Genomic DNA, 144179 nt, shown 5'->3' on the forward strand with positions numbered 1-144179 from the left:
CCATTAGCCTAGCTTAGCATAAAGATAAAATATACATTGCAACAACTGAACTAACATTACAAACTGACATCTGACATCATTTGTTCAGTGCACAAGCCCAACTGTAAAATCAACATATAGTTTCATACTGTTCTTTGTCAAATAATGCTAGGCTAGACTAGGCTAGGCTATGCTAGGCTAGGCTAGGCTAATCACCTCCCGTCTGTAGCTCTGTTAATGACTAAAAAGTGACATCAATTTTTAGTCTTACTCTCAGAAAGAATTGCCCAAAAATGTATATTTTAGACACGTTTGTGTTAAAATAAAGGGGAAATTCAGAATACAACAATAAAAATACAATAAATCTTTAAATGTGTTGTTCAATTTAAGATTTTGTCATTTTGTTCCTTACATATTTTGACCTCTCTCCTTCCCTTTCTAACATAAAACAAAGAGTACTTAGTCTGCGGTGACAAAACAGAAAATGTGAGATGGAGCAGCTGAGAGGAAGTCAAACTCATATTTGCATATACTGATCATTGCATAGAGAAGCCTGGCGCAAAGTTAAAACAAATTAATCTGTTAAAATCATCAAACTTCTGCAGAAAGATCAACTCCCGTCCAACAAAGTCAATCCTACGCCGTGCGGGTGGTTATGAAGCTCTGTGACGTTTGCGGCTGCACTCGATGGTGAATGAGATGAAAACACAGTTAATTAAGGTTGAACAGGTGTCATATAACAGCTGGAGATGGGTGGGAGGGTTGTGGGTGTCACATTAAGGTGGGAGGGGGGGGTCGAAAAAGTGAAAGGAAGCACTGTTAAGATGTAAACATGTTTCAGTCCCAGTGAACTCAACGAGGATCCGCGTATTTACTCCGTCTGGGATCGAGCGACTCTCAGGGATCAAAAATAATAAAACAAAAAATAACCCAGAAGACGCAGGTCAATCCTCCAGAAGAAAAGGTCGGAGCTGCAGAACGCTTCGCACGCGCTCAGTTTGGCACAATTAAAAAAGCAATATGAAACAAATGAGAGACAGTCAGAGGAACACGTTGACCACAGATAAATGACATATTTTGTCTCGTAATCTTCAACACTGCATGTCCAGTGTTTTCTTTTTTTTTATTATTATTATTATTTTTTAAATCTTTTCTTGTCCAGTCGCGTGATTGACTCAACCTCAAGTGTCTCTGCAGTTCGAGGTTTTTGTCTGCAGCAGCAGCAGCGTGGGGGGGGGGAAGCGTTGACGAGTGCTTGCAATACACGTTTTGAAGCAAATCTAGATATACAGAACGCAAGATCCTTGCATCGCTTTATTCAATGGAAGCACCGATCCACCTTCTCTTCTTCCTTCTTTTTTTTTTTTCACCCACCGTTGGAAATAAAGTTCACATTTTTTTCCGATTATGACACATATATGAGTATATTACACTGCTGTATGCATCTTGCACATCCCCCACCCCGTCCCCACATCACTTTTTCATATAGAATTATATCTTCATCTGTCTTCACACACAAAAAAATAAAAAAATAAATAACTAAAACCAAATATAAGATCCTTTACAAGATTCTGTCATCGTCTCCTTTTCATCGTCTCCAGTCCGTCCACTCCCCCCGCACATACAGTCTGTCGGGGTGCGTCCTGCAAAAAGTTTCACTCTCTCGACTTCTTCGTCATCTTTTTCTTTTAATATATTGCCACATTCATATATCATGCATTTTACTGCATTGCTATTGCACTGGTCCGGATTATTCAGGAGGTGTGAAGAGAAGGGAACAGGAAGTGGGACTCGGGGCGGGAGAAGAAGAAGAAGAAGAAATTAAGGGGAAAATAAAGCCGTAAATATATCTCAAATTATATCTAGTAGAGTCCGACTGCTGCAAAAAGCAACTTATCATCGACCAAGAGAGGAAGAGGGTGAAGAAGGAGGACGAGGACTGGAGGTGCGGTTGGAAAAAAAGGGGGCAATGATGTCTTCTATCGCTTCCTTTTCTCTTTGTGTTTCTCTGCATTCTCCTCCTCGCGCTGTTCTCGCCCTCCTCCTCTTCGTCTTCCTCCTCGTCCTCCTCCTCCTCCTCGTCTCGACTACTGCTTGTGGACGTCCTCGCTGCGGATGATCTTGTAAATGATCCAGTAGAAAATGTTAAAAATGAGGAAGACGAGTGGGAAGGCCACGCGGGACACCGTGTCGATGCGCTTGGCCCGGCTGATGAACAGCTTCTTCATCTCCTCGATGGTCTTCTCGGGCGGCACCGAGGCCGGGGCGTTGTTGTTGTTGCCCTTGATGGCCATGCCGTCCTTGGCCTGCAGGCAGGCGGGGCCCATGCCGTAGCCGGGGAAGCTGAAGCGCCCCTCGCCCGTCTCATCCTCCTGCAACACAGGCCAAGACTCAGGCTGTTAGGAACCAGAGAAAGACGTTACTGTTGGAGGTGTGTGGCTTTATTGGATCTGTGTGTGAGTTCAGTTAACTGCAGAGTACTTTAACATGAAAACCAAAATAAAAAATTAGGAGAAAAGTCATTTTATTATGTGAAGGAAACCTGAAAAGTTTAGTTCTTTAGTCTGCATCCAGCTTCTTTATTCTCACTGACTGTAGAGTTTGGATCAAAAATATTTGTCACTTAATACTTCCATAAACATTTGGCATCAAACTGGAAATGAGACAAGAAAAAAATTAGTAAATTAAACAGTTTCTGTCTTTTTAGCTTAGCTTAGCACCAACATTAAGAGAAGGGAAGCTTATGCTGCCGTTAAATAATGCTGGATGATTAACGAAACAATGAACTCTGTAAGTCCAGTTGCCCTTTTCCGTTAGTTTTTTGGGCAGCAACATGATAGTAAATAATTTCATTTCTGCGCATTCATTTTTGGTATCTCAAGTTTGCTTTTAAAACTAGAAACAAAAAACTGAGGAACAACTGTTATTTGTTCTTTTATTTTTAAATCCAAAAAAAAAAAGAAAAGAAACCATTCTTATTATTCTGTTGTCAAAAAACAAAAAAGAGAGAGTTAATATTAGACTTAATTAGAAGAATAAAAAAACAGCCGTATGTTCCTTCAATGAACCAGGAAGTAGTCTTCAACATTTGGAGTTTCCAGGTCTCACTGGTCCAGGAAGTAGTCTCCACGGTGACCACTGGTCCAGGTCTCTCTGGTCAATGGATCATTGTGTTCAGCTCTAAATAAACCTGGTTCTTCTCCAGATTCAGAGAGAAATTCAGATGACCAGATTCGTTCTGTCAAAAAGTCTAATATTGTTCCAGAGTCATGTCCGTGCTCCGTTTAGACCAACAGAAAAGATTTGAAATCTCTGATTGATGGAAACTGCTTCTTCTTCTTCTTCTTCTTCACCTACAAACACTTCTGGTTTTATCAAATAACGTCTGTTTTCTCCTTTACTTCTCTTTCTGGTTTCTTTTTTCATAGGATGAAAGGTAAATTTATTTTTTGTTATTTTAATAACCAAACTTGAAATACCAAAAAGTACAAGGACCGAAGGCAGTACGTACAGAATCTGTGTTGTTGAAATTGTTAAAAATCCCTAAAGGGAGAAGCTGAACAAAAACAGAAATGGATAAAGAAACTAGAACAGCAGCTTCAGCTTCAGTGTCCTAGCAGAAGCCTTTCTTGACAAGAACGAAGTTAGAGAACAGAGAAGATGTTGGTAGGATTAATAAAAATATCCCTTCCAGCTAAATGTAAACAGATCTTAAAAAAGTGCGATTAATCGCGATTAAATATTTTAATCTACTGACAAGCATTAAAACATTTACAGAGGACATAAACACTGACATTTACTGTGTCGCTGTTCGGACACAAAGCAGTTTTCCAGTGGTCAGTTGAGGCCGGTCGATTGCTGTTTGGATGAGTGGCAATTTATAGATCGGTGCTGGAGCAACAAAACAGAACTCGAGTAGCTTCGAGTAGACCAGGGGTGTCAAACTCATTTTAGTTCAGGGGCCACATACAACCCAATCTGATGTAAAGGGGGCCGGACCAGTAGCATAATATAATAGAATAATAACCAATAAAGTGCTTTATAAATAAAGTTAGCGCATAAATAAAGTTGAGTTGAGTTGAGAATAAATAACAACAATAACAACAAATTATTCGCTTTGTTTTAGTGCAAAGAAGAACAGGTATGTTTAGTTCTGGGTCTCAGTGTTGTCTTGTGTCTTACTTAATCAGTGTCGCCCCTAGTGGACAAATTAGGAATAGCAGTTGCAGTCTTCTATGCGATTTTTGATTGGACCCTCTGGCGGGCCGGTTATGGCCCCTGGGCCATATTTTTGACACCCCCAAAATACATGGACAGGTGACAGATTCACACCTGCAGAAATAATTTCAATGCACCAACTATCCTTGCAGAGGAGAAAATGCAAACTTGATTGCCCTTCATAAAAGTCATGAGTGAGAGCTGAAGCCGGACACCGAGTGTGTGTTTGTCTCACCCGTCGAGGGGAGAGAGCGATAGAGGGCGGGTGAGTCGGGACGGATATAAGATGGGATTGATTGACGTGTGCTGTACTCAAGGTTACGGGGAGCGTGCTCGCCTTTTCACCCTGAGCACGGTGAGATACTGAAAATGCTATCTGCACAGTCACCCTGCCTTTTCATTACAGGAGACACAATGACTTCCTTATCTGGTTCAGAGACACAAACACTGACATGGACGGAGGGTGTGTGTTTGTTTCTTAGCACTCCAAAGTGCCTTTCAAAACTTAAAACAACAGCCATGAAATTAAAAAAAAAATTAGCCTTCAGACGATTAGGAGTTTGGTCTTTGTTTGCGTTCACAATCTTTTGATAAAGGTGGAAATTCATGCACGACTGTTGCCGTCTTGTTCCCTCTGGGACGCCGTGGGAGGCGGCGTATCAGCTCAGAATCTTTCCAGCACATTTTCGGTTGAGAAAGAAACGAACTGTTGGCAGCAGGAGAACTTAGGTGGTGACGCAAAACCTCTGCAGCAGCAACAAATCAAGCCGCCGCCTGTTAGCGCACCCTCTGGTTTCCCTGCAGCGGGCAAAATAAATCCTCACCCAGCCAACATTTGCAAATGAATTAAAATATGAGTAGAACGAGGAGAAAATGATGATAAAAGTCACAAAAATTACGCTAAAGAGGCCACGCGAGGGACATTTGTGACCTTAGAGCGTGAGCTAGCATATGTAGCATTCACATGTGCATATATGTGTGTGTGTGTTCGACCACCAGGTAGTGATCCATTTTCAGCGTCCCCATGTCCCCGTTCTGTCCTTGCATCCACACCAAGTCATCTATTACCGTTAATACATGTACACACACACACACACTCTCACACACACACAAACCCAGGGCGCCCACACATTAGCCGCGATGCTAACCGACCTCTGCCCGTCCTTCAGTGACGCCGCTAAACTATTACAGATGCTCTGCTTTATTCTCCCTGCCATGTGATTAATGTGGAGGGCGGAGGGACGTGAGGAGGAGACGCAATGAGGAGGAAAAGAAAGAAAGGAGGAGGAGGAGAAGGAGGAGGAGAACAATAAAGGAGCCTGCAGACATGGCAAAAAATAAAAACCAAAGACCCCCTGATGGAAACCACAGCTACACCCGTGGACGGACATGAGGATTCATTATATTTGAAATTACAATTACAAAAATTACAAAAAATAAAATCTACATTAACGCAGCAAGGACAGGACGATGGATGGATGGAAGGATGGATGGATGCACAGAGCGAAGGACAAATAAGATAAACCATTGGATGAATGCGGCCGCTCTGCTACTACTCGCTGCTACCACATATATATTTTATACTGTACATATTTAACAACTTATATATCTTGTACAGTTTCATACATACTCATATACTGTCTTTAAACTGATTTATAACATTTTATAAATATATATATTACCACATATCGTCATCCGTATTAATTGAATTTACAAAGATGTAAAATATATATATATTTTTATCTTTTTTATTTATTTTTACATATACTTATAATAATATAATCATATATACTCTAAATTATATGTCTGTACACGTTATATATACTTACTATATACTTATATTTTTTATACAGATATTTTTGTATTTTTTGTATATTTTATATATATATACTTTGTATACACACACACATATATATATTTTTTTTAAATATACTTGGCCATAGACGGTAAAAAAACTGGACGACATGACAGCTCCTCTAAAGTGAAGCCAAAGCAAGTAGAGCTCCCCCTGGTGGCTGGTTGCAGTATATAGTATATGTCATAAGCCCCGCCCCCTCCATGTTAGTGGATGGGATTTGGGTGGGGTGGGTCACGACCAAAACTCCAGCACCGTTTGACATTGGCTCATTAGTTAAATATAGATAATATTAGATAAATATTAGTCCAGATAAATCAGAATAATCCAAAATGTCTCTTGTGTGTCTTAAATGTGTATCAGCACCGTTGGACCATTCATTTATAATTTTTAATCTATGTATAATATGAAGGAAAGGAAGTGATAAGAGTTATGAGACAGAAAAAGAGACGAGACAAAGATGTAAAAGTGAAGGAAACAATGAGAAAATAAATAAGTATAAAGAAGACTGAAAGAATGAAAGGAACTACAACAATGGAGGAAAGAGAACTGAACGAAAGAAGAGAGCGAGAGGACCTCGTAGCTCGCCCATCCATCATTCTTTCATCCCTCGATTGAAGCATTTATATCTCTGCCTCCGCTGATGTGATTAATCGAGCAGATTAGCAGGAAACGGGAAAAGCAAAGTGCCTCCCGCTCCTTCTCCGGCATCTCTTCTGTAAATATTACCCGTGGATACTTGTTTTTAGAGACCTGCATTTACATAAAACACGATCCGGAAAAGAATGTCAGCCCCGACCAACGCCGGCATCAGTCTCTCTCCCGAACGAGACCGGAGGAGGAGGAGGAGGAGAAGAAGGAGGAGGAGGAGGAATTCCTCGGCTTGCGTTCCGCTTTATGATTTCCCCCTAGAAGCAATTCCAGGCGAGCAGTGGGGAAGGAAATGTATTATAAATCTGCCTCTGCTGATCCATTTTCTGGTGGATTCATCTGAAACCCTCCTCTCCCTGACTCGATTAAGGCCATTTGAGGCTTTTTTAGGATGTTTCAGTATCAATATGTCGACCGTGAGTGGATTCTGTGGCGCTGAGAGGAATGTCTACGTAAAGTCGTAAATGTCCTACCTTGGTCTACGGTTTAAAGACAGAATCTGTTCATTTCGGTGGCATTTTATTTTAATTTGGGATCAACAATTAGCTTAGACTAGGATCCAGCTTGGCCAATCCTGCATCTCAGCTTAGATCTGATTTTATTTGCAGAGTAAGATGCTGACGTTAAAACACACTGCAGAGGCTATTTTGTCACATAATGTTGAGCACAAGCTCTAAAGCTCTAAGCCAGTGTCATGTCCTCCTGGCAGCGGCTCTGCAAACAATTCCACGCATTGAACCAGTCGACAGCTTAGCGAACTAGCGAAAAGAGAAACGAAATGACAAAAGCAAACACAGCGACAAAGTTCAAAGGACAAGGAAGGCTCTTCTCATTTTACAACTTTGAATCCACGATTATGTCTCAACAACCTGATCATCAGAATAAAATGTAGTACAGCTGATGAGCAGGATTCAGTAGAGTCCAGATCTGTATGACGGTTTCTAGTCCTTCATAGCTTCCTAGCTAATAGTAGCTCCTCCTAGCTTCCTAGTTAACAGCAGCTCTTCCTAGCTTCGTAGCCTCTGAGCTAATAGTAGCTCCTCTTAGATTCCTAGCTTAGTAGCTTCTCATAGTTTCCTAGCTTCTCAGCTAATAGTAGCTCTCATAGCTTCCTATTCGAGTAGAAGATGTCTCCACGTCTCCAACATCTTTGGTTGGATCATCTTTTCAAACAACTGGCTGTTTTTCTACCTCCATGTTTCTGTTCCTCCTGGAAACTCCTCAACCTGATGTTTACTCCACGTGGAGCAGACATGCTCAGAGAGAACGGATTTATTCCAGTAACCAGAGAGAAACAACCACATCTAGAGTCTACATAGTCATTAGCAGATCAGATTATGAAAGCGTTATACCAGTCTCTGTGTAAACTCAGCCAGTGACTCTGCCTCTTCATCCAGAGATCCATCCCTGCTCTTCTCTCCGCCCTCGCTTTGTTTCTTGTGGTGTTTTAATGTCTCTTGCTCATCAAGCCGTTGACCTGGAATGATTATCCACATGATCTGCTGGCTCTCTTCTTTCCTCCCTCCTCTCGTCTTTCCGTTCCAACGTTTGATCTGAGTAACGTTCGCGGCGCCTTCGTCTCCGTGCGTATTAGTTAGACGTTTAAAATTTTAATGTCAATTAGCGCTCACTTAATGGTTCTGGTTAAACTTAACCTTTAATGTGGAAACAATGAAAATGTGGAGAGCAGACTACACTGTAAACCTTTAGAGGGTTTTTTAGATTTAATTAAATCTCAGAATGCATGAATTCCACACATGCAAAATGAATCACATCTGACTTATTCCAGTGTTGCAGCTTTATATTTTCATACTCGAAAGAGACTCTCACTGAATGACCTCTCTTCCAGTGTTTACTGCGGTGTGTGCAAACATGCAGGAGTAATCACAATAATCCCAGTAATCCTGCTTTAATTCCACTTACACGACGGTTATTTCGCTCAAGAGAGGAAAGAGAGGCCGCTTTTAACGCTACGCCGTCCCGGCTGACCTTGTAGTTCAAGAGATCCACCTTTAGACTTCTTGTTAAAACACGACGGAAACTCGTGTTTTCCTCTAATCCGGTGGCTTTTACGATTCTAATAAGGGGGCGAGAGGTCAAACGGTTTCCTCAGCCAGCGGGGAGCCGCATAAATATGGATATTAACGTGAAACCTGCGAGGTAGCACGGCTGCAGTGAGGTATACCAGAGAATAAACGGTACACGCTCTAACCAGGGCATGGTGAGAGAGCTGACCGCCGACCTGTCAGTCTAGAGGCTGACTTCAGCCCGAGGAGATCGCTGCTCGCTCTCACTGCGCTTCTTTAGGCTTCTTAATCCCCCCCGCTCTCTTATCTGCCTCTGTTCTCAAAGCTGCAGATCAAACCGGCGCGTCGAGATTCACCCCCCGCCAAACGAACGCTTGATCGCGGCTAACGAGCTGATTACAGCCGATCAATCAGGAGAAGCAGGTTTCTCCTAATAAGTCGGTGGGAGGCCGCGTCCCTCGGGCCTTTTCTCCAAATGTACATCATTCTTTTTTTTTATTTTTTTCCCAGAAGGCCGAGCAAGCCAAAAACAGAGCGAGCTGCAGGGGGGAGGAAGCGTCTCAAGGCTGCACTCTTTTCTTTCGTTGAGGTGGAAGTCGTCCGGCTTTAGTAGCTCTTTGCCTCAAGGCTAAACGCTTTAATGTAGTTTTTACACGGGACGGCATCTGGGATTTGCAACGTAAGACTTTTAAAGGGCTGGTAAATCCCCCACAAATAATTTATTTATTTTAACGCCAGGCCGAGTCTCGATCTGAGAAACACTCATTTGCATTCCGGCGCTGTGAAGTTCGGAGAAGACAGGCGAAGACAGCCTTGATTGAAACGGGCGCGAAAGGCAGTCGTGTTTTTTGACTTCCCCTTTGATTTCTAAAGGGGCTCCTTCTCTCTTCTTTTTTTTTTCCAGTCTGGAGAGCTCGTCTGTGTTAAACAAGTGAGCTGCTGCCAGGCGGGCCTATCCTTCAAGGATGAGTGGCGCTATTGATGTGATCCCTCTGTAGTTGCTGCTCTCGCCCAGCAGGGGGGGATGTCTCTCTGCCTGGACGACCCTGCCTCCCTTCCCTCTCCTCGCTGGGGCTGCAGCATCTGTCTGCTTGATGCCTTCTCGCTCTGTCTTTCTAATTAGACAGCCCTCCGAAGCAGGTTCGCCTCCGTCCGATTGCTTCTGCTCTCTCTCCGGACCATCAGTGTCACTAACGAATCAATAAAGTATCAAGAAACCACAGAAATCAGCACAACTGGGACTCCTCCGACTGCTGCTGCTGCTGCAGCTACCTGCACTGCAACGACAGCTTCAACGTCCAACCCTGAAATACGAGCTGAAGTGCAGCACCGGGACGTCGCTGCTGCAGCTTCAGTTCTGAATCAGTTGCAGCCAGGCAATCAGAGCTGCTCAGACACTCTTCTGCCGTCGTGACATTTCCCTGAAAAGCTCAGCTACTGCTTCCAGAAATCACGGTTTCCTTTCAGCCTCAGATACAGATATATATGTGTACCTATGCATTTATATAAATATATATATATATATATATATATATCTGAGCTCTGGCTGCGTCAAAGAGCACTTTCCAGGCAGCACACATGCGTCACAATAGTTCCATAAAAGCCATAAAAAGCCTCGAGGACATAGTTCACTCAGATCATATATGGACTTCCAACTGTACTCAGCTGCATCTCGTCGCTATTCATCACTGCTGCAGTCGTAACCAGAGTAAACAAATCCCTCCAGGGAATCAAAGCTCTAATACATCCAATGCATCGTATCATCATCATGAAAAAAAAAAGACAAAACTGAAGATGTGCTGCTGATCTCATCTACTCTAGACCAAGATCCAGATCCTGACTGAGCTACTAGGAGTTTGCAGGAAATAGAAGTAGTAGTTCCTCCTCCACCTTTCTCTCCAGTCCTGAATTTCTAGAGTAGAAGAAGATGAACCAAGATGTCTCCACGTCTCCAACGTTGCTGTCCACATGGATTCCAGCTTGGTTCATCTTCTCAAACTTCTTGTTTCAGCAACTGGTTGTTCTAGACGCCTACTGAGACACAATGATTGAGGTTTCACTACCTCGGTGGTCCTGTAAACCCGCCACCTGACGTTTACATCAAAACATGAATCACTACATAAGTGGTTCAGCTGCTGTGGAGCATCAATACAGCAGGAAAAGAAGAAAGAGAGGAAGGAGGAAGACACGAGGGGAAGAGAAGGGCAAAGAAGGTATGTGGAGGAGAAGAAGAACGAGAAAAGGGAGGCGACAGAAGATGGGGATCTTTGGTGAGACTACACTGGATGTGGACTTTTAATAAAAATCAGATCGGTATCTTTTTAAAAGCCCAACATTAATCTCTTCATGGTGACTTGGTTCAACCTGTGCGTGTTTGCCTTACAGTGCATGAATGTTTTATTCCTTCATGGACAGAGTTGTGCAGGAGACCTTCTTTAAGATCTCTAAGATAAATTAGAAAGGACAACCAAAACCAGCAGGACCTCCACGAGCTCCAAGCAGCCCGTGCTTGCATGCAATGCATCCTGGGACATGTGCAATGCATGAAAACTCTGTGTCCTCTGTCAGTGTAGCATGGACAGTGGAATTTATTGCTTTAATTGACTATAATCATCATAGCCACTGATTGGATACGTCTAGTTTAATGCTCACACTTACAGTTCTATCTTTTCTTATTTTTATACTAACAATAAAACGAGTATCATTTCAGTTTTATTTCACTCTCTCATGGCGTTTACTCCCCTCTCCTCCTTCTGCTCTTTTGTTTTTTGACCAGGCAGTGAATGGTGGGACTGTGATTGCTTCGGTAGGCCGGTTTGCACCGTGCCGGAGGCCAGCAGTGACAGTTTCCTCTGCAGCGGGGGTGAAACCTGACAGATCGCCCTCTCGGAGCCGTAATGGAGGGCTGTGGATCACATTAGACTCACATTAGAAGCACTGGCCAGAGAGGTTAATTAAGAGCTGCGTGTCAACGCCGTTTCGCCGCCACCGGATTTATTTCGGAGCATCCGGGATTAATGGCGACGATCTTATTGAGCGTGCTCATGTGGAATCTTCAGTTATTTATCGCGCGTGAAATAAAGTCAAAAGACTCGAGGAGCTGAACTTAAACCGATTTCAGTGTTTCCTCCTTTTCCTCCAAATTATGCAAACCTCTCCGCGAAATCCTGCTTCAAATGCAAATACCTCAAATTCCTGCGTGTGCTTTCTTGGTGTTCTTAGAAGTCCTGTTAGTTTTGCAAACGTTTTACCAAAAAGCAGAAAAGCTCCTTGGTGTCTGCAGCCGTTAGGGTTTTGTGATTTGACGAGATGAACTGTAATACTTTCAGGCTTTTACTTGAGTTCCACCATTTGATTTTTATTTATATACACTTTTCTGGGGGGGGGGGGGTATGGTTCTTCACTTTTTAATCAACTGTTCCTTCAAAATATCAAGAACAGAATAAACACAGCAGTTCTGGAAAATGAGAATATGCAGAAAGAACGTGAAGAACTCTTTTGTTCTCAATAGATGGAAATTCTGCCTTTAACTTTGCACATACACGCTCCAATAAATGTGAGTTTCACATTAATACGGTAATTTTATGTCATTTTGATGCTTTGGATCATGAGCCGTTCCGATCTAATCTCCGTACTGAGACCACAGTGAGATATCTAACAAGAGGACGCAGGAAATGGTGTCAATTTAAAAAATTTTATACGAGGATTTCAGGGATTGATCCCCTATCATAAATGTCTCCGTGCATATTTTTTGGTATTTCTAGGTTTGCTTTTTAAACCAGAAACAAAAACTGGAAACACGAACTGTTATTTGATTTAGATTTTTAAATTCAAAAGCAAAAATAAAAAATAAACCTTTCTTTTATTCTGCAGTCTGAAACGAAAAAGAGCTAAAAGTTAATATTGGACTTAATTTTATTTCTACCAGTGTGATTTAAAAAAATAAAAGTGCAACACGTCAAAAAGAAATGAAAGAAAGGTCAGTTCACTCATTTAGCATTTTTTTGCGTTTGCTTTTTAAATTTGAAATCAAATAAACTCTTATTTATTTATTGATTTATTATTTTAGAGCCTAAAAGCACACGGACCATACGCATCATGGATTTAGTTTACAACAAAATGGCCGCCGTCAGAGAAGTGGGTGTCTATTATAAATGATAATGACAGAGAAATGACGTGACTTATAATACTTCCTTGCTCTGTTTGGTTGAAGGACAATCCATTTATTTTTCTGTATCGGTAACACAACATAATTAAATCCATAGTGTGACCAGTTTAGATTTATGCATCTGCAGGTACAGTTTATAATCCTGATGCAGACTGAAACAGAAGATCATTCTGAAAGCAGGTTTTAAATGGTAATTTTCTATGTGGCTGCTTTCATTACCTGCCACGTGTCCTATTCCTGCTTGAATCCTCCTGCTGTGCAGCTTAATCTGTTTTCATTAAACGTTCGTCCAACATCAGGTGACGTTTCCTCTCCGTCAAAATAGATAAATAGATTTATTCTGCAGGATGCATGGGATCGTCCACAAGGTTTCCACCAAATTCTGAGGATTAAAAGTGTCCTGAAGTCACCCTGAGAAAGATTCTACAGAACCTCTTGTTCAAAAACAAATCATGTTACGTAAGAACAACCTGAAATCACCTGTTTTGTAACGTGAGCTTTAAAATAGATCGTCAAATGTTTCCTCGATCAGAGAAACGCCGTCAATGAGATGTTGAACTCAGCTGAACAGATGAGCAGCTTCATTAACAAAAGCTCAAATTACGTAACACAGCGACGGCCTAAATTCCTGCTTTCAGTCTACGAGCAGAAATAAATCGTTCATATATATATATTTATATATATGTATGTAGAAGGTTGAGTGTGCCAGATGTGGGTCAACCCTGAGCCCGTGGTCCTTTTTACTCCTCTCTCTCCTCCTGATCTTGAGGTTGAGAGGCACAGAGGGAGGGCGCTCTGTGGAGGTTTTGTGTCTGATTCTCCTGAAAGTGCAGCGGCAGCCGGACGCTAATCTACCTCTTCACCTACCACCACGGCTCAGAGGATTGGGGATTACAACAATGGGATTTAGGATTTATAGTTTTTTATATATATATTTATATATATATATATTTCCCCCACGACTCCCTCCTGCTCCTCCTCTCCCTTACTGTGCTTTTATTGACATTTTATAGAAGGAGTTTATGTTATTTGTATAAGTGACAATAACTCTATTTGCATTTTATCTTAAAATACGTGTTGCATACATACTGTGCAATATACATCTATTTTTATGCGCATATACTTGTAAATAATTTATTTTATGTTATGTTATTTTATTATTATTATTATATAAATATATTTAAAAATTGTAATTTAATTTAATTTAATTTAATTTAATTTTTCCACCCTGTGTATAGCTGCTGTTGGGAGTAACTGCTAAACTAAATAAAGCATCATTTTTTTTATTATTATTATATTCTGCATAGCCGTTTTGTTTAAACCTCACTTGGTTTTATTTTGTAGTTTGTCTACGTTGTAAAGAACTTTGCAGCTCATTTCCGAAAAGTGCATATTTGCTGCATTATTACAATTGTCTAGATAAATAAAAAGATATTGTCAGTTCTGGAGCTTTAGATCTTACATCATGCTCCTCATCAGAAGATGGATTTGACCATAAATTTGTTAAATTTATTTTGGTGGATGTGTGTGATCATCGAACAGATTTAAAGCTGAGGGTCATTCTTGATTCTAGAGGTCCAGCAACAACAGTTTTTATCGAAAAAGCAAGAAGTCGTTATATTTTTATCTTAAATTTAGTTTTCTGTTCAGTTTCAGATCATTTTGTTTCAGACTGGTGGGGAGTGTTGGATGTTGCTCATCATAAACTGACTAGAGTCTGTTAACGACCAGATACTCACCTGTAGTTGGATGAAACCGTTAGATCCTGTTTTATTTCTCCAATAGTATTCTAACAAACCATTATCAGGCTCAAGGTGTACCCCCACCAGGCTTTTAGAACTGAAGAAGCTACCTGGATAAAAGTCTTCAAGAAACCCTAAAAGGCAGATTTTAAACCTTCAAACCAAGGCAGCGCTTTTTTCAGAGTTCAGCCTAAATCCAAACAATCTAAACCGTGAACCGGTGCGTACGACACTACAGCATCCTTGCGTGGGAGGTCATCTCATACCTGGCTGGCGAGGACACACGGTCCTGATAAATTCATGAACACGCGATCGTTGCAAACACACGGGGAAAAATGTCAGAGTCAGTCAAGTCAGCTCCCGTCACGGTGGGCACGCACACATGACCTACAGCAACGAAACCTACAACAGCATTCATGAACGCACTCATGCATGTTCACCGGCTGCATAGATACGATCACACACACACACACACACATCCACCACTGTATGGACGCTTTACTGCAGGCATACTGTTGCGTTTCTTGTGGTCGTATGTGTTTTCCTGCCCTTCACCCACAGAATCCACCGGTTTTTACAATCAAGCAGCGCTTTGATATTCCCTGCGGCTCTGACAACTTTACTCCTCATTCAATACAGCAGCCTGGGACTGATGAATACAACCTGGCAGATAGAAGTGATTGATTAAATGCTTCAAAGACAAAACCCAACCAAAGACAGTACAGGAACGAAAGAGCAAAAAAAACCCCAAAAAACATCCTGACCGTCCTTTAGGGGAAAAAGAAAATGACTTTGTGCTTTGTCATTTTAAGTAAATTGATTCAAAACAGCTTTTCTCACATTTATCTTCAGGTTTGAGATAAATTTGTGATTTATCCTTTGGTTCTATAATCATAGTGCGAAAAAACCATGCCAAATGGAAACCGTGACAGGTGGGCGTCCTCACAGGTTACTAGCTCCACTCGCACTTAACCTCTTTTACCATATTTGCTAGTAGTTGGGAGGCGCTGCCAAGATGGCGGCCGCCAGAGACGCAACACTGAGCTTCAAAACCACTCTGCAGGAAAGAGACTTTACAGAGTTTTCAGCCATCTTTAAATACAGACAATGACTAAAAATGACTCAGTTTGTGTAAGTAAACACTGCACAGGTCAAGAACCAAAATATGTTCCGTTTTAGAATGTAATTTAGACGACAGGAGAAAGCTCACAGCCCACCTCGATCTCCATCGCTCTCACCAGCGTTCCTCTGCTCCAGAACCAAAGTTCCCCTCTATTTGTTTTTGTGAGTTTTTTTTTTCTCCTCTTCTACATCGTAAATCCATTATGAGCCTTGTCTGTGTTCGCTCGGCGGCTCAGTCTTTAATCACGCTCGGCTCTCAGCCCATGAAACATTGATGTCGTCTTGTTGTTTCTGCCCGGTGATGATGAGCGCCACACAAAGCTAATATCAAACACGCGATGAATTTTTCAGGAGGCCCGAGGACTTGGGAGGGGACAAACGGTGGGATGGTGTTCTCAGATCCAGACAGCAACTGTTCTACCATTTAAAGCAACACAATATGTGGATTTAAACTAATTGTTTCTCTCCTGTTTTGGATAATAGAACAACTTGACTCAGTGCAAATTCAGATTTTGTGTGCAGATTAAAACGAGTGTTTCAGTTTGACCATTGGAAAACTGACTTCTTGGCTTTAAAGCGACTTACATCCTCTCAAACTAACCTTCTACGTCCTTCAGTCCAACGAACTGATTGGTATTCATCTAAACCTAAAAAAAAAAGCCGTTTTCATCTTATCTCGAGCTTTGTTATTCAGTCGTATCGATAAAATCTAACTCAATCAATGCGGGCTGATTCCTCTGTTGACGGAGAGGTGAATTAAAACAAACAAATGTAAACGTTCGATCGCTATCGCAGAAGCGTTCACCTTCATGTGTCGTCGCCTCCGTCTGAAGCGCAGCAGCTCCTTGTGTTGGCGGGCGATGAAGTTGACGGCGGCGTACTCCAGCAGCGCCGAGAACACGAACAGCAGACACACGGCCATCCAGATGTCGATGGCCTTTACGTAGGACACCTGAGGGACGAGAAAGCGTCAGACACCTGAAAACATGAAAACCTCAAATGGATCGATTGCTTTTCTGTGCAACGTCGCCCCAAAATGGAAGCAAAAACCAGAATATAGGATGCAAAATTAAAAGAAATGTGACAGAAAGTCTCTTTTAGATTGAGAAATTTAAGGGTGGAAGGAAGAAAAGATTCAGACAGATGGAGGGATGAAAAAGAGACGTTCAAGGAGACAGACGAGGAAAAAACGTGTTTTAAAAAGCGAGGGGAATCTTTTCCTGTTGGGGATTTTCAGATTAAAGTAAAGAAAAAAACAGTAGTAAGGCCGTATAATTATGTCCAGGGAAGCTCTAACTACACACACACACACAAACACACACACACATGCACACACACAGTGTTTGTTGTACGTTAGATGCTTCATGCGCTCTAAAAATTGAACAAGTGAACCGTGATTCCTCTGCAGTTCAGCTGTCACAATAATGATCACACAGCACAGCTGAGCTTAGGTAGGCACACTGCTACACACAACACACACACATATGCGCCTATGAGTGTGTGTGTGATTGACGGCAGACACACACACACACTCATGCATACGTCTCTTTTCACATGCCACTACTGCAACATGTCAGCGGGGGGAAGATGGAGGTGGAGGTGAGGAAGAGGAGCCAAGCAGCTGAGGTTGTTCTAGACGTAAGGAGACCCTGAAATTATTCTTTGTCTCCCTCCTGCTCAAGTGTTTGTCCTTAGTTTCCCTAATTGGACGTGGGAAAGAGATGCTACTCCAGACAGTTTAAAGAACCCAGAGGAAGAATGGGAGGTCCCCCAACAGCCTAGGCCTATAGCAGCATTACGTTTTAATCCTAAACCTTAAATGTAAAGAGTGCGTCTGCCTCGTGAACCCAAACTGGGAGCTGGTTGCACAGGAGAGAGGCCCGATAGCTGAAGGCTCTACCTCTTTTGAATCTCTAGGAACCACCAAGTGAGCCTGAACTTTGAGAGCGAAGCGATCTGTTGGGGTGATATGGCTTCAAGATGGGTGTAAGGAGGAGGATTTTAAATTCTATCCTGGATTTTACACGAAGCAAAAGAAGAGAATTGGAGTAATATGATCTCCTGTCAATGCTGCAGCTTATAGGATCAGCTGGAAGCTTTCTAGACAACCTGATAATGATGAATTATAGCAGTCCAATAGCTGCAGCATTGAAAGACTGAAGTCTGAAGAAAACTACTTTAAGGAATCTGAATTACCGACATGAAGAGAGCTCTGTAACTGTGATTAGACAAGGTTAGAAGACTAAATACTGGCTGTAAAACAAGAAGAGCATCCAAACAAATCTAAAATAACACGCTAAAAGTGCATGGACAGCATCCAAAAAGTATAGTAAGTAAAGGGAGGCCTTCGTAGCTGGTTCTTCTTACGTAATCGTCGATGCTTCTTTCTCTGCCTGGACGACCAACGAACCAAGTAAACCCGTTTAGGCCTCAGCGGCTCTCGGCAGCTCGGGGGCAAAGTCGCTCGGGCATTCGAAGATAAATGTTTTCATAAGCAGGCGTACAGACGAGCTCCAACCACAACAAGGCCGAGCGGCGGCGGCGGCGGCGATAAGCGCTGCGTGTTTGTGTGTAAAGCGATCCAAAGCCATAGTTTAATTGGATTTTAAACGCCTGATTGTGGGTTTTCTCCCTGCGCCACAGAACAAGGATATCCCTCTCAGGCTGTAATTGCGTGTGGAGACGGAGAGTCGTAATGACAGGCCGGGGTGAACACACTTGAATAATGGTACTTGTCGGGCAGATAGCAATCAGACAATGATCCAACCAGACTTCATTTAACCTTTATTATCTGGACAGTCCTCACCCTGTCCGTCTTGATTCATAACACACTCGTTATATGTGAAACGCTGCCGGTTGTGTTTGCAGACTCTGGCTTCTGGAGTCATGAGTTTCCTGATGCAACAGTAGTTTAATCTTATGTGAAGTTTCCTGTCCAGATTTAAATCAACTTAAACCACCAACAAATTATTGGTAGTCGAAAGTTGGTCTGAAATTTCTCAACCTTTTATCCAGATTAGATTTAGATGAAAACCCTCAAATTAAAGCAGTGAGTCTGCACTGACTTTGATTAATACGCTAAAAGAAGTGTGTGATATTAATATCTTTAATATCTTAAATTATAACAGACTCTACCAATCTCAGACTGCTCACACTGAACCATCCCTTAGTTATGTTGCTATAGGCCTAGGCTGCTGGGGGACGTCCCATTCCCCACCTAATGGAAGGCGTTGAAAGCGTTGTTTCACACATTTTCTGGAAACGATGCATAAAGGTTCTCGCCACACAAGATTCCCAGATTTATTCTAAAAATAAAAAGTCAAATATAACCTAGTTCTTCAAAAGGTGCGTTGGATTCGTCCTCACCTTGGGCAGCGAGGCTCTGGAACCGGAGCTCTGCGTGGTCATGGTCAGCACGGTGGTGATGCCCAGGCCCACCCGGGCGGGCGCAGCGTCCATGTTGATCCAGAAGGAAACCCAGGAGAGGATGACGATGAGCAGCGAGGGGATGTACATCTGGATCAGGTAGTAGCCCATCTGACGCTCCAGGTGGAAACGAGCCTCGATACAGGTGAATTTACCTGCGGGCGAGGTTGGAAGAAAGATCTTCATTAGAGGAGATTTGTTTTTTTTAAATAAAAGGTTTGTGGGAAAGTTGGTCTGGAGTCTTTCCGTTGGGAACTGATTATGCTCCTGCAAAGATCTGCCGGACCAATCAGATCGTCTGGACGGGGCTTCATTCAAGAGTCAAAGGTTACACAGAGCAATGAAATTCTTACTTTGTGAGTTTCCTCCACACAAATAAAATAAAATAAAGCAAATAAACGTACTCTAAGCATAGAAAATAAATAAATAAATAAGAATATAAGGTGCAATTAGTTGTGCAATACAGTGGTAGGACATTCATCTTGCTCATTTCCGCCCCATAATAGAATCCAGATGGCGTGTTACCTACACCAGATTAATAAATTGATATATTCTGTATGAAGTATTTTATAGCAGTTGGTTTAGCATTGCATATATCCGGCTGCTTCTTTGCACCTGATAGTTCTTTAATTCACTTTCAAGTGAAGCGTCCAAGCTGTCTATCTAATGAAATAAGCCCTAAAATATCAGATTATCTTCTCCAGTAGTTTCTCTTATTGTCACTGACTTGTTGAAATCTTTTGTTTTTCCACATTTAAAGGGAATATATATGGTTGCACCCTCCATAAAGGTTATTATTATATTATTTTCAAACGAGATATCTCCTCATTGCTTCAAAGATATTCAGCTTTATGTTCATGGAGCCAATCATTGCGTCTCAGTAGGAATCTAGTTTTTCAGCACGGGTGTCTCATCTGGAAACGATTGAGTTTGTAGAATATCAAGCACGCAAGGTTGATTTCTAGGAAATAGAAGAAGTAATAGTAATAATAATAATAATAGTAATAACGCTGGTTGATGTTTAAACTCAAAAGCAAAATGTTCTTTCATCAGTTTCCCCGAGGCAGTGCATTTCTATTACCCAGGGTTTCTGAATTCTCTATTTTCTTCATGTGAAAGGGCCCGTTATCTAAACACTGACACAAAACTGGTGGAAATGATGAGACAGCGTGGTGGGTTACGAGAACGATGTGGTGAGAAAAGAGAGGAAGGAAAAAGAAGTGAGGCCGAAGGATAAAAAACAGCGACACAAGACGACGCCGAGAGCCTTCTTCAGCGCTTGCTCTAAGCCCGAGTGTAAATCAGGAGCGGAAAATCAGAGGGACGTTACTCGGGCTCGCCGAATACCAAATGAAGCCAGACGTGTTGAATATTTGACGACAAACACGGGAGGAGGCTTTTGTGGTTTGACTGCCAGCAACTTGTTGCAGTGACGGCCCATCGGAGAATGTCTGAAAGGAGGCTGAGAGGAAGACGCTGCACGAGCAAGGAAGAGCAAAGAAGTCAGTAGACGTGTTTCCATTTAAGTGTCGAGCAAATCTTTGAAATGGGGCAAAAAAGAAAATGTAAATTAGGTGCGTTTTCATTTATTGGTTTGGAGCAAATAAACTATGCAGTGTCAGGAGGTGGCGATATGAGCTAAGTGACGCATGGTGGTAATAAACAAGGCAAAACCTTTTCTTCTTTTTGCGTCTTTTAGAATTTTCTGCATAAAAGTGACTCAAAACATAAAAAAATTTGTCAATATTACATATCTGTGAGTTGCAGCTCGTGTTTTGCTAATTCTAGCTAATGTTTTTTGGTCTGACTGGAGGAGAAGGCAAAAAAATTCAGTAATTCTAAAGGAAGTCTAATCTGGAAACCCGTTCCATGAAGTTCTCTACTCACTGTTCTTGAGCTAATCTGAAGGCCACATGAAGTTTGGAGGTCTGTAGCGACTGAGTCTGCAGAAAGTTGGTGACCTCTGCGTACTATGAACCTCAGCATCCACTGACCTTACTCTGTCATTTTATGTTTCCTGACGCTTCGTGGCTGAGTTGCTGTCGTTCCCAATCTCTTCCACTTTGTTATAATACCACTGACAGTTGACTACGGAATATTTAGTAGTGAGGAAATTTCACGACTGGACTTGTAGCACAGGTGTCATCCTATCACAGTACGACGCTGGAATCCACTGAGCTCCTGAGAGCGATCCATTCTTTCACAAATGTTTGTAGAAGCAGTCTGCATGCCTAGGTGCTCGATTTTATACACCTGTGGCCATGGAAGTGATTGGAACACCTGAATTCAATTACTTGGATGGGTGAGTGACTACTTTTGGCAATACAGTGTAAATTAGTCACCCTCTTATCTGCTTCTAATTTTCCTGGGACAGATATGAGCATTAACTTGATCATTTCTGCCCCACATACTGCCACCTTCCTTTCCTCCTGGCACCTTGCCATTGTTGCCTTGCGATGCCAGCATGCTGCACGCAGCAGCAACTGTCTCTGCAGTTGAAAGTCTATGCCGATGTGTGTCTGCCTGTTGTTGTAGTCTGCCAGAAGCACAGTTAGTCCTTGTGAAGCTGTGAAGGGAAAGTAGCTGTGGATGTTGTCGCTCGCAGCGTGACGTCGTGTGAGGGGAGTAGAGAGATTAGGAGGCACGGAGTCAAGAATTGTACCTCCTTCTACTAATCGCTCTGCTCATGCTTTACCACGGTAAACAATATACACCGTGCTCAGTGTTTATGGCACTTCGGAGTTATAGACACTCATTCAGATTCATTCTACAGCACAATAATGACGTCAAATATAGAGGTGAAGGTCCTAAAGAGGATATGAATCCTTATTTCAATATTATAGAGTATGGCTGAGTTCAAGATCCGGATTTACTGATTCAAAACGTGCGACAAGATCAGTCCATGTGTGAGTGAGATCCAGAACATAACAAAAGCTACAGGCCTGAAAGCTGATTGGATTTTAAAAAGCATGACGACAGATAAGATTTTGTGAAAATCTCTCTCATAGTTTTGAGACAGATATGTTTCTTTTTTGATTTCTTTTGTTTTGGGATTACAAATTAAAAATCTAATAACACCTTTTTTTTTTGTGTGTTTCTTTCAAGCTTGAAATACGAAAAATAATGAAAGAAATGTACGGACCTTCCTGGGTTCCTTGAATGAGCTGGGAGGTAGGTGGAGTCAGACACTTCACAAGATGGCCTCACCCAGAGACACCACACTGAGCTTCAAAACCGCACCAGGAAGAGCTACTATTAGCTGGGAGGCTAGGAAGCTAGGAGGAGCCACTTTTAGCCGGGAGGCTCGGAAACTAGGAAGATCTACAATTAGCTGGGAGGCTAGGAAGCTAGGAAGTGCTACTATTGGTTGGGAATCTAGGGAGAGCTACTATTAGCTGGAAGGTTAAGAAGTTAGACGGAGCTACTATTAGCTAGGAGGCTAGGAAGAGCTACTATTGGCTGGGAGGATGGGGAGAGCTACTATTAGCTGGAAGGTTAAGAAGTTAGACGGAGCTACTATTAGCAAAGAAGTTAGGTTGAGCCACTATTGGCTGGGAGGCTAGGAGGCTAGGAAGGTCTACTATTGGTTGGGAGGATGGGGAGAGCTACTATTATCTTGAAGGCTAGGTAGCTATGAAGAGCTACTATTGGCTAGAATGCTAAGAAGGTAGGAAGAGCTACTATTAGCTAGGAGGCATAATTTGCCTCATTTATTTAGGTGAAACTGTTTTTATTGTACTGAACTGTTTAGGATGATAATCAAAAATTTAAAAATGTAAAAATCTAAATATTCTAAAAATCTCAACAATGCTAATTAAATTACCACACGCTGCAGAGAGGCCTATTTACATTCCAGCGCTGCAGCAACGCTAACAAATGTCCCTCTTTCTCCGTAATGTAATGAGCACACTGGGTCTCATAATAAACCGCAAGAGCGCAAGATGGCCGAAAATCCATTTAATCAAAGACGATCAATGGAAGGCAGCCTCATCAATTAGAGTTAACCCTAAAAGACTGGAGAGGAGGAACGAGGAGTGGAAGAAAGGCCTGGAGACGTGAGGACAGAGCCAGAGGAGAGAGGGATGAAGAGGAGAGGAAGATGTGAGAAGACAGGAGGATGGAGGGAAGGAAGGAAGGAGGAGGAGAGTCGATGAGGTCGGACTTGATTTATAGCCGTGATACACTTCAGAGCTTTTAAGTGCTCTCCATATTTTCCATCTGATAAGAAGATTGAAATTATTCAGCCGGGCCCATATCTCAGTGCAGTGTGTGTGTTCTGTGTCTGATTCAGCTGGAAGCAGTGGACACACACATGTTCAGATCCATACTTTGATTCATGCTCTACACTATAAACGCCTGTGCATCTTTCTGTACGTACTCTACAGAGACTAGTTTCAGTTTTTAGACCTTGAAAATGAGGACACGTCTGGAAATTAACAACATTTTTGGACGTGTTCAGAGGACATTTTTATTTTTTATTTTTTGCAGGGACCCTGAGAGCACAATGTTTAAGGTCGTATCACGGGCTTTGATTCCAGCTGAGGTCCTTTTCTGCAATGAACTCTGAGTTTCTGTTTGTTTCATGTCTGCTTCTATCACCTACTGAATGCCTTAATGTCGCGTACACCGATCAGGCATAACATTATGACCACCTTCCTAATATTGTGTAGGTCTCATCAGAGAATGGACATGGGCCTTCTGAGGGTGTCCTGTGGTGTCTGGTGTCTTTATTGGGGGGCCTTTGAGGGGAGGGGCCTCTGTGGATCATCCCACAGATACTTGATCAGTTTGGGATCTAGTGAATTTGGAGGCCAGGTCAACACCTTGTGCTGCTGCCATCAAGGAGTGTCATAGCTATGGGGTCGGGGTGCCTGGTCTGGTTTAGGTGGGTGCTACATGTCTAAGTAACATCCACACCAATGAATGCCAGGTCCAGAAGTTTCCCAGCAGAACATTGTATTTTCACAAGAAGGTCAGTGTTATTTACTTCTCCTGTCAGTGGTTTTAATGTTGTGGCTGATCAGTGTGCATTGCTGCTTTGATTGGTCCAGTCAGTTGAAACACGGCCCATAATGAAATCCAAATTGCGTGCTTTCATATCGATCAAGGTTAATCAACGCTTGTATCCTCAACACGCCACAAACATGTGAGCCGGGAAACAAAAGTGCCCTGCAATGCAGCAGAAAACGTAATTAGTATTTCAAACAGGGATTTATCTTTGTGTGTGTGTGTGTGTGTGTGTGATGGGGAGGGTAAAAAGAAATAAAAACAGTCATTGAGGGAAATATATAGAGGAGAGAGATATACAGGGAAGAGCTCTTTCTCTCTTGGAGTCACAATAGACTGCAGCTAATAAATCTGAGGAAAACGACACCTTAATTCCCTCTTAATGCTTGATTGGGACGCAGCGAGGCGAGTGGGTGCGCGCACACACACATGCACACGAATGTATGGCTAGAGACTAATGGGCTGGAGATGAGATGAGAGAGGCAGAAAAAAAAGAAGAAGTATCGGGAAAGAGAAAATAGAAAAGAGGGAGTTGTCCTTGGAGAAATAATGTCTGCTTCAGTAAACGGAGACATGGGGACACATGAGAATACGCAGAAGCTCTATGGGGCGTTTTATCCTCTTTGAGCTGTTTTGGTTGCATTTATCTAAGTGTTCAGGAAAAACTCAATAAACCGGCTTCCTGTCCGCCTAGCACAAATCAGCAGCCTCCCCCAGTATATCATGTTGAAACTAAGTTCAGATCAATCCTTAAATAATAATAATCCACAAAGAAACTTTTAAAGTTAATTTGTATGTTTCTGTACTTTTTGTGCTGCAGTAACATTCTGAAAGGTTCACGCATCTTGTTTCGTCTCGTCTAGACTAATGTAATGTCGTGTATGCCAGTGCAAAGTGCTGCAGCTCCTCTTTTACCAGAAAGCGAGAACATGTTTCATTCAAACTCACCTCCCTTCCCCTTCAACAGCTCCCAGGACGTTTTAGGACAGATTTTAGTGTCACCAAAATGGACTGACATGTCTCTCTGATCTCCTACAACCTTGCTTTCTAATGGCTGTCCTTAGATCAACGCAGATGGCCAGGGGGAGATGGTGCTTTTGCAGCTGCAGCCCTCGAACTCTACAACACTTTAAAATTTTCCTTTTTTTTTTTTGTTTTGCCTTTGGAATTGAATTCCATAATTATGAGACTTGCTTCTTTATTATTATAATAATAATGATAATAATAATAATAATAATAATACATATTTATAGGCGCCTTTCAGGACACTCAAGGTCACCATACAAAATTGTTAAAATAAAACAAGGGTGAGTTAAATGATGAATAAAAGGGGCACAAGAACAGAGCCTTGGGGAACACCGGAGGCGAGAGGGGGGATGGGTGGGATGTAAATGTTTTTAATTAACTGAGTGCAGCCAGAGCGATATGAGATTTTATTTTGTGTTATTATAACCTTTGCGTGATTTTATAGTGTTTGCAACTCTGGCTGTGCAGTACTTTGGTCAGATTTGATGTTGTTTATTGTGATTAAGAAGAAATAAAAATATAAAACTGTGATTTTATTGAGAGGAAAGAAAGTCTTACATGGAAAGAATGCATCCTAATTGAATAAAACTCAAGAATTGATAAAGTTGGGCTGAAACAAGGGCTGTCAAATTCAACACATTATTATCTCGTTAACGTAAATTCCTTTTAATGGCATTATTTCTTTTTAACATGAGATTAGTGCACACTTGTTTTGTTATTATGACCTCAGCCCAAATTATAGTTTGGGAAATCAGGAGGTGATCAGTGCAGCAGTAACGATGTGGAAAGCAAGCAGAGTCTAAAGTGTGGACGTAGTACATCATTTTAACCAGCAGAGGTCAGTAAAACTAATCAAATGACAGATCTTGTACTTTAATTTAATCTCTAAAGAACTCCTGATTTTATGAACATGTGTCCATCAACTTCTTTTTCCTACTTTCAAATCGCCGCAGTTGGTGCAGCTTTAACTTTTTAACCATCAGTTTTAGTTTTGAGAGAAAGCTTAGACTCAAGAGACACTATTCATAGAATTAAAAAAGGATGAAGGACAACTATTTTTGGAAAACAGAGGTGGGAACTTTCCTCCGTTGTATCTGGGAGTGTCCTCTAGTTGCATCTTTCCAGGGTAAAGTTGCCCTGAGCAGTTGCAGTGACTCCTCGATTCCTCAGGAGACTTTTCCTCAGGAGACTTGCAGACTTTTGATAAAACTCAAATACTGAATATTTCAAAATGTGCATTTTCTGTTATCGTGGTCGGACTAATCCCTGCATCCAGAATTATTTGGAGGAAACTGGCAAAAGCCTAAAAAGAGTCTGAAAGATTGGGTTGGTGGGTTGGTTGAGGGAGCACCTTATGCGGCTATGCTACATAGCTCCATGATCTTTATGTACACTATGATTATTGTACACTTTTTTTCCTTCTCCTATTGCTACGTGCAAGACATGTACGTGAAATGAGGTTTTGAATGTGTGAGGTTCCCCCTCAGTTCTGGTTGTGTTTCATTGTAAGGCATCGGCTTCTTTGTTAAAATTGAAAAGCTAATAAAAAAAAAAGCAAACACGTTCATTTGCTTCTTCAACAAAGCTGTGGATCATCACTTCATTGTTTGTGCGTCTGAGGATGTGTGTGTGTGTGTGATGGTGCTGAGCGGTGTCAAGGCTTTCCGTCTGGAGGTGGATCGTTCATCTCCTCAGTGGCGACAGCCGACGTCAACCTCTCCGTGAGTGATGCCTCTGAATCTGAACTAATCAGCCGGCTGCACACACACACACACACACCGACTCGGAGCAGTGGCGTGGCGCTTTGGAAATGGATTTTCTCCCGACCTGTCATTTTTGTAGAAATGTGTTTCCTTCAGATTTTGATTTGTTTTTACTTTTATGTTCTGGCGTCTCGATGGAAAACTAATCCAGGGCAGCATGGAGGGTTCTACAGATGACTCAGATGTTCTCTAAAGCCACAGAGAAAACGTAAACAGATGTCTTAACTATATCTAACTGTTTTAATAAAAGGAAGATGTTTTAAAAAATGGACAGACCAGAAAAGCGGCGGTGATCGTTTAGGAAGAGTCTTACGGCGAAGTTTTCGGCCAGGACTACAAACGAACGTCTGTTACATTCAAGTCTCTGCCAAACAAGACCCCAGGGAGATGATTAAGCAGATCGGCGCTAGATGCTTGAATATATCAGAGTTTTAAATCCGGTTTCAGTGTCACAGTGGTGCAGCGGTAATGATGCATTTTATGTCAATCAGCAAAGATTAGGAGTCAGATCTGGAAAGAGGAGCGACTGTGGAGAGAGAGAGTATGAAGACTAGGAGTATGTTGGATTCGCCGTCTCTGACGAAATCTCCAAAGATGCATCCAAGGAAAGTTACTGATTCTAAGATAAAAAAGAAACTATATCTGAATATCTGTGGTGGTTATCTGCTGCAGGCTGCACCAGAGTAACCAATCTGAGTGGCTAGAGAACTAAACAGAACAACGTTTTTATATTTTGGGTGGTTTGGTTTGGGTTCATATCATCTTTTGAGGTGGAAACTATCGGCTGAGACGGAGATGGAGACGGTAGCCGGTGCTGAGGAATGTAAAAGAATCTAGGAAGCACCCAAGGAAAGTTACTGATTCCCTGATAAAAAAGAAACTCCTCCGTGTTCAGAGGAGAGATTAGAAGTCTAGAGAGAAAGTGATCTGCAGACGTCATGAAATGGCTTCGTGGTGGCTAGACGGTAATAGTTGTGGTGGTTGGCTGCAGGATGATTTCTAATCTTAGACAGAATTGTTTTTTGTTTTTTATTACAGGCTACCCTACAGGAACCAATCTGTCTGGTTACAGTATTAGACGATTTTTTTTGTGTTTTTCTAACAACTTTCGGCCTTCAAACCATCAACTGTAGCTGGCAACACCGGCGGTCTGGAGGAATACAAAAGAAAACCTCCAAAGATGCATCCAAGGAAAGTTACTGATTCTCAGATAATAAAAGAAACCCAGTGTTCAGAGGAGAGATCAGAGTCTGAAGAAGAAAAGCGATCAATAATTAGAGCGTTATAGCTGTGTTGGTTGGCTGCAGCAGCTTGTTGGTGCATGATATGATATGACTGCACTAGAGTAGGAAATCTGGATGGATAAAGTACTAAACAAAACATCAGTCTTGTGCTTTGGGTGGTTTTGTTTAGAACAGCTTTCACCGAGCTGGAAACCATCGGCTGTATCTGGCAACGGAGACGGAGACAGTAGAAAACTAGGAGGAATGAAAAAGAATCTAGGAAGCATCCGAGACCGGTTACTGATTCACAGATAAATAAAAGAAACTCTGAGTTCAGAAAGCCATCAGCAGCGGTGACACACATGGATTAGCGTGGCTCGTTGGTGAGGAAGAGGAGGCCGTAGGTCGCAGATGTACGTCCAAGTGTTTGTGTAATTACTCTCACTACCAGCAGGGGGAGACAAGTGGTCCACACTGTAGCTGCAGCCAGAAGAAGAGTCCGACGTCGTGCATCCGGCTACACGATTCGCTCACCGTAACCTTTTTTGGATTATGTAGTTTTATCATAACTAATTCATCTTGTGTATTAAGTTGTGCATTATTATTTTAGCACTTTTGCATTTTTGCAGGATTTAGTTTAAGGTGATGGTTTTCTGGAGGTTTTTGTGCAGCCACTGCATCATCAGGAGCAGACATACAGATTCTTCCACCTCTGCAGAAAATGTAGACGTGTTACCTCTAATATGAGGCCAAAATTGCTTCTTATGAAGTGACAGAATATTGTTTTTCCTCCATTTTCCAATCTGATCAAAAAAGGCCAAAGAGACAACTTTATCTCTGAGTTTGTGGAAAAGACTTTGCAGCCCACAGCGTCTTCCTCTCTGACTTTTGGGCAAATGTGTATTTCCATTTAGTTATTTCCATATTTCACACCTTCATAAAAAAAAGAAAAGATGAAGTTTTGTATCTTCAGGTTTATCTGTCTTATATTTGGTTCTCTCTTTTTCCTCACCTCTTAATGCTCTTTCAGTCCTCTCTCTTCTCTGTTTTTATCAGAAGCAATTGAGAGAATACGTGCAGCAGATTGATGGAAAAAGGCAGCAGATGTGAAAAATATATAAATAAATAAATATGGAGACTGGGCTGAAGTGAAAATGTACAAGTTGTCAAAACTGGAGTGTAGGTTTTGTTGCACAGCGTGTACATCTGTCTGACTGAAGTGAAGCAAGTTAGTTCATGCAGCGAACAGTCCAGGAAGTCGTTGGAAAATAAAGTCTCCAAATGGACGATGCATAAACCGTCGGTGCAGTAAAAGTTTTTCATCCTGGTTCTCATATGAAACTGATTTTCTGACTTGTAAGATTCAAAATGATGGTGTGTCTCACTCACCTGTGTTGTAGTGTTTGGTGCAGTAGCGCAGGTCCTTCTCCTCTTTCAGTATGAACTGAGGTAGCGTCAGGCCGTCGGCCACCTGCACGGCTCCCTTCTCGTCCCACTCGAATATGAGGTCGTTCATGGTGTAGCCGACTGGAGGAGGGAGCAGGGAGCAGGAGGTGAGGTCGTTTAATTTAAGTCTTCTTTCTGAGGTGCATCGTCTCAGACCAGCCTCATCTAGTACTTTAGATGACTATTCTGACCTTGGAAGACTCTGACCTCACAGACTCAGTTAAGACCTGGATCTGATCACATCTGTCTATCTTTAAGTGTCTGTGTTCACACCTGGTGTTAAACTGCGTCTCCACTTCAGATCTGATCTTTGTATACGAATAAATAAACATCATTTGTACCAGCTGCTGTCTCTGATGGGTCTCTACCTACCGCTGTTTCAGAACCATGAACAGCTGGTTGATTTGTGTAGTGCATCATGACTTGGGGAGACGAGGAGGAGGATGAGGAGGAAGAGAAGGAAGAAGAGAAGGAGGAAGAAGAGGAGGAGGAGGAAGAGGAGGAGAAAGAAGAGAGAAAGAAGGGATCAAGAAGAGGAGGAGGAGGAAGAAGAGGAGCCTAATAGCAGAGATATATTTATTCTTTATTATAAAGTGTGTCTGTCTGAAGTTCAGGTGTGAATAAAGATTGAATAACTCACAGCTCTCCAGCTGCATGATGCAGGTCTGGACATCCATCGGGAAGTTCTTCAGATCCATGGGACAGGCCAGGATCAGCGTTATTCTGTGGACATACAGACAAAACCTGAGCTTTATCAGGTCCCCTCCAAAAACAGGAACTAGAACCAAGGCCAGAACCAGAACCAGAACCAGAATCAGAACCAGAACCAGAGTCAGAACCAGAGCCAGAACCAGAACCAGAGCAAGAACCAGAACCAGAACCAGAACCAGAACCAGAATCAGAACCAGAACCAGAGCCAGAACCAGAACCAGAACCAGAGTCAGAGCCAGAACCAGAACCAGAGCAAGAACCAGAACCAGAATCAGAACCAGAGCCAGAGCCAGAGCCAGAACCAGAACCAGAACCAGAGTCAGAGCCAGAACCAGAGTCAGAGTCAGAGTCAGAGTCAGAGCCAGAGCCAGAGCCAGAACTAGAACCAAAGTCACAGCCAGAGCCAGAACCAGAACCAGAGCCAGAACCAGAACCAGAACAAGAGCCAAAACCAGAACAGCACGATGAACAGAAAACCATGAGATAAACCAGATCTTTTCTGGGTGTGGTTTCTTCCTCATCAACTATTATCCAAAACAACAGATTAAATGATTTATTACTTTCAGCCTCAACACAATAAAAGCTCTTTCTTTGAAAGAGAAAATTCACTGAAGGCCACAGCAATTAAATGATAAGAGATGAGAGGGAAACTGATTTGTTTAGATGGGATTAAATCAGATTAGCTCTGGGACAATTAGTCGATTAACTGATAACCGCTTAATGATTAAAGAAGAAGAAGAAGAAGAAGAAACAGACGAGAAACATTAGTTAGTTTGTTCTAATATCTCAGATATTAATGTGTGATGTTTCTGCACGATTAGATGTTTAAATCTGATGCTGATGGAATAAATTTAATTGCCACTAATCTGAAGAAAATCTCATGGATATTAGATTTAGACCAGGTCAGTTGCACATACAAAACACTCTTGAGAACTACAGGTAGAAATAAAAAATAAAATAAAAATCTAATAAAATAAAATAAAAATATAAATAAAATATAAGTAAAAATGTAGTAAAATAAATTAAAATTGTTTAAGCAAAAATGTACAAAATTTGCATATGAAAAAATGTACAAGAAATAGATATATTACATGTTATATCCATAGGAAGGACACAGAATATCACCAGGCTTCTTAAATCATCAACAGCACCATCAGCTGCAGCCTGATGTTTAGATTCCTCTTTGCATAACCACTGAAGGTAACATTGAGACGTCCTGCAGAAAATAGGGACGTCAGAGGTCCATGACTTGATCGGGACGTCCCTAGTTTGGATTATTTTATGATATATCAAACTTCTTCTTTGTTTCAATTAATCAATTATTTGTACGGTCTGTAAATTATCCGGAATTACAAGACTCTGACATAGTTAATTCTGACATTAGTGCAAACAGGAAGCTCCACACTAACACTAAACTGTACACATTAAAATAAAGACTAACTTCCAAAGTAATGTGACCATATGGTCCATTTAACTCTTTTCTGTTAATTGAAATGTCCCAGTTATCTGAAGGTCATTCTAAATGGAAAGATTTCACTTAATTGTACTTTTTAGGTCCAAAAAATTAACTTTGAACTTGATTTGTCTCTAAACGCTCTTGATTGTGCATCCAACATACACATGGTGGTAGTTCTCATATTCTGTGCAGAGTGAATCCTTTCTAATACCTTGTGGTAGTCAGCTGTGACCTGCCTTAACTTTAAAGGTCTTTAATTATTAGAGAGGACAAGTTAATAAACAGGAAAAGACAACGTCCATCTTCCTAATATTCCTAAATGTCACGTTCAAAGGCGGTTAAGATGCCTAAAAATAAAAACACCTCTCGAGATCCGAGGTGGTTTCTCTGCTAACGCTCGGTCCTGCTCAGACCGGACACCCGCCGCTACAACACCACCACACACCGTGTACCAGATAAACTTTGCCGCGTCTGCACATTGTTTTAAATCCCTGACAGGATGCTGAATGTGTGTTATACGCTCACAGATGTCCCAGTTTCTCACAGAGAAGTTCAGCTCTTTCGCCGGGTTTTTCTGTCTGCTGCTGCACTGTGACACCTAGAAAGACAAATGCTGACATGGACTTGTTCCCCTGGACAGGGAGCTGGACCTCCGACCATGCAGGTAGGGGCTTTTATGATTTGATTTAACTGCTAGAGGGATTTGTTTTAGCACTACTAATGCTATATATTGTCCATTTCATGTTTTCATATAGTTCATTTTTATTCTTTGACCCCCTTGCTGAACATTCCTCTCCTCTGCAAGTCATACATTATTTAAAATCTTGTTTGCAGTCCCGAGAGCCAGGACGCGTCAGTCTAATAAACCTGAACATGAACATTTCCTTTCATAAAGCACCTGATGCTCTATCTCCACCACTTCACAGCGAGCCTTTTACTCGTGTCTGAAGTGCAGCAGCAGATTGGATTACACGTGAATCTGGTCATCCATCCAATCTCCTAAAGTTCACCCTCATCTGGGAGGAGAAGCGGCCGTCGGTCACGGCTGCTCCTCATCCCGCTCCAGAGCCGAGCGATAAGCATCAAAAAAACAGGGTAAACAACATTTACAACGCCCACTTTCTTCCTCCCTCTCCCCTCGGGACGGTTTAATATCCTGAGCCGCCTCGTCGCCTCCGAGATCAAGCTGATCAACAGGGGGTTCATTCTCACGTTGTCAAGTTAAAAAATGGAGGCGGCAGAGGAGGAGCGCGGGGTTCATCTCTTCTCTGACGATATTTATAAAGGGCCAATCTCACTCCTGCTCCTGCTGGACATGAAGGTGAAAACGGGGTTTGATAACGGATCAGACTCGTGGCTGGAATACCAACAGGCCTCGCTTTTTCTTTTTTTTTCATTCGCCCCTGAGCGGACGCAATAAAAGCTCAGAAGAAGAGCAGGAGGAGGAGGAGGAGGAGGAGGCAGGCTGGAGGAGGCTATAACTCTAAGAGCCTTGAACAGGATGTCTCCAAGATACTAAGTAAAAAAAAAAAAGAATGAACGAGGAACTAGAGCTCAGGAGGAAATAAAAACCTCCAACTTTGATGCAATAAGAAAAAACTCAGAGAGGATGAAGGTCTCAGCGATGCAATAAAGAGGAAGTCAGAGCGGGAAAGTCACTTTTTATCCTCTGTCATAGTTTTATAAACGATTGTTTCAGAAGAACCTCAGGAACTATAAACCCTGTCCTCCATCTGCAGCTGGAAACTTTTCTTTATCGCCCTTTTCTAAATGATCAGATCTGTTGGAGGCTAACAACATCATGACCACCGACAGGAGACGAAAATAACATTTAAACCATCTTGTGACAGTTCAGTGTTCTGCTGGGAAACTTTCAGACCTGGCATTCATTGGTGTGGATGTTGCTTAGACATGTAGCACCCACCTAGACCAGACCAGGCACCCCCACCCCATAGCAATGACACTCCTTGATGGCAGCAGCCATCCCCAGCAGGATGCAACCACAAAAACTTTAGGAACAACAACAAAAAACATGAAGAACAGCACAAGGTGTTGGCCTGGCCTCCAAATTCACTAGATCCCAAACTGATCAAGTATCTGTGGGGTGATCCACAGAGGCCCCTCCCCTCAAAGGCCCCCCCACTAACACCACAGGACACCCTCAGAAGGCCCATGTCCATTCTCTGATGAGGCACCACAAGGGAGACTTACACAATATTAGAAAGGTGGTCATAATGATATGCCAGATCGGTGAGGCCTTGAAGATTGCCCACTAGCTGCGTTTTTATTAACTGGTCTGCTGGTTATTAAAACCTAACCCAAGGATAGGAGGTTAAAATAAGTTTTCTTAACCTAAACCTAAAACCAGGACGTATAAAGAGTCAAAGAAGATCAGGAGGAAAATTAACTACGTTACGACTCCAAGAAAAACCAGCTCTGATGAAATGAATGAACATCCGTTGGCTCTGATTAGCAAACTCCGGCAACAGCAGCATCTTCTGAAGCTCAGCGGTATCAGAACACGTTGATGAATCCTTCTTATCAAACTAACAGAAGCTCAAATAATTGAAATAGTTGCCGACTTCAGAATCAGCTCTAACAAACTCATCAAAGCCTTTTCATAAAGCACACCTTGGCAAATATTTTAGAAGATACAGAATGCAATTCATATTTTAAATTAAATTAACACACAGTCTTAATGTTTAAAAGTCAAAGTGTGCATTTATCTAACGAACCAAATGAGAAGCGTCCACGCTGCAGCGATGCGTTTTAAAACCTTAAAACCACTTCCTCCCTCCCTCCCTCCACTCACCGTATGCTGTAGAGCACGTTGCCGTTTTTAGAGATGCGTAGCAGCTTGTTGTCCGTGGTGACCTCGTGGAAGTTGGCTCCCTTCTCGTTGGCAAAAAACAAGTCGGGCTTCCAGATGGAGTCCAACATAGAGGGGTCGAGATCCAGCGAGTCGTCGGGATACTCGCTGTAGGCCAGCCGGGGGTCGTTCCACTGCTGCCTCAAGAAGATGTTCACTCTGTAGTCCTGCAGGAGGGGACAAGAAGGGACAGAGGATGGAGGAGGCGTTAGAGGCAGCGAGGACACGACGTCTCTAATCCCAGTCTGAGTCTAAGTGTGATTAAAGATGTCAACAGTGAAAACGTTTAACTATATAACAAAGATGAGCAGAGGGATTGGGGTGGAAGTAAAACTCTACATCCTTGACCTGTCTTCACTTAACCCTTTATAGGGCGCTCATTGAAATACTCACATGTTACAATACACGTCATAATAAATGTTTTCACAAGGAGTGTTTCTGTCATTTTAGGTAGTTAATAAATATATATATAATGTTGATGTTTTTTCAAGTGTCAATTTTTCTGAGAAATTTCATTTTATTTATTTGATGCTATAAAAACAGGATGTGACATCAGGACGATAAACAGTTGCCGCTGACAACTGCTCCCTGACAACTCGTTGGCGTTGCCCGTATACCTGGGATACAGAGATACTGGAGTCAGTTTGACCAATGGGAGGAAGTGGAGACGTGTCGTTCATGTTGTTTTACAGTCTATGTCTGAAACCAAATGAAATTCAATCCAGATGGTGTGTTAGCCTCATATTCCTTATAAGAACTGAGTCTGGCTACTCCAGGGTATTACAGTGGTGGAATAAAAGAGTTTCTTTTGCAGCAAAATGTGAAAAATATGATGTCTCTGCACCGGAAATACACTGAATTAGTCAACCTAAAGGTTAGTGTCCAGAATAAAAGAGTAAGAAGACAAGAAATCATCTTAATTCACAACTACTGGTAGAGCTTCCATTTCTATATTTCCGTATCCAGAGCCCTCAGAATCAAAAGAGCAAGAGCTCGTTGCGTTTCTTTGAACATGAATCAATCAGACATGAACACATGAACAATCCCTACACCTCACTGCTCCCTCCACCTACCACTACCCACTACCACGGCAGCGCTCTCTGGAGGTCCAGAGACTCTCTGAAGCAGACAAGGCCGGTTGGAAGGAAAATTGATTCGACAGAGAAATTAAATTACGACAAAGCAGCAAAAGTTACAGAGCATAAATCCCAGAAACACCTTGAACAGAAGGATGTAAAATGCATCCGCGGGGAGAGAGGAAAGAAAAAATGAAAAGATGAGGGAAAGGGAGGAAATAAAAGGCCCGTCAAGGGTCACTGCGCTGCTGACTCAAGATGCTGTAACTCCACACGGAGGAACGGATCGACAGATACCGGCAGATGTAGCCGTGGAGTGATGGGCAGGATTTCGCGGCTGGATGAGCAGGTGGTTATGGGTCTTCATCCATATGTCATTTTACTTTCACTGATCGTGGTGAGTTGTAGCCTCGAGCTGAATCAGAGATCTTTTCCCTGCCCGTAAGCAAAAGCGAGCTCTCAGATCCACCCCCCAGATTTGAAAGACTACAAACAACTCAGCTTCTTGCTTCTTCTTCTTTTTTTCTGCCTGTTTTGGACGTTTTGTATTTGCTGTTTGATTGATAAAGGTAAAGGATTTGTTTTAAACGTCCTGCAGAGAAGGGAGCTGCCAGAAATAGAGGCATATACAGAACAGACAGATAGATGGATGTGGATAAGTGTCCTGGAAGCTGAAGGTCGTCTCTGTAGTCGGACACCGGGAGATGGAGAGATAGAGCGGGAAGACACACAGAGGGATAGATGAACAAAAGGTAGAGAGGTGTAGGATTCAAAGGCAACGTCTGTGGAAGGGAAGGATTCATTTCAAACTCACAAGTGACTCTGTCGGGATTTTTCTTTTTTCTTTTTTGAAACGCAGAAAACACTCATCAGGTGGAAAGAGAGAGAGATCAGAGTCTGGTTTAAAGTAGCTGTATATTTCAGGTTAGAGCAGAGGAGCAGCTTCAACTTAAAGCTCGGGATATGGCATATCATTATGACCACCTTCCTAATATTGTGTAGGTTTTTTTAGTTGCTCCTAAAGTGCTTTTGTGTGTGTGTCTGTGTCAGGCTGCATCCTGTTGGGGATGGCTGCTGCCATCAAGGAGTGTCATTGCTATGGGGTGGGGGTGCCTGGTCTGGTCTAGGTGGGTGCTACATGTCTAAGTAACATCCACACCAATGAATGCCAGGTCCAGAAGTTTCCCAGCAGAACACTGAATTGTCACAACAGGTATTCTCCTGTCAGTGGTCATAATGTTGTGGCTGATCGGTGTATACATGGCTTTGAATGTCCAGATTTGGGACACGTCTTTTTCGACGGCCCAACAACAGCAAACATTCGACCTTTAGACTTGGTGCGTCACAGCCTTCAAACTAAAGAATCAGACGTGTCACTTCTCTCTCAGCTTTTCAAAGATCTGTTTTGAAGAACTAGAACTGGGTTTGTCTGTATTTTATTGTTTCTAAAAGAATCTTTCAGGTCTGTTGTTAAAGCTGACAGACAGCTGGAGCAGCTGCTGTGTCTTCAGAGGGTGTTGTCTCTCTCTCTCTCTCTCTCTCTTTCTTTTTTTTTCCAGCGTCTATATTCAGTGTGGGGTGACATTTAGCTCGGCCCTCCATCTCCTTAATTGTCAATTATTCTCAGAATATGGAGCTCGGCCGCGTCGCTCGGTCGGCAGCCATCATTAAGGTGCGTGGCGTGGCAGAAATGTATGGCGGCGTGGCAGCGGTCCCAGCGGGTGGCATTTAAAGGAGCGATCAGCCACGGTGCTGCGTACGTGTCTCAGAGCTACAGTCACATGGCAATCAGCCTCCGTTTATCACTTTTTATTACAGACAATATCTCACGTGAAACAAATGAGCTTGACCTTTTCAGGAACGAAGTCGCCGTTTCTTCTGCTTGAGAATATGATGAATAATCGGAGGAGTGTGTTGACGCAGAGAGGGGCAGAGGTGGAGCAGATACTCTCTGGTACCCACTTCATTTTACCCTCTAGAATGCTATGACGTCCCCTGTTGTACCAGGAGCTCTCATAAGCCGTCCACGCCCTTTCCTGTCGATTCACGATGACACTTAAACTACATTACCCATGAGGCTGTACATGTACGGCCTCTTTCTGCTCTCCCTGGTATGAAGCGACACTGACTGTTGCTCTTGTGAACGTGTAACGCCACTCATGCACAATAATTTGGGGTAAACTGATAAAAGCAGAAGTGTGTTTTGGTATTTGAAGTTTCTAAAATAAAAAAATAAATGGAGAAGAAGTGGTCACCATGGAGACTACTTCCTGGACCAGAGAGACCTGGACCAGTGGTCATCATGGAGACTACTTCCTGGACCAGAGAGACCTGGACCAGAGGTCATCATGGAGACTACTTCCTGGACCAGTGGTCACCATGGGGACTACTTCCTAGACCAGAGGTCACCATGGAGACTACTTCCTGGACCAGAGAGACCTGGAAACTCCACATGCTGAAGACTACTTCACTGAAGGGAAATACGACTTGTTGCGCTTTAATTTCTGAATAAATCTAATTCTGTTGAATCTAATTTCAGTTGAATTTGGTAAAACTTCAAATGGGAAAAATGTTATTTATTCATGGACATTGAGTGTGATTGGGGAAGATGTTTTTATTATATTCTGTCATTTATTAATCTGATTTAACTTCAGTGACTTGTGCTGATTGTAATTTAGTTTTAGCTGCTGATGAAATTTCAAATAAACTTTTATTCCAAGTGAATTTCTTCCTCCTCACAGAACAAACAATAGATTTGTGCAGCTCCTGTAATATTTCCCTAAACTAACACTCCTGTCTGATTTGCATTTAATCATTTTTTTTTCATTATATTGTGTGTCACGCAGTGCTACCTACCTACCTTTAAATTAGTTTCAATGTCATTTTCAGTTTTAATTTTGGTGGCAAAGCTACAGTTTGGTTAAACTTGCATGTTGAATTTACTTTCGCCGTGAATCATCTCGGCCTTCCGTGCATGAATTCCCTGGAGGTTTGGTTGTGTATCAAACCCCATGAAAGAATTTAATGATTCAAGTATTTACTGGAGAGTCATTTAAAAGTGCACATGAATAATTCCAGGAAATATTTCAGCATTAGAGATGCTTTTGAAACTGAGGACGCTCAAATATTTAACACTTCTATCTAAGAACGTGACTTCAGGCTCTTAACTGCTAAGTGCTGTCCTGAAATTACCGTCAACCTTCACCATGCTGCTATGAAACCATTAACACACGAAGCGCTGTACTTACACAATACCGCACTCATTTCAGCCTGTATTAAACTCAGGCTGTAAACCACGCATGAACGACCACAGCCATACTCCTCCTCCTCCTCCTCTTCTTCTTCTTCTACTTCCTCCTCCGACAACAACAACAACAACAGCAATAACCACAGAAACAGCAGCAGCCATATCCTAATTCCACGCCTGTCATAACATCCTGCCTGGCTCCCTGGATGCCGCTCAGGTAGGAAGAGGAGGAAGGAGGTTACGGAGGCTCGCACATTATGGTGGCACATCTGCTCTGTTCAGACAACGCTGCACCGAGGAGAAAGAAAGATGCTGTTTTCAGTGTGTGGCCTCAAAATAAGCCAAAGCAGCATCTCTGTGACATGTCAAGTCAATTTTACAGAGGACCCAGGAAGCAAACTTCAGCCCCGGATCACCAGGTGATTTTAATAATGATGCAATTAAACCTGCACTGGCAAAGATTCTAAAGAAAAAACTCATTAATGCACGTTCTGTTATTATGACCACGGCACAGGACGTAGTTTTGGGAATCATGACGTGATCAAAGCAGCAGTAACGTGTGGAAAGCAAGCAGAATCTGAAGTGCTGTCATAGAAAATAACTTAAAAATCACTACACATCCCAAAAGAAGACATAGAGCTACTACTAATACTTTCTGAACAGTTGAGATAGTGATAAGAGTAATACAATAATAATATCCCCTGCAGGTACATTCATAATGGATTTTAAAAAAGTGGGTTAATTATGGGAAATTACCCAATTAACTGCGAATACATTTTTTAATCTAATGACAGACACTATTTCACAAACCAGAGAACAAAATTAGTCAGGCACTGGCAAGATGGAGAGATTTCATGGAAGATTTGTCCGTCTTTATATAATATATATAATTATATAATTTTACTGAAATGCAGTAAAGTCAAATTGTGAAAACCGATCGTTTACTTTAAAACTATTGATTACATTACACATCTAGGAAATCCTGTTTGCCTCCTCCTTTAGATATTTGACACTGTAAAGGTCATGATCTGAGGTTATTCCTTAAATATAAATTAATTAACTGAATTAATTAATAAATAAACTGTTTTCTGGGGTTATTTAATGTTTAATTTTTAACATTTAAATCAATTAATTATAATATATATTGTATATTTGTTTGTAAAATGCTATTTAAATGCATATGGTTAGGCTACTGTGAGATATTATTTATTACATGAAATTTTAAGACAGTAAATGATACTTTACAGGTGGAAAAAACCCCACACACATATAGTTCAAAATTAGAATAATTTAACTGTATAAAGATCAGGGTTAATATTTTAAATTGTATAACTTGGATTAGTTTTTTTTAGAAGCATGTTTTTAGAAAAATAAATGGACGTTATGGGACTTTTTGCTCTATGCACCTTTTTAAAAAAAAAAAAAAAAAAAAAAAATTAAAGAATTGAGTAATAAAAATACATTTTTATCATGTCTTTATTGGAGTGTTGGGTTATAGAGCAGTGACCTCCAAAGCATTCTGAAGGTTTTGTTCCTTAATGCAGAAGACTGATTGTTCATTTATGAGTAAAAAAGACTTGATTAGCAAGGTTAGCATCTACGCTAGTTTGGCCACAAGCTGTAGTTGTGTCGCCCTAGAAGGACGGACGTAGATGCCGTTCATGTGGACACAGACAGAGGAATGAAGTGAGCTTGGTCGGTGTGAGTGCACAGAAGAAGGAGAGGAAGTGAGGGAAGGAGAAGACAAGTGTTGGTGTGTGTGTGGACAGAGAGAGAGAGAAGGATTGAACAAGCGAGCGAGCGAGCGGGGAGAGAGCTGAGACGGGAATAAAGCCGTGTACCGCTGGGACTTCAACAAGCACTGCGCCATTCTACCCACTCCATCTATCACGGTGCCCCGGCCCCAGCAGCACTGTCTGCAGGAGTGTGAGCCCTCATATCTATCTTTGTGAGGACCAAACTGAGCCAAACTGGCGTTGGAGTGAGGAGGAGATCTTTGGGAAACGAGGAGATTGTTCGGCCAGATGGTTGGGAATAAGAAGTTCATTTCACATAAATATGAAACTACAAACATGTGTCTTAATAAAGGGAGGATCCTGTAGCTTAAAGTCAGAGCTGCACACTGTAATGAACACCATCACCTCATAGAGACCTCGTCCTCAGCTTCCTGCTCGGTCTAGGTTTCGACTCTGAATCTTTAAAATGGATTTTGTTGTTTGATAAAACCTGATCAATCCAATTATTTCAGTACTTTGCCTCTAATCCACCCTTTAAGAGATTAGAGCAACAATTGACAGGTTGCTCCCTATGTGACGCAATTAAACCTGCACTGGCAAATATTTTTATATAAAAGCTAAGGATATCAAAGTGAACGATTAACTCATGCATGTTCTGTTATTATGACCATGGTCCCAAACGTGGTTTTGGGGAATCAGGAAGTGATCAAAGTAAAAGTAAAACTGCGGAAAGCAAGCAGAATCTGAAGTGCAGTCGTAAATGGCCTCAAAATCACCAAAAAAATATCCCAGCAGGAAAAGAAGAACTCAAAGCTTACTTAGCAGCAGTGTGAGCCCTTGTTTCTATCTTGTGAGGACCAAACTGACTTAAACGTCACGGGAGTGAGGAGGACATTTTTGTGAAACGAGGAGATTTTTGGTCAGACTTTGGTTTGACGTGGAAAGCAAGCAGAATCTAAAGTGCAGTTGTTAAGAAGAAGAACAACTCAAAGCTTTCTGAGAAGTTGAGATGCTGATAAGAGTACCACACACTTGTAAAATAAACCCTTCCAGGCACATTCAAAACTCGTTTTAAAAACTAAATTTGTTGCAATTAAAAACATTTGTACAGCATGAAACGCCCTCTATGTCCTGCAGTTAATAAAAAGACATAGACTAGAATCAGGACAAAGTGATTCCTCTTTCAGGATGGACAGATTCCTGCAACAACTGAATAATGGCCTCTGTTTGGAAGCACATCCAACATCTCCTGTTCTACCAGGAACAAGTGCTAAATCATTTAAATAATATAAAAATATACAATTTTCTTGTAATCCCTGCGCATTTCTACGATGCAAACTCCAGCTGACATTTTTAAAACCCAGCTCGTGTCCACAGCTATCACTGAGGACATGACCTCGGTGTCCTCGGTGGCGCCCGAGGCCCCTGCAGAGGGTTTGCACAGCTGACAAGCTCAATGCTTTTAGTGGAGGAAGAAATGATTCATGCATCTTTTTTTTTATTTTTTTTATTTTTTTGTGGAGGTTAGAGGGGTGAGCGTGCCCCGTTCTTAGCAACATCCATGGAGGCCGTGAACGCTGAGTTCCCCTCTGATGTCACAGTCAGTGCAGACACAAACACTGAGGTTCACTGTATCTGCTGAGCCTTGCTGCCCTGTGAAGGCTGATGCTTTGCTGTATTAAGCCCTAATGGATTTTCTGTGTAATGAATGAGCGTAAATTTCCACTCGCAAACAGGCACGGCATTGTCGCGGCCGCTGCGTTGTTATGCAAAATGGCAGCCCTTTCAAATGAAGTGTTTCGAATGGAAGACAGGCTCAATGAGGCGGAGGAATTTCTAAACACTCAGAGGGCAGGAGGCTTTTAATTTTTAAAAAGGAAATAAAAATGAAACTTTGCAACGCGCCGACAATCAGGCGCGGCCGTCATTTCAATTAAGTGCGTTTTTAAAAGGCAAAAACTACCCGGGATGTGACAGTTCCCATTAGCCGCCTAACCATGCAAATCAAAACACAAGTGACATCAGAAAAATCCTCACTGAGCTGTTATTACTGAGTGACGGTGAGAATATAATCAAGCTTACCATTGTTGTCTCGGCGATGGACCCAAAACTGTTGATAAAAATGTTGCAGGTTACGTTTACAGGCGGACCTAGAGAGAGGGAAGAGGACAGGAGACGGAGAAGTTAGAAAAGGACCTGGAATTATTTGCTCAAATAAAAACAAATCCAGAAAGCAGCGGTGAAATAAAACCAGAGCGGTAAAAGCTGTCGGCCTGTAACACCAACACAAACACAGAGCTGAGGGCGACTGTGCAGCACCACACCACTGCAAGGTTTAATATTAAATATGAACAGTTTCATTTATTGTCAATATAAAAGTATGAACATTTATTTTACTACACACTACAGCGTGTCTGCATCTACGTAGTCACATTTTCAGGTTGTAATCCAGCTCACGTGAAGATGATGTTCTCTTTTTTTTAAAGCTACAAGATGGAAAGTTTGTTCTGGAGTCTCTCTGCTGGGAACTGATTCTGCTCCTGCAAAGATCTGTCGGGCCAATCAGATCATTTGGGGGCGGGGGCTTTATGTGCTGATGGACAGAAGATAACAGCATCGTAGTCGAATAATAAATAAATAATAATAATAAAATATACTGAATAAAAATATTTTCAGTCATCTCTCAGAGTTTTGCAGAACTTAATATAGTTTTGAAATATATAGAGATATGCATTTTAAACAAAAAGTCTCCAAAAGCCTTAAAGTTGCTATCCTGGAAGCCTCACCAACTTCCCCGTCCACACTGGGAACTGATTCTGCTCCTCCAAAGATCTGCTGAACCAATCAAATTGTTTGGGGCGGGGCTTAATGTGCTGATCACACGTCATGAAGGTGCCATGAAGTTGAATTAGTTTCCAACTACATGTCTCTGATTGGTTGGAGGACTGTCCAGTTGATGGAGTGTTTTTGTTTTCTCTGTGTCAGTTGAAACACATCCCATAACCGAGATACGAGATAGTTGAAACTGGTTTGAAAACCAATCTGCTCCAGTTGCCAAATAAATATGCAGATAAACAACCGGGCATATCTGAACACGGCAATCACACTTCGTTCAGGAACAAAGGAACCGAGCTGAGCCCACTTTGAGAGGTTCTTGTAGTCGTTCTTGAAATTAACTGGTTCGTTAGCAGTGTGAACACACGTTACCCACGGGCCGAGGTCCTCAGTATGAACAGAAATGTTGTTTTCTACACATTGATGCTTGATCAAACTGCACATGTTGTTCAAAGACAGAACTCTGCTACATGAACCACAGAACAGCTGCTGATGCTCCAGTGGTTTTTCCTGCAAAATTATGACCAATCAGAAAACTGTTTGCAAGAATGTAATGTCAGAACTTTGTCTCGATTGCACTGTGAACACAAATTGAACCAAGGTAACACGTACAGGAGCAAGTTCCTGCAACTCTGTAAGAATATTGTATGACTTTCACCCTCAATCGGATCTAAATAGTGTCCAGGTGTAAAAGCTTCCCGAGTTGCTGATCTGATCTGAACAGAGGAGTGTGTGGATCAGTCTCTGTGTGTGACCGGTTGTTAAAGCTGAAGCGAGTTGACGCCAAACTGCAGGAAGTAAACAAAGAGAAAGAGACCGTCTTTGAATAAACAAGTCGCTGCTCTGGACTCAAACGCTCCAGCAGCTTTACTGACACCAGCACGACATTGGCTTCACGAGTCGCTGAGAAAAGAAGAACGTGTAAACATCTAATTACAACTTAAGAAAACTACAAACGAGAAAATCAATTTCACATCCCTCTGAGACTTGAAAAGCCTCCGTCGGTCCAACGCTATCAATAAACACACGGTGTCATTGCAAAGAGAATGACATCGACCAGAGTAGTCGTCCCTCACTCTCCTCCTCCCGCTTCGAGACGTGGCGGCGTTTGAGGTTTGCCGTCAGATGAGCGAGTCAAGGTGAGACTGAGCAGCTATCAGGTCTTCTGCGGCCGCTCCATTGATTCACCGTATTACCAGGTTGTACAAACACAAATGTGATTGCTTGTCGGCGGGAGTGGAGTCGCAGCGAGGCGCGTGGAGGTCAGCCAAAAAGACGGTCGAGCTTTCGGGCAGACCGGACGTGATATTGACTTTAAGAGTGAATAACCCCCAATTTCTTTAATGCCTCGAGTCGAGTGGCTGCCCGTCACACGGCAGAGTATATTCAGAGACTAGACAGACCTGCTGAGGAGGGCTTATTGACATTTGGAGAAAGGTGCAGAGATTTTACAAAATACGTTTATTGACATTTAGATAAGGGCGATGCAATCTAGCTTAAAAAAAAAAAGGTGTGTACAGAGCATCGGACTCTGTTTTTCTCTACTTGTTTCTTACAAATAAACATAAAATGTGCAAAGTTAAGCCCTGTTTTACAGGACTTTCTAATAACTGCAGAAGTTGTTTGAGATCTTAAGTCCGTGTGAATGGGTGTAAATGTGTAAAGTAAAAATTACGGCACAAGTCACAAACCAGATCTCTGCAAACACTAAGGTCCAGTGATAATACTAATCCCGTGCAAATCGTCATTTTTGTGATTTTGCGGTGTGATGTTGTTTTTTCCAAGGCTCTGATTCTATTTCATTATTTACCTTTTATAGCTACTCTTTTTGCTCTTGTTATTTTTTATTCTGCATTTTCTGTAAGCTGTTGTGAACTGCAATTTCCCCATTGCGGGACTAATAAAGGTTTTTCTTATTCTTATTCTTGCTCAAGAAAAGGGTTAGGATTGGGGTAAAGGTGCAAACTGATTTACATACCCCTGAATCTGCAAAGTAACTAAACTGCCAAAAAGTCTTGCGGTGTAAAAAGTCCAGTATTTATTGGATGTTGTGGAGTGGAAGCAGAAAGTCAGTTCTAATCTGAGCTTTTGTCTCTAAACTTACTAACGTCTGGATGGAGATCGGGAAATAAAGACGAACTTTACAGCTTGTTCCAAAATATGGATCATCTCCCCAAGTCATGACGCACACACAGCTGTTCATGGTTCTGAAACAGCAGTAGGTAGAGATCCATTAGAGACAGCAGCTACAATAACATTCTACTGTTCCACAAATCTGAGATCTGATCTGATCTCAAGTGTTGGCTGGGGACGAATGTGGAGACACATTTTAATGCCAGGTGTGAACACAGGTCCTGGCCACTCGCCACCGGATTACCCAGAGCGGATGTTTATAATCTTCAAATGTTCCCTACACATTCAAGGAGAAAGAAAGGTAAAGTTTGAACTTTTAAATATTGAACTGTCTACAACTGCCGTCTTGCTCTTGCTCTGAAACACTCTCGGTCTTTGGTTTATTCCTTAACAGAAGTAGAAACAGCAGCAGAAATCTTTACAATAAAAAGGGAGAGGGCTTCTCACCATTTAACAGATCGATTTTCCACTTAATGAACCGTTTACTGAAATTCAAGGGATAAAAAAATGTATAAAATCCCAATCTTGCATTGTCATATGTATTCACTACTTTTCATTCATTATTAAAGAGGCATTCGTTTGCTAAGAACTAAGACTTGAGTGTAAGAGCTCCACTGCCAGCGGGCCTGCTATTAAAATCTGTAGACAAAGCCTTATCATGAGGTCTTTGTCTGTGAAATAATTACTATGATCGTGGCCAACACATTCCAGAGACATTCTTGTAATCTGAGTCCTGTAATCCCATTATATTTAATCCGATCCTCATCGGAGAAAGTTACACAGAGGGCTCTTAAAACGGTGCTGGATTACAAATTTTCAATCAGAGCGCTGTTTCGTATCCCGACACGTTGATGCGACTTGAGGTCAAGCTATTCCACACAAACACGCACGCGTTTGTGTTTAGTGTCCCTGGCTAAACTCGGCGTCTAATTCCACAGGCCGGCGGCGAGCTGGGAATGAAGGAAGGGGTCTGGATTATTTTGATGGCCAATTACTCTCCCCCCCGTCACAGTCTGAGGACTGCTGGAGGCCACTGGGGAGAAATATCATCCGAGAGTCATTCATTCACACACACACACATAGAGAAACACACAACTGTGGTTGAGCCATAGAGTAGAAGAAAAAAAAATCATTAAAGCTAGCCGGAGGCGGTGGTTGCCTGCGTGACTTATATGTACAGCATCCAATTAGAACAAACAATAGATTACTCACAGGATGGAGAAACAAAGATGGAAGAAAAAAAACAAACAAGATATTAAGATCAATCAGGTCTGCTTCCAGCACATCAAATGAAACTTAGTCTGGTCCAATTTAAAGAGACGACCCTGGAAACTGTAGCTGTCAGAGAGTTTGGGGTTTCATTTAAATGTCAAAGGCGTAGACTCCATCTGGATTTCATCGTGAGGTGTAGTTCAACCACGGTTTGTAAGAAAAGCGGACACCATGACTGCTCCTCTAAAGTGAAGTCAAAGCAAGTAGAGCTCCCCCTGGTGGCTGGCTGCAGTATAGGTCATAAGCTCCACCCCCTCCATGTTAGTGGGCGGGGTTTGGGTCAAACTAAAACACAGAAGTACACATCAAGTCAATGTTTTTTTCCAAAGATTGTTGCTGACGTATGTTGGAGTGTCGAGCTTCGTCGTAGTTATTTGAAGCTTTAAAAACAGGATGTGACATCACGATGATTGACAGTTGCCATTGACAACCGCTGAGCAGAGGTAGAGCAGAGTATTAACCAATCACCAGTGAGTCTAGAGGAAGTGTGGGCTGGTCATCGATAACAGTACTGCTCAGACTCTGGATCCAAACTCCAAAAAATATCCCCGGGACACTAGCGTCAGTTTGACCAATGGGAGGAAGTCGAGACGTGTCGTCCATTTTTCCTACAGTCTATGGTTTTAACCGATACACGAAAAAAAGAAATCCTCTGCACGTGATTGGACCGTCCTCCAACCACTCAGACGACTCAGGCATTTAGCGATTTAGTCGTCCTCGACAAATTCCATAATTGATGTCATTTGCTCGTCCTTTAACGTTATTTCACTGTCAATATCTTTTACAAGAGCCGCGATAACAGACTCTAAACAGCTCGCTTGTAAAGTTATTTAAGTTATTTAGTAGGAAAGGAGAAAACTCAGACACTGCTGGGTTCCTCTCGGTTCTACATTTGTCTCCTGCAGAATATTTTCCTGTAAATAAGATGTTTCCTGTGTCGTGCTCTACTTCAAATTTACACCATCAATAATAAATGTAACCTTTTAAACATGAGAAACGTCTGCACGGCCGTCAGTGCACGGTTTAAGATGTTCTGTGCAGCGTTCTCCGTTTCTCCTGCCAATAAGTCATGAGTTTATTTCCTTTTGGATTTCTGCTGCTCTCTTTAAAAAAAAATTCTGATTCCCTTTAAAAGAAGCAAATAAACTGTGTTTTGCTCAAACTTCACGGTAGATCGGGTTATTAAAAACTGATCGGGGAGAAACATAAATGATCTGATCCAACATCGGAGTCCAACAAAATACTGAATTATAATATTTTAAAGTAATGTAAAGCAGAAACCTTCAGAACAAGTCCAACTAGTTTATAATCAGATACACATTTGTACGCATGAATGATCAAAACATCATTTATTATAATCTCGTCTCCCTGTTTTTTTCTCTGTGCATTTTAATGTAAAGCACGATGAGTTTCATCTCTGCTTGGCCACATGCTCAAAACTCTTATATTAGCAAGTATAGGCTTAATTCAAGCTCTGGATTTATCTGTGCAGCTTTCATGTTACAAATGGCCTTTTTTTCATCCAATACATTAATATTTATGACTTATTTACATATTTTCCTCCCGTTTCCCCTACAAAAACACATGTAAACTATAACCGAATGAGTTTAACCAAACTGGAGGAGAAACCAACACTTTAAGCTGGATGGACTCCTGGGCCCGTATTCCTAAAGATTCTAAGAATCCTCTCAGAGAGCTCCTATCTTAGCCTAAAAATTCCTAGCTAGGAGTCTTAGCTTAGGAGTGATTCCAGAAAATTCTCAGAGAACTCTTAGCAAGGAATGGACAGAAACTCTTATCTTAGTGAGGAGGTGTGGTTGACCCCGTTGCTAGGTATGAGTCATCATTTCAAGAGGTGTGATTGGTTGATCCTAAAAGCTAGATAAAAATACACTTTTGGTGATAATTGGCCTAGAATAGACGTCAAATTAATAGACTTAATAACAGAATCTAATCTCTATGAAGACTGTATAATTATAAATAATACTTTACATAAAAATAAATAAATAGTACGCTATACTTTAAAAAGTATCCTATAAAATGTGTGATTAAACTCAGGCCACTACCACAGTATTCACATGCTGATAGTTCTATTTATTTGCTTTCATTCATTTACCACACTGGTAACATTTTGCACTTCACCTATTTGGTATTAACAAGAGTAAAATGGCTCAGCTTTCATCAATTTCTGTGATTGCTAACCGGCCTAGAAGAAGCAGTGTTGGTTGATGTTCAAATCTTCCAAAAACAGTGGAGAAGAAATGAAGTAGGAAACCCAACTGGACAGAGGAACAGTGTTTGCTTCTGGATCAACTGGTCAATGAGAATAAAAGTGTTTAGAGTAGATTTGGCTCCAAGTCATCACTGCTGCATTGTTGCATTTTTCCTGTTGCTAAATACCTCAGTATTGTGTTGACTTTCATTTCCAGTGATTCAGTTGTCCCTCTCTATAACGTGGTTCACCTTTCAAAGTCCTCCTCCCTGCTCTTAGCAGATCTCACCTTAGGAGCACTCTTAAGAGCTAAGATTCTTTAGGAATAGCTTTTATCTTTACTAGGAGCTACTCCTAACTTTGAGAGGGAAACGTCATGATTCTAAGAATTTTCTTAGAATTTGGCCACTAGGAGCAACTCTTAGCGCTAAGAATCTTTAGGAATACGGGCCCTGGTAAATAATCACTCCTGCTGGACCAACTGATTCTGCGAAGGCTCGACAAACCCACCAAGCACAAGCTCTGGTATGTCAGAGTGCATCAGTGGGTTTATCCCTAAACCAGCTGGTGTTACATTATCACCGTTGTTTTCTCTCACAACGGCTTTTCAGGCCTAACTCAAGTCCTCTGACACATTTCCTCCGCATCCCGGCTTTGTTCAAAATCCCTCCTTCAAAGACGCCTCGCTCGCTCCGTGGCAGGCGGGGAGACGAGACGGGAGGAGGGACAACGTAATTTGTCTTCTCTCGACGTCTCTCGCAAGCGCATGACGCAAAGAAGAAGAAGAAAAAAAGAGAGAAAGAGGAGGAGGAGGAGAAGCTAATACACACTGAAAAACTCCTCTTTCTGCTGCTCTCCCTCTTTTTTTCCACCACTCATTTAATAACCATCCAGTGAAGAAGACAGACACAGTTTGCTTTATAGGTTTTCAATAAAGACAGAAGACGGGGATGCAGCAGGAAAAAAAGACTGAGGGGAGACAGAAGCAACAGTTCATTAACCGTCGGGGAGGACAGGCTACTGTAGCTACACACTTAGATTCGCCTCATTGTGTTTCTTCAAAACGCTTTGAGCTGCAAACGCGCACGTCTGTGTATACGTCCACACTTGAAAGGACACTTGATTACACAACAGACTCCATTGCCTTTTGAATGAGGTGACGATCTCTCAATTAAACCCTTTGTTCTCTGTGATATAATGGACCTGCACATAAACACGGCATAAAATGACATGTATGGTGGTTTAGGAGTAAGGACAGGGTATGGTCGTCTTTCATCGGCATATGCGGCTTGAAATAACCAAAAAAATACGATCCGGCTTATTAGAGACACTTAAAATCTGCAGTTCCTCTACTGTCCACTAGATGCTGTCTCCAACAGCGAGTCAATCCCCACAGACCTAAAATATCTGACTTCACAGCAGAAATAAATATGTTTACAGCCTGATACAAGGAACAATATTAAGGTTATTGTGGCACATAATTTAGTTTTATCAACCATTTCAATAAATCACCTCAAAAAGACGTTGATGTCAAACAGCTGTGCAAAAAACTGCAGTTCATCTAATGTCCACTAGAGGCTGCCTCCAAACCAATCCCTATAGACCTCTTTACAGCTAATTTATCCATTCATGACAAGTGTACTAACAATTTTTATATAATCACTAGGGATGTCCCGATCCGATCACGTGATCGGAAATCGGGGTCGATCACGTGGTTTCAGACTCGATCGGAATCGGACGTTACATCCCGATCAGGGATCGAATATATATATATATGTTTATATTTATTGTCATTATTTTTTTTATCAGATCTATAATATTTCAAAACAAATGGGAAAAATAACAGCTTAGTTGCTGTTATGTGGTGGTACAGAGTCAGACCGTCTCAACTCCACACAGAAACAACGTATGCGGCATGACGTCACTTTGCTGCGTGCTGTAAAGGAAGCAGAACACGGCAGCAACTTCAAGCTAGTGGCGCTTTTTTTTTCTTTTTTTTATTACTTGATTATTTTATTGTTCAAACTACCTCACAGAAGTGTTCTGTTGTGTTGATATCATAGATTGATAAAATAAAAAATCAGGGATATCCTGGATCTGTTTCTTCGCTGTTCTTCATTTTTTTTTAATGTAGGCTACTGTAGAAGTATCGGATCGGGACTCGGTATCGGCAGATACTCAAAATCAAATGACTCGGACTCGGATTCGGGGGCAAAAAAACCTGATCGGGACATCCCTAATAATCACCTACATATCTATTTTATATTAAAGCTTAAAAATGTGTATAATTAATGCCGTAAGCTTCACCTTTTTAACCATTTCCGAATTAGCTGGGAGTTAGTTGGAGTCGGGCACTGCCAAGATGGCGGCGGCCAGAGACGACGCACTGAGCTTCAAAATCACTCTCCAGGAAATACTTGGGTGACATCTTTATATACAGTCAACGGTTTCTGTTCATATGGCTGCAGTAATTCTGAGAGGAGCAAGAGATGAAGTCAGGTGACGTTGCACAAAGTCCCTATAGAGAGGAGGTTGGGGCTGATGGATGGGTGAACGAACGAATATGCCAACTGTAGCTCATTTCCCTATTCATGACAGTTGAGATTAGTTAAGTTTCGTTACAAATGTGTTGTAGCTCTTTCACTGCCAAGAGAAGTGAGAAGATATCAATTTCCAAATGATGTGACGTTCATCCTTCACTGTTTCACACTCTGGACGTCTACGTGGTCTCTAACTGTGGAAGAATTATCACTTGAAGAGGCACTCTCAAAGCAACGTGGAGAGAACTTTAGGAGAGAACACAAAAAGCAACATTTCTGCAAACCAACTTTAATTTAAAAACTCCAATTTGCACACTGTTTAACTTATTTATTTTAAATTTGGAGAGGAAGCATCACAAGGTCAGTGTAATGCAATGCAAAGCCTAATACGTGACCTGCCATGCTAATTTATGGTTGCTAAGCTGTGCTATGCTAAACTAAGCTATTGGGCACTCACCGCTCAGGTTTAAGCAACAAACAGGACCAAGACTACTTCTTCAGAAATACTCTTCGCAGATTTTAGAGCCTCTTCTCTTTGCTTCGTCTCATTACCTTGATCTAAAGCTAAAGCTCAACCCCTAAAACCGCCACAGATTTGTCCACATAAAGATGCCACAACTGCAGATCACAGGAAGAGAAAACAAACAAAACGCTGCATTCGTTAAATCTGCTCACACACACCAAGAGCAAACATGTATGTGCAGATGATTAAACGTGTTCGATATACGCACCGACTCACATGGACACGCACGCACAAACATATGCTGAATGCAAACCCCAGTGCACGCCGACAGATATGTATGAGCACCGAGGCACGCGTGGAACACAAACACACATTAACATACCGCTTTGCTTGCATGCATACCGTCTGCACGCCTCGTTGCCTTTTCACCTTTTGCAGCTGATAGCATTTAATCATGTCCTTCCACAAGTCTCTGCAAACATACATCACATCAACAGAAAACCCGCTGCCTTATATCTCTAAATCCCTGAACTGTTCTTTCTCTGAATAATGTAACATTTAATCAGTAACTTTACTTTTAAAACTCTCTGAATTATTAACGTCGCACTGATTGTGTTTAATAAAACTGTGCTTTTTTTTTTTGATATTGAAAAATTTATAAGTGCTAATTAGTCTGTTCGGTGAATGTTCCTGGGAGATGAATTTTCTAGTGTGTGAATTACAAAGTTAACTTCGCTCAACACACACACACACACACACACACACACAGGCTGAGGAGGCCAATCAGGACTAGCGACTACACTAGTCCTACTGCGGCGCACCGGCACAAATAAATCCCCCTCTTCTCCGGCTGAACTCCACTTTCATTAAAAACGAGTGACAACAGCAATAAAGCAGGATGAAACAAACAGCTCGGCTCGGCCTCTCAGCACTTCTGCTAACTGCAGCCACCGCAGCCACTTACTGTAGAGACGCTCTGAACAGTCCCCGGGCTCTCAGGCAAAAGCTTTGGAAATAACATGTACGAGCTTGTGCCAGGCTAATGCCGTACGTCGTAGACGCTCCTCCGTGGATGCAGTTTGTCTGGATAAATCTGATTTCCCTTCTGGAAGTTCCAAACTTTCATCAGCCGAGTGAACAAAATGGTGTTTGCAAAACTATCCATTCAAATCCTCTCGCTCTTTCACGGAAACTATAGTTTTATTCCTTATTCTTTTCAAGACTGCAAACATTTTCATAAATCTGCTCACATACTGATATGGTTTTTACATTTTTAAAGAACATTTAAATCCCTTTTTGCATCCAAAACATACAACCAGTGTGGGTTCATCTCTATTTGGGCTCATCTACTTCCTGGATATCCACGAAAACACCGTTTCTTTGACTGACTTTCAGTTTTGCTGCAACGCAAAAAAAAATTGTCAATGACGATGAGCAGTGAACACAACATCAGGAAAAACTATGAAGAACCAAAAAAACTATCAGTTCTCCACAGATCCCTCAGTTTAAATTTTCGCCAAAATTAAAAGTATGCACTCTGACATGAGAGCAGCTTCTACTGATAATAATTAATACAATGCTTGAGACCTACAGCTTATTTCTGTTTTAAAACGGTATATCTTAAAGTTAAATGCATCTTCTTTCTGAAATATTAGAGAATAAAAGAGTAAAACTTGACTTTGCAGAGTCCACTTTACTTGTTGATATTTATGCTGGGGTTGTGTTCACGGCTCATCGTTAGTTTTTTGGCCTTTCAGCAGAACTGAGAGTCAGTTTTTTTGGTGGTTATCCAGGAAGTAGACAGCTCCAAATTAGAGACGGTATGAAGATGACAGCCTGATAAAGCTGCCAGGGGAAGTGCCAGTAATTTATTTCTCTGTGTTTTCTGCTCCCAGCTCAGCAGACTTATTTTTTTTTTCCTAATGTCAAGTTAACATTTCGTCCCCACTGGGATTTTTTAAACTGATGCTAGGAACAAACATCGAGCAGACACCAGAGGATAAAAGCCTGTGGGACCACATCGTCTCTGCATCAACACAAACTCAAGTTCTAAAAAACGTGGCGTGTTTGTGGTTCTGCAGAAACAGGAACCGCTGTTAAAACAAATGCATGCAGTCCTGACATTGGAAGGTGTTTTGGATCAAAGCATCCGTTACACAGCAGGTTACGCCGCGTCCGCCGAACGCCATATGTTAGGACGATACAGCAGATGCATTAAGACTGCAGGGAGCATGTCACCAGAGTAGTGGTGATAAACCCAGAGTGTTTATAGAGATTCTAACACGTTTCTATTAATAATGAGCAGTTGAAAACAACAGAAATAATTGAATCTGTTGATGTTACCATCTATTTCAACAACTACACCGATCAGCCACAACATTATGACCACTGACAGGAGAAGTGAATAACATTTAAACCACAGGTGTCAAACTGATCCGTGAAAGGGCCGCTGTGGCTGCAGGTTTTCATTCCAACCATGCAGCAGCACACCTGACTTGGCTCAATCAATCAACTGAACTGCCTTCACACAGTCATTTCAGGTGTCCTCTTGCTTGATTGGAACAAAAACTTGCCAGCCACACCCACTGCATGGGTGCTGCATGGTTGGAATGAAAACCTGCAGCCACAGCGGCCCTTTCACGGATCAGTTTGACACCCCTGATTTAAACCATCTTGTGACAGTTCAGTGTTCTGCTAGGAAACTTCTGGACCTGGCATTCATTGGTGTGGATGTTACTAAGGGCGTATTCACACCAGGAAGGTCCGTTAGTTCGCTTGCTTTGGTCCGGACCAATTTTTTTTTTCTTTTTTTTTTTTTAGTGCGGTTCGCTTTCACACTGTGATTAATTGCAACCGGACCAGAATTTATAAACAAAAACACATGTGCTAAGGTCGTTCAGCCATTGGCTGGTAAACGTATAGGCGGGGTAAAGAAGGAAGCCAAATGTCCCACGTAAATAGGCTACAATGGAGACTTTGCGTACTGTAGGTCCACTTGTTATTATGCTAGCAATAATTTATAAACTTACAGCTTGTGCTCGAGCGTCAAGACCGTTTGATGCAACATGAGTTTAACCATATCATGCTCGTTATTTTGCAACGGCTCATCTCTACCTAACCTACCTGCGTTTGTTTGCTTCACGTGTCTCTCTCTGTTGTGTGTGTCACTGGGCTATCCTACATTTCCCATAATGCGCGAAAACTACGGGAAACTACGGGAGCTCGTCAAATCCAAAAAGGTAGATTTTTGCAACTTGGGTCGGATCGAGGTCGGGCTGCTTTCACACCATAAAGGAACCGCACCAGGGTTCGGTAGGAACCGCTCCGAGACCACCTCCTCAGCTGGGTCTCGGTCCGCTTGTTTGGTCCGCACCAGAGTTCGAGTGATTGTATTCACACCAGTCAAAAAGGTCCGAACCAAGCAAGGAAATGAACTTGAGTTCGTTTTAATCGAACTAAACAAGGCAGGTGTGAATACACCCTTAGACATGTAGCACCCACCTAGACCAGACCAGGCACCCCCACCCCATAGCAATGACACTCCTTGATGGCAGCAGCCATCCCCATCAGGATGCAGCCTGACACAGACACACACACAAAAACACTTTAGGAACAACTAAAAAAAAAAAACATGAAGAACAGCACAAGGTGTTGACCTGGCCTCCAAATTCACTAGATCCCAAACTGATCAAGTATCTGTGGGATGATCCACAGAGGCCCCTCCCCTCAAAGGCCCCCCACTAACAATATTCTGTTGCCAGACACCACAGGACACCCTCAGAAGGCCCATGTCCATTCTCTGATGAGTCACCACAAGGGAGACCTACATAATATTAGGATCGGTGTGAGCAATAGTCACTTTACCAGTAGCACTGATTTTATTTTTCTGGAGGAAGGAGGGAATTCAAAAAGAGGCCATAAAGCATCATTCTTGGAGGGAAGTTCAGTTTCTTTAGTCTTTTAAAGAACTGCTTTTGTAGCACAACTGAATCCTCTCTCATTCTTGAGTCGTGCTTCTGTTAAAACAACATCTTCTTTGCTTGAATGCACGACAACAAGAGCTGAAAACGTTGCTTCATATTTATTTAGTTAGCAGGTCGGGCTACAGACGCGGCGTCACTGCTTACTTCTCACCAGCACCGACACAGTGTTCTCTGCAGACTTCCTCAAGCAAACTCACGGAGGCTCGACCCCCATCCGCTAACGTCGACAACGACTCCGACAACAATAGCTGGACCTCCTCACAAAAAAACAAAAACCTCCACGTGACTCCGTTCTCTTCACGCTGAGCTGATTTAAGTTTTGATGAGCTCAGGAAGTAAACGACCAGATGGCGTCGGCGGAGGCGGAGGCGGAGGCGGGGGGATGTTTCCAGTGTATTCTGGATTCATTCATAAAGCAGAGCTAAGCGCGAGACAAACATTGCACATATTATGTATTAATGCAAATGGAAACTTCCTCTTGTTCCCTTTCTGCTTGTGCACTTTTCATATTGCGGCTGTGCTCTTTACATGATGCTTCATCCACTCTCGTCTGAAACGCTGAAGCCCTCCCTCCACTGCAGCATCCTTCAGATAATCCCAAACTCAGACGTATTTCTCCGACCACTCCTGCCGACAGATCGGCCCCCGGGGACTCATCCTCAGCCCACGTCCTCCGAGCCCCTCATCATCAGGGCGCCGTTTACAGAGCCCAATTAAGTGGTCATCCCATCAGCTCTCCTTGCTGACATCTTCATTTTCAAGCACCGCCCCCACTGCGGCATACCTGGACCGCCAAGTGGAACTAATGAAGCCGCATAAATCAAGCACACCCCGCGTTTTTACAAGGAAGGGAGGGGTATAGGTGCTACAGCGGGGTGCGCTCCATTATCAGGCCTTCAGAAGGGTTGTAAAACACAGGTACCTGGAGGATCGTCTTGGCTCCTGCTCTCCCATGCTTTATTTAACTCTCTCCTCTCCTGGCGCCCAATTTTCTCTCCTCTAAGTGACACCTCTGCACCGCGGCGGCCAGACTGAATTTATTCTCTGCGACTAAATGGCACGGAGCAAAACAAAGCAGAGGCCGAGAAGAAAAGCCGCAAATGATATAAATAATACTCTGAATTACGCAGGATCTTCTCTTTTGCAATTGAGCCGCCTTCAGCAAAAAATACTACAATGGCTGCGAGACGTTAAATATTTATAAGGTGTCGTCTGAAGGCTATACGGTCCGCGGGAGGGGGGTTGTACTTTTTATTGAAGTAATATATATTCTCCACACATGCCCATGGAGGTTTAGGACCGCGGCTCATTTTCCAAGCAGGACGGAGGGAGAGGGAAGTATAGACGCTTGTTTTTCTCCTCGTGTTGTTTTTCTTGTCCGGACGCGACAGCTGAAGAGGCGATCATTTTATTCTTATCCATCTTACATAAGCTGGAGAAAAAAAAAAAGAGCCTCCCTGGGAACTTTAAAGCGTCGTAAATCCCCCGGGAAACAGCGATATGATGAACATTTTATCGAGAGCTTTATGTTCCTGGAAGTTACTCAGCACGGCTCTTAAAAAAGTTAGCTAAAAGCCATAAAACTAACTCTGCTTTTCAAAGAATAAGGTTGTTAAAGGCAGTTTGCTGTCAAATACATACCTAAACCTTTCTTTTTATTATTGTTATTATTTAGCTTGAGGTTAATGGAGTAACAGTAAAGCTAGTTTAACCCCTAACACTTTTTTCTAACGTTACTATCCTGTGCAATCTGATCACACGTGTAGCCGTGTTCACAAACATTCGTCCCCAGCTAGCACTTGAGATCTGATCGCAGTTTCTCTGTATGTAAATAACAGAATCTTTTAGGGGTTCATTCATTCATTCATTCATTCATGCATTCATTTCCATCCTTATTTGAGGTTGGGTCGTAGTGGCAACAGGCTAAGTAAGGAACTCCAGCAACACATTCCAGTTCTTCCAGGGGAATTCCGAGGCGTTCCCAGCCCAGACGAGGTAAACCTCCAACGGGAGGCACCCAGGGGGCATCCGAACAACTACAACAACTAGGAGCAGCGGTTCCACTCCGAGCTCCCTCCGAATGTCCGAGCTCCTCAGCCTATCTCTAAGCCTGAGCCCTGCCACCCTTTGGAGGAACCTCATTTCAGCCGCTTGTAACCGTGATGCCATTCTTTTGAACCATACAGTCTATGGTTCAAAAGAATGAGGTCAAGTACCTCTCAGACCACCTCCAAAGGTCTTAAGATGGTCATTTGTGATCAGATTACACTGGACAGATGTTAATGCAAGGCTTGAACAAATACCTTCTGCTTTTCTAGTTTCCACCAGGTTTTGGCTGCAGAGCTTTGCTCCCATTTAGCCACAGAAGGAGAATTAGTGGGGTCCAAAACTGATCGGCGCTCCTAAAATGCCTCTTAGAGTCAATATGTCCAGATTAAATCTAAATGAAGGCATTACCAAATAGCGTACGGATCAATTTGGCCTCTACGTGTCGACTCTCTAGGACTTTCTGCCTAGAAGTAACTCTCAGCGTCTCTACTCCAGCTCCTGTTTTATCCATTTTTTCCTCCATTACATCCAGACGCGACAACGGAGGGCGAGATAAACATCAAGGCCGTGAAACTCCAACCGGAAAGGGAAGAAAACACTAAGAAGGCTGAGGAACATTAAAGTGTCGTCCGTCTCCTGACTCAACAATGAATCGCTGCTGAAACAAGTCATTTCTTACGTCTCACGTCTATTTCCTCTAAAGCGATACGCAACACATGAAAAAAGAAGCCGTCTGCATCTTTCTCTTATTTATTTGTGCCTTTATTCCTACGTGCTGCCTCCCTCCCTCTTTCATTTACTCAGTCGACTCTCATTATTCTCCCGCGTACACCTTGAGTCTCCTATAGGACAGTAAACACCTTTTTTCCTTTAAGCGAGGACGTAAACAGAGAAAGAAAAAATAAAACACTTCCTGTCATGTTTTAATTGGAGTGGTGAGATGACGAATGGCTCGTCATATTCAGCCATCCATCATCGCCGCTTCCACCGAGAGAACTTTAGGGAAGAACTTCATTTTCCTCCACGGCGAGGGAGGACAAATGCCATTATGATGTGTTTTACTCCGCCTCCCCTCCATTTTCTCTCCCCCTCTCTCTCTCTCTCTCTCTTCCTGCCTCATGTCACCTTGCCTCCTCCTCTCATTCGTATTCTCCCTTTTCAGCCACGGGGTGTTCAGGTTTCATTATGAGATGAAATGTATTCAAAGTGGAGCGGTAGGAGAGGATGGAGAGATGGGTGGATGGATGCATGGCAGCCTGGTCAGAAAACACCTGAGGCTCTCTCTGTATATATGTGTGTGTGTGTGTGTGTGTTTGTTTATGCATATTTACTTAAAATTGGCATCCATGCCTGCAAGCATGTTCAGTTTCTGTTTCCTGTTTGCTCTGAGAGTATTTGCATGTGAGCATTCCTCTCTCCCACATTCCCTCAGTTTATAATCCTAGCACACTCTCATGGAGGCCGTGCGGGACCCGAGCACAAACAAACCCATCTATCTGTTTACCTGTCTGAAAGTAAACATGTGACGGTGCTGTGTTAAAGGACCGATGCTAATGCTACGATGCTAAGCTGTGGTCTTTTTGGTTAAAAACAGTTGAATGTGAATAGATGATACAACTATTGGTTTAAAGCAGGAAACATACAATTTGTTGACCCATCCATCCACCCCAACATCCTCTGCAATGGCGCCTGATTTCCCCCTTCTCTCTCAAGGTGCTCAGGAACCTTTACACCTGCACCATCGAGAGCATCTGGTGTGGGGGCATCACCACCTGGATGGGAAACTGTATCAGGCAGGACTTCCTGGCCCACAAGAGGGTGGTCCGTTCAGCGGAGCGGACCATCAGAACCCTCCTACCCAACCTGCAGGACATTTATACCAAACGTTGCAGGTTAAGGGCCAAGAAGATCCTGGAACAGCCCAGACACCTCGGACACTGTCTCTTCTCTCTACTGCCATCAGGTCGGCGTTTCCGATGCCTGAGGACAAAGACTGAGAGGCTGAAGAAGAGTTTCTATCCACATGCCGTCCGTCTGCTCAACTCTGAGCCTTAACTAGACTTAAATACCACTGCACCACTGCACTTTAGTCACACAGCTGTTTTCAATACTGTAAATGTGTGTTTATATATGAGCTACCCCCCCTCTAAATTTCGAGTTTACAGTCTATATTTTATTTTTTCTCAGTTTTACATTTACACTTATATTGTTTACCTTGTGTGCTATGTGCAATTATTACTGTTTTACTGTAGTACTTTTTTACTACTGGCTGTAGGTACAAAAATACATTTCACTGTGCATTGTACTATGTATATAACTGTGCATGTGACAAATAAAAAAACTATCTATCTATCCTATCTTGTTGTAATGATGGCGGCCATAATTGAACATAAAACAAAAACGTCACCAATATGTTTCCCGAAGAGCAGCTTTGTAGCCCAGCGTGGCGTCTCCGCCCACATCCCTTCAGTTTTATTCACATAGCGTCAATAACAATTCCAATTTCTCAAGATGCTATTACAAAACCCAAAGCCTGAAACTCCCAAATTGAGCAATAAGACAACGGAGACAAGAAAAGTCTCCCTTTTAACAGAAAAACAACCTTGGGCAGCTGCTATGGCAGTGCCTGGGTCAAATAGTCAAACAGGTGGAGGCAGGTGATACCAAGGCAGACGGCTAGCAACATGTGACTGTCAATCAAAGCAGTCAACTCTGTATAAGGACTTTGTAGAGCAACGTCCTCTTTTGCTTCTCTCATGAATTACTGCAGCCAAATGAACACAAACCATTCACCGCATATAAAGATGTCACCCATTTGTTTCCTGAAGAGCAGTTTTGAAGCTCAGTCTGGCGTCTCCGTCTCCGTCTCCATTCAATTTTAGCGTCAATAACAATTCCAGTTGTCTTACGCTTTGCAGAAGCCAGAGTCTGAAACTCCCAGAGTGAGCAATAAGGCAACGGTGGCAAGAAAAGACTTTAACAGGAAGAAACCATGAACAGGTCACATGGCAGCGCCTGACTCCTCCAGGCTAATTCATAAAGAGTCAAACAGCTGGAGGCGGGCAACATGTGAGGACCCCCACCTGTCACTCAAAGCAGCCACGCCCTTAATTCTGCAGAACTTTAAGCCTTGACATAATCTAAACAGGTTAGTTCTAAAAAAAATTAATGGAGAAATTAGCTGTCCCATCCATCAGCCCCAACCTCCTCTGAATAGTGACTTTCTCTCATGAATTACTGCAGTCAGGTGAACACAAACCGCCATCTTGGCTGTGCCTGACTCAACCATCCACCCGTCACTATTTGACTCATGTGTGGAGCTGGATATTTGAGGAACTCCCGACATTTTTTTTAAGCATTTGTTGAAATGCTGATAATTATTGTGTCCTATTAGCTGAATGCACAAACAGTCCATGAAGATGTTACAGGACATACTAAAGATTTTCAGGAGTTAAATATAAGGAAATTCATAGTATTCAACTGATTGGTGGATTTCTTTTCATGCAGGATTTCTGTTTACGTGTCTTCTTGCAGAAATAAAGACGTGTTTTCTTCTCCTATTAAAACTTAAAGCGTTTCTGTAACGACGACCAGATACTGCACAACGTCAACAGCAGCAAATTAGTAAGCAGCGCCGCTCTGGAAGCTTCCAGGCCACGTTCTGAGTGACGGGTGGACATGACAGGCTGGCAGCTGCCTGACTGCAGACAGACAGAAATCAATAGCAGGTCGACGGTGGAGACACGGTGACGGAGACGAGGCGACTCCAGCTTTGTATCAGTGGATTACTGAGAGGTAGCGATGCAGGGAAGAGAGGCAAACATGTGTGAATGTGGTTCTGTGTGTGTGCGCTTGATGCTTCCTGTTTGCATGTTTGTATTCCTGACTGTGCAAATGGACGGTTTGTTGTGTGTGTCTGGGTGTGTGTGTGTGTGTGTGTGTGTGTGAGGGTCATCTGCTCAATAAATCAGTGTGTGATTTAACGGTGTGTCGTGATGTTGCTGCTGTTAGCTCGAAGCTTTTAATCATCTTGAGAGGAAGGCAGATAGAAGTTTGAGATTAGAGAAGAGCAACACACACACACACACACACACACACATGCACACACACACTTCCTACAACCTCATCCCTCCAGTACTCTCATGCATCCTTTCCTCATCTTCACTGATAAAACAGGTCTAATGTGAACCATCACGCCCACGTTTCAGGTTTCAGGAGGAAAATAAATCAGAAATTATTTAAATATTGTATTCAGTAAAATTATTGGGACTTTTTGTGCAGTTTCCTCATGGGATCAGTGATAAAAGTCGGTTCTGTTTGATGTTTCAGAAAATTCTGGAGGAAAATGAACGTTTAAGAATTTAAATATCATTTACTGACGACTGCATTCAGCAAATGTTTTTAATTCTCCCTTTAACGTTCATGTTGTCCTGTTCAAAACGGAGTTATAGTGCATAATAGAAGGATAAACTGATTTCAGTCATTTTTATAGTCTCATTCCAGATATGACGAATTGTAAAGAGGCAACATTAACCGGGTCACTGCTGGTGCGGTCAACCGGTTGGTCAGCTGAGCAGGTGTTCTTTTGTTTTTATTGTTCGTACTCGTTTTTTTCTCCTTATATGGGTCTTTCTGTTTTTTTTTTCTCCTTAAAATGTCTGTACTTGCACGTTAAGCTGCTCACTTGTGCCTTAAATTGCCGCCCGGGGACAAATAAAGTTTTCGAAATCTGCATCTGAAATATTATTACGAGTTTAGACGACAGCTTTTCTCCACAAGTCAGATCTGTCCTGTAATCCAGCAGATTTCTATCACACACTCTGCTCTGCTCTTTAAATCTTTAAATTATTAACTGTTAAACTGAGACGCTTGTAAATCTACACATGGATAAATTCTGGCTTTAATAAAAATATCAAGCGTCCATGTTTACTTTCCTTTCCTTCCATTCATTTACTATTTTATTTTGATAAGCTTTCTGGATCAGAAAATAGATATATATACAGTCTATATAAAGTTAAAGTTATATCCAGTGTAACAGGAGATCTCATATAAGAGTAGAATAGACTCGTGTGTTAAAATATGCATTATTGTCTCTTTATTCCAGGAATCCTAGAGGTTTTTATTTCAAACGGATCTCTTTAGTTAAAATGAGCTTTTACTGTGTGTTAGTGTTTTGTGACTTTATGTTTTGCACTAGTAACTCACCCAGCTGGGCAGTTTTGAATTTTATTTTGCAGGTAAAAGTAGAATTCAGCATTTTAAATGAACATCTAGGCTGGTTTGGGATAATTTTAAATTTTTTTTTTTACGCTGATTGATTTGAAACTAAACTAAAGTGCATTTACTCAAGACTGAATGTGCACTGCTTGCTTCTAAAGAATAGAGAATCATCCTACCAGTTTACTACCTCGTCACCAGATGTGAGCAGTCGTGCTGGTTGGTTTCTACAGTTTGTTGCTGGAGGATTTCTTTACTTTCACTGCATTGTTGTGTTTCTTTTTATGATAGACTTCTCTTTCCTGCAGCTTTAAGGCTGGAAACCCTCGAGTAAATCTTGCAACACTCCCTGTACAGCCTTGAGTTGCCTTTGCACAAAACACAGAACTGTTCCGAGCTCTTATCCCACAGCACTTGACCTTCACGGCGAATCACTGAAGGCATTTTATCACTGAAAGGTGCAGGAAGTTTTGCTGCTTTTGTGCGCTGTGCGGTACGACTTTCTGGTCCTGGCAGGAGTTTGGTAAATAATGCATGGTGGGATATTTAGAAGAGACGGAGAAACCAGGACCGAGCATTGGTGTGCATGCTTAAAGACTTTAATGCTGAGAGTTATGCACCCTGTCCCCTAAAACCTTTTTAGTAGAACTTACAATGCTGTACTACTTTTGTGACATTAATACTTTTTATACCTGCACCTAGACCCAGAAAACTGAAAGCAAGAGCACGACGGCATAATGTCATTTATGCTGCAGTGTAATTAGCTGATTTGCAGGCTTATTAAGTCTTTGATTGTTTGATTCTTCTTGCACACAGCTTCACATAAGCTATACATGTTCGATGTGAAAGACTGGCAAAGATCTGCATCTCCGTTTTAAACCTGAAAATAATCATTTTGTTGTTTAGGTACGAGGAGGAGGAGGAGGGAGGAGGAAAGCCCTGCAGCCATAGTAAAGTGTTTCCTTTCTAAATCACCGTGTGGAGATACAGTATTATATCCTTTAAAATGGGCCACTTCAGCGAGCATTAGTCTATGTAACCGGGATATTCGGCTTCACATCCACTAACACCACTCTGTGCTCCAGCCTGCAGTAATCATTCTGCAGCGTTAGCTTTCCGCAGCACTGTGCAATCACATTATAAAGGTGTTCTCCGTGAAACAATCCACTTGGATAAGCATAAATCTACATAGCAGCAGTTTTTTATTATTTTGCTCTCAATAAAATAAGTAGAATAACAGCAATATGCTCCAACCCGCAGCCGTCACATTAAAGTGTCACCTCTCTCTAAACGCGCTATGCAATCATATTACAAGGCTGTCTTTGACGAAGCCGCCGCCGCCGCCGCCGCGCATTGATGAGCGTAAATCTGCAGAGACAGATTTGGATCCTCGGGGCCTCTCGGCACCAAAAGGCAGGAAGAAGAGCCCGGAAAACAGTTAGCAGACAAATATCCCTCGGCCCAACATTAATCTGCGTAAAGCGCCGGCGCGAGGAGGTGACTTGTGTGTAATTTGCGCCGAACATCCCACAACAGAAGGAGCAGAGCGGAGCCTCTAATCGGGAGGAACGGCGGCTGGCGATGGCGGCTCGAGGCCCTGACCTGCTGACTGGATTCTGCTGAGCACGCTGGAAGAGAAATCTCCTCTCCCTCTTCTCTCTCTCTCTCTCCCCCTACACCGTTCTGTCCTCCCTTCCTATCTCTTCTCTTGTCCGCCTACTGCCTACGTCTCCTTCTCCATGATGGCTTTCTCACTCCGGGTCGAGTACGTAGCTAGCTGTGACTCATTCATTCATTCTTTCCCCTCTCTACTTCCTCATTCCTTCCTTTCCTGCCCTTTTGTGTCCATTTTCCTTTCCTCAGCTCTCCTTTCATGTCCTTCACTGCCCTTTAATTTAGTTTGCCTCCTCCTATTATTCTATTACTACGTTTTTTATTTTTTCCTTCCGATATAATTCCATTTCTTTTAATTTTTTCTTCCCAGTATCATCCCCCAATCCCCCCATTTCTCCTCTTTCATATTACATCCTTCCTCTCTTGCTTTGACATTAACCTAATCTCCCTATCCCTCCTCGTCTCCTGTGCCGTCCTCCCCTTTCCCTCCTAAACCCGACATTTCCACCAAAAACTTGTCTAAAGCCAACGGGCGGCGCAGCTTAAAGACGAGCCCGCGTGCCTCTTTGAAGCAAAAAAAATTAGGATTACCATTTGAGATGAGAGACGGACGAGGAGAGAACATCAATAAACATCATTACTAGTAAAAGGTTTGAGGGTTCCTGCGAGGGTACTGAAGGAAAACTGAGTCAAAGGAAACAGAACGTTCTCTTATTGCTCGCTGGAACATAATTAGAAGAATCGATAGACTTTAACGTCCAGCGTGCCACATAACTTCTCAGTAAGTCGCCCTGTCTGTGTTTTCCGGTTGTTTGACCAGCTGGTGCTTGTGTCATCAGTACATCAGGTCATCAACAACCTAAAATGAAGGCAGCGTGGAAGTGCATAAAAAAATAAAACAAGTAAAAATGTGGTTTCTCTAATGGCCACTAGGGGCTGGCTCAAAAAGTGAGTCAATCCCTATAGACGTCCACGTTAAAATGTCCAACTTCACAGCAGAAATAAACAGTTTTGGTCTCTACAGTTAATTTCTCCTTTCACTTGTTTAAATAATATCAAGGTTTAAAGTTATGCTGAATTTAGGGCGCCTCATTGACTATTACTGAATTAGTTGGGAGTTGGGCGGCAGCTAGAGGCGCCACACTGAGCTTCAAAACTGCTCTCCAGGAAACATATGGGTGACGTGTATATATACTGTCAATGTTTTATGTTCACATGGCTGCAGGAATTATGAGAGGAGCTGAAGAGGAAGTCAGGTGATGTTTCTGTATTGCTACTCTTATTCAGAGGAGGTTGGGGCGGATGGATGGGTGGACAAACTGTCAGATTCCTGCTTTAAAATATGATTTTGATAATAAATTAAGTTTTATTATATTCACAAAAGCCGTACAACTGCAAAAGAGGAAGTCGGGTGACGTTGCTGTTTTGCTATCCCTGTAAAGAGGAGATTGGGGTAGATGGATGGGTGGACAGTTTCCTGTTTAAACCCAGTCGAATATCTTATATTTTTTTGATGATAAATACACAGTTAAGTTTTATTATATTCACAATAGTCGTCTAACCCTAACAAAATTCTTGTTGTTTCCCAAAATGACCATGTTTTTGTGCCTGAATCAAAATGTTTTGTCAGTGGTTTATGTTCACTTGGCTGCAGGAATTATGAGAGGAGCTAAAGAAGAAGTCAGGTGATGTCTCTGTATTGCTATCGACATACAGAGGAGGTCGGGGCGGATGGATGGGTGGACAAACTGTCAGATTCCTGCTTTAAAGCAGTAGCTGTTTCTTTAAACCATGATTTTGATAATAAATTAAGTTTTATTATATTCACAAGAGTCGTACAGCCGCAAAAGAGGAAATCGGGTGACGCTGCTGTTTTGCTATCCCTATAAAGAGGAGATTGGGGTAGATGGATGGGTGGACAGTTTCCTGTTACTAGTCACATATCTTATCATTTTTATAGTAAATATGTGTTTGATCATATGCACAATAATTGACTAACCTTAACAAAATTCTTACAAAGTGTTTGTGCCAGAATCGCTCTCCAGGAAACATATGGGTGACGTGTTCATATACAGTCAATGGTTTATGTTCACATGGCTGCAGGAATTATGAGAGGAGCCAAAGAGGAAGTCAGGTGATGTTTCTGTATTGCTATTCCTATAGAGAGGAGGTTGGGGCGGATGGATGGGTGCACGAACGAATGTGCCAACGACTGTATAGCTCGTTTCTCTATTCATGACAATCATTATTAGTTATGGTGCGTTCACACTACGAGCGACCAAAGCTACAACTCAGTTAAAAATGTGTTGTAGCTCTTTCACTGCAAAGAGAAGTGAGAAGTTATCAATTTCCAAATGATGTGACGTTCGTCCTTCACTGTTTCACACTCTGGAAGTCTACATGGTCTCTAACTTTGGAAGAATTACCACTTGAACACAAGAGGCACTCTCGAAGCAACGTGTCCTCGGTCTCTGATAAACGCCTCCTCTTTAGGAGGGAACAGACTGTAAGTTTTCCTGCTTTAAACCAGTAGCCGTTTTTTTTTTAACCATATCTTATCTTTTTTTGATAGTAAATCAGTTTTATTACATTCACACTAGTTGTCAAACCTTAATGAAATTGTAATTGTTACCTAAAACAACTCGGTTTGCTGCTGATCAGAGACTTTTTAGTCTGCAGCTCTTCATCACTCTTGACACAGTCCATGGACACAGTGTAAAGAGTTTACAGCAACCAGTCAATCAACCGTTTCTGGCCCAGTAATTACAGATCAACAGTAGATCTTTTGATCGGAAGAATGCCAAACATGTCAAGGTTGAAAGGTTCATTGTCGATGTTGGAAATAGTTGTTAAGTTATGGTAAGTAATTTTCAACTTTAATAATTATTATTTTATGCGTATCTGAATTATTCTAGCATATATGAAGCGTGACAAAGGGATTTTAAGTCTAATCAAATATGATAAATATCTAAAACACTATACTACAGGGTGCTGTAAGAGTCTTTTATATGAGTGTACTGCAGCCTAGACCCAACGTTAACATTTACACTGTCGTCCTCGGTTCTTAGGCTGATTGACATTCCTCTCTGAACTTCTTAAGCTATTATTCTCTCCCTGCTATTTGAACATGAAAATGAGAAATTATTTCTTATTAGCTCTGCAGCTTTTTTGTGTCTTTTCTTTTTTTCCCCCCTTCTGTCGAGCCAATGGGTAAGTTATGCATGGCAGCAGCCCGGAGGCAGGCAGGCTGCTGCTGCGTGCTAATATAAAACGTCGTCTCCTGTGATGCTGACAGTGTTGGCCGGCAGAATAAGCTCAGGAGGTAATTGGGGTCTTTAGTCGACAAACCAACACGGCCGTTCTCAATAGCGTTATTCATCCAGAGTAATCGGACACAAAAGGATCATATCTGCAGCACGGCGGATTAAGACGAGGCTGAAGCCGAACTCTATTTTATAATGGCACAGTTTAAGTTCAAATATTTTGGGGGGAATTCAACCTCCGATACGTCCAGCACTAGTGTTATCATCATTTCTAGTCTCTCTGGCAGCTTTGCCCAAAAATATGACCCAGTGCATCACCTCTGCTGTTTGCTCCATCACCAACTGTAATTGTCTGGAACGTCCTGCAGCAGTAATTGCAGGATGGACCATGTGAGCACAGTGTGTGTGTGTATGTGTGTGTGTGTGTGTGTGTGTATGGGCGTAACATGACGTCCTGTCTGTGCATGCAAATTAGGGCCACATACACATTAGTCACGACTGACGGGAGCCACTGTGCAAGAGGGGCCTGCTGCGCTACGAGCGTTAGCATGTTAAGCTAACGAGACAAATGGGCCGAGAGGGATTTTTTCAAACACGGGTCAGCACAGAACAAATGGGGAGTGGACTGTACTGTACTCTGCGGTGCTCTACTGTACCGTATTGTTCAGTCTCTGCACTGGGCTGCAGTTTTATTCCAGCGCACGTTCTCTATGCAACATCCTGCACAATCCTCTGCATGTGCGCACATTATTTTCCTGCGCTGTGGTATTACACAACCACTGCTCCTATGATATTATTTGTCAAACTCTCAGCTTCTTTGGTTTCTCCCTGCAGAACACCGCCAAGGTCCCAAATTCAATTTCGACTAAAATAAAGAAAAAGGTTCGTGCTGGAGTCTGGATCCGCGGTGCAACGTCCTGATAGGTGACGCAGCAGGATAGTGGAGGAACAACACCGTCCTGCGGCGCTCCAGCTTCCAGCCATAATACGAATGCACCCGAGCACATTATTTACTCCTTATAAAATGAAATAAAACAAGAACACATCAGTGATTCAGATCCTGTGAAGCAGCTTCAGCAGCTCTGACACCATTTTTAGTTCTATATATCAGTTCTTCTCATCAGCATCCGGAGCCGTCAATGTGCAATCACCGGGCGTCCAGTAAAAGCTTTGTGTAACTTGACAACCAGTGCAAAAAGGCTTAAAGATTAAAGCAGTCGATTTGGAGGAAGCCTTAAAAGAAACCGTGTCTGCGTTGGCACTCGTGGAGGAGAAAACAAGCGTTAGTTTCTCAGAAAACGTCTTCTTTTGCCAGACACAGCTGGCTCCGAAGTGTTTCGCCACTAATGACACAATTATGCGTGGCATTAAGGGAGGGAAAACAAAAAGAAAAAAAAAACAAAAACATCTTAGTCAGCACAATTAAGTACAGCTTGAAAGGTGTGCTGACAAATACTTTTCACTCAATTGCAATCGATGACAACCTGCAGTAACACAAGAATAGATCCCTAAAAGGCATTTCCCCAATGTTCCTAATGTTATCAACATTTGGAAAATGCCTCATCGGTGCATGAGAGAGAGGTAAAAATAAAGGGAAAGATGGTCGGGGGAAGAAAAGAAAGAAAAAAGAAAAAGAGGGGAAGTAAAAAAAGAAAAAAAAAGAAAAAGGAAAGTACCTTTCTTGTGAGTAGCTTCATTTTTGGAGCCTTTGGGGTCTAATAAAAAAAAGATCAGAATTAAACACAGCAGATACTAACAACATGTTACCAACTCTACGTTGTTTGTCCCCGTTCAGGAAAACAACCGCTTTGTCTATCAAGGAGCGAACAAGACAGCAAGGCTTGATTATCTAAAGGTGTCGCACTGCTGCCAACACTCAGCGAGGGTGAGTGTGTGGCAGTGGGGAGGGGGGAGGAGACTTAGGAGGGGGGAGGGGGGCAGGGAGGAAGGGGGGCAACATACTGTGAAGGCAATAGCAGGAAGGAGGGATGCACGAGTCTGTAGAGTCACAGTCTACTGCCATACTGCAGCGGGCAGGAGAGGAGAGGCGATGCACTGAGATGAAGAGGAGGAGGGTTGCAATGCAGATCTGTCAAGAGGAGCTGAAGTAAGACTAGCAAAATGCACTACAGGAGATGCAAGAGGCCAGAGAGAAAGAGGAGGAAGAGGAGGAGGGCAGGGAAAGTGCAAAGACTACATGTCAAACCGGCTTCATTTAGATTTTTTTGCTCAAATGACACTTTTTTTTCCACCTCTGATCTTTTTGAGCAACAGGTTGACGGTGAGTTAGCATATTTCCCATAACTGGACTGAAATGAATCGGCCTATTAACAAAGTTTTTCACAAATGGATTCTTTTGTCCCTCTCGATAATTTGCCTCCAGCTACATGAATGATCTCCGACTCTGAAATGAAATCACGCTCCGCTCCTTTAAACGGGGGCTATCAATTTGAGGTCGTTTGGCTGAAATGGAGCCCATCGGAATGACAAAAGGTTCTACAGTACGTCCACCTCCCCTCCCGCTTCCAGAAAAAAATGTAAATCTTCGACCTCTTAAAAACGGGCCACATCATTTCAGACAAACCTCGGATAGGGAACTTTTTCAGTTCTGCAGAGAGGCTGATTTATAATGGAGAAATGCCAACCTGCTAATGTCAAGGAATTGGAAGTTAAGGCCGAACGATTCATTGTTCCTCAGTGACAAGGCCCCTTTATTTCTCCCCCCTGTTCACTCCAGGAAAGTTACAGCTCGACAAAAGACTTGGCCTGATGTGTCACTGAAGATCAGTGGCTTATTGGATTTGTCTGGAAAGTTCAAGCAAGTACAAGGAGACGAAACTTTCACTGTTGCTGACTAGCAGATAGCAAACGCACAACACAAGCTGCCCGACGACTTAATACGCTAATGCTTCATGCACTTACAACACTAGAGTCTGTACATGACCCGATCAGGTTTGTTTTTGCCCCCGATCCGATTACTGAACGTTTAATCTAGAGTATATGTCCTAGAGTTGGTCTCCTGTAGCTTCCTAAAGTCTTTCCTTGTCTTCTCCTAGAGTCGACTGGACAACGTAGTGTGGAGAGGGTAGCTGGTACCTTGTGTTCTCTACTCCAGAAATGTTCTGGTCATCCAACGCTGCCATAAACTCCCTAACCCTCTCTGGAAGATGTTTCTCCTTGACGCTGTCTTCAGGAAACTTTTCTCTTCTTTTAAACGTTCAGTGTTTGTTGTTGTTGTTTGGGTGCAGCCTTTGACTGAGTGGACTCCATGGATTCTGTTTAGATGATCAACTACTACCACCTTGGTTCCTCTTCTTCTACTTGGATTTTTGGCAGCTTTGACGCTAGCCAACACAGAGGAAGATGTGGTTTTGGTTTATTGCGGACCTAAAATAAATAACTAAAAAAGATCGGGCTTGTCTAAAGCCTGATAATGATCTCATCCGATCATTTCCCTGATACTGATTGGGACGTCCCACCTAGAATCCATACCAGATATATCATACATCTCATTCTGACTAACAAACGTTAAACAGCTCACAAGCACATAATGATCACAACTGTATTTACTTTCAATTAATTCTTACAGACGTTCATTAATACACAGGATTAGATGTTACAATCCCTTGTGCCAAAATCCCAGGCAAAACACATTTAGAGGCCCTGTCCAGCTGAGAAACTCTAACAAACCTACAGTCATGTGATATGACGCTTGACCTACAATCTAAATGAACTAAGTAAATGCTGCTGGCTTGTATGGCCCGCTCAGCAGCAGACACTAACTCAAACCTTGTGAAATATAAGCTAACCAAATACTGCTGGCTAGCTTAACCTACAATCTAAATAAACTAAGTTAATGCTGCTGGCTTGTAGGCCCACAGAGCAGCAGAGGATAATTCAAACATTGTGAAACATAAGCTAACCTAACGCTGCTGGCTTGTATGGCCCGCTCAGCAGCTAACCATAGCTACCAAGCAACATGAAGACATCAGATACCTGGCCTAAACAACAGCAGTATCCAGCATGTCATTGAGGTTTTCAAGTGGGCACCTCCCTTCACCGATGTTTCGTCCTGGAGTCACCCCCCCTCCACGCTGCCACTGCAAAACTCTGTTTTTCTCACCATTAATATTAGACAACAACTAATATTTCAATAATTAGACTAGTCCTTTTATGAATCACGACACAAACAAATCTACCGTGGTTCGCCCCGTTGATGCGGGCTGAAACACGAACCAATCGACCACATCTATAATGATTTGCGTTATTAGACCGTTGTTTTTAACCAAAACAACCAGATTCATTCCTTCCGTCCACTTAACTTCAATCAGAGGCTAAAAGGTTTCCTCTTGCAGGAGTTTTCCCTTCTCTTTCATAGTTCACATTTCCTGATTGACGTCCTATTTTGCTCCGAACTGAGTAAACTGGGCCCAACCTGCTTTGCTGTACTTGACAACTGCCATCGTGAGAGATGGCAACCTCTCCGAGTAAGAAGTCCGGGCACGATATTGTAATCTGTCATTGTCAGGCAGGAAAAAAAAAAAAGAAGAAGAAGCAAAAAGCAAAAAAAAAGAAGAAAGGGAAATGGCCTCTAAGATAGATGGAAAGTATTCGTCGCGACCATGAACTGTTGTAGACAGGTGACTTAAACTCTATAATCTGCCTGAATCCATGAAAGGCAATTTTCCCTCCCTCCTTCTCTTGCGCACGACAATCTCTGTGTGTCAGTGCTAAGCCCGGGCTTAGCCCCGCGGCCGGGCTGCCTGTCGAACATCTGAGCACCTGATTCCTGGCATTAAAACCACAGCAGCTTTGGTTTCTTTCTCTGCTTCAGCTGCTGGCGGCGGGTTAGGGATCTCATAACGCTGGCTAATTACGAGCACTGTGCAGAATCGATTCTCCTGGCTTTTGCAGGAGGAGGTGTAAAAAAAAAAAAAAAAAAAATGTCTTTGTGTTACAAGACAAAGGGTATTTTTTTGTTGTTAAATGAGAACAGGGATCTTTCCTAAATGATTTTTCTGTCCTCTTTGTTCTCCGCCCCGCCGTCTCCCTCCATCAGCCAGCGATTAGACACATCTGCCATGTAAACCCCGAAAACAGCAGCTCGCCTCCTTTGCGATTGTGCAGCAGCAGCAGCAGCAGTAAACAATTACATGTCACCCTCTCCATCAGGGCCTTTTAGGAGCTTAAACCGTTTATTTTTTTTTTTTTTTAGTTTTGTCTTCCTCAAGCTGGTAATTAGAGGTGTGATGGGATTCCACCGGAGGACTCAATGGCCTTTTATAAAGCAGCATTCCTCTCCTTATAAACTTGTTAGCCACGGACCAGCGGGCTGCAGAGCGAGGAAGACAGAGTAATGTAGCCATCAACTCTCCTTACACATCCCAGATTAGCGTTTCCGCCGCCCGGAGCTAAAGAGATTCCACGTTCTTGTCCGCCCCGCTATCTTTGGATCGAGAAGTTACAACGACGTGGTGTGAGGTATTTATAGAAATGGAACTCATTCATTCTGACAACATGGCTCGTTTGACGGTGCTCTAATTATTTCGGGTCTTTATTTCACGACCAGGCCGGCTACTTTTGGCTGTGAGATCTGGTCAAACACGACCTTTTATATCTTTTTCATTTCCCTGCTCCTCTCCTCCATCCTCCCATCAGTCTCTCTCTCTCTCAGTGCCCTCATACATTCAGCTGCCTTTTACCATTACCCTACTCTATATTCCTCTCTTCGTCGCCCTTGCCTTTCCGCCTCCTCCTCCTCCTCCTCCTGGTAGACGCAGAAGCGAGATCAATATTTTTTGTCATAACTCAGGGGGGAGAGTCACCTTCTGCGGCGACATTAAAAATTCCTCGCTCCGTGCAATATAGTCCCCATCCAAATTTCCTGGCTCGGAAAGGATAGGGCCATTACCCAGAATACTAAAAGAGCCTCGAGACCTTCCTCTGGGCAAAACTGCCCGCTCGCGCCGGCAGATTCATGCGTTTGCATCCTTGTAGACGGTCGCAAAAAAAATAAAAAATAGCAAGAGTGGATATTACAGTTTCAGAGCTGCTTATTCAAGTCTGCTGCAAGTGTTATACATAACTGAGCAATACCGTAGCCCACTGGGACCTGCGTTAGCATCACAATTCTGGTGCTAAGCTAGTGGAAACATATTCTGCGCTTGCAGACCCTGGATTGTGCCATCTGCACTTCTTTCCAATGTCCCGTCGTAAGCAAATCCCTCCATTTTCAACGCTGCCTCACCCCTTCCCTTCCATCACCCCTCGTTCAGTTTCTTCCCCCACCCTGCAGCCATTCCCTCCATCCCACGCTCATTACCTTATGCCCATTAATCCCATTAAGTAGCCATTAAACAAGTGCTGATAACGCTGAATGAACGTCAAGCTCCAGCGGCTAATAACCACGGTCCCACCTCGATACGTTCAAGAATGGTGAGGAGAGGAAGAGGAAGAGGAAGAGGAGAAGGAGGAGAAGGAGGAGGGGAGCTGCACGACACAAGTGTGGCATAGAGTAATAGGAGTGTAGCTTTGTGCAATGACGAGTGCTGCAACTGTGAAAAGAGACAGAGGGAAGTGAGGAGGAGGAGGAGGTGAAAGGAGGAAGCCAAACTTGTAAATATACCGCTGTAGTTTGTATATTTACCCGAGTCCACATGTTCAGAATTGAGCTTGGAAGCGAAATTGATCATAACAGGGATTTAAGAGCAGAGGGAAGGAGGGAGCTTTGCCAAACCAGCCATGGGAGCAGCGTGAAATAAAAGGACTGCATCCGAAGAAGCAAACTCCGAGCTAAGGCAACTGCGGCTGCGGCTGTTCAAGGGTGCCGAAAACCTGCTGAGGTAGATAGACACCCACCAACCAACCATCCCACCCCCAACATCCCTGACTGCACACTGAGTTTAAGGCCGGCGACACAATTCAGGGTCTTTCCGGGTACCGATTCCTGCCCTGCAGAGGGGGTAACGGAGGCGGAAGTGGAGAGGGGAGTTAAGTCGTCACGGGTATACATGGCTCGCCAGCAGCATGCTCTGGTTGAGCTTAAAATCAGAAGCTCGCCGGCGGTCATCGTCCTCGCTGCCGCTCAGCTTGAGTGATGAGGAAGGACAAGGTTATGGCAGAGAAGTAGAGGGGAGTCGCAGCTGTAGTCTGTGCCATTCATCAAGTGTCCGCACACACAGAAAGAGGAATCGCACCATCGCAAACACACCTTACCCTCACTGGCTCTCTCTCTCTAACCCTCATACAGGCTCATTTATCTGCCTGGCGCCATGTGGCCGTTCATCTACCAGGGGGTAGCAGATCAGAAAAGAAAAGGGGGGTTGAGGAACCGAACAGCCTCCTTCCTGCTCTGTGAACACCAGCGCTGCCTGCCCACCTGGTCGGCCAGGTCAAAGAGGTGCAGTTTGTTTCGCGGATCAGCGAGAATCGGTAAACAAGGCTTCAATATGGCAAAAGCTGGGGCGATGGGGGAGTTAAAGGAGAGGGAAGGGGGAGAAAATGACCTTGTTTTTCATTCAGTGCCAGAGGAAAAGGTCCGGGCATGTAGGACGAGAGATGACGAAAATCAAAAGAAAAAGGCAGAGGGCGGGAGGCGCATGACGACGGGACTGAGCCTAGATTAAATTTAAGAGAATGCAATAAAACAATCGATTTGTGGGTAAGTAAAAGAAAAGTAAGAAAGCAGGTGCAAACGCTGGAGGAGAATGAGAGATTGATTAAAAACCAAAGTGGACGGGAGTAAGATGAAGGGAGGAAAGGTTTGAGATATGAAAGAAAAAAGGGTGGATGGTAAAGTTTAGGAGAGGAATAAAGTAGGTCCAAATCATGAAGGCGTTGGCGAGTGAAGGACAGAACTGATCGAGGAAGGAAAGCGGTAACACCATTACAAGAATGAGAAAGCAGGAAAGAGAGAATGGACTCATGGATTATAAATGGCTTGTCCTGAATGTGTCAGGAGTGTTTGCTCTCCTCCCCCCGACTGCAGAGGAACCAGCTAAATCAATCGGAAGCTTTTTGGTCGACACAGTGGACGTCCGGTCACGATCTGGGTAATTTCCTCTCACGCCCGCATATTCGTAGCTTTGGGGCAAATCTCATTTGTTCCCTCTCTGGTTTCCCTCCTGGCCCTCAGTCTGCTGCCGCTGCAGGGCAGAATTAGCAGGGCTGTTGCTAATACGAGGAGTGTGTAAACGGTGGAGGCGGAAGGGAAGAACAATCACCTTCAGTTTAGGAAAAGCAGCTGAAATATTGTGCTATTAACATTTGCTTCTAACTTTTTTTTTTTTTTTCCAGGAACTTTGTAGTTTAAGATATCCCTTAATATTTACAAGTTACCATAAAGGTTTCAAAAGTTAACTTGATTTAAAAGTTCATAAAGTCTGAGCAGGAATTGGAAGCAAACCCAGAAGAAGGTGCCATGTTTAAGTCCAATTCTTCTTAATTTGTGGATGTAGGCGAGCCAACGTCACAACCTTTATCTTGGGCCGTCAACAGATGTCTTTTCACGATGTTGGACACGGTGCACTCCGTGGCTTTTAGCCCTGCGACACATTAGCTTATTAGTTGCTAGTTAGCTTGCAAGCTCAACCACTGGGTTGCAAACTTAAGGATAGCTTGCTCATTAGGTAAACTAGAGCTAACCTGAGTTAGCATTAGCTTTATTTTTAATTTGTCCAGGTCCTGGTATATAGTCAAAATAACAAGCTGAAACAAGAGCAACTGGACTTGTAGAGTTTCTGGAGATGTTTCATCTGAGTAGCTTCTTCAGTTCTAGTTCTTCAACACTTCCATGTCGTTATATGAGGAATCTGTTCCGGTTGCTACTTGGATCGATGTTGAAATGTCTTCAAGAATCTCTACAACTCCAGTTGTTCTTGTTTCAGCTCGCTTTTGGACATACGGTTTACCATAGCTCACGTTTTCCTGACCAGGCGAGTTTCCGTCCAGGAAAACAAGAACAAAATAGATTCCTCATCTGGTCATTAACGGACTCTAGCAATCTAACACTTATCAAACCCCAACTCCCCACCAGTCTTTTAGAAATGAAGAAGCCACTTGGACAAAACGTCTTCAGGGAACTCTACAAGTCCAGTCGCCCTTGTTTCGTCTTATCTTTTTAATCGTGGTAATCAAAGTTCTGGTCACCACTACAAATTCCTACATTTTTTAGAAAGTACATTATCAATTAATCCAAATTACAAAAAATCTCCATGACTACACTTTACCATGCTACAGTTAGAGCCTGAAATAAATGGGGAAAGGGGAATCACACCTCCATTACACCAACTCCATTTTCAAATAAAGACCCAACCCTCTGGAACTCACCTCCTGTCAGTTTAAATTCCAAGATTTACTTAAACTCTATCTAGAACTGCAACCGTTACCATCGATATGTTAAATATGTTTTAACTAGTTTGGTGTTATTTCTTTCTCTGTTTGTGTGCAAGTTGCTGCTGTCATTGCCTTTATTGTACATACTATGTTACATGTATTTTGATGATTGTCGTGCCCATCCATGGACTGGTGTTGGGAATTAGCTTCCACTTCTGCAATTGTCTTTCTGTCTTCCCTTATAAATAAACAAACAGTGATGATTCTGAACAAACGCTGCAACATCAAACTGTCTAGAAACATCTTTGATTGTCATGAATCCACGGCTTCATTTCAGAAGGAAGGTTTTTTTGGAAGAGTCCTAACATTTTGTGTTCTGTATAATCATAATTACACAGCAAATTCAATAATACTGAATCAAAACTAGGGCAGTAAATAGACTCATATTTAATCGCGACTAATCGCATGATTTTTATAGTTAATGCACATAAAGTGGCAATCAATGCAAATTAATTTGTTGAAACAATTTAGAGAGCTGTTGAGTCAACTGATGCATGACGTTTGTATTACTTTTATCAACTTCTCTGGTCTCAGCTGTGTGCTCGATCCGTTGGTAACTGGGTTCACATCGGGAGTAAATGCAGAGAACTTGTCAAGAGAACCATCTGATGTGTTTATTTATTTTTATCTGTTTCTGCTCGTTTGTTTCTGTCTACTTTCTCCTTCTACATCTTCTTCTTTAGTGATTTCTGCCCATGTTACTTCTCTCCACTTAATGCCACTTCAAACTCTGCTTACTTTTCACAGCGTTACTGCTGCTTAATTCACTAAATGTGTAAAAGGAATTTGTGTTAAGGTGTAATTCTGAGAGCACTAATTAAAACTTAACTTGATGATTATTAACATTTATTACCATTATTAGTGGTACACTGTATCCCCTCTGAGCTTTGCTTGCTTGTCCCTTAGCTCTGTCCACTACAATTTTGTCCTCTTGCTATATTGTTTATATGCATCATGTACAGTTTGCTTTGTTTCTGTTGTTCCTGTCTCCTCCTCCTTTTGTCCTTTCTCTTCTTTCCAATCTCCCTCTCCTGTGTCTGGGTCTCTAGCCAGGAGTTTTTTTTTTTCCTTAGTATTTACTCTAGAGGTTTCAGGCTCTGTGTTCGGTGAAGCGCTTCCAAACAATCTGAATTGTATTTGACGCTTTATGGACAAAATAAAATAAAACTGAGCGGAGGCAGCCGGAGACACTGAACTGAACTTCAGTATCACTCTTCGGGAAACATATACGTGATCACGTGACGTTGTGGAGAGTTCGTCCATGTTTATTTACGGTCTGTGGTTTGTGGAGGAGATCGGGCGACGCTGCTGCAGGGCCACAAAACCCCTTAACGGAGGAGGTTGGGGTGGATGGATGGGTCGAGAATCTCCTGCTTTAAAACTAATATTGATTTCATATGACTTATCTAAACCTAAATTCATATTCTTTATTTTATTCATGATGGTAATGGTTCTCTAATCTTCTAATGATAATAATAATAATAAAGAAACATTTGAGACTACTACCACGACTGCAGTTCCTCTTTTGGCTTCCCCCGCTGTGCAAGTACCCCCTTTTTCTGTCGTTTTCCCCAGAGTTTATTAAGGAGCAGAGCTGTCAAGCTGTTTATTTCATGAGTGTGATTAATGCAGCGGTGTAGTTAGATGGTGGGACACACACACACACACACACACACAGTCACTCACACACACACACACACAAAAAGGAAAACTGCATGAATGAGCAAGTTGGAGAGCTCACGCTATTCCACTCTGTCGACCTGACAGCCATGACAGAGTCTGGAAATTCACATCAGCCTCTGTCTGCTAACAACGGCCCCTGACGCAATTAGCTAAGCAGATTATATAAAAGACAGACTCGTCCTCCTGAACTTGTATCTTCATCACAGATCTCCTGTTTTCTTTATATTTAACCAAAAAGAAAAAGAAAGAAAGAGCGAAACCCTCTATGAACGCTGTCTGGTCCAGGACAGTTATTCTCTGCATGTATAGCACATTGCAGAGTTCTTTCATTCACATTTAACTTTTAGGAACGTCATGGCTATAAATTCACATAACTGTCAGTTCAGCCTGTTTAAATCCTGACGATTAAAGGTCAACGCAGCAGCGGTGTCAGTAAATCAAAAAAGGCCTGTTGTCAACCAGAGCTGAGGAGAAGTCAAATGAAAAAAAATAAAAATTGGTCTCCAAAATTGACTCCCGACAAACACCTGAACAAATTGATAGCAGGTCAAGACGGACGAGCTGTTTTCGGCCGATCTGCAGTTGCAGCAGGTTTAATAATACACACTCAGTCACGGTGAAAAAAAAAACCTTCCACTTCTCTCAATTCTGACTTGCATTCGCTGAGATATCCCACTTACGAAGATCACCATATAATGGGTTACACCATTATGGGCTCAGCAAGAAAAGAAAAGAAAGCTCCATGGCAGCATTCAGAAACAGAAGCTGTGCTTCACTTTGTGCACATTCTAGCAGTGTGTATACCCGTGTGTTCGGTGTACAAAATATCAGGGCACCTTATTAATTTCCCCGTTTTAAATCTGCTTTAGACATGAAGGAGACGCAGGCTTGTGTGCAAACAGCATCACGTTGCAGCCTTGCGCAGGCATGGTGCAATTGGACCAATCAGCAGCAAGCTAGAGTACAGCATCCCTCCAAGTTTTATCAGCACCAACGATCGAGGCTCACAGAGACCGTTGCCCCTCTCTGGTGGCTATTTGGTTGTTGTCAAAATCAGACCAGCAGCATTTGAAAGTGTTGCATATGAACGGGTGAACACAAGAACGTGTGCACTGAGGATCCACAAATGGAACTGTGTTTGAGGTTCTTTTACAAACAAAAATCTAAAATCCCTTCGGTAAACCTTTTTTATTTATTTACTTACAGATACCACAGCTCTGATTTTGATCAAACTTGGAGGAGAAATCCACGAACCTCTTTCTGCTGATTGAACCAATGCTCATGTCACAGACTCAGTGTAATAGTGATCAAACGTGAATATGAATTTGTTGGGAATAGGGGAAGAGGGAATATTAATATTTCCTATATTTTGTACACCTGACAAACTAAATATACGGCAATAGAAAGTACTCACATCCACTCTATAGACCTCAGTTTGTTTAACATGCAACAAGGCTCAAGTGTGTTTTTTATCATTCAGTTAAGAAAAAAAGCACAAGGTGACTTTAAAATCATTTCCAATCTCTTAAAATGTTTAAAACATGTTTTATTATTCATGCAGCCTAAAGAATTATGGAGGGTTGCCCCTCCAGGTTCTCTGACTGCGTTCCTGATGTGAGGGAGTTTAAAATAGAAACCTCTGACATGTGTCTTTATGAGGGGCTTCCATTCAGGGAGAGGTCGCTGAATATTTATATCATAACCATCATTATCATCATCATCATCATCATGAGCTCATGTTCAGCAGCACGCTCGCAGGAGAGAGGCACATTACCTTGACCACCAAAACAAGCACTCAGGATACTTTGTGGATACCAAGGAATGTAGCCAACTAGCATCATGACAACTACAGAGCCTGAGTTATATCAAATGGGAAGGTTGGTTTTTGGCTTTTTGACTGGGGCTCAAAGTGCAGGGACAGGGTTATGTAAGGAAAAGAAAAATCGGGGGTTTGCGGTGGTAGTGGTGGGGGGAGGGGGGTAGGTTGGGGTCTTAACACTTGAAAATGTTCTAATTCTGACTTCAGTAAGTTGAGCAATGAGCAGAATTACCTTTGTTGTACACTGCAAAGGGCAAATAAAAGAGATCGACAAATTGAGAACAACCAAAAGCAATGAGATGATTAAACAGAGAGCAACAGAATTCATTTTAGCATCGGAACAAATACAAACCTTTGTCCTGGTGATAATCGTGGCTAAAGCTTGGCTAAAAGGGCATTTAGAGAAGGTAATGTAATGCAGAAACAACAGTCTTTCCAGGGTTTTACTTTTGGCTACATTCCCGTCTTATCCGACTGAGTCTTGGTGGAAAACTCCTACCTTTGAAATTCGGTCGGATTCTGGCGTCGTAGCCCGACACTTTGCCCATGAGCTTGTCCAGAAACTCGGACGGCGGCATCGGGGTGGTAGCTTTCCTCGCCGCGGCCTCTTTCGACGCCGCCAAGCTGGAAGACAGGAGAGAGGGTTTTTTGGTTAGAGGCGGACGCAAAGGCAGGAGAGCTTTGTAGCTCACGTTTGGTAAGAACAAGAACTTTTGATCGGTGAGAAGGTGAATCCACATTCTTTGTCGAGTTTCAAATCCAAAACAATTTGCTGGAGACTCACAATGTTACCAACAACCAACCTAAAAACAACCTTGATTTACATTTAAACTCCAGGATACCAGCCACAGGCGCTTCAATGGCTCACCCAAGAACTGAGGCTATAGTCTCCACCTAGTTAGCTCCTGACTCGCCAGTTAAACCTTGGCAAACCAATAATAATCCCTCTCTGGTTAAATTTCCACCTCAGATTCCAGGGTCAAATAAAGATCTTGCCCCAAAGAGCAAAAATTACGGAAGAAACGTCAAGAGTTGGATCTTTCTCTGTTTGTTTTAGTCACATAAACATGGAAAAAGTTAATTGCACTTTCCACATGTCTTCGTTATAATCGGTACAACACCAAGAAAATATTTTGCCAAACCTGAACTGGAAAAAGTCAGACATGAAGGTGGTTTCTGAAGATCATCAAAATTAGTTACTAGCCTCTTCAAACACACATGAACCCTTTAGAGGCTACTGTCTCCCAACAAGTCACACTATGCTGCATGAGGACAAAGAGTTCAGTACTAGCGTCTTTACATTTAATGAAATTACTTTTACGCAAATATTCGTCAAATGTTCCATATTTTCTACACGAATATCTGCACCACCAACATTATCACATAGTACTTAAAAAACTACATTTGCTTACATTGCCTACATTTTGATACTTGTCACCTGCCCCCTGCTGGATTTATCCATGCTCTGCAGTCAATATCAGGCTTTTGGCAGCCATTTCCAATATGGCTGCATCCATCGACTTTCCTTTTTTTTCGAATCAGATCTTTTTCTAATGTTGAAAACTTTCAGTCAGAATGGTATTTTATTATAATTAAGTCATTACTACAAATCACTTTAAACATCATGTTATTATAAAATTGGGTTGAAAAGTTGTGTATCAAATATGATACAGTAGGTATATATATATATATATAGTAACTGAACTAAGTTGTTAATGCATTTAATTTTTTTATAATTTAATTAAACTGGTTATTTAGGAGATTAAAATCTCATCTTTAAATATGCATTCATTTATACCATATTACAGGATTTTTTTATATTTAAGCATGATTATTCTATGAGGTTCACTTGGTAATTATTTTATTTTGTAGTAATCGATTCTCACTAAGACAGTTAAATGAAAATCACAACCTGTATTTATCTATTTTTATTTATCTATTGTGTCTCTGAATTTATCTATTCAGAGACACATTCATTCTTTCATCTGAGATTCGTCCATCTTTGCCTGAGCAATGACAGAAACTGTTTTTTATTTATTTTTTTATTCCAAAAGGCAAAAATAAAAAGGTTGTGAAAGAGATCCTGTTTGGAAAAAAGCAAAATCAAACCAAAAGAAATGTTAGAAATGTTTGAAATGTTCCAAACACATTAAACAGTTTTGTTTTTGTTCTTTTTCATAAAAAGCAATAATCATTGATTTATCAAATACGATAAATTTATCAAATACGATAACCCTAACCCTAACGATAAATAATATGATAACCCTAAACCAAAAATCATACAAGGAAATATTTTTAGATTTTTATTATTCTTATTTATTTATTATTGAAATGTCATCATTTTATATGTCAGGCTTCACAAGGTTAAGTCCTAATAAATTAAATGCGTTTCTAATTTTATTTGATATATTTCACACTGAAGTCGAAACACAAGAATAATTTATTTCTGTTTTCTAAACGTTTAATGATGTTTTTATTTTAAACTGAACGCTCGATCCGCGTTTAAACCTGATGAACAGCTGATGTGTAGATTTTTTTTTTGTCAGACATCAACCAGTCCACAGGAAAGCTTCACGGTTTCAACCTCATTTCATTTAGTTTCACCTAATTGAATTAAAAAGTGAATAATTAAGAGTGAACTTTAACAGTCTGTATGTTTAATGCATTAGTGGATATCACACACACTCACACACACACACCTTCCTTTCGTTCTTTTTAAACTAATGCTCTAATTCACTTAACCCGCCCGGTGTCCTGCTGAGTGCCACATTGATTTTACAATAAGGCCGTGGTATTTGCACAGTTGACTTCTTTACCTTATTAAGTCCATCATACTCATTAGATGCTCTCTGCTAATGTCAAATCCCCAGCACGGCCTTTAGCCCACAGACATGTATGAGCCCAGAGCAAACAGTCAATAACAACGCTGCATGGACTCAGCTGATGGACTGAGCCAGAGGAAGCATCCAGGTACACCTGAGGTCTGACGCCCAGAGAAAAACCAAGACTGCACCACATACATGAATAAACAGGGGACAACACTCACCAACTGCCACGAGGGTCAACACGGCACCCGAGCTGTAAAATATGTGACGTGATATTTACAGTAAATGTCAGCTCCGTACACAACAGGCTTCATTTGACTTGTGCTCCTGGGATCTAATGAACTGAGGAGTGATGGAGGTCGTTAAATGTTACCAAGAACTGTCATGAGTCATTTAACTGCTCACGGTGTGTGATCCACACAAAGAGATGGACGTATGAATTCTAACCTTAAAGTTAAACGTCTTTTAAAAAAAAATCTTCTTAGATCTCAGAAATATCCATAAAATTAAGAATATCCGTAGTTTGCAAAATACTGTAATTTAAAAAAGAAGCATCGTGAATTTATAAAAAACACATCCAGAATTTCTAAATACGTTCATATCATTTATGAACGCAAAGTGTCCTGATCTTGGAAGATAGTTGAGTTTCCAAAGAAGGTCTTTACAAAAGCATCCTGTTCTGTTCTGAACCCAACAAGGACATCCTGCCTTTCCTAAATGTTTTAATAGTCGAGCCACTCTAAAAAAAAACAAAAAAAAACGAATCGCTCTGCAAAAGCCCTTCACGTTCAAAAGATGTCCTGAACTTCCTGACTTTCCAAAATTGGTCTAAACTCCTCACACTCAAGCAGCTTCCTCACTTCCAGCTAGTCTCAGTAAATTCTCTTTTCTTCCAAAGAAATCTAGAAAATATATACTTTGCACAATAATTCACTTTAAAAAGTTTATGTTAATGTTCCCTGGTGCTTCTAAATTGTTCTGCTCTTCCAAACGTCTACATATGTGACCTCTGTAGCAGGACATCACTTTGACAAAAGGCCATGGCTTTTAAAAACTCTTAAATATATATATATCCTTTGAAAAAGGAAAACTAAAATTCCTAAGACTTTTAATATTTTTTTTTCTCCAAAATACCTTAAAAATCCACCTGTTTTCTAAAAATGTCCCCTATTTCCAAAATCAGCACAACCAAGCAAAATCATCCAGACTTCACTAAAATGTTTTTGCTTAGTTTTTTAAAAAAGACAGAAAACAGAAGAATCCTTCATTTCAGAAAAAGGATTCTCTGCTAAATTGTCCCAGTCTTACAAAAGTCCCCTTAGTTTACTTTCAGAAAAGGCCACGGCTTTTTAACAACTCCTATCCTTACCTTTCAAAGACATCCCATCCTCGACATGACAGAAACATCTTAAACTCTCTTTCTAGAAATGTCATCGCTCTGCAAAAGCACTTCACTTGACAAAATGTCCTTGAACAACTCACATCCAAATGTGTCCTTATGATAAAGAAAACAAATGTGTTTTTTAAGAACATTTAACCATTGCTAAATTGTCCAAATCTCCAAACAATTCTCCATCGTTGGCTTTAAACAGAGTCTCCCTACCTGAAAAGATCATGGCATGTATATACATCTTTCATAAATATCCTAAAATTAGCCAGACTTTTCCTAACTTTGCAATAACAACCATTTTTTTCCAATTCTTACAAAATGTCTTACAAATGAACCTATTGTGCAAAAAGAAATCTCACATTCCATAAACATCCCTAATTTCCTGACTTTCTGAAATCCTCACATCCAAAAATCTTTTTACTGTTCTGAGTTTCCATAAAATCTAATATCTATACCTTGCAGGGAAGTCATTTTAAAGAGAAATGCTTCCATCTTAAACCATGTCCAGATTTCTTTAAAAATGTTCTCACATTCCTAAACTGTCCTGATCTTCCAAACTTCCCCATACAGTAGTAGACTTTCCAAACTAGACCTCACTTCCTCAAAAGGTCCCAGCTTTTAAATAATCTACAAGAACAAACCAATTTTCAAAAAAATCTCAACACTTTGCAGAATGACCTGTTTTCTTAAAATCCCCACATCCAAATATCTACGTACTTTCAAAAACTCTCCCGACTTTCCATCAAATTTCTTCACAACCAGTAATATCTAAACCTTAAAGGAGGAGCTGCTTAAAAAAAAAAAATAAAAAAAACTGCATTCATTTCAAACTAGATTTTTTAAAACAAGAATTGTTCCGAAAACTTTCAAACTTCCCCTTAAAGTAGTTGACTTTCCAAACAAGGCATCGCTTCCTCACAAGGTCACAGCTTTTAAGAACTCCGCAAGAACATGCATACTTTCTAAAATATCTTAAAAATCAAAAGTGTTACCAACAAAATCCTAAACATCTTGACTTTCCAAACTGTCCCGACCGTCAAGGCCTAAAACGTTCAGTAAATCAGTCAAAATGCAGCTATTTATTCAGGAGGAACAGCTGATCATCAGTCAGCTCTTCGTGCCCCAGGTTGTGTAAACATTTTAAAAAGGCACGCGTTGGGATTTGCATTGGAACGCTTGGATGCTTCGGTTGGACTGAAAGTGAAGTGACAGCGAGTTGATTCTGAGCGAGGACTGAAGTGACCCGTGGCCTTACAGTGGAGCTGCATTAGAGGCCACTTGTAGTGCATTTCGTTGCATCAGTTCTCGCTGCGCCTGGAGAAGCATGAACACGGACGGCAGTGTGATCCGGGCTAAAAATAAGCTGCTGTACTGACCCATTTCATCTGACTAGCGCTTCACAATGAGCTTTGTTAGCGAGCGGAGACGGCTGAGGGAGGAACTCTATCTACCTTTATACGGCGTCTCTTAATTAATTAGTCAGTGATTTTACACAGTAATTAGTTGCTTCCTCTTGTTAGCGACGAGACAAAGAATCTAGTTCAATGTTCTTATATAAGAACTTATGACGGTGGGTGAAATTAAGATTATTTGTTCTTTTTGTTAGTAACATCTCACTTTTATCAGATGCTGCACAATTCACCTTTTTTGCACTTTTACGAATACGAATCCTCGTATTGTCTTCCCATCGACCATGCAATGTTTCTCCTCCCGGGTCAAAACATAAATTCCCAAACCAAATATTCAGAATAGAAGAATCCACTTGGATGAAGAATCTTCAGGGAAACTCAAACAAGCTTTAATATACTGTGACCTGGACGACTGAGAATCATCTTACAATGAGATGTAAGAATCTACTTTTTCACTGTGTACACGCTGCAGCTGTTGTTGCTGCAGCTGTTGTTGTAGCCTGACATTCTCAGAATATGAGTCTGGTAAAACACCATTTAGATTTCACTATGGGACGTTTCTGCACAAAAATTGAACGTGTTTAACTACTGTTGGACTCTTCTGTCCATCTTTCAGACCAGATCTTTTAAAGCATTTTGAGACAATTTGTGTCGTTATCGAATCCATATAAATAAAATTGAATTGAACCAAGCTGAATCACCACATAAAGCCTCGCCCCCAGATGATCTGATTGGCCCGGCAGATCATTGCAGGAGCAGAATCAGTTCCCAACAGAGAGACTCCACACCAACCTTTCCACCACAAAGAAAAAGTCAGTCTGTCTTGCAGGCTCACTGTTCTTTTACAATGGTTCACGCAGAATCATGCATTCCAAATAAAGTGCCGCAGTTTTCATTAAGCCTGTTTGCAGACCGTTGGATGTTAAGGCTGAGCTCAGTTAATCTGAAACGTTTGTGACGTACAGGAAAAATGTAATATTTCTGATGGTTGGGGCATCACTTACTAAATGTTGCAGTCACATTTAACTTCATTATGGTTATTTCGCATAATCCAAACATCACTCTACACGAGTGAAACATGTAGACGGAGATTATGTCTAAAAAAGGCTTGCAAATTTAAAGAAACCCACTGGTAATCAAAAATTCTATTTGCACCTAAACATGACTCAGAAATGTTTTTAAAAAAACGATTTAAGGCCTGACGGGAATCTTTGTGACACACATGTTTTATTCTGGATCAGCCTGAACCAAACTTTTACAGTGAGGCGAAGTTATGGACTGGGTTTATGAGGAATAATTCATTTTAGTGCAGGAACATTTTCACTTTGCAGCACTCAAGACGCCCAAGTGAGGCAGCCATCAGGACTTCATGTTAGCTCAGGGTATCAATGATTGAAAGGAGACAAAATGATTTTGAGCTGAGGCCGAGCTAAGAACTAGAGGAACAACACCAACCGGATCTGACTTTTCTGTTTTGGTTTTTAGACTTTTTGAAGTCCTTACAGCCTCCTGCAAGAAAGTCCTTACAGCCTCCTGCAAGATGGAGAGGTGCAAATTATGCATCCATTAGTTGGAACTCCTGATGAGTGCATGGGAGGAGAGCCCCGCCGCTGCATTAATCTCTCATAAATTAAAATGACAGATGATACAGTCGGCTGCGCCTACATTTTCACCTTCTTAATGTAAAACCGCCAACCGTGACTTTCAATATGGTAGATCGGGTCGCGCTGCACGATAAACAGCAGCATTAGCAATTCATAAACACGTAATGCAGTCGCCGCTGACGCCTTATCAGGAAACTGCTGATCAGAATCGCTGTCCGCTGGGTGGAAATGAGAATCACGGAGGAGGAGGAGGAGGAGGCGTGATCGGAACAACAAAACAAAACAGGACCAATCTTGTTGGTTTTCTGTGTCATTGTGTATTTGTGCAGAAGTGAATAAACACCCCGAGTAAATACAACTGCACAAATACACACAAACCCTTCAAGACCTTGCGACCAGCTCATCAGTGAAAAACATTGGGAAAGAAATCATGAAGGGCAACAATGAGAGACGGAGGGAGGAGTGGGAGGGTGTGTGTTTGTGTTTTTATTAAGTTGTGGGTGCAAAACCCGTGCAGAATGCCAACAGTGTGGGGCCATGTTTTTACTGGGTCTTATAACTGTTAAGACATATGTCAATGGAAGGTCCTCGCGAAGATAGAAACGGCGGTGATGAATAAATAAATAATGAGTGAGTGAGAAAGACTTCACAGCTTGTTCCACAATATGTCTCGTTTCACCAAGTCATGAAGCGCACACGACAAACAGCTGTTCATGGTTCTGGAACAACCGCAGACAGAGATCCATTAGAGACAGAAGCTGTTATAATATTCTACTGACCACGTACAGAGCAAAAGTGAGATCAGATCTCAAGTGCTGGCTGGGGACGCATGTGTAGACACATTTTTAATGCCACATGTGTCCACAGGTGCTTAAGCTGGACACTTGTAATCAGGTTGTCTAGGTCAGATGTGAGGTCTGAATGAGACTAAGAGTGAAAACAAAAGACCAACAGACAAGATCATATACAGTTGAGTATATAAACACAAGACACAAGTGAGACTAATAGACATAGGCGCCGTATCCTACGTATGTAGCCTACGTTGGTGCACGTCATTTATACTTTTGCGCTCATCAGTCTGTCTTGCTCTCCAACAACACCACCCAAACAAAAGGTTCTCAGTCTCCCAGGTCATGGTCTTGAAGATGTTTCACCAATTATCCACCATAAGGAACAAAGGAAGCCAATCAGATGAAACATCTTCAAGAATACCCAAACAAGTCCAGAAGCTTTAAGGCTCATTTAAAGTACTGCAGGACATAGACGCCGTAACCTACGTACGTAGCCTGTTTCCATTTCCTGCTTCACTTTCAGCAATGGCGACTGAAACTTTCACCAACACGAGTCGTACAAATGTTTGTATCTAACCTCCTCAGTTAGCCTTTCCTCGATGTGTTCCATCTTTATTGATCCAAAACAATCAATTGCAGAGATGGAGAAGCAGCCGTAAATAGTGAAGCGGAAACACGCTACTACCAAGTGGACCAATCACAGCTCTTGTGGTCTGCGTCGGTGCACGTAGTTACATTTCTGGGGAGGTGCCTACAGGCTACGATGCTAGGGTCTACAATCATCAATTTCACGCAGAGGTCTAAACTGCCTATAAAGAGGGAGGAGCAAACAATCACCAGCGTGGGCAAACAAACACAGGAACTAGAAATAGCTAAAAGACAGAAGTGAAAGATTTCAAAATAAAACTGAAAAAAACAAAGTATTAAAGTATTTAATCCACTGCTACATTAAAATAAAACTTTATTCTGGAAGCTCCTCAGGAACATTCTCCAGACAGATGCTGTTTCATCAGACACTGATTCGACTCATATCTCAGCCTCCGTCCTGCAGTCACATGACCTCCTCAACATACATGTGAACACTCACACACGGCAGCAGCCACCAGTGACAGACTCTCTGTGCCATTAAAACAGTGACAGCGCTGTTGACGATCATCAATCACCCTGACTGTAATGACATTTTAATGATCAGAACCCAGAGCCTTAATGACACTGATTCTATGTCTGATGAATGACGGAGGAAAATTAGCAAAATTAACGCGAGAAGATGCCAAACGGAAAGTGCAAAGTAAGAAAAGTTAGTCTACACTTAAAGAGGAACATCACTATGGAGCCTCTTCAGCCTCTTTTACCTCATTGTTTTGGGTTTACTGACCACTTATTGTATAGTTCAGTAAAGAACATATAGTGAGATTAAGAGTGCTACCACTGAAACAATGAAAACAAGCAGAAGAGAGACCACATAAAATATAAAAGAATGTAAAAGTAAAAGATGTCAATAAGTAATGTAATGTGACTAAAATAATGTAGTAAAACATGCAGCATGTAGTAAGACTCCAGAGCGGCTTTACAGTCGTGACAGGCGCCAGTTTTCAGCAAACTAGGTCTGATAAATCCCCGGTCTACGACTGACCAAGCCCCAAACATCCCAGACAAAGGTCGCTGGTGGAAAATCTGACAGCAAAGAATATTGGACACATATTGATTATTCAAACATAAACTCGAAATCCTTTATCATTTGATTTGTTCCTGCAAATTCATGAGAAGCATTGCAAGAAGCTTTATGCTAGGCTAGCTCCTCAGTGCCCAGATTCTATATCTAAGCTAGACAAATAAGTCCACACCTGCAGAACATCACCAACTCTGCAGCTCCATGAAGACTTTTTAGCCTCTTTTGCCTCATTTGTTTTGGATTTATTGACCATTTACCGTACGTTTTCTCTGAAACCATCTTTACACATGTGCTGTGCAGCAAACTATTAAAGAAATCGACTGCATACTACTTGGCCAGCCACAAACATCCCTGCTGGTTTTAGCTGGTGGAGAAACTGGAACATCTAGATCCAAAGATATTCTCAGGAGAATGAATATTGGACAAACTGTGAATAAATTGCTGAGTTTCTGCTGATGTGGAAACAGGGAGCTGGCAGCTGTGCAATCCTACATGTAGTTATAGAAGAGGTCACCCGTAAGGTCATTGGTTCCAATCAACCCAACGTCTTGAACAAGCACCTGAAACTATTCCTGGGGTGTGTTGCATGGCTGCCCACTGCTCCAAGTGTGCTCACATGTTTAAATACAGAGAACAAATTCTAATTATGTATGTGTACATAAATACATGGTAAAAGATAAAAAAAGAAAAAATAGTCTGATTTAAATTCACATTAGCTCGGATTCACCAGAGGGGACGTGACCACTTCTGGCCTGTTTAATGAGCAATGACAAACATTTTCTTTCTTGAAAAAACTAAGAAATGTAATGAGCATAAATAAAAAAAAAAAACAGAAATATCTGAGGCGCTGTGTAAAAACTCCTGTAATTGATGTTATTATGATTAAGTGAATAAATGATGCTTCACACTGCGCTCACAGCTGAGCGACGAGTCTGCGCTCTAAATGACGACAGTGACGCTGATGATGTTGTAAAGATCATAAATCACAACACAGATAATCACATTAAAAGCGTCGTGACGGATGATGTTGACGATCGGACTGAAAAGTTTAAGTTAAACGTCATGTTGTGAAAAAACGCTGCGACTTTTGATGGATGTCGCCGTGAGAGCTTCTCGTCTACATCCAAGATTATGATTTACTGTTTTATCAATGTTCTGGACCTGGCATTCATTGGTGTGGATGTTACTTAGACATGTAGCACCCACCTAGACCAGACCAGGCACCCCCACCCCATAGCAATGACACTCCTTGATGGCAGCAGCCATCCCCAGCAGGATGCAGCCTGACACAGACACACACACAAAAACACTTTAGGAACAACTAAAAAAGACATGAAGAACAACACAAGGTGTTGACCTGGCCTCCAAATTCACTAGATCCCAAACTGATGAAGTATCTGTGGGATGATCCACAGAGGCCCCTCCCCTCAAAGGCCCCCCCACTAACAACATTCATGTTACCAAACACCACAGGACACCCTCAGAAGGCCCATGTCCATTCTCTGATAAGTCACCACAAGAGAGACCTGCACAATATTAGGAAGGTGGTCATAATGTTACGCCTGATCGGTGCATTTCAGACTCGAGGACACAGTCACAGTTTGAGGGGGGGTTGACTCAGTCTCATGATTCAGTCTGAGTCCACTCAAGTACATTTTTGCGATTTGGAACTAATTTTGACAGAGGCACGCTTCAGGCCGATAAGCAACATGATACATCAAGACTTTCTACCGTTTGTGGCCTTTCAGCGTCTGAGATTATTTGACCTTTAGTTGCCGACCTCCCAATTTGGCGAGCCATTTTTTATTTTTTTTTTTAAATGCCAGTGCACAGAGCCAGCATGTGTCACACCTCAAGGTTTCTTTTTGTTTTACCAGAAGGAAGCCGGAGATGTCCGAGATGTCACAATATGTCGAAACTAAAGTTTTTATTTTTTAGTCCAAAGAGACTAAAAGTCATCACACAGACGGGTCACAGACGGATCAAATCAGCGGTTAAAGATGAGAGGTCTGACGTTAGACGTACAAGAGATGCTAGTTTTTAGGAGCAGGTGCAGAGAGGACGGGAATGGATGGGTTTATAAACTCTATCTCTCTGCTTGTCACTATTAATTAACAAAACATGGGCATAAATGCAAAACCAAAAAGCATTTTCATTAAGCTCTGCTATTTGTTTTTTTTTTTTTTTTTGGAGACTCCAGTGTGTCATCAGCAGACTCGCCCCTGGCCGTCCTCTCTGTCTTAACAGAAGGTCATGTGTCTTCAGGCCAGCGCTGCACTTTATGTCATCGTCGTTCTGAAAATGAAAAACCCTAATATTGATTTTATTATTTGGCCTCGCGTATGACACGGTCTGATCTCTGAGACTCGGAACAAAGAGAGAGAGTTTGAACTCCTGACGCCGCCTTTGACAAAGAGTCTGAATCTCTCTCTTACTTCCAACAGCACGTCAGTTTAATGTTTTATAAATATGAATATACTGGAGCTTTGTACTACATATACCTATATACTGTATAAAGATGTTACTGGTTGAATATTATTAAATAAAAGATAACTAGAAATATCCCAAAACACATGAGACAAAGACCTCACGTTTACATCCCTCCTGACCAACCTGATAACAAGTGTCCAGGTGTGAACACTGATCTGGTGTCAGTCCACATGTGGAGGTGGTCTGGGACACATGTGACCTCCTTCCTTTGGTAGTGTGAACACACAATGAGTCCTGGGTCACATTAAAGACCACCTACTCAACGGGGCTGATCTGAGGAAGAGGAGTTTAACTCATTCATTCAACCACTAGTAGAAATGATCACATGAATAAGTGATGTCTGTTCATTAGTAATGAGAGCCTTTTAAAAGATTCTGGCCTTGGAGCTGAGAACCAAACTAAATAATAAATAAACAATAATTAACTAATTAAATGATTGAATATGAGTCGGCTGTGTGTAATTCATTAAAAAACGTAAAGGGCATGTGGTTAACTAAGGATGAAATCATGTATAAGGAGCCTCGAGGAATTAAGTTTAATATATTTCAAATGGCACAACAGTGAAACTACAGCGCGTATGGAAGCTTATTGGGTTTTATAATCTGAGCTCTGTCTCTAAAATATCTAACATCAACGTGAGAATGAGAGAAAGACTTGACAGCTTGTTCCAAGATATGGATCATCTCCACAAGTCATGACAAACCCACAAAAACCAACGCTGTTAATGGTTCTGAAACAGCAGCAGGTAGAGATCCATTATATGCAGCAGCTGATACGATATTCTACTCCACCCAAATTATGTCACGGTTTATTTATATGCAGAGTGTAAATCTGAGATCAGATCTAAAGTTCTGGCCGGGGACGCGTGTGGAGACACATTTTAATTAAGACCAGGTGTGAACACAGATACTTAAAGATGGATTGTCCAGGTCGGATGTTAACGTGAGGTCTGAACAAGACTAAAGAGACACCGGGAAATTTAAAGAAAACTGTGAAAACACACAAATGTAAAAGGACAAACTGTTGAAAGACACAAGAAATAAATTTAAATAAGAGACTTTCATTAATACACAGGATTAGATGTTACAATCCCTTGTGCCAAAATCCCAGGCAAAACACATTTAGAGGCCCTGTCCAGCTGAGAAACCCTAACAAACCTACAGTCATGTGATATGACGCTTAACCTACAATCTAAATGAACTAAGTAAATGCTGCTGGCTTGTAAGCCCACAGAGCAGCAGAGGATAATTTGAACCTTGTGAAATATAAGATAACCTAACGCTGCTGGCTTGTATGGCCCGCTCAGCAGCTAACCATAGCTACCAAGAAACATGAAGACATCAGGGACCTGGCCTAAACAACAGCAGTATGCAGCATGTCATTGGGGTTTTCAAGTGGGCACCTCCCTTCACCGATGTTTCGTTAAGTTAGGCCTACGACACCTCAAGAAGGCTTAACAGTGAATTCCAGCGTCCTGGAGTCACCCCCCTCCACTCTGCCACTGCAAAACCCTGTTTTTCTCACCATTAATATTAGACAACAACTAATATTTCAATAATTAGCCTAGTCCTTTTATGAATCACGACACAAACAAATCTACCGTGGTTCGCCCCGTTGATGTGGACTGAAACACGAACCAATCGACCACATCTGTAATGATTTGCAAGTCACGCAGCCACCCTTACCTTTAACTAGCTCCCCAGCTAGCATACTTCCTACGCGTAAGAAACTTATAAGAAATGAAACAGGAAGAAACAAAACTTCAAGCAATGAAACATTTCTCATAAACACAGGGAAACAAAGCTCATGGATCGTTCCTGCAAAATTAAACGTTTTTCAGAAACCACTTTGGCTAACCCGATTTGTACTAAAAATTCAAACATTCGACCTGCACTGTCTAGACTGATGATATTTTAGATCCAGGCCGTCCCACGCCTTATTTTATTCATCTAAAGATGAACTGAAATAAAACTTGTCTCTGGAAGCTCCCCGTGACCGTCTGCAGGTCTCCAGACGCGTCCCCGAGTCAAACTTCCTCCGTCTCTCAGTTCATTAGGGATCAGACGTCATTTTTCAAACACGGCCTCGCCGTGGAATTACGATACATTTTTAATTTGACTCTCATATTTAATTCAGATCCACGGACAGCGATGCTGTGCACCACCTGAAACTTTAAAAACCAAACTCATTTTCTCCCTCTCGTTCTTATTTTTAAGGGAAACAGACTGCTGGGAGGCTGGGAAGTTAGTTTCCAGTGCGTGTTATGAAAAAGAATGATATGTTCTTAAACACCCACTGGTCTTGTTTCCATCCATCCATGTGTGACGCTTAAAGCGGGAATGAAACACCCCTACCCCCTTCACCTAAATCTGCAGTTATTAAAATCATGTGGAGGATAACTACGATAACTGATCTGATGATCTGAGATTGCCGTGACCGCTGAGATGAAATCAAGCGCATTTCCATGAGTGATTACTCTGTTGTGATAATGGTCTGTTTGAAAAGTTCACTGCTTTCTCTCTCTCTCTCTCTCTCGCTGAAATGCTTACAGGGTTCATTGATGAGGTTTCAGTAGTTTATGAGGAGATATAAGACCTGAGAACTCCTCTGAACCACCGGGCGTCTACCAAACACAGCTCAGGGCCGACGCCGATCAATGCGAGGACATCAGGTCTTTGAGGCCCGTAACATATTTGATTCTTCTATCTGTGACGGTAAATTACGTGGATCAGAAATTACGTCTTTCCCAATAATTCCCGCTGCAACGTGACAAATCAGAGCTTAATCTTCTTTTACGACAAGCGGGAGCGTGATGGGATCGGACTCGAACGAAAATAAAAATAAACTAAAGAATCAGCGACACTGCAGAGATGACACACAAAAAAAAACAAACATAAGACCCGTGAGAAATGGTGTTTAAATTAGCATTGAACAAACACACCGCTGGGCTGATGACAGTGCAATCAGATTAGTCACAGATCGGGATTACAGTACATCGGCGTGTTGACACAAGAGATAACTTCCTCCGGACGACGCCTCAGGCTGAATCACACTGACACTGTGGAAATCTAAAGGAGGGGTCGTACGGGGCCCTTCAGCTTGAGCGTGACCAGATTCAGCTTCACTCTATTATCTGGGGCCCTTGGAGCAAAGCATCTGCTGCTGGGTTCCCTTTGTTGCCCTCTGTGGTTACGTCTACAGACCTGTTGAATCCAGGATCCCGTCATTCATTATTCCTCAGGTTTAGATCGACAGCACGGCTCGTAATTAAATTAGTTTGGTTGAATTAGCTGGCCCCAGGATTTCCAGGAAAAATGTGCGTGAAACCCTTAATGCATGCAAATTAAATGTGCAAGTGCAAGGTTCAGAACGGGGCAATCGACTGGCTCGAGGCCGACGATCCCAAATATCAGGAGCCTGGATGGTGCCGACCAGAAATGTCTTGTTTTTGCAATTTACAGAATCTAACAATATAGCCTGCAGTGGTGGTTTTCTCCTGTTTTTGGAGAAAAGTCCAAGGTTGTGGTTTGTCGATTGGGGTTAATTTGGCTGTTCTTGTATTTACATCTCTTTTTTTCATATATTTGGCCTTTGGGAAGCCTGAAGGTACCACTAACCACTCAAGATTGGTGAAACAATGATGACAGTGCAATCAGAATAGTCACAGATCGGGATTATATCAACACTTTGACCCAAAGATAACTTCCTCTGGATGATGCTTCAAGCTGAATTACACTGTGCAAGGTTCAAAGTGGACAAACGGATAAACACCAGTCTGCTTGTCATTGACTGGCTCTAGGCCGACGATCTCAAATATCAGGAGCCTGGATGGTGCCAACCCGAAATGTCTGAGCCTGTAGTGGTGGTTTTCTCCTGCTTTTGGTCAGAGATCGAGAAAAGTCCTAAGTTTTGGTTTGTCAGTTTGGGTTAATTAGACTTTTCCTGTATACAGACCTTTGCCAACACAGTAGGTACCACTAACCTCCACCTCCAGATCTGTAAGACAACTGCAAATGATAATATTTCCACTTTGTTTCTGCGTTTCTTTTTTTCCCAACCCTTTAAATGAAGCAAAACTAAAGCTGCATTATGTTGCCACAGGGTCTTGGTCATGAGCCTATATTTGGACAATGGAGCTACGTCTGCAGTGCAAAAATTAGCAGTACTATCTGCACAAGCACTGTTGACACTCTCCTTAACCGCTCGTTCAAAGCTGGCTCCGTGTCTCTTGTTTGCACCGGTCCGCCCTCTGAAGGGAATTTCAATAGCAGACTGCTCTTACAATTGTCGACTTAGAGCCTCCTCAATTCCTGAGCAAACTAAAGGTTAAATTAAATCCCTGCTGGAGCCGCGGGAGCAGAAACGAATAATCAGCCGGCCGCCGCCGCTGGAGTGTCCACACATGACTGATCTGAACTCACAAAGACCAGAATGGTCCTTCTGGTCCCAGATTTACACCTGATTTGTCTCCATTAGCGTAATCTGTCCTCTTGTCTGTCTCTGATGTCATTCCTTCCTGTATTATGAGGTGGACTAGAATACAAACCAGATGTTCCAAAACAGGTAATCAATCCCACTCTCTGTCAAACTAGAGCAAAGGATGACAGGTTGAATATTTATCCACTAAAACCACGGTAGCTTTAAAGTCAAAGTTTCCTAACGTGCACAGTTGTGTTTGTATAAAATCATGAGGTTCGTTCTGACTGTCTGTCTGTTCCTGAACGCTGCTGCTGCCTTTTCCATTTATGTGTCTGTCATTTGAGAAAATTACACGTTTTCAAAAAGATTCATTTCTGCATCTCCACTAAAATACATATTCACGTCGTCACGGAGCCAGCCGTCTGCCAGGTGTCTTCTCCATTTGCGTAAATGCACGTCTCAATAGATCAGATTGGTGCTTTTAAAAGCTCACCTGCTTTAATGTTACTGCAAACACTTCACATTCTGGATCTCCCGCCCACCTCTCTGACTGAACGCACGGCAGGTAACGTAAATACTGAGGCACAAACAACCGCAGGACAGACGTGAGGCATCAATGAGACAGCTCACACAGCGAACTGGAGTGCTGCTTGTTTTCGCTTTGATTTCTCACCTGCAGAGAAGATTTGTTCAGCTGCAGCCTTCTAATATTATCTTCATGAAGCTGAGTCTGTGTCTGAAGAGGTCAAAATAGCAGCTGCCACCAATAGAAGTAAAGGAGACTAGACTTCCCACAGCAGTTACAGCACAGGTGTAGCTGATAACATTAATCATGACTCCATACCTTCTCCACCTTTCCACCGAGCCACCATGCAGTCTTAGGAAACATCCACTATATGTTCTGATGCATAAACAGGTTAATAAACTGAACACTCCTTGGTCTGTGCTCCTCTCTGAACATCCTGACTGCACCAAGTTAGAGCTGGGAGGCACACCTCAACCAGGGCTGTGCGCCGATTAATGCTCGTCACACATTTCACACATGGATGCAATCCTCTAGTCAAATAACTACATTTGCAGATGACACCACAATAGTTGCAGGCCTGACTGCTAACAAGAATGGAGGTGGATCATCTGGCTGAGTGGTGCAAGGACAATGACCACTAAAACAAAAGTTCTTCAGACTCACCCTGTCGAAAGAGCTGACATGAACCATCACTAACTCCCAACAAAGGACTGTTCTTCCCCAGGAAGCTTAAAGCAGCAGAGCTTCACCCAAAACTGCTGCGTAACTTCTACAGGAGGCTCTGCCAGCTGCACTGTGTGGTGAAAGCAGCAAAATCTGGTCACCATCATCTACGCCAAAAAAGCTTTTGAGGAAGGCAGATAGCAGAATCAATTAGAGCCACGACTAAGTGTGAGCTCCGTTGCATCTCCCCCCCCCCCCCCCCCCCCGAGAAACTAATTCAGAAGAAACAGACACAAACAAGAACGTTCACTCTTTTCACTGTGACAGGTTAAAAGACAAGTTATGTGTGGCAAGTTAAATGTATGGTGAGATAAAAAAAGAGAAAGACAAATATGAAGCCAACACCGATCAGCCACAACATTATGACCAGGAGAAGGGAATAACATTTAAACCATCTTGTGACAATTCAATGTTCTGCTGCGAAAATTTGGACCTGGCATTCATTCATGTGGATGTTCCTTAGACATGTAGCACCCACCTAGACCAGACCAGGCACCCCCACCCCATAGCAATGACACTCCTTGATGGCAGCAGCCATCCCCAGCAGGATGCAGCCTGACACAGACACACACACAAAAACACTTTAGGAACAACTAAAAAAAAAACATGAAGAACAGCACAAGATGTTGACCTGGCCTCCAAATTCACTAGATCCCAAACTGATCAAGTATCATGTGGGATGATCCACAGAGGCCCCTCCCCTCAAAGACCCCCCCACTAACAACATTCAACACCCTCAGAAGACCCATGTCCATTCTCTGATGAGTCACCACAAGGGAGAAGGTGGTCATAATGTTATGCCTGATTGGTGTACATCCAACAACTTCCACATTAACTAGCTTTGAAGCCAGACCAATAACTCCTTACACTATTCATGCTTCCTAACATGCTTCCTACATTTCCCATAATGCAGCTTGATGTTTTAATTAGACCCTCTCTGCTGTTCTTTATGCAAACACACACACTTTAATAAACTGTGGACTTAAGAGCTTCACAATCAACCAACACAGCTGGCACACAAACACAGGCACAGTCGAAAGCAGTCCAAGGACTTTCCATCTGCTTTTGTTGATAATCTTCCCCCTGAGCGTCCTCCTCTCTGGGTTTCCATGATCAAAGTTCGGATTTGCTTTAATTATTTCAGATCAATGCTGGCCGTGGTTACAGTGGAGACCCGTGGCCAATGCTGAGGCAGCAGAGGAGGAAGGAAAATCAGCTGAGTCGCCCCGTGCCAGCGTCTCATAAGCGCAGTGAGGAGGGAGAACAGTGAGGTGTGGGCTAACGCAAGGCTCCGATCATTAGCCCTAAGTGTTCCTCATTATGTTCCTAAAGCCTCTGAAGACCAGAATCCCTAATTGATCTCATCCTGGCATTTAGTAACACTCGGGGAGGCAAAGGGCTGCTCGCTTCCCTGGCACTAGAAGATAGGCCGCCTGGCTCACCCAGGAAACACTGGCTCATCACTACAAACGAACGCCTGAAACTCGGACGGCCGAGCTGCGTCAAACACTCCAGCACTCCAAGAACGCCACGGAGCGAAGCAGAAGCAGTCACACACTTTCACATTCACAGAGCAGAAAGTCAAACTCTGCCAGAATCGGAGTATTTTAAAGATATTTTAGTCCATTCAGGAGACATTTGAACTACTAGATTATCAGACGTGGTGAGCCAACGCTGAGCCAACGCTGCTTTCTTATCTAGAACGCACCTAAAACATTTCACATCGCGCTCATACGAATCATCTGAAGCGTCCAGTGTAAGGGGATTAAATGGATTCACATGTGCACACTATCTGCTTCTATTTGTTCCGCATTCGTTTTTGTGATTTTGTGTTTATCATGTGAACCCTTGCAGACAAATAACAACAAACAAACTCGGTTTATTTGTTCCTGGACAGAGTGTCATTGTCGTGTTCACACCAAACAGACCTGAGAGATAAACTGGTTTAAGGACAACGACCTTAAAACCACTCCCCTTCTATCTCTAGCTCCAGGCGTCACACTGATGCTGACAGACTCATCTAACTCTAAGACAGAAGAATTTACAGATTCTTAAATCTCTGTTATCGCATTTATGTCAAAAGTTTTTCTCTCTTTCACATTTTCTAACTTTTCCGGTGCTTATCTGTCGCTCTGTGTCAAATGCTCCAGTCTCTGTGAATCCATTCAAACCTTAAACAGGATGCACAAGCAGATAAGCAGTGAAATATACGCTACTGGGTAATTTTATAGTAATGTAAATCAGCCAATATGTTGAGTGATATACGAGCGGCTGAACCGACTCGTTCTGGTTCAGAGTTTGATAAAAAACGCATGTAGTCGAGGGTCCGTGAGGCGCTCTGAATACTTCCAGCGGCTCTAATAAGTTTCATGTGATATTGAAGCTTCTGAATTTAAAAAGCTTTGAGGGCAAGTTGGAAATGAAACTCGATATTTAAATTTGCACAGATTCAGTCCCAGAGGGCTGCGGCCCACACAGAGACGCTGCATATTTTAAACTGATTACAACATTTGATACCAACATCTAGCGTAAATATCACAAATGAACACTGTCATTACTACTACTACCACCACTGCTGTGATTCTGTGTGCATGCAGATTTTGAGTATGTGCATAATTGGGATTTAAGGCTTGAACGATTTCACAGTTCTTCTTTAACTATATCACTGAACAGCAACATGATAGAAATGCTAAAAGTCGTATTCACATATAAAGTGATTTGTAGCAGGGGACGGCTGTGGCTCAGCAGTTAGTCCTAACTGTTGTCCAGGAACTAGCAGGTTAGCGGTTTGGTCCGTGTACTACTTGGTATTTAAAGTTTGGTTTTAGTTTTTGAAAAAAAAAGAAATAGAAAAGAGAACTAAACGCTGTACGTCAGTAGTAAGTGGTCCAGATGTAGCTACTTCCTGTTTCATTGATGTCTACCGGTCGCTATTGTTGTTATTGTTAGCAGGGTTGTTCTCATGACTTACAGTGGATATATATTCTCTTGAACGCCACAGATTTTGTGCACACCACAATATCTAAAGTTGCATTTGAACGCAGCCAAGACAAACTTCGACTGAAGGGTTACAACTGAAACCAGTCAGCTCCTCTTTAGTGACGATGGAGTTAGCTGCTAATGCTAGCAGAGGAGGACAGACTGAAGCTGATTTTCCACCCACAGCACTCTTTTTTCAAGGGACTAAAAGATTCCTTGAGATTCCTACTGTCCTGACTGTCTGCTTCCTCCAAAATTTGGGGAAAATAGTCTCCCAATATATTAAAGAATTAAGCTCAACAACCTGCTCCTCTCCAGTCCAGTAGGTGGCAGTAAACCAGAAGATCTGATCTGTGCTTAAGCAGGAAGTCAGACCAACATCCTCGCCTAGAATTTTTTGTGGTAGAAAGTTTGTCTTGAGTCTCTCCTTTGGAAACTGATCTGACGGGCCAATCAAATCGTTTGGGCGGGGCAATTAGTTCAACTTCACCTACATGTCCAAAGAGTTCCTTTTCCGGCAATCACTGCTACAACATATTCTGAACTGAATAAATACTTTATGGTCTTTTGACGACACATCGCCTTTTGTCTCTTTCTTAAAACTCACTTTAGACATTCAATAATGGGATTTGGGTTCATGCTGAGGTGAGATTGTGGATATCTGACATTAATCGTAACGTCTTACATGTTGTTAATTCATTTCCTGCATCTATTGAACAATTAATGAGTGAATTTAAAAAGTGACAAGAATGAAAGTTCAGCTTAACCGCGGCCTGATTTCTATATCCTCACTAAACTATAAAACTCTCCCTGCTGTGCTTCTCTTGCATCAACAAAATCACATTTACCGGTCTCTGTTGCTGTCAGAGCCCTCTTTAATTACAGAAATGTACCATAGCTCCTAACACTTCCAGGAATTCACCTTCGCTGTAGCTCGGCTGCAGCTCTGCAGGGCCGTTGATAAAACACTCACGGTGCAAATCTGTCTCTGTCTGCTAATCAATAACGTGTTATCATACATCAAGCTTTGGAAATGAACCTGCCCAGAAGCTAATTATTATAGAGATGCTGAAGAACTCCACCAGAGAAGTCAATTGTTTTTCATTACTGGGAAAATTGATCACAAGAAGAAAATATATATATATATATGTGTGTGTGTTATGATTTGTTATGATGGGAGATGTGAGTGATAAATATGAGGCACGTAGCTGCAGAACAAATGAAAGAGCCCGAGGGCGGCTTCATAAATAACACGGCTGCTTTAATTTGGCTGAACGCGGTGTGTATGCTCGCTGACACCGGGAGGTTTCTGAGGGCCGGACGCTGCCAGAGCTCTCTGTCTTCCTGCGGCGTCCTTGAGCGACACGATAAATCCCGACCTGCTCCAGAGACTCTGCCCTGCAGCTGACCTCTGACCTGTGAACTCTGACTTGCAGATTCAGTGTAGCGAGAAAATGAAAGGCACATTTGTCCCCCTGTCAGGATCAAGAGAGGAATATTGAAGTCAGATCATTTTCATTGACACCAAACTGATTCTGGGTGCATTTCCGTTGCGGAACATTTTGAGCAACTCAACTCTCCAACCTACATACGCTTCCACTGTAGAGACCGAGGCCTAAATCAAATATAAAAAGTACCTGCTCTGCAGATAATACTTTCTGCAGCTTCAGGAACATTCGGTGTGGGACTTGTATCCCTGAACATCACTGCAGTTGTCTGGTGAATCAATGCTGCAGGAAGCAAACATCTCGTGCTGCTTTTAATCAGGATGAAGCAGGCTGGAGATCTGACACTTAACAGGGTTTAGGTTTTGTCTAATTTTGCAAGATTCCAAAAGAATTTAAGATCGTTGCACGTTTGATATGTCGTCTAATTTGGGTCGTCTTTCAGTGGCTTTCGATCTGTTGTAGAGGTGCAGTTTAGAGTATGCTGGAGGACTTACACTTGCAAGAGTTTCTGGATATTGGTGGTGTAGCTACGTAATCTGGATTTTATTCTCCAAGCAATTGGACAGTCCTACAGCCAATCAGAGCCGTTTACCATAAGCAAATTTAACTCTACGCCACTCAGAACCCTCCAGTTATCTTGGCTGTTTTCAAACAGATATAATGCTGTCTTCAAATAGGTTTTGTCTTTCAGAGATGGTGGTGTGCATAAAATCTGTGACGTTCAAGTGGTAATACCCACTGTAAGTCACTGAGTCTACAGCCAAACAATTTGATTGGTCTCACAGATCTGAGCTGGAGCATAATCATCTCCCAATGGAGAGACTCCAGATCAACTTTAAGCTGTAAAGAAAAAAACTAAACAAACAGGGAATTTTGTCCGTCTTCCAGGCTAGAACATTTGTCTTAAGGTTTAGAGAACGTCCTTCAGCAACATTGTGAGTCTGTTTCATCAACGTTCCTTCAATCTGACACAACTGTCTCCTACTTTCTTTCTCTCTCTATAAAAATGTCTTGCAGCAACAGAAGAAAAGTTGCAGCACACACGTCTCTCTGTGTGTCTTCAACGTCTGGCTGTGATTACCAAACAGGATCATTCAACCACTCAGAATAATTCATTAACTCTGAATGAACATTTTGTCTTAAAGCTCACAAAGCAGCCCACTAATGCCATTTAAAATATATAATAAAACACAATTAAAAAAAAAAAATGTTTGAAATTATTCAAACTTATTTAAATGTCATTAATGTTCCTGTTAAGCTTCAAAGAGTTGTGACTGATGTAATTCATGAGAACGAGTCACAGTGCCTGGCATTAAACATTCATTCCACTGAGTCATTTGTAATTTTTAATTTCCTTATACATATTCATAGTAATTAAATATGCATCTGAACCATTTAGCTGTCCCTACTGATAAATATAAAAATACGCCTGTAGAGGAACAGATCTAAATAAACGGTAAATGCTGCACTGTTTCACATCTAAACCTGGTCAGCTGCTGCAGATACTAGAGGTTGGCTTCAGTCTGCACCTCTTCTTCTTTTTTAGAGCATGCTCTATTCATAGTTCTGACTAGGATGCAGAATTCAAAGTCCTTTGGGGAAAGCACAGGTCGAATTTCATGTCTTGTCAAAGCCCTGCTCCTCCACCAATCTCTGGTGGAGGAACAGGGCTGGGTATTTCAGTCTGTTTTGAAAGAGATTTTCACAAAACTGTCATTGGTTCCAGAGGTTCGTGGTATTTTCTTCCTCTAGTTTCTCATCTTTCATGTGTCTTTGCTTTTGTGCAGCTCTTCTTTGTCGTCATGTCATTTGAATCCAGTCATCTTTCAGGTCTGACGTTGCTCTCAGAGTTGGAGCTTCTGTCATGTTTTTTTCTTGGATCTCCCTCACACGTCGACTAATCTTGTGCAATCGCGCAAAACTGTTGCACGCTTGTGTGCATAGTAACGACTCAACTCCCCAACCTACAAACGCTTCCACTGTAGAGACCGAGGCCTAAATCAAATTTAAAAAGTCCCTGCTCTGCAGATAATACTTTCTGCACGTTCAGGAAAATTCGGTGTGGGACTTGTATCCCTGAACATCACTGCAGTTGTCTGGTGAATCAATGCTGCAGGAAGGAAACATCAGTGCTGCTTTTAATCAGGATGAAGCAGGCTGGAGATGTGACGCCTAACGAGGTTTAGGTTTTGTCTAATATTGCAAGATTCTGAAAGAATTTTTGATCATTGTCGTCTACATTTTTACAGAGGTTTTCTCAAAACTGTCGTTGGTTCCAGAGGTTTGTGGTATTTTTTTTCCTCTAGTTTCTCATCTTTCTTGTGTCTTTGCTTTTGTGCAGCTCTTCTTTGCTTTTGTTTTTTGGATCACCCTCACACGTCGACTAACCTTGAGCAATCGTGCAAGACTACAGCGAGTTTTGAAACAAGAAGGTGCAGGAAATGGCATTTATTTTAAAATTCAATCAGAGGATTTCATGAATCGATATCAGATCGTCCTAATCAAGATGGATTTGAATGGGAAAATCGATTTTTTTAAATCCAGTCCTACTTAGGAGCAAGTCCAAATGCTGTCAGCAGAAGCCAAATTGCACAGAATCTGCTTGCCGTCGTTTTATTTATTTTTTTATTGTCAAGCTGAGTTTTTAGAGAAACAGGTGTCACGTATCACAGCAGTCAAGTCCTAGGTCTTGAGTTTTCAAGCGTGACTCCAGTCTAAATCTCAAGTGTACAGCTGGTGGTATTTACAGCAGCTTTGATATGACAGTGCTCAGTTTTCCCCAGTGAACAACAGCACCAGAGGAAAAAAGAAATCTCTTTTTCTTTCTTTGCCACTTCAAGTTTGACCTTGCACTTCATGAAAAAAAAAGAAAAGCCCAAACACAGACTTCTTTCTGTTCACTATGTTCCAGGTCAAACTTACAATCTGGTTATGAGAAAACAGAGGTAAGGCTGAAACGTGACTGTAAATACTGATGACAGCCAGCACTGAGTCACAACACTTATATATATATATACAGCTAATGAAAGCTGCAACTGGAAATGTTGAAATACCACTCAAGGTAACGGTGACGTTCTCGTAAGTCATCCTGTCACGCGGCTAACCTTTCATTTAATGAACAAACCGCCGGCATCTTTGGTCTCTCTGCTCACTTTCAAAAGTCAGTCCGCTCCCAATTTCCATCCTGCCATCCAGTTCGGGATAAGCACGTTTTATTTAATATCAAGACTCAACAGCGCCTGACATGCAGCGCTCCTTTTACTCAAAATAATTTCAAGCCAACAGCCAACGAATGACCTCGTCTAAATCACCCGAATTTCAGCATCAATTTATTTCCTGAACTGGCAGAGTCAGATTTAATTTAGACTCTGTGACGTGATGGAGGAGTGCGCGAGTGTGCGTGACTCCTGAAGAGCGGCGATCCCTGCATGCCGCTGCTTTTTCAAGGCCAGCTCAAGGTTACCTTGAAAAAACATCTGGAGGCCCGGCTGAATATTCACCCTGCAGACGTATATTATAGATCACGTTGTTCTTATGGATTCCCCTTCAGCGGTTACCGGACGGCGTTACACGTAGAGATTGGAGGAGGCTCATAATTCAACCTGAGGCGTGAACTGTATGGATAACGTGTTTATATGGACTGCTTTGTTTCCACTTGAGAGAATCAAGCGTTTTATTGAATATAGGAATCCATAGAGGGAAAAGGTCACTCCCTGCACATTTGATTCAGGGTGAAGATGAATAGTTTGCATACTGAGGGGCTGTTGCACGCTTGTGTGCATAGTAACGATCTGTGCAAGCACCCGGAAAAGAGCGGGGCGATCAATCTGCGTTATCGCGGCGAGGCGGATGCTGAGACGAGCGACGTTGTTTATTTCTTGGAGAGAAGCTGAAAAAAAAAAAAAAACAACCCAGCGATGCTTTAATCGTTGCGGATGCACTGCGACAAATGAAGCCGTAAAAACAGGCAGAGGCTCGCGGCAAATGATCGCCTCCAACGCCTGATTCATTTCAGAATAAGAAAGATAAATACGGTGTGAACAGAACAACTTCGCCTCCTGCACAACTGTAAGGAAATCAGTTTCATATTTGCATCTAATTCGGTGGAAACAAGTTTCCCTCGAGAGGACTTTGTGACAAACTGTACACATGCTCCAGTTTTAGTATAAACCTATTCCCTCTGTAAACACACACACACACACACACACAGATACGTGCACACCGAGGCAGCAGGCCTTCCCCAGAGCTTCTTGTACTTCAGCTAACCTCCACAGTTCTGCTGTTCCAAGAACAACGATCTCCTGCCTGGTAGAAAAGCAATCCAGCAGAGATGTCAGCGTCCGTGTGGAGAGCTGTCAATCATCCTGACCGACTGATTGGCAGTCCCTGGCGGTTCACGGCCCGTGCGTCGGCATTCTCTAAACGCAACGGCGAGCGCTTTGATTAATCGTTCTTGTCCGAGCGATCAATAGAAGCGGACGACGTGCTGCAGGACTGAGGATTGGGATGTTCCACACACAAGGTTCTGATCACAGTATGGGATGAGCTCCATGAGAATTATGGGTAATATACGGTTTTAGCAGCAACTAGAGCTGAATGTCTCACTCTACTCTCTACCCACAGACCCATACGACTACCTCATAATTATAAAACCAAGTAGTTTACCTGAGACAGAGGTGTTCACAAACAGAACTCTGGTCCATGAACCACAGAACAGCATCTCACCACACTCTCTGCTGATTCTCTAGTTTCAGTTTGATTATTTCTTGATTTCCTGAATTCTTCCTACGAATCTACAACCAAAACTGTTTGCAAGAACGTAACAGCAGAAATTAGTCTCGATTGCTCTGTGAACACAATTCAATTTAAGGTTAATGCCATAACAATATTGCATCAGTTCCTCCCTGATTCTGAACCAAATGCAGATGTGAAAGCATCCTGAGTCTCCTGTTCAGTTGCTTGCTGTGCTTTCTGGCTCTGTACAGCCTCTTGAGACAGCTTTGATGGTTATCAGCACTATATAAATCAAACTGAGCTGAGCTGACTGCTGTACTGTAATCCACATATCTATCACAAGATATGAAAGCTGATCAAGAACCAGAGCATTTATCAGAATGGACCAGCTGTCATCAGTCTTTTCCAAGCAAAGATCTCTTTGTACGAGGAGAAGTAAATAACATTTAAACCATCTTGTGACAGTTCAGTGTTCTGCTGGGAAACTTCTGGACCTGGCATTCATTGGTGTGGATGTTACTTAGACATGTAGCACCCACCTAGACCAGACCAGGCACCCCCACCCCATAGCAATGACACTCCTTGATGGCAGCAGCCATCCCCAGCAGGATGCAGCCTGACACAGACACACACACAAAAACACTTTAGGAACAACTAAAAAAAAAAACATGAATAACAGCACAAGGTGTTGACCTGGCCTCCAGATTCACTAGATCCCAAACTGATCAAGTATCTGTGTTGATCAGACACCACAGGACACCCTCAGAAGGCCCACGTCCATTCTCTGATGAGTCACCACATGGGAGACCTACACAATGTTAGGAAGGTGGTCATAATGCTACGGCTGATCAGTGTGGAACAGCGACAACAAGAAGAGTTAGCTTCTTCCATACACTAGTAATATTCTGATGTTTTTCTTTGCATACATGAGAGTTACTTCGGCCTAAAAATCACTTTATATGTGGACGATGCTTAAATCTCTTGATTATTTCTCTGATCTTGATCTTTTAATATTGAGACAATCTGAGTCCAGATCTGATCTTAAATAAACTAAATGTCCTCCCCTGGAGATTCCTAACGGCTTTTCTTCTTTTACTTGTGCACTGTGAAACTGGATTAAGTCCAATAAATAGAAATGTTCTGGTCATCCAGTACCATGAACTCCCTAACCATCTTCTTATTTTAAACACAGCGTTTGATGTTGTTGCCTGAGGTGTCTTTTTTGATCTATAAAACTTAAGTAAAAAGACGCAGAGTTGCGTCCAAAGAAGCGGAAACAAGGGCGACTGCTTCCTAAGAAGAAGCTTCTTGGATGAAACGTCTTCAAAAATCTCTACAAGTCCAGTTGACCTTGTTTCAGCTTCCTTGGACATACTGTGACCTTTATGACTGAGAACCATCACAGATTTAATCTTAGTGGACGTTATCTCACCTTCTTGGTTCTCACTTTCACCAGTTTTGACACAATTTACAAATTTAAACCAGAATAAAAGACGAACTGCACTTCCTGCAGGTCCAACCTCAATCTAAATTCCCAGCTCTCGTGTCCATCCTGCTTCATGAATAATACGAGCTCGGACAGAGAGGTGTGCGAGCATTAAACGTGCATTCATCAGGTCTGGCCCCGGCCATTGACGGGCTAATCAATGTTTAGCAATAAGGCTGAATGTGGAATGAGGAGTGCGGGGTCCGGGTCAGGACGGATGGGAGAGAGATATCAATTAAGCAGGGAACTGCAGCGTCCAGGCCCGAGGAGCTGAGACGGCAATATCCCGACTCCGGTTCATTAACTAAACGACGTGTGCACTGAATGCAGAACTCTTCCTGCAGCCGCCACCTCCAAAAAAAAAAAAAAAACCCTCCACCCATCCCGACTGTAAATGGCCGCCTCATTCAGCGGAAAAATGAGCGCAGCGCTGCAGCAGGTAGTAAGAATCGCTCACACAATGAAACACATCTGAGGCCTGGGAGACAGATAATATCCACGCTTGATGCAATAAAGAGAAGAGTGTGAGTTGCCCGCAGGTTGGAAATGCAAAGCACGACTCAAATATATTATCAGATTATACAGTGAGGTATTTGCATACGGTTTGCTTTCAGGGTAAAACTGGAGAGAAACTGTTGGGTAGCAGCAAATATGATCATTCTCAGTTTGCAGTTTGACTCCAGAAACGTTCACAGAAATGTGACTATGGAGTCCTGACAGCCAGGATAAAGGTCTAATTTAGTTTGGAAGATTTTTATCTACAAACACCTGAAAGAGAATCAACAGTTCCACATTAACCAGCCTGACTTCTCTGAGTCTCTACATTGGGAATTGATTCTGCTCCTGCAAAGATCTGCAGGGCCAATCAAATCATTTGGGGGTGGGGCTTAATGTGGTGATGAACAGAAGAGTAAGAGTAGTTGAACTTCTTCACAACAACCTCACTATTAAATCCAAACCAGAATCATATTCCGACAACAACTGAGTCAAACCCTCCGAGCCTGGGGCAGCGTCTCCTCGTCCCGTTTTCTACAGGACTCGGCTACCGCTGCAACATTTAAGGGTGATCTGGGTTCTGAACGCAGCGTGTGAGCGAGGGCCTTGATGAATGGGCAACTTCAGAGGATGAACAAAACAAATGCTGCTTCCAGCGGGGACTGGAACTGGAGATGACCTCAAAACCAACAAGAGCGCACCAGGGAAAATGGAAACTATGCAAAAAATACACCATATATAGCTGCACATAGCTGCTGGCAAAGTACTTACTAAATATATATCTGAAAAGAGAAAAACATGTTTAGGTTGATGCCCGTACTCTCAGTTTGAGGTTTGAGTCCAGAAATCATTTAGATTCTAGATCATTCACTTCTTTAATCTAATGCACAATTTTAAGAACCTATTCTTAATGGTTAGTGTTTTCCAGTAGTCAGCCATTAGTTCTGCTCAATATTCCACTGGTAGCTCATTGATTTGACGTCTAGAGTTCCTATTCCTTCATAATATACTTGTATACTTGTAGTTTTTTAATGCTTTTGGTGTCTGTTATGTATTTTAAACCCTGTCTTACTTTGTACGGTGTCCTTGGGTGTTTTGAAAGGCGCCTATAAATAAAATGTATTATTATTATTATTATTATTGTGATACTGATTAATTTTATTGGATGAGAGGTTCAGTTTGCAGACGGGTCTACCTTTTAGCAGAGGCTGAACAAGTGTTGCTTCCAGCAGGAAGTGGAACTGGAGTTGAGCAACAAGGGTACACCAGGGAAAATGAATGATATGCAAAAAAACATATAGCTGCACATAGCTGCTGGCAAAGTACTTACTCAATATATATCTGAAAAGAGAAAAACATGTTTAGGTTGATGCCTGTATCCTCAGTTTGATGTTTGAGTCCAGAAACCTTTTATCATTAAGATTCTAGATCATTCACTTATTTAATCTAATGCGCCATTTTAAGAACCTGTTCTTAATGGTTAGTGTTTTCCAGTAGTCAGCCATTAGTTGTTCTGCACAATATTCCACTGGAAGCTCAGTGACTTGATGTCTACAGTTCCCATTTCTTCACACTACTGATTAATTTTACTGGACTCTCAGAATTTTTGCACGAGAGGTTCAGTTTGCAGAGTGGAACTGGAGTTGACCAATAAGGGTACACCAGAGAAAATGTATAATATGCAAAAAAATAAAAAAAACACATATAGCTGCACGTAGCATGTAGCTGTACACCCTGGACAGGTCTCCAGTCTATCACAGGGCTAACACAGAGAGATGCACAATTTAGAATCACCAATGAACCTAACCAGCATGTCTTTGGACGGTGGGAGGAAGCTGGAGAACCTGGAGAGAACCCACGCAGACACAGGGAGAACATGCAAACTACACACAGAAAGGAACCAGCATATATCAGAAAAGAGAAAACCAGGTTGATGCCCAGCCTGTAAATCAGCTACTAGCCCATTCTCTGATTGCTTGTCAACTCCAACGTCACAACGTCCGACCGTCTCATCAATGAAAATGAGATGAAGATTTTCAGGAAATGAAAAGCTGGGATGTGAACCTTTCCACGTTGACTGATGTGAGCAACACAGCAGCTTTAAGACAAACGAGGACATCACCTAAACACCAGAACAGAGTCCACTCCCCCCCCCCCCACACACATGCCTGTTGACACCACCACACACTCCAACGTCCACTAGTGGTCGCAGTTCTTCTCTTTTCCACAGCCCAGCCTGGACTCAGTTCGTCTTAATTCAACCCACTGCTCCACGCAGACAGCTCCCGAGCAGTTAACTCACCACGCAAACCCAACTTTGACAAGTTTTCACCGAAACTTCTGAGTGCACCTCTAATTTCCACGCAGCAGAAGCCAATACAAATGCAAATGTTTCATTTGGCCGAAGCCCAGACAGAATTAAAACACGTTAGTTTCCACTTTTCTCTCTGCTTACCTGAAAAACACTACCGTTTCCCACAAATAGATCCCCAGCGCGTTTAGTCGGCACATTTTTGCCAGTCTCATTTTGTTGGGGGGGTGGTGGGAGTGTGTGTGGGGGGGTTGTTGCTGGAGGAAGAGGAGGAAGAGGAGGAGGAGGAGGAGATGGAAAAGAAAGGGGGGGCCACACTCTTGAGAGGATGAATTCCCCTCAATGCAAAATCCTTCAGTGGTGGAAAAGGAGGAGGAAGAGGATGAGAGGGGAGTGGGGGGGAGTTGAGTGGTTGTGGTTTGTGACCTCCAAGGTGAGTCGATTTTTTTTTTATTATTTTTTTCTTTGCGGTGGGGGGGGAGGAGTGTGTGCGTGTTTCAGATCCCGGAGTCGTCGCCGGAGCCAAGCCGCGGGATGCTCATGACCTCGCTCCCCGTGAAATCATGCTCGTGTCCGCTCCGACGCCCCCAGCGCCGCCGTCACCACGGAACAGGAAGAAGAAGAAGAAGAAAATCCACACACAAAAAAATAAAATAAAAATCCACTCGGAAACAGTGTTCAGGACCAGGGACAGAGGCAGTGGAGGAGCCGGCAGAGGCTGCAGGGGGAGGAAGCTCGTCCACGGGAGGAAGAGGGGGGGAAATGGAAAAAGGGAAAAAGGAAGGGGGGTGGGGGGGGTCCTCAGAGCAGCTCAGGGGCTGCTGGTAATTAGCAAACAAGTACACCCAGTTACTCTTAAGTCCAGTCTGTGCGATCCACAAAAAAGGGTAAAGGGAAATAAAACATATTCCTTCAGAAGTAAAAAATAGTAAGAATAAAAAAATCACAGGCTGTTTGGATGCGGGATGAATTCTGTCTCCACAAAAAAACAAGAAACAAACTGTGCGTTACATTCCCCAGATCCACACTCCACTCAGATCGGAGCCACGCAGGGCAGCGCTTCTTCTCAGATCTGCAGCTTTCCTCTCACATGTATCCCAGAGGCGGCCGCTCTGGATCCGTGCGTGTCGCCGGCTGTTGCGGGACTCCCGGTGAAGCTGCTGCTGCTGATGCTGCTGCTGCTGCTGCTGCTCAGAGAGGGAGGTCTGCAGGTAGAACAAGTCTGCCTCCTCTTCTTCCTCTCCCTCTCCTTCTTTACCTCCTCCTCTTGCTGCTGATTCTCCCTCTTCTTCTCCTCGTAGTTCTCTCCCAGGGGCGAGCAGTTGTAGTAGTACTTGGCGCTGCAGCAGCACGGCTCAGCTACTCCCATTGTCTGGTGGTGGTCAAGTTGGAGACGCACCGGCGGCTGCTGCTGCTGATGCTGCTGCTCTCCGCATCCGCTCCCTCCCGGACACCGGCTCCGTTTAGAAAAAAAAAAAGAGAGGAGGAAATCAATGGACCCACCTGAGAGCGGTGACAGGGTTTAGAAGAGCCCGCTCAGACCTGCGCGTCGGACTGATGTGGCCCCTCTTCCGTGGCGCAGGAGCGCGGCGGCGACACTGGCCCCTGCCGGGCGCAAACACACACATATACTCGCACGCACGCACACGGACACACACACGGAGGTACAGTACAGTCGAGGCAGCCTCGGTTGCGCTCCGACACTGGATTTTCTTGCTGCAGTCATTTACCAAACTCCAAAAAACGCACCTCGCAGCGGACAGACACGCCCACAGGAGGCTGTCATTGGTCGGCGTGGGGCCGGAGCTCGGAGCTGGTTGGCCGGCGGAGGTGTCACTGTAGCTGGACACGAGCTCTGCCTCTGAGAGAAAGAAAGAAAAAATAAATGACTGAAGTCAGAGTTCAGTTAAAGCTGACCTCACAGACCTGGGATCTGCTTAAGGACATATTAAATACACGTGCACCTCACTGAGCTTTGTTTGAGAGGGAAGACTTTAGGAAAAGGTTTACTTTCCTCATTTCCTTATTTTGCACAATTTCAAAATAATAAAAAAGGTAAAATAGTCATACACTACCTGGCCAAAAAAAAAGTCGCCACTTGGACGATTGTCTGTTTGAGAAGGGTCAAATCATTGGCATGCATCAAGCAGAGAAAACATCTAAGGAGATTGTAGAAACTACTAAAACTGGGTTAAGAACTGTCCAACGCATTATTAAAAACTGGAAGGATAATGGAGAACCATCAGGGTAAGAAGAGAGGCAGATGAAGTGATGCACCCATCATGCCTAGTGTCTACTGTACAAGCCTGTGGGGGCAGTGCTATGATCTGGGGTTGCTGCAGTTGCTCAGGTCTAGGTTCAGCAACATTATGTTGCCCAAAGAATGAGGTCAGCTGACTACCTGAATATACTGAATGACCAGGTTATTCCATCAATGGATCATATTTCAAGATGACAATGCCAGGATTCATGGGGCTCAGATTGTGAAAGAGTGGTTCAGGGAGCATGAGACATAATTTTCACACATGGATTGGCCACCACAGAGTCCAGACCTTAACCCCACTGAGAATCTTTGGGATGTGCTGGAGAAGGCTTTGTGCAGTGGTCAGACTCTCCCATCATCAATACAAGATCTTGGTGAAAAATGAATGAAACACTGGATGGAAATAAATCTGGTGACTTTGGAGAAGATTATTGAAACAATGATACAGAGAATGAGCTGTAATCAAAGATAAATATTAAGGTGTGTGACCTCTCTTCTTTTGGCCAGGTAGTGTATCTGCAGTCAGGAGGAGGCAGTTATTGCAATCTATTTTGAATTAAGACGTTCGCACTAAGAATATAATGATTGTTTTCCTCTAAATGTAATCATTTTAATTTGTTGCGATGCGTAATAAAGAAACTTCATTCAAATGATGTATAAGATCAAATCAGTAAATGATCATAAGACTCAAAAATGTTATGATTTCATTTATTTTCTTTCTTTATTTGCAGAAAGAGGCAGAAAAACCTACGTGGGCTCATATGAAGCCTCTACCTTAAAAGTATTAATATTTCACAGAGCACACAATTAACACAAATAATAATATAACTACATAAAACGGACTAAATAGAACATCTCTGCAGTCTATGCACCTGTACTGTCTCCTGAGAAACAGATTTCAAACACATCACGGCGAATGAAGCAAATAAAAGCTGGTTATATGGACGAGTACACGAGGAAAAGCAGCAGTTAAATGATTATCTGAAGCATCTTTTGTACTCTTTTAAAGAGGAAAGGTGCTGTTCTATACTTTGGTACCACCAAATCTTAATGAAAAGTTTGGAAGTTAAAACTTTTGATGGATGAAGATCTAAAACCTGACGAGTTGAATAAGTGTGGGTTTGATTTAACAGTAAGTCTTGAGTTTGCCAAGAATATTCCCTTCAACACAATCTGTAAATAAATAAAAACACACATAAATATTGACGTCATAAACTTTAAGAGTCTGAAGTTTCTGAAATGTTGAAGAAAGTCGTTGTGAGTTTATCGCAACAAACTGAAGAACAGTTTAAACCACACACACACGGTTTTATCGACGTACGCTGACGTAAACACTGATATTATCCCTGGGACACTGGAACGTGCTGAACCCTTTACCATCCTGATATCTTAACACTTCACAGACACTTCCAGTGGTTCTCAGGACGTTGTGGTTTCAGGAACAATGTGTTCATACGTTATCAAGGTTCATTTCAAGACTCTCTGACTAACTTTGCATCCATGAATCAAGCACGGAAACAGAGAGGCAGAGGACATGTGGGACTCTGATTGAGATTAGATTTTATGATTGGCAGGAAAATCTATGAAATCATAGCATCAAATATACCCTTTGAGTATTTAAAGATCATCAACTTGGATTGCGTCCTGAGCAAAAGAAATAAAACATAGCACGTGGAATGAAGCAAATAAAACATGGACATATTGTCTCAAGGACATTTCAAAGAGAAAACTGAGAGCACCGTTCATAGGGAAACAGTCGCCTGTGTCAACAACAGGTAAGTATCTAGCCGTTAATGGACACTAGTCAAGAAAGTTTCTGATGGTCAACACCTTCAGATGTTCCTATTTATAGCAAACTTCAACTTCCCACCAGTCCCTTAGAAATGAAGAAGCTCTCTGGATGACCGAGAACCTTCTTTGGAGGACGACTGAGCTCAGGATCTCTGCAGGACCAGTTTGTGGGCAGTAGTAGGAATTAGGACGAGGGCATCGTGACCGGTGCTCACAAGGGTCGGGGCATTAAGGCATTAAGTTGTGATGGTTAAGATCAGGTTGAAGGGGTTCCTCAAAAAGAAGACAGCCAGAGAAATGAGTCGGAGCAATTTTTGAACACACCAGAGAGGGATGAGAATGAGATAACCTAAAGCACAGCACGGTTTCAGTTTGATGATAAATTGATCCAGATTAAACATGAATAAATAAACAGACTGATAAGGTGCAGTGGAGAAAATCCACCAGGGACAAGAAACCCACAGACTGTACTGTAGTAGACTCATTGTGTGAGTTTGTGGCACCAGAATAATTCATGAGCTCATACATCATTCATCTGAATTATGTCATGATAAGATTCTCTGCACATTCTCTTAATTTCTGTGTTTACATGCAGACTGTGGGAATAACCTGCTCCACAGGACGAACGCATGGCTGGATCTGTTAGTGGATCTGCAGCTTTGTGCTTGTGTACAGTATTTGTGTCTGTGTGTGGAGGTGTGTGTTATTTGGAGGGATCACAGTTTACTTCCTGGTTTGCTGCATGAACTTTTAATATTAACTTAAATATGTGGTATTAATAATTGGCACAAGGTGTTGATCTGGCCTCCAAATTCACTAGATCCCAGACTGATCAAGTATCTGTGGGATGTTCCACAGAGGCCCCTCCACTCAAAGCCCCCCCCCCCCCCCCACACTAACACCACAGGACACCCTCAGAAGGCCCATGTCCATTCTCTGATGAGTCACCACAAGGGAGACCTGCACAATATTAGGAAGGTGGTCATAATGTTTTGTATTATAGTCAATCCTGAAATTGCAAGTGGTCTGAAGTATTCATCTGCTGAGGAAGACAATTAGATGAGTTTAACAAGGACCAAATAGGTAAAAACGGGCTCAGTAACATGAGAGAAGATGCTCACCATGTTTACACGTACAGCTAATAATTAGAATTACAATCCAATCAGAATGAAACTGCTTCATGTAATCATCTCAGTCTCTGGTTACTGGAATAAATCCTTTCTTTCTGAGCATGTCTGCTCCACGTGAAGTAAACATCAGGTGAGGGACAGAAACATGGAGGTAGAGAAACAAGATGAACCAAGATGGAATCTATGTGGACAGAGAAGATGGAGACGTGGAGACATCTTGGTTCATCTTCTTCTACACTAGACATTCAGGACTGGGAATAAAGTTGAGTTAAAACTTCTTCTTCATCTGTTAAGTTCACTCTTGACGAGGCTCAGCCGTGGACTGAAAACCATTCCAGGTGACGACCTCTAGGAAGCTGAGCCAAGAGTGAACAAAGCTGTCATCAAAGCTAAACGTGGCTACTGTGAAGAGTGTAAAATATAAAACACATGTGTCACTTCATAGTTTAGACGTCTTCAGTATTAACCTGCAACGTGGAAAATGATCAGAATATGAGTCTGGTAATTCTCCATTTGGATTAAATTCTAGGCCACATTTCAACCGATACTTCTGCACACGATTGGATAATCCTTCAAACAACCAGAGCAAAGGAGTATTTAAGCCTTTTTATTTATTTCACTGTCAATATATATATATATATATATATATATATATATATATATATATATATATATATATATATTAGAACAGATGGGATAGTGGACTCTGTTGTTCTTCTTTGTAGGAGCAGAATCAGTTTCCAACGGAGAGACTCCAGATCAACTTGAAGTTATTCTGGCTTTAGGACGAGGACGTTTGTCAAAAAGATGAACCACTGAATGAGAAGGTGTGTCCAAACTGGTGCTGTACGTATCATTTTAAATATAGAAACCAACAAACTGATCCTGTACTGTAACTCTACAACAGGGATTTAAAATGGATCAGTAGGAGACTCACGCTCCGGTGCTCTCACAGTAAGTGAGCCGTGTTTCTCTGTATATTTTTAATCTTGTATAATCTTAAATGTTTCCCTGACAGTCTAATAATGTCTTCTGTGATGTTGCTGTAGTGCTTTCTATTTCTGCACACACACACACATAGACACACACTCTTCTTCCTCTTCCTCCTCGTCCTCGGGACCCGTTTTGTCCAAAGCGCCCGCTGGAACGTGACTCTGATTCTAATGCCTGCAGGCGGAGAAGGAATCACAAGGCCAACTGATACTGGGACTGAAGGACGCGCACACACACACACACACACACACACACACACACACATGCACACACACGCACACACGCACACAAATAAAGTAAGAGAGAGAGGGACAAGAGCTGCTGAATATGGATATGATGTCTTCATTAGACTCAGCTTTCAGAGCTCAAAGTAAACAATGGAGACAAGGGAACGGTTTCATGAAATCACAGTTCCAAACATCAAGGATGCTCAACACAAGCCTCTACGCTGCAGCTCGTTCTATGTATCACGTTGGGAAATAAAGAAAACAAATGTCAAACGCACATGACCTGCGCTGAGACTTCAAGTGCAGCCCAACGATTGATGACAGCTGCAGCAGCGATCCAATATCCATTCTAACAGAGCTAATGATTGCGAGTCGATTACGATAATTAAATATTAACTCGCAGTGTTTTGTCAGAATATTATCGTCACAGTATGAAGTACTCATGTTTATTGCTCCACTGTTGTCCCAGTCAGTGACTCGGAGCAAAAGGAAATGAGAAACTAACAAACTTCACGATTTAATTTTATGCTTCAGATATACAATATTTAGAGTTTTCCTCGAGTGACACATACAAACAGTTTGTGGGGTTTTCGTGCATTTTCTGGCTTCACAAGAAAGCTGTTTTCTTTTTTATAATTCAGTGGAAAGTGGGAAATGAAAAGTGGAATGCAAAGGAAGCCTGATGAATATTTAAAGCATTACACGGCCATTATAGGTCTTTATGTAAATGCACAGTAAAGTGCTGCGCTGGTTATTTATAGTCACAGCAGGCTGTAATTGGCTTCAGACGTCGTTTGGAGTGGCTCGACCGACCCAGCTGACCCATCGCTGCAGAAGAGAGGGCTTTTTTCTTTTTGCATAGAAGATGCTACGAGAGGGGGAGGGGCCGTGTGGCTGGAGGGTCGCAGGTTCAATTCCCAGAGGGTTCAAATTAAAGCACAGAAAGTGGAAGAGAAAGACACTCCTGTCCCTAAACAGGCGACCTCAGGAGCCTTCAGGCTGCAAAGAATCTCCCAGTGAAATTAAATGTGACATGTTCTGAAAAACCAGAGCCAGTTAGCTCATTAGTGAGCCAAGAACGTCCAACAATTGGAACAATTTTCCACTCCATCAGAGCAACGAAGTGCGTGACATTAGGTGATTAACTAATTCCCAACAGATGCCTTCAATGCTGTCAATATCTTTTACAAAATATAAACGTCTCTCTTCTCCGACAGCGGCGATTTTGTTGCAAACAAATTCAGTTAATCTCTGCTCAGAGAAATTTGTTGTCGCAGAACTCATTTGGGAGTTCGTCTTGTTCTCGACACATCAACCGGGCAGAAGTTTTTTCTCGTGTGGTGCCGGCAACTTTTCTGTGATTGGTCAAAAATTTAAGTGGGTATGGTTAACGTGGAAATGTGGAAATGCAGAAAATGCTAGTGAAGACTCTGTGAATTCCCAGATGCTAATATTCAGAGTGTGACCGCTAATGTCTCCTGGGTAGAGTGGGTGCATACTGAATGGACGGCGTGATCCGACGGACACGGTCGTCAAAACGACTGGCTCACATCCAACATCCATGCTGCTCATGTGACGTATGCTGCAGTGGGAGGGGCCAATGAGGACTTCCCTGGAGTTCAACACTTTCACAGTTTCTCGTGAGGTACAAATGACCTGGCCAGAATAAACTTTGTTCTTGTTCTCGCAGCCCTAGGAGCGAGAACAAATTTCTTGCTTCTTGCAGAGGATGTAAAAAAGCTTTACTCTTCCGTCTATCACCACATTAAGCCCCATCCAAATGATTTGATTGGCCCAGGACAGGGATGGGCAACCTAAATGATGGAGGGGGCCACAATTTTTCATCGACACTACATGAGGGCCACATAGGACCGCGCACTTAACCAGATATGATAAAACTGCCATTATATATATATATGTTTATTGAAGCAAACAAAAAATAACCACTTACTGTGATTTTTTTATTTTTTTATTATTAATTTGTGCATTTTTACACTAAGAAAGAGTTTAATATTTTCCCTGTACCACTCTACCTCACCACTACCAGCAGTGGCCACTGGTAAAAAGTCGCTATTGTTTGCGTACTTCACCTTGATTTAAGGTCCGCTATGATAGCAGCCCTTGCAGCATTAGCTTTGTGCAACGTGTTGTAGCGGCAACTTAAATTGAAATCTTTCATGGCAGATAGCGTCTCTAAGCAGACTAAGCACATAGGTTTGCCTTTACATTCTGTGAACAGATAATGTTCTTTCACCTGAAAGACACGGTTTTCTCGATCAAGTTATCTCTCTCCTCCGCTCTTAGCCACGGTGCAATGTCTCTTCTTCACTGGTAGAGAAGACCCGGTGGAAGCGTGTACGAGGCGGCATCTGCATTAGAGGCCATCTAGGGGCCAACTTTGTCATTACAACTGATTCAGTGCCGCAAAGGACACATTTTTATAATTATCAAAAATGAATCTAAGGGCCACTTCAAGTGAAGTCGACAGTTGCCCATCCCTGGCCCAGCAGATATGTGCCAGAGCATAATCATTTCCCAACGGAGAGACTCCAGACCAACTTTCCACCACAAAAAAATATTTGTAGCTGCTAGTTTTCTGCAACGACCCACTGGACTCCTCACCTGACTTCTAGGAGGCGTCCATGTTGCTATTAGAGTTGTGTTGTAAGCGAACGAACCGAATCTACTGACCGGCTCTTTCAAACGAACGACAGGAACCAAGTCGCAGTTGCAGACATTGTTTTTTGTTGTTGTTGTAACAGAGCGGGTATAGTGGCGAGCATAGCAGTGGACCTGGGTTCGATTCCCGGTCAGCGCAACAATGTTTACCGTATTTCTCACGTGATAAATAAATCATCTGTCTATCTAGAACATATGTTTGATCTATAGGTAGACTCAGATGTCCCACCAGGAGAATATGTATTGGTGGGATGTCTAAGTTTGAATGATTCTGATCCAAATCTTACCCTGTTACATTCTGAGGACAAAATAAGTTACCCCCAGCCTGGACTCAAATAAATAAATACATATTAAAATGATCGAGTCTTTTGAACGTCTCTTTGAAAGGAACAGATCCACAAGATCAGGCTCCCTTCAAAGAGACATAAATCTCATCTCTAGTTGTTATTGTCACGTGATCTGTGACTAGTTGATGCTTAAAGAAACATGGCACAGCAGTAACTAGTCTGTACAACCCCTATTCCAAGACTTCATCAGTATCACTTAAAGAATCAGCTGCTCCCAAAAGAACTGAGCAGCCGTCACACTGACCCGAGACTTCAGCGCATCACCAAAAGACTGGATACAGCTCGGTCCACTTACCGCCACCGTAGCCCGAGGTTATTTCCTGTCAGGTGAAGTTACAGCAGGTAAGCAAGAGAAGTCTCTTGATGCAAAGACGGCAGTGCAGAAGGCTCACGAGCTGCGTGGTGCATTTGGAGTCCTGGAGTTGTTATGGTTCGCTGAGAACTGTGATCGAAGAGTCTGACAGCGGCAGCCTAAAAACAACTGTACGATACGTGTTGTGTGTGTAGCTGCTGTTTGCTCTCTGCTCAGTGGTGTCATTTACTTCCCTCAAAAGGCCGTCGTTTATCAGATTAACTGTTTGGTTTTCTGCTCCGGGTGAGGACGATGTTCAGCAGCAGGCCTGCAGGACTAATCAATAGCTCCAGTGTCCTAATGAAAGCAGTGTCTCAGTATCATTTGTCTATAACTAAAGGTCGTCATGTCCACTCTCCCAGTCTTCAGAGAGAGACTTGAAGAAAGGCCTAAACGTGAGCATCTTTCACATCAGAGCAGATAATCGATGGCTGCTCTAGGAGGGCAGCGTTGCAGCGCTCGGTGTCACAGGCCGAGTGGAAGATACAGAATCTGGAAGAGATCTGACGCAGTACGGACATGAGACAACGGGAAAAAGGTCCAGACGTGCATTTGAATATTGTTATCAGCACTCACGTTATGATCCAGGAGAAGGAAGCTGAATACCATAACATTTATGAACGGTTTAGTCCAATACAGTTGTTTTCACTAGTGTGCCTAATGAACTGGCAAGTGAATGTATTCATCAGTTCACTGGAAAAGGCAGGGATGAAGAAGGAATTTCAATTATTTCCTGTTGTTAGACACAAAGAATGGGTACTCTTATGCACACTAGGATTGTTGGTTGGTGAGTTTGGAACAAGTAATGTCTTTATATATAAAACACTGCAACAGGTGAAGGAAACACATACGATTGGTTGATGATTGGTTCTTGTTGCTCAAACTGGGTCACACATCAGTTTGCAGCTTCATGTCACCAGCTTCCATTAAAAAAATGTGTCGTAGCTTGTTGCTGTCTCACTGCTAGTGAAGGCAAAGGCATATTGAAAGTACGAGGGCGTTGGGAATATCAACATTTCCCCAAAGACATATTATGGAACGATGAAGAGAACTTTTTAGAACTCAGCTGGGACGAGATGATCTGCCACAAGGCTCATGGTTGCCACATGGGAAGTTTGTTTTGGTGTCCAACAACTCTAGTACGCAACTACTGGCGTCTAGAAGCCACCAGGGCTAACGGTTTGGCAAGTTTAGCAACATTTTCCTCAGACACATTATAAAATTATGATAAGAACTCTATATACAACTAAACTGCAAACTTATTACTAGGACTTTAACGCGTTAATTACGATTCATTAATTACAAAGACAAGACGTGTCGGCAGCCAAAATCTATTTATTTTTTTTACCATTTAAAGTCAATACTGTTAAATGGTACTTTAACTTTATGTCTGTTGAGTTTTGCAATTAAATGCATTTTTCCAGGCTTTAAAACTTCATGTCTGTGTCTATTATTTGATTCAGTCGTCCACTAAAATCCATTTAAATTAAAAAATGTTGCTTTTTGGGGCAAATACTGTTATGCGATTAAAATGTGATTCATCGAGATTAATTAATTACAAAGCCTCTAATTAATTAGATTTTTTTTTTAACCGAGTCCCACCCCTACTTATTACATCATCATCCACCGCAACCATTTCTGAAAACATCACCAAAAATGTCATAACTCACCCTTTTACGAGGCTGCGAACACAACAAGATGGCGCCGCTCATATAAAATTTACTCCCAACCGTTTAAGGCAGCATAATATGTATAATTTCAACTCTAATTACTGTGACGATGGTTGTAAATATACCTTTCACTTTAGCTCTAAACTTTATTTCCTGTTCTGTCCGGTTGTCTGGTCGTCATAAAAACTGACTATAAGACCAGAAACTTCTTTTATGTCTGATTTTAAATAAGTACGGATGCTGTGTCTTCATTCGACTGTTCTGATCTGTTGTCATTTACATTTTAGACGTTTGTGTCCTTAAACCAGATCCAGAGAATACGAGACCCCTGCGGTGAAAGTAATTGCATGCATTTATTCATATTATTTTATATAAAATCACAATCTCTTATTTATAAGTTACTTGTGTTTAGCCAGGCAACAAGGTCACACTGTGATTTAAAGAGGGAACAAACAAAATGACAGGAGCTAAGAATCTGATGGTTTCTATTCAGGGCTGAGTGTGTCGTTTGGAGGATGCTTTCAGGAAACATCTTAAATCCAGTTTGACTCAACCCTGAGCTTTCATCGGCGAGCGTGAGGCAGTCACGACTCACTCATTGTTTCTCAGCGAACGTTGTTTCTGCTCGTTCCCCTTTAGACCGTCTCCTCACGGCCACTGACAGCCTGAGCTGCTCTGCTTTCTCTTTTTCAGCGATTCAGTTTTCTTTTATAACGAGACTCCACAATCTTTTCTCTGAGTAAATGTCGCCGTTAGCATCACCGATAATTCATCAGTAAAAAAGTGCATGATGTTTTTTTTCTTACTGTTGACGGCTTTGAATTTTCTTCTTTTCTGAAACGCCACGTCAAGTCTAAAGTGCTTTGTGAATATTCTCGTTGCACGTTTTCTAACATAAGTTTTACATCGATTCCAAGTTTTTGTTAAAGACTTTTGTTTGCGTCAGTCTAAAGTCGATTTGACCGCTCAGAGCCACAATACATGCAAAACTTCTGATAAAGAGATCTAGCTGATGCATGTTACACAAGAGACTGATAATGAATAAAAGAGAATGAATAGAGCTAGCTTTTAAAATATTCATTGCAGAAGGTTTAGTGGGTATACAGAGTTAGCCTGGATACCAGACTCTCTGACTTCGCAGAGAGTCTGGCCTAGCTCCATTGGCAAACGTTTATTTCCTGGTGGGAGGGCAGTTTGAGGTTTAAAATCATCGGAGTTCCTTTAACCAATCACGTTTGGTAATGACGTATGTTATGCGCCGGAGCCTTCAGGCTCTGCTGCCTCGTTCTTCCGCTTTCAAGAACGCAACAAGTAAACAAATCGCTACTCTACCATCCCCCATTGCAATTAAGGACGCGAAATTGGAATAAAAGTGCTGTAATGCCAGGGAGCATATCCACAACGGAGCGAATGGCTTCGAGTATATCCGTCTCCGTTCGTGTAAACATTTCAAACTCGGCGCGCAACTGAAACGTAATCGCTCTCAGACCCGCCCTCTGTTCGCTGATTGGTTCGCCAACCAGTTGGCCGGAGTAAACGTTAGCGGATCAAGCTATTCCAGACGGAGTACTGTAGGGAATGCAAATGAGCGGAAGTACGTAGGCAGGCGGAGCCAGGCTAATACAGAGTGCTCATAGAGTTACTGTTACAGGGATAAACAAAAGCTCGGGGACCTAAAACTGGTTAAAAATTCTGTTACAGGTGAGTCAGCCGCTATAATGATTGAATTTAAGAGGCATCAGGAGCAGGTTTATGCGTTCAGGTATGAACACAGGCAGGACCACAGGTGAGTAGTGTGCAGCTCTGCAGGTCAGAAACACTCAGCTAGCTCGTTAGGATAACGAGAGAGAAGAAGAAATCAAGTCCCCCAGCGGACTAGACCGATAGCAGCATAACTAAGGGATGGTTAGGGGTCACGTGAGCAAATAGAGTGGGTGGTAGCAGCTGATAATTTCACAGCTCTTTTATCAGCAGGTGATGCTCTTGACATCTTCGAAGGACTGGACTGACCCAGTATTTTCTTTTTCTACCTTCAAGATGCGAGAGGACAACTGTGTTTGAGTGGGAATTTTTCCAAATAAATCAATTAATAAAACATACCAGGCTTGGTGTGCAATGTTTGTCTGTGTGGAAATGCAAAACCTTAACATATCTTCGTCAGTTGAAGGGGAATAGTCAGTGTCCATAGGTTACCATTAGAAATAGATCTGGGGAATAAATGACATATTATCACGACTCTGTGGCTGCAGGACTCAAGAGCACAACTCAGTGGTAGGCAACAAAACCAGGTTTATTCAGATCAGAGCAGGCAGGATATAAAGCAAGACTTACAAGACTAGACTTGACAACTGGGACACTTGACAAACAGACAAGACGAACTGGCAATGACAAACACCAAGCACAGGACTTAAAGGGGGACTACTGTTTTTTACAACCTGGACCTTATTTCTAGCATAAAATACGATCGTTTACTCACCCATATAACTTTGGTGTCATTTGGAGTTATTTAGATCCGCGTATATCCATATAGTGGGAGTGACTGGGGCACCGAAACGCAGCCTCTAAATAACGCATTATCTGCCATCTGTGGATTGACCTACAGACCCTGGATGATGATAACAGGTAACTCCGGCCTCAACGGAGAATAGCACTAGCGTATCATAACAAAATATTGGTGAAATGAACGAGTTTCGCAGCAGATAATGCGTTATTTAGAGGCTGCGTTTCGGTGCCCCAGTCACTCCCACTATATGGATACACGCAGATCTAAATATCGTCTGAATGACTCCAAATGACACAGAAGTTATATGGGTGAGTATAACGATCGTATTTTATGCCAGAAATACGGTCCAGGTTGTAAAAAACAGTAGTTCCCCTTAAAATACGAAGGAAGGACAACGACACAGGTACAAACAATCAGGGCGGGGCAATCAGCACAAGGGAGAACACGAGGGCAGAAAGTCAACACACTTGAAACGAAAAGAGAGCCCTCCATTAAGGACGAGATTTGACATATATAGGACGAAGCTGAATGTAAAAATATACATTAGACAGAACCATCAGATCTGTGTCCAGCAATGAAGAGACTGAAAATAAAACAGTAGAAATAAAGAGCTAAAGAAATAGCCAGGACATCCATGCCTGGTATCAACTATTTTAGTTACAGTTGTTTTTAATTTGTTGAATGTGAAGTAATCTCATTAGTAACCTCACCTCGTTCAGATATCTCACCTTTAAAGCATGTTTTATTGCTTTTTATTCATTTAGTTCTTCTTCCTCACAGTTCACTTCAGGTTCAGGGATCTGTTTTGGGTTCCCTGCACATACAGCCAATCAGAGTTCACAAGGCAAGAACTTGTGTGCATGCAGTGTGGATGCAGCACCGGAGGCTACTGACATCCCAGGGAAGCTTCAACCTTTCATATAACCCTGTCCAGACTTGCATCACGACCCGTTGTGCTATCTCCCCCGTGGATCATATTCTTCCCCCAGCTCTCGGCTCACTGTTCAGTGTCAGCTTTAAACCCAGCCTAAAAAAGAAGTGCAGATTTTTATCAAGACATTTTGACTGTATGTTTTCAAGACACAGAGTAAGATGGGTTCACTCTGAAATAGTTCAGCCTATAATGTTTAACATTTCATAACCTTGATAAATACTCGTGCACGGGGGCCCAGTGCTGGTGTGTCTGCAAACAAAAATCAACTAAGATAAGATCCGACTTTGTTGTTGCAAGACAAGACAGTGCAAAAATACAAGTCAGATAAGAAACAGAAAAAAGATAAGAGAAAAAACAGATTGGTACAGCGACGGTAAATATTTGTTGTAACCTTAAATAAGAAAAATTACAACACACACACAAAATAGTGAGTAGAATTAGTGGAGAAAAGAAGCAGTGGAGGCTGAACATACACTATCAGCATTCATGACAAACTCCAATAGGATTGTTAGTCTTAAAAAGCAGAATAGCAGCACAAATAGGATTAGCATTGGGCAGAAATCACATGATGAGTATAAAACATCTGCGATATATGTAATGTACTTGAGAAAAGACCAAAATTACACAGAATGAAATGATAAATAAGAACATTTTCTGAGTCTGTGTCTTCTAGTTGTGGAAAGTTGTGGAAACTCTGATGACGCTTCTTGGAGTTACCCAAGGTCCCAATGGTCTCATGTAGGATGTTGTTCAAGATGTTTGAATGTTAGTCCAACGTCATCCTCTCAAGCACCTGCACCACTGATTCCAGAGGAGACCAGAGTTTCTGTGATTCACCCACTCCAGCAGACAACGGCGTAGAAGCAACCACAGTGACATTCTGTCCTGCACACTGTAAAGGATTTCCATCTCCTTAGGATAAAGAAAACCAAAAAAAATAAAATAAAGCTCAAACAACTGGACTTGTAGACTTTCTTGAAGACGTTCCGTTCTAATCTTCAGTTCTCAAGAGTTGAGGTTTAAATAGGAACCGTCTGTTGTGTTGTCTCCCAGAAACTCACATGTCTAGGGTCTGTTAATGACCAGATACTCACTTGTAGTTGTAGGAATCCGGTTTCATTGCATTGTCCTTCTAAGGTGAGTATCTGGTCTGTTAATGACTCTAGTCCTGTGACTCTCAGGTGGACACTACCCACAGATGTTCCTATTAAACCTCCCCACCAGTCATTAAGACCTGAAGAGGCTTGTTTTTACTGGATGTCCATGACCTGGATGGCTCAAAGACATTCCTATAGGCTACATTTAGCCGCTAGCTTGGCTCACCGGCGTGCTCTGCCTCCATCAAGGTGAAGCTGCCGACTGGCTCCAGCTCCTGTTCTCCCCCCTTGATGTTCTCCTGGCATCATCACATTGTAAATGTCCTCGTATAATCCCCCGCCCCCGCCGCCACCGCCGCCCCCTCACCCTCCAAGTCTTCCAACCTCAACCTTGAGTTATGGCGTAGCCGCCACTGGCAATCACATTAAGAGGCACATTTCTTCATATCCACACAGGGGACCACATTTAGCAATCTGCTTAATTTAGCCAGACTGATGAATTGTGCCGCTCCGCTCTCTCTCCTGCACTTTCAGTCTACCTCTCTCAACCCCCTCTCTCTCTTGCCTTCTCTCTCATCACCAAATTTCTCTCTTCCCATCTCTACCTTCTTGTGTCGAGTACACCAGCCGTGCCGTCCTTGACACGGCAGGCCGGTCGTGTCCATGCTTGGTTGAAAAGCCAGAATCACCTGCAGCTTCCTGCTTTCTGCTCACCTCTCTCCACAGGTCAGAGCTGGAGGTTGGAGCTCGAAATGGAGCAACGAGCAGGTTTATGAATTTAGATGCTGAAATACTACAATAAAGAATAAAACGCAGGATGTGAATACTGATTCACAATCTTTTTGTTTTTTATGCAGCATGACCAATTTAATAGATTTTTGAAGAGAAGAACAAGTTATTAAGTGGCCAGGCGGTCAGCAGCATCCACAGTGAAGGTCACTGTGTGACATTGAGAGTGGGAGCCTGATTCAACCTCACCTCCTCCCACCTACTCACCATCATCATCAAGTGATCCAGAGATGGAGGTAACTGTGAATTTGGGCGTCAAGAAGTTTTATTTGTGGGCGTGTTTCAAACCATTCAAGGTCGCCTTACGTTAAACATCATAAGAATGCAAAAGCAGATTTAAAAGTACATAGAAATGAGAAATCGAGGGAAAGCGGACTAAATGGAGCAAGCTATTTTAAAAAAGATGTGTTTTGATTCTGGATTTCAAACTTGTTTCGAATGTCAGGTGAGAGAATGTTCTAAAGGTGTAGAGCTGAGCGACTGAATGCTCTAGAACCCATGATGGACAGTGGGGCAGGTGGTGCAATAAGTTGGGTGGCTGAGGATGATCTGAGAGTACAGGAGGGTTCGTATAGTTGGAGAAGTTCAGACAGATCTGATGGAGCTTGGTTGTGAAGAAGAGCAGGATCTTGTATTCAATGCGGGATTTTATTGGAAGCCAGTGTAGCTGCTGAAGAACTGGGGTGATATGGTCCATGGAGGGAGTTTGGGTGATGATACGGGCTGCAGTGAAGCTTGTGGAGACACTTGGACGGTAAACCAAAGAGAACAGAGTTACAGTAGTGGATTTGTGAGGTGACAAGGGTGTGGACAAGAATGGAGGTGGTGTTCTGTGCTGTGCCAGGGATGGGAGAAGACAATTGTTAACATTATGACCACCTTCCTAATATTGTGCAGGTCTCCCTTGTGGTGACTTATCAGAGAATGGACATGGGCTTTCTGAGGGTGTCCTGTGGTGTCTGGCTACAGAATGTTGTTAGTGGGGGGGTCTTTGAGGGGAGGGTCCTCTGTGGATCATCCCACAGATACTTGAACAGTTTGGGATCTAGTGAATTTGGAGGCCAGGTCAACACCTTGTGCTGTTCTTCATGTTTTTTTTTTAGTTGTTCCTAAAGCGCTTTTGTGTGTGTGTCTGTGTCAGGCTGCATCCTGCTGGGGATGGCTGCTGCCATCAAGGAGTGTCATTGCTATGGGGTGGGGGTGCCTGGTCTGGTCTAGGTGGGTGCTACATGTCTAAGTAACATCCACACCAATGAATGCCAGGTCCAAAAGTTTCCCAGCAGAACATTGAACTGTCACAAGATGGTTTAAATGTTATTTACTTCTCCTGTCAGTGGTCATAATGTTGTGGCTGGTTTTGTAAATATACTGTACATGTAGTGTAATAATGATAATATATTGACAGATGAATTAAAAAGCTGAAAATGTCTTCTTTAAAAAGGTCCAACAAGGACAACAGCGTCAGAAACAAACTGTCCTCTGGAGGAGACGGCAAACAACGGCCAGCTCTCAGGAGGACGGAGCCACGAGGTCCTGCTGTGAAACATTAAGACGGAAATACCTGCAACACAAACACACAGAGACAGAGCGAGCAACAGCCTGAAAGTCATCACACACACCTCCCCGGTCATAGTTCAAAGAGGCGTAAAAATCACATTAAATGTCATTCATGTCCGTCCTTGTTTACACCGCTAGAAGATAACACTGTCCACTCCAATTAATCTAACACTAACCGGCTCTTCTCCTGCTGAGAGAACAGCAACGATACCATTACTCTAAAATGTTTCTCCGCTCTCTCACAGATAAATAACCCTAGAGTCACTCCCTTGTCTGGGTTACATAGTTTGGAGATGTTTGTTAACAAGCAGACTGTGCAGGGCTCCATTTAAATTATTCATGGAGAACATATTTATGGTAAGGTTGGATTTTATTTGGATTAAGAACATTTGCAAGTTGGTGGTTTGTTCTATAGTGCTTTACTTCAGCTGCTGTGTTTACATGGACTTTAGTATTCTACTAATAATCAGAATAAAAAACCACCTCAGTTAGATTAGTCTGACATGATCAGATGTAAAGAGGTGGTGGTGTAAACCTTTACTAGCTGTGTAAACTCTTGATGTGCTGGTTTCTCTCTGGTTACTGGAATAAATCCATTCTCTCTGAGCATGTTCTGCTCCATGTGGAGTAAACATCAGGCGAGGGACAGAAACATGGAGGTAGAAAAACAAGATAAACCAAGATGGAATCTATGTGGACAGAGAAGATGGAGATGAGGAGACATCTTGTTTAATTTTCTAACTCCAGACATTTTGGACTGGAGATGAAGATGGAGGATAACTTCTTCTTCCTCCTCCTTTCCTCCTCGTCTCCTTGTGCTCCTTATTTGTCTTCTACTCCTCTTCCTCCAACTCCTTCTTTGTCCTTCTTCGACCTCTTCTTCTCTTCTTTCCTCATCTTCCTCCACCACCTTCTTCTCCTCCTACTCCTCCATCACCACCTTCTTCTTCTTGAACCAAGCTGGAATCCATGTGGACAGAGACGTGGAGACATCTTAGTTCAACTTCTTCTACTCCAGAAATTCAGTGTTGGAGATAAAATGAGCTCCTGTTTGTATTTCTGGCAGATGTAATGCTCCATAACAAGCAGAAGAAGAGTTAGTTTAGTGGCATGTAAACATATGAACATGGAAGCGTTGTTAAGGAGGCTAACATCCTGACAGTTCACTGCTGCCTCAGTGAGAAGCTTTCATCTCTGTAGACTCCAGCGTTTCTTCTACATGTATTTTTTTTCCATCATTACCAGCTTTGCACGCTTCACTCACACACCAGCACACACAAAAACATGCATGTATCCTGGCATCCCGCTTTCTCGCTTGACTTGGATGTGATTTGTATTTTTCAGCATGAATTCCCGCACATAAAAGTCCCGTCTAGCCGTGTGCAGTAAGTAGCCTAGTGTACACATTTTTCTGTCAGGGCTGAAAAGTGAAACCACAACAGTGAAGGTGCAGAGCTCCGTTCGTCCGGCAACAGCAGCAGCAGCCGCCCGCAACTCCGGTGTCTCGGCTCGCTCGGCACAGCGGCGGGTTTTCATACGAGGCCTGGGATTTGAGTCCTGCTGCGATAAATTATTCAAACAGTTCAAGTTTGACTGTTGAACCCGACAAGCACACATGGAGCATACGGAGTAAAGAGTGGGCCGTTTACCGGTATCCCTTTAGAAGCTGAAGCAGTCCCTACAGGCTGCAGTCAATACCGTGACCTCTGACCAAACACTCACACTTTATCACATGGAGATGCGAAATACTTATAGTGACTTTGCTTTGCAGTCTTCTTCTACAATATTTCAGTCTCCAGGAGGTCTGTGTACTGTTTGGCATTTCAGATAAATACATCAGTCCACCTCCTCTGTTTAGAGAAGGTTTTTCTTTACTCCTCTTTCAAACCATCTGTCTTCTCTGGCTAAGATTTGGACGCTGTTAAAATGCACAGACCCAGGAGTTCAGGGAAAATTATAATGTCAGTTATAATCAGTCGTGCAGATAAATTCTTTAAAACATTCAATCTTATGTGCGACACATTCCTGGGAGTCTTGTCAGACATTCAAAAGCAATATTTCTTTTTCTCAAATGGTCAAATTCCAACATGATTTGTAGAAGATTAGATTCACCACGTCCCTATTTTCTTCCCTTCATCTGCTTCCATTCATATGAGGCTCGTGTCTCTTTAATGTTGCTCTCTTCCTTCATCTCACCTTCCCTTCCCTCCGTCCTGGCGGAGCAGCCGCTGTGTGAAGTGCGATGTCAGGGCCTCCTGCTGCTCGTCGATCATAATTTCCCCCGGTAGAGCTCTCAATAACTCAGCAGGCCCTCATGCGCCGTGAGAGCGCAATTAGGTCGACTGACAACTGCATTTTTCTCCTCAGGAATAAAGCGGCGCGACCCGTTGGTATTAATCTCAATGGAGATTCTCACTTGACGCAATGAAAGGACGGCTTCTTGCCGAGCTGCGGTACCAGCCGTCTGCTTTCATTTAACCTAAAGTGAGGAAGAAGATCTGAAGAGGCTGTTTCATTTCATTTATTTTTAAAAAATATATATTTTAGAGGGGGAAAAAAATGTTGAAACTGGGTCAGCTGCATTTAAAGGTTGGCACGCACTAAAGTAAAGGTCACACAGTCATTTTAAAAAATGTCCAAGACGTGAACACAGAAAATGAAAAATGAGACGGTGGAGAAGGTGCTGCTTCTGGAAAAGGACGATTATATCATGTGTGATATTTACTTCTATTCCTTTAAAGACCGAGGAGATAGTCGCAGAACATATCTGAGATCCATACACAGTTATTTTATTATCTGAAATAGGATTAAATAAGGTGTAGGAGAATAGGAAGGAGGAGGAGGAGAAGGAGAAGGAAGATGAAGAAGAAGAAATGGAATAGGAGACGGAGGAGGAGGAGGAGGAGAAGAAGAAGAGAGTGGTGGAGGAGGAAGATGAGAAAGAAAGAGAAGAAGGTGGGGAAGGTGGTGGAAGAGGTAGAAGAAGGAGAAGAAAAGGGAGAAAGAGAAAAAGGACAAATAGGAGGAGAAAATGAAGTCGGAGGAGGGAGAAGAGGATGAAAGAGAAGGAGAAGAAAGGAGGTAAAGAGAAGCAGGACAAAGAAGGAGCGAGAGGAGAGGAGAACAAAAACAAAGAAAAGCGGATGTATAAGAAGGAGGAGAGAAAGAAAAGGTGAAAGAGAAAGATGTGCAAGAAAAGAAGGACAAAGAAGAAGGAGGAGACAGAGAAGAAGAAGGTGGAGGAGGTAGAGAGGAAGAAAGAAAATGGAAGAGGAGAAGATGAGTTTTCCTCCATCTTTCCTGAATGTCTAGAGTAGAAGAAGACAACCAAGATGTCTCCACGTCTCCAGCGTTTCTGTCCACATGGATTTCAGCTTGGTTCATCTAGTTTTTAGGGTTAGGGTTCGGGAGCAGACATGCTCAGAGAGAATGGATTTATTCCAGGAACCAGAGAGAAACCAGCAACATCCAAAAAGCCACCACTTGCAAATCTTCTTAACCCAAATACTAAAATCAGATATTATCATAAATATGGTCAGCATGAATCATTTAAATTCACAGTCTGCTTGTGGATCCACTTGTTCACAAATATCTCATCATCTAGAGACATAGACTCTGATTGAGGTGGTTACATGAGGCATCTGTATTCTGACTGGACTATTATTCATATTACTAGTAGTCCATGTAAACGTGGCAGGTAACACTGATGTCATGCTCTGACTGTTTTGGACCGAGTTAAACTCTTCTAATAGCTGTAATTTAATCTGTTTTCTTTTATTTTGTTGTGATTGTTTTGCATTTTCTTCCAAAAATTAATACCACGAAATTATGTTAATATTATAAGGTTGTCAAACTAAATCTGCTGTGCTCTGCTGTGCCAGACTGGACACATTAGCCAGACACTGACCTAACGCCCTGACACGGATCTGTGACAGGAGGCAGGTCGTGGAGCCGTGTTCATGTTCATGCAGCAAACCAAGTAACACACACCTCTACACACAGACAGAAACACTGGACACAAGCACACGGCTGCAGACGCTTATGAATGCAGATGTACACATACACATCCTGTATAGTTACACACACTACCAGATACAGCCATGCATCTTGTGGAGCAGGTAATTCCCACAGTGTCCGGAGCAAGAACAGAGGATGACCTCTAATTTAAAAAAAATCCAAACACGCCACGTTAGACAGCCTGAATAATGCATGAGGCCTGTCTGCTTGTATTATAGCCAAGAGGAGGCTGCAATTACATTTCCCTCATGTGCTGAAGAGTGGAGTAAAGAAGAAGAAGAGGAAGAAAAAAAAACATGATTAAAAAACATATGAACTGGAGGTCTGAGGACTCCTCTGTAATTGTGTTTACTTGCTTCCATACTCAAAGACTGGAAACGGGGGGGAAGTTAATGCACAGCTCAATAAGGAGTTAATTAAAACAGATTGAAAAGTTTTTATTGTGACCTTTATGGCTTCCAATGTTCTGGTGCTTACTTGGAACAATGATAACAGTGCGTCTGGCCTTTTAGCTTTGCCCGTGTGCAGAACAAAATCTAATTTGAAAAAGTTGATCTCGGAGGTTAACTTTATCAAATGTGTGTGTGGTCTAGAGAAAAACAAATAGAAGTGGGTGTGAACCGTGTATTTATTAGTGTTCACAGAGAGACAAGCTGTGTTCAAGTCACTCCTACAGACTTTTAAAGCACTGTTGTTGTTGTTGTTTTTTTTTGTTGCTATGTTGCAGTTTCATACGCCCGCGTGTAGAAGATAAAATGTTTACTGACACCTGCAGCCTGATCAGATTACCTGAATGCATATATTCTCTGAAACTAGAGTCTGTCAGTGGTGGGAAATAAACCTTTTTGGTTTTAGAATAGATTTCTGTCATTTTTTTGGTCACTACCCAGATCAAAGGAAGGACAACAACTGGAGCCACTTACCTGCACACCTGCAAGCAATGGAGCCTCATCAGCCATCTTCTCCCCTCATCCATAAAATCCTGGTTCAGTCCTCCACTCGTCACCAGATCGTCTGCTCACTTTAGTGGTATTGTGCTGTGTCTCTAGTCTTTAGTTCTGAACACCTCTGTTGCATTTACTTATTGTTGTCTTCCCTGTCTTCAGCTCCTTGGATCCCTCTCAGCATACCTACCCCAGCTACCCCAGATCCCCACCAACCTGGTTCTAACCCATCTCATCATCTTGCAAATCTGCTCCCACCTGTTATCTCTGTCTAGGCAATAAACTTGGTCAGTGTCTGAATCTTTGTGTCCTATTCCAACCGACAGCTTTGACAGTTTCCTTGCCCATAAGTGGTAAACAAATGTAAACATGTATTTACACCATTAGAACATAAGTGTGACATCTGTCAACATACACATTATCACATTAGGCCACTTCTTCTTTGTGGTACCTAACAAAGCAGTTATGCTCAGCGTTCATGCAGAGGTGAACCTTGTAGACCATATTTCATCCTGATGATTTGACCTGCGAATGTTTCCTTGATCTTCTCTGATTGGCTGAGTGGAAACCACATGCTTCTAAACCTCAGCCACAGGGATGCAAATTAAAGTGAGCTGAAGTTACCAAATATGGTTCCTCTCCCCATAAAGGATTAAATACTAAGAGCATGAATCTTCATCAGCACTATTAATACTAATTCATAACCTTGGTGTCTCTATTTAAACTATTCATGCAGAAGATGTGTTATTGACATGTGGCCTTGATGCAGGATGATGATGATACTGGTGGGTTTTCTACTTAATGGTACTCAGTGTATTTAACAGTCACAGTGACACATCTACCGGTTTGTTCAGATACAGCTGCTGGTTTCACAAACCACCCGAAAATATTCAGTCGATATTTTGTTTTGACCACCCAGAATGCTTATCTTAGTGTAATATATATGATGACCCCTGGTGTCATCTTTGGGAGTAACCACTGTTCATCTCCCCTGCAGGTAGCTGATTATGTGATCTGGAGCACCTGTGGTACCGAGTGTGTCCAGGTTACAAAAAGGTGCACCTGTCTAATCACTCTCTCTCTGCTCTTGTTCCCAGGCATTACACATGACTCTTTGGTTCTGTTCCTTTTGGTTGATTGTATGCCTTTTACACTTTACAACATTTGCACATATACTCTTCACTCATGCCCATCTCTCAATTGGCTTGGAAACAACCACAGGAGTACACAGCACTACCAGCCAGGTCGTTACCCAAAATCATTTCCACATCAAGTGGTAATGCCGGTCGCACCCCGACAGTATCAGGTCACAATCTAATACAATATAGTGGCGTGGCACAGGAATCAAACTGAGCTCCATACCCTGCATTTACACAAAATCTCCAGTGGGCAAAAAATGCAGTATTTACTCCACAATAAATTAATGATATGACACCGTTTGGCCTTTTTGAGTACACTGTTATGAGTTTTCAGCGCCTCATGAACCTGGTGGTAGCAGGTCTTGATGGTTGTGCTGTCTACCTTGATGACATTGTGGTTTTCAGTGACACGTGGGACGACCATCATCCAGCAACAATCTGCAAAAGCCAACCACCACAACTAGATGTGGCCAGAATCATCCAAAACTTTCTATTTTTAACCCCCAAAATAAATTCATAACCACTCAAATGGGCCTGAAACTGTTCAATCTGATGACACTGCCAAGCTCAAGAGCATGTGGAGCATAGACAAGCCACTCCCATACCTACTGGGCCACATCTACTGACTAATACTAACAGTAAATGAATTCTGTCCTATTTATGAACTAATGATTTTACTGCTCTTTAAAAGACTGTAATAAAAGCCAGAGGAAGTTATTTTATCCTCTAGAATGAAATAATGAGAAATGACAGAACAATGTGAACTGAACTTTGACCACGTCATTGTCAGACCGGCTGCCTGAGCACACTGACTTTAAGCCCCGGGGTTTCATGCAAACCTGCCACTGATTGCAAACACGAAATGGGTCAATGTTATTCACAGGCACTTTGAATTAGTCCGACAAACAGTGAGTCACATGACATTAGAAAAAGAAAATAAATAAATAATCATATTTTCCTGTTTAGAATATCGACTCCGGGCTGAAATTTGATGAGATGCTAATAAGGCAGGACACGCGAGCTGAACAAAGAGTGGAATAAATGTAGAATTACAGCATCAGAGATCAGTGAGATCAGTAATCACTTCTCCTGTCACGGGTTTGTGCTCATCTACTTTTCTTTCAACGGCCAGACCAGGGTTTCAACCTTGAGGCTCGTTCCAAATAGCACAAAGAGGCGTTACATCACATCCTGTGGACTCGGAAACCTCAGTCCAGCCCGAATCCCTGCAACTCTCACAGACTAATGTGCAGCTATGAGGACCCACACCTGTCATTGTGTTTTTATTATGATTTTGTTTTTGGTGTTATTTTTAAAGAAGCTCTTTATTGTGGGTTGTTGGTGGCTCACCTTCATTTTTGTCCTTCCCTACTGGTTCCCCACTTTGATCAGAGTGTGTTTAAGAAAAAAACTAGGGGTGGGACTTTAATGAGTTAATTAAAATTAATTTAAAAAATGAATGCATTTAATTGCAGTTTACATTCCAAACAACGGGGAACTTTTGTCATTGCACGATTTCCTGATACACCAATTACACTGGTGCACACGTCAGAGCTCGGCTCACGGCTACCAAAATGGAGGAATCGGATGAAAGCACGTTGCTAGGACTGATGGAAGGCAACTTTTATTTTAAGAAAACTTCTTGATGGAAGCCTTGAGAAAAGAGGGGTTTTATAAATCCACTTTCTGCTTTGCTGAGTTTTGTTTACGCATGAGATTCCAGGAAAGTATCTTCCAAACATCCAGCAGAAGGGTTGATGCTGGATAGAATAGAACTGGTCTGAATGTTGATTTGTGCTCAGTGTTTTTCTGTGTTTGCTCTTGTTAATAAGCATTTTTTTCAGTTTAGTTTGCTCTGTGAGTTGGAGTGAATTTGTAGCCTGGGTACTTGTACATACGGAGACTGAAAGACAAAGGTTTATGCTTTAAAAACTGAGGGGTTGTAATCCAATGAGTCGTTCTAGTTTTTCTTTTTCTTTTTTTGAGTACATCCTGCATCCCCACATGTATTTAAAGGGGCCCTGCAGGAGGTTGAGACTGTCCTGGTAGTGGAACTCTGCCATTTTAAGTTTCCTGTAAATTTGTCAAACATCTTAAAGATTCTTTGTTGCTTGTCAAGTGTTGAAAGAAGGAAATGTTCTCCACCACAGATCAGAGGAACAAATTGATTCAGCTTCACTTCATTTTGTCCTCGACCAGCTGACAAGTGCTGATGTCAGGCGCACTGCAACCTCTGAGCCACCGACATCGATCAGAATATGCACAGCTGCTGACCTCAGGTTTAAACACGGTGACGGCTCCGAGTGGGTTTCATGCATTTTTGTTTCCTTCTAACTGACAGGAACGCCGGCCTGTCTACTTCTTGCTCTCTCTTATTTTTTGGATCTTCCTTTTATCCATACATGTCAGATTAAGGTGGTCTTTTTAATCATAGTTAATCCAGGTCTAAAATCTATTTAAACCTCCTAGGAAACAGGTTTAACCTCAGATTAAGGCTGGTTATCTGCAGCAAGACAAGGATTACTTTGATAAATGACCCGCTCAACAAGCACCACTACAAAGATAGATATTGACCAGAGAAACCCAGTCAGTTAGTTTAAGGTAAATTGCTTCCAAAACTTTACATATGAGTATAAATATGATCTATATTGCCAAAAGTATTCTCTCATCTGCCTTTAAATACGTATGAATTTAAGTGACATCACATTCTTAATCCACAGGGTTTAACATGACGTCGCCCCACCCTTTGCAGCTATAACAGCTTGAACTCTTCTGGGAAGGCTTTCCACAATGTTTAGGAGTGTGTTGATGGGAATTTTTGTGGTCAGACACTGATGTTGGACTAGAAGGCTTGACTCACAGGCTTCACTCTAATTCATCCCAAAGGTTCTTTTATCAGGTTGAGGTCAGGACTCTGTGCAGGCCAGTCAAGTTCTTATCCAACATGAGCGAGTTTGGACTGCAGACAGCTTCACAAATGTTTGTAGAAGCAGTCTGCATGCCTAGGTGCTTGATTTTATACACCTGTGGCCGTGGAAGTGATTGGAACACCTGGATTCAATTATCTGGATGAGTGAGTGAATGCTTTTGGCAATATAGTGTATCTTCACTCTGTACACTGCAAAAAAAAGTTTTTCTACATTATCTGACAGCAACATAAAAACACAAATCCAGCAAAGGGTTTAATCCAACCAAGAGAGAGAGAGAGAGAGACAGGGTAATTCCACAGAAAGAAGGGGAGGAAGGAACAGCAGGACAACAAGCAGGTAACTCAACAGACGACTTGACAAGAGGAACGACATGCTGTATACTGTGTATATACACAAGGACTGATGGGATAACAAGACACAGGTGAAGCTAACGAGGGGAGGAGCACACAGACAAAAGACAATTACAAGAGAGAGGGAGAAGTACAGAGACAGGAAGTACAACTGACTAAAAGACAGGGACCAGTGTCTTTTCAAAATAAAACAAGAAAAAAATAAATAATCCAACCAAAAATCCTAATACATGACACTTTTTGCTAATAAAGCCTTTAGGTGGTTTATGTCAGTTCAACTACCTGAAAATATAATGTATGTTAAAAAATATACAGTATATAGCCTATATATATATACATTTTCTGTTTCTGCAACGAGTTTTATGCTCAAATTAACAACGTAAAAAAAAAACAGCAGAATGGAAAGTCACCTTGAAATTAAAAAATGCTAAATGCTAAAAAGATTTCTGAGACCTCTGCATCAGCCACATAATAATAATACTTAACCTAAAAACCTGTTGGATACAATTTGATACTTGTCATCTGCCCCCTAGTGGATTTATTCATGATCTGCAGTCAATAACAGGCTTTTGGCAGCCATTTCTAAAATGGATGCTCTCATGGACTGACTTCGTACTTATTTATTTATTTTTGCAATTTTCACTAAACAATTTAAAGATCCTACAAACACTTCTATTAAACATAAAAATAATATATATATTTTTGACTAGACAGGTTTCATAGGGTTAATTGAATATATAATGTACTATATACAAAAGTGATACAGCATCCCCAAAACATGCTAGCTCTAGTAGCACTGTTGCTAAACATAAAATAAAATAAATCAGCCAGCTGTTATGGAGCACTTTACTTATTTTTATTTTTAAATTAAGGTTCTAAATTAACTTCCAGGCTACATGACAACACATGAAACATTTTGCAGCCCAATCTGTGTCAGTGCCTTCGCCTGCTACGCGGCGCCGCAGATGTGACCGGACGTTTCTAATTCCGCTTTGCATGGTTATAATTGTCCAATTATTTCTGCTTTTCTGGGTCAAACCTGTTTTTCTCTTGGTTAAAATAACAGCAGCAGCAGCAGACAGGGTTTATCTCTGCAAACATCTGCACGCGGGATCCTGTGGTGTATTCGTCTAAATTACAACAACATTAGGCCGCTGACTTCTGGGACTGTGTGTGTGCAGGACATGTGGGGTTTATGAAAGCAGAAATGATTGTCTCTTTCTCCTCCTCTTTCTCCTCCTCCTCCTCCTCGGCTCTTCATCCTTCCGCTGTCTCTCGTTTCTCTCCCTCTCCCATCTACTCGCTATTGTCCTGTGAAGACCGAAGCCCAGCTGTATTCCCGTGGGGCACAGTGAACAGATGTAGCCGGCGCAGAGGAAGAGGATGAGGACGAGGATGAGCAACAAAAGCGCGGCTGCCTCCCGCAAATCTGACTCTCAAATGTTACGAAAATACATAAAAACAAATGCTCATTGTGCACATTATGAATCATCTCCTCGGCCTCTTGTTTACGCTTGACAGAACACTTTGTATGTTTCAATATTTAGTTTCATATGTTAATACGTTTCCCCCGGAGAGATGGAGCATATTCTCTAAGTAATTCAACAGTTAAAAGTGTGCTCTGTATTTTCAAGCCTAATATAGAGATATTAATATTAATATAACCACAGGCGTTCTTTGTAACGTGTGGAAGAGCTAAAGCACTGTTAAATAATACAACCATATTCTCTCCCTCTCTCACACACACACGCTGCTGAGTTTCCATCACTTCAGATTCACATTACATTGATGTAACTTACAGTAATCTCACTTCGACTAACTCTTTCCATTCAACACGACCGATACCAGCGAACACTGGGGCGTCTGACCAGTCGACTGTTTGGTTGATAAGCTCTGCTCTGACTAAACCTCCATTAGTTGGAGAATCCTTGGTGTAACTGTTTCTAAGGAGAACAGTGCTGCATCAGTGGCCTTCCAGGCAGTGATCATTAGTGATGCAGTGCTACGCAATGCAAACTATTGACCCTCATAGCAAAGCTATGGGAGTCAATAGTTTGCAGTGCGAAGCACTGCAAACTATTGTTCTTCACTACGTTTTTTCTTCTTATTATTAAACTTTTTCCACACCCGATTTTTCGAAACTTTTCAACTCAAATACCGTTCGTCGCACACAGACACAAAATACATCAAAACGTGCGTCTCGATCGGACTCGGTGTGCTTCTATACAGTTCTTTCAAACAAGATTTTTTCGCGACGTAGTCGCGAAAAAAACGCGATAAATTTCCCATTGAAATGAATGGAGAAGCCCGAAAAAAGCGGCAACATTCCAAAATTTACAGCTTGGCTTTGTCGAGTGATTACTCGGCCATGCTTTGTAGTAGAAACTTGCTTGGAAGTTTGTACGAGGCACGGGAAGTGTATCTTTCTCTTCCTGAAAACGGGGTTTCGATACCTTTTACGGTTTGGTCAGGGTCGCAGTTTACGTTTTGGTGAAATTTGGGGAAAAAAATTAAAAATCAGCGTTTATAATGGGGCTCTATGGGCCCACTCTGACCGACACTCTAACTTCAGAGTTTCGGTGATATTCTGAAAAAAAAAGGTTCAATCTCACGTGGTGGCCACAGATTTTGAGGTACAGAGATAAAAAATACGTAAAAACGTAGGGATTTTTGTTGGCTTTCAGATGGTGTGGGTATTATTTGTGTGAGACGTACGGTTTGGGCTGCAGGCTCCTCCGAGCGAGGAGTGCGCCGACCAGTTTTCGAATTTTTCCCCATGTGTGTGTATGTGGAAAGCGAGAGCGATTTTTCGACGATTTTACACGTCGCATACTTTTTTTCTAAAACGACTACGGCCACAATTTTCGCAGTAGGCGCGTGGGAACAACACTAAATTGTAGAAAACCCTCGGCTGACGCTCACGATGTGTTCGTTTTCCCGATAGGACTTGTAGTTTTTGATTTATGAGCATTTGTTCGGAGGGCAAATCCTAGTTTGCACTTTCCCTCTGACTCAGGCAGAGGTGAGAGAGAGAAGGAGACTTCAGCATCAGTTGACCCTGGTAGCCATGACAACCAGACCCCAACCAGCTTACACACGCAGCAGAAGGGGACGAGAGGCGGGAAAAGAGCTCTCAGTGGAAAACATGATCTGCCAAAACATTAAAACCCCCCAAACCATTACTGCAGTACTGTAGGGGGCCACTGCTAACAGACGCTAACGACTAGCCGCCCAGTGATTTAGCCGACGACTAGCCTTCCAGCATAGCGCATGTATGTTAGCAAGCTAGCGGAGCTAACGGAGCTAGCTAGCCGCTACCTTAACGCCGCGGACTCAACCGCGGAGTTAGCCTCGAGCTAACCGCTAGCTAACCGCTAGCTAACCGGGATTTAACCGCGGACCCGCGGGAGTTAAACACGAATTAGCCGCGGCAGTTAGCCGTGAGCTAACGCGGAGGCTAGTGGGGTTAGCCGCCGGCTAATTCGCCGCGTTGCAAGCCGGGGGCTTATCACAGTAATAATGTTGAAGTTTTACAATTTAAAGGGAAGATATTTTTAAATTAAACTGTGTCAAACTGAAAAATATATTATTCCACCACATAAAGTAGGAAACATTTATGGCTTGCAACAACATTAATGACAGTATATATATAATTGGAGTAATTTAATATAATATGATGTTTTTAATTAAATAAATAATGAGCTGTTGAACACTCATAAGAGTTATATTAAGTATGTTACATAACATTATTTGACATGTCTATTTGTCTGCCTATAGTTTTCCTCCAGCTGATCCAGACAGACTGCAGTGACGTCCAACATGAGACAAAGAGCTGGACTAACAGGACAATTTGAAGGTCTTCACTTCATCGCTGATTCATTGTTACAGCCTGGATGTGTTAAGTTTAATATTATTGTTTTTCTAACTGTAAGACTGTGCCG

The 144179-nt window shown here is 42.3% G+C and overlaps 1 protein-coding gene across 5 annotated transcripts; it reads right to left on the reverse strand.

Moving 5' to 3' along the window:
* Window positions 1-2066: 2066 nt before the first annotated feature.
* On the reverse strand, window positions 2067-112741 carry glra1 (glycine receptor, alpha 1; the record flags this gene model as incomplete). Of its 5 annotated transcripts, XM_084549719.1 has the most annotated exons (11): window positions 2067-2351; window positions 16568-16714; window positions 19129-19343; window positions 29597-29734; window positions 30294-30376; window positions 34633-34856; window positions 42831-42898; window positions 70006-70044; window positions 81457-81468; window positions 81724-81848; window positions 112671-112741. In XM_084549719.1, the coding sequence occupies 11 exons, from the start codon at window positions 112739-112741 to the stop codon at window positions 2067-2069; spliced, it is 1407 nt and encodes a 468-aa protein (XP_084405845.1). The 5 variants fall into 5 exon arrangements, with proteins under 5 accessions (XP_084405845.1, XP_084405844.1, XP_084405843.1 ...); XM_084549718.1 differs by lacking the exon at window positions 81457-81468; XM_084549717.1 differs by lacking the exon at window positions 81457-81468 and having other exon boundaries at window positions 81718-81848.
* Window positions 112742-144179: the final 31438 nt, after the last annotated feature.

Source organism: Chelon labrosus, assembly GCF_963514085.1.
Source record: "Chelon labrosus genome assembly, chromosome: 8".
Taxonomy (NCBI): Eukaryota; Metazoa; Chordata; class Actinopteri; order Mugiliformes; family Mugilidae; genus Chelon; species Chelon labrosus.